The sequence below is a fragment of the Conger conger genome, chromosome 17, assembly GCF_963514075.1.
Source record: "Conger conger chromosome 17, fConCon1.1, whole genome shotgun sequence".
Classification (NCBI taxonomy): Eukaryota; Metazoa; Chordata; class Actinopteri; order Anguilliformes; family Congridae; genus Conger; species Conger conger.
The window spans coordinates 20,179,479-20,323,657 of record NC_083776.1 but is presented as its reverse complement, the minus strand read 5'-3'; the positions used below and the strand labels follow the sequence as shown (position 1 = coordinate 20,323,657).

General features: G+C 40.9%; 4 protein-coding genes and 1 long non-coding RNA gene across 15 annotated transcripts; 3 read left to right on the top strand and 2 right to left on the bottom strand.

The window, feature by feature from the left end:
• The first annotated feature begins 28,826 nt into the window (after positions 1-28,826).
• si:ch1073-416j23.1 (rac GTPase-activating protein 1) lies at positions 28,827-37,803 on the top strand. Of its 2 annotated transcripts, none has more exons than XM_061226628.1 (16): positions 28,827-29,017; positions 30,232-30,434; positions 30,676-30,812; positions 30,910-30,982; positions 31,585-31,638; positions 32,123-32,218; positions 33,022-33,163; positions 33,244-33,392; positions 33,545-33,709; positions 34,016-34,111; positions 34,445-34,640; positions 35,637-35,742; positions 36,232-36,364; positions 36,534-36,681; positions 36,998-37,109; positions 37,574-37,803. In XM_061226628.1, exons 1-16 carry the CDS (start codon positions 28,936-28,938, stop codon positions 37,626-37,628), a joined length of 1,947 nt encoding a protein of 648 aa, XP_061082612.1. In that variant the 5' UTR covers positions 28,827-28,935; the 3' UTR covers positions 37,629-37,803. The 2 variants fall into 2 exon arrangements, with proteins under 2 accessions (XP_061082612.1, XP_061082611.1); XM_061226627.1 differs by lacking the exon at positions 28,827-29,017 and adding an exon at positions 29,996-30,151.
• Positions 37,804-43,021: 5,218 nt separating this feature from the next.
• LOC133116939 (protein lifeguard 3-like) lies at positions 43,022-51,208 on the top strand. 10 transcript variants are annotated; one of them, XM_061226967.1, is made up of 12 exons: positions 43,022-43,179; positions 44,475-44,822; positions 46,034-46,140; positions 47,936-48,000; positions 48,293-48,346; positions 48,704-48,754; positions 48,862-48,901; positions 49,076-49,113; positions 49,293-49,380; positions 50,133-50,228; positions 50,708-50,761; positions 50,848-51,208. In XM_061226967.1, the coding sequence occupies exons 2-12, from the start codon at positions 44,507-44,509 to the stop codon at positions 51,001-51,003; spliced, it is 1,065 nt and encodes a 354-aa protein (XP_061082951.1). In that variant the 5' UTR covers positions 43,022-43,179; positions 44,475-44,506; the 3' UTR covers positions 51,004-51,208. The 10 variants fall into 10 exon arrangements, 8 of the variants coding, with proteins under 8 accessions (XP_061082951.1, XP_061082949.1, XP_061082953.1 ...); XM_061226965.1 differs by having other exon boundaries at positions 43,022-43,220; XM_061226969.1 differs by lacking the exon at positions 43,022-43,179 and adding an exon at positions 43,276-43,341.
• Positions 51,209-54,485: 3,277 nt separating this feature from the next.
• Positions 54,486-79,279, bottom strand: dars1 (aspartyl-tRNA synthetase 1). Its single transcript, XM_061226087.1, has 18 exons — positions 79,118-79,279; positions 75,174-75,279; positions 73,065-73,094; positions 72,505-72,562; positions 71,555-71,647; positions 70,262-70,364; positions 64,930-65,032; positions 64,348-64,428; positions 63,035-63,094; positions 60,582-60,693; positions 59,951-60,085; positions 58,948-59,095; positions 58,368-58,514; positions 56,832-56,874; positions 56,600-56,680; positions 56,401-56,512; positions 55,731-55,802; positions 54,486-55,046 (listed from the first exon to the last, which is right to left on the bottom strand). The coding sequence occupies exons 1-18, from the start codon at positions 79,138-79,140 to the stop codon at positions 54,955-54,957; spliced, it is 1,599 nt and encodes a 532-aa protein (XP_061082071.1). The 5' UTR covers positions 79,141-79,279; the 3' UTR covers positions 54,486-54,954.
• A 4,897-nt stretch (positions 79,280-84,176) lies between these two features.
• Positions 84,177-124,833, top strand: LOC133116549 (uncharacterized). The gene is made up of 5 exons (XR_009705883.1): positions 84,177-84,312; positions 109,997-110,060; positions 119,520-119,676; positions 121,316-121,459; positions 124,079-124,833. It is a non-coding gene; the product is annotated as an uncharacterized LOC133116549 (long non-coding RNA).
• Positions 85,489-87,631, bottom strand: LOC133116548 (C-X-C chemokine receptor type 4-like). The gene is made up of 2 exons (XM_061226213.1): positions 87,484-87,631; positions 85,489-87,094 (listed from the first exon to the last, which is right to left on the bottom strand). The coding sequence occupies exons 1-2, from the start codon at positions 87,496-87,498 to the stop codon at positions 86,036-86,038; spliced, it is 1,074 nt and encodes a 357-aa protein (XP_061082197.1). The 5' UTR covers positions 87,499-87,631; the 3' UTR covers positions 85,489-86,035.
• Positions 124,834-144,179: the final 19,346 nt, after the last annotated feature.

The following is a 144,179-nucleotide window of genomic DNA, read 5'->3' as shown; positions in this document are numbered from 1 at the left end:
TGTAAGTATTAAGTGCTTTTGCCTTAAAGGGATAGTTCACTTCACAGGGTATTTTGCTATTATTTCAGTTTGAATAGATGTTTTGGGCCTGTACAGTTTTTGTGTACAATGGCGGACACTGTAGACAGTTCAAGAAGTTTCTGATGACATGCCAGTTTCAAAATGGCTATTGTAGGCCAACTGAGTGTTTATGGTCTGAAGCAAGAAAATACACTTCAAGTGAAAAGTAGCTTGTACAATATTGGTGGAAAATCCTTGATCCTTGATCCAATTAACACAACAAATATCTTTGTTAAATGGCATTTCCACTTTACAAAATAAAATGACAGCAACCTCAATTTCAGTATGGTCAAGTAAGAGCTCTTTTCAGCCACAACAGGGTTCAATTCTTATAATAATAAAGTAATGTTGCCAAAAACTGGTACTCAAAAGTATTAATAATATATTCACATTTGAGCTATGTCTCTTTTTCTGAAGACATTGGCCTGCCATGTTACTAAACAGTGTTTGATCATCATTGTTAAAAATTCTACAGTATGACAATAATGGTTAAGGAAGCCCAACAGAGAGAACAAAAGCCACTCACTTATCTTCTTTTGTTTCATGAAAATAAATGCCAATTTATGTTGGGATTTCATTTAATTGTATTTCGTCTCAAAACCAAAGATTCTAGTTTCTCTTCAGTTTTATTTTCTTAGACAAATGTGTTTCTTAATTTGATTTCAGTTTGCAAAGGCTTGTTCTTTTCTAGTTTTCATTGTTGGAGAGATGTAGTGCACAGTTGAGGGAGAATTCTTTCCAGTTAATTTGGGCTTCTTTCAGAATCTGCTGCTGAATTGCCTGCCCTTGCCTGCTGAATTCAGTAACTAATTAGCGGACAGACGAGGACAATCTGGAAGACATATGGCTTTTCAAATGGCAAACTGTTTCCTATTACAACATATGTACATTTCCCATCCAATCCACAACCCCCCACGTTTGTCCATTCCTATAGTTAAAGGTACAATAGGTAAGCGTCTTGTGTTAAAATATTGTTACAAGACCATTGTAAATCCCTTCCTATCATTGAAAAAGGCTCACTGACATGTTGACTCACCCTCTACCTGTGTTCATAGTGCTTAAATTTGGGTTTCAAAATATGCAGTTGACAGCACTCTGTACCAAACCATCATAGCTGTACAATAATTCTAGCTCATTGGTTGAAAATTGGTTCTAATTGCCTCAGCCAATGGCTTTTCAACTTCAGCACATTCACAGAAAACGCATGGGATAAACAGTAGTGTGGTTTGAGCATGCTTGTTGCTGAAATTCCTCTCATAACCATCCAAAATTACCTATTCTACCTTTAAGTATCTTATACTAGTACTGAATTGTACATCTTGTACAATACATTTTTGGGATTGTGTTGTCGTACATAATGTATCATTTTGTTTCTGAAAAAATACACCACAAAAAAAAAAACAAATGATACTATTAATATACATTTGCTTTGCAGAACATGAAATACAATGTTGTACCTTTGTCTGCTGAATGGCAAAAATTCATATCACATTGATATAATAAAAGACTAACAGTCCATGACTGGAATAAATGGTTTAACCATGTGAAATGTGTCTGTTTCATGTATGCACCCCTCAAAAAACATGTTGTATTATTTGGATAGCAGGAACAGTTCATTTCTGAGGGAAATGCATGACAGTAAAAACTATTCTTTGTACTGTGTGCTCACTTAGGGCCAGAGGCACTAAGCCTTTTGCGATGATTTTCAGGCACACATGACGCATTCTGCCCGGGAAACATGCATTGTATGTATCAAACTGGTGTACAGGGCTACTTCTAGCTCCAAGAAGTAGCATTTAATGGGTTGGAATGTCCTTAAAGATGGTAGACAGGCGTTTGGAATGAGCCCCAGGATTTTCCTGTCGTCAAAGGGTTCAGGAATAGTAACCATTTTATTTTGGGTATGTCATTGTAAAGTGTTATTAATGTTATTAATGCGTCATGGTTTTCTTGAAGCTGCTATTACTTGCTGGAAATATGGAAACGGAATGGAAATACCCTTTAGCTGGCCTTCATTATATTATATACCATTTTTGCTGTAACTTGCCTTTGAGAATTGAACATTTTCAATAACAGTGAAAATGGGGGAATGCCTATAGTGTAGATAATGCTGACTTTGATTAAACTTCAGACTGCACTGCCGTGGATAAAGTCCTCACAGTTTAATGCCATGTTAGACACTTCTTGAGGATGGGTATAAAGACCTACGGGGGGGAAGTTATTTACACCAAAGCATTGTTAATCTTCTTTAAAGCTCTCAGATCTCTAATTAAAGGAGTTTGAAATATTAAGATGAGGGGCCGCTCTCTTCACACACCTCAGAGTTGTCAACCGAAGCAGAAAAGTGGTTGGGTTTGAATACAGACGGATCGCCAAAGAGAGAAGAGCTCAGCAAAGCCCACTTCAAAGGCTTGAATGTTTGGCTTTCACATCGGCTTTTCTGCCTGGTGCTGGTGAAGACGCTTTAAAAAAAAAAAAGAAGAAGAAGAAAAGATTTTAGCAGTCTCAACGAAATGAGGTGGTGTTTCCTGCAAACATTCATCTTCTTGTTGCGAATGATAACATGCTGAATGCATGTCAAACAAACACTAAATAAATAAGCATGAGAGAGAATCTGTGAACATTCTCTTCCAGAAGTAATCTCAAAAAGAATAAAGGAGAAGTTCTGCACTGCTGCATTTTAAAATCTTCACATTGACTACAGTTCATTCTTGCAAGAAATAAACAACTGATACAAATTTACCAGTTGAGTTGCTTCTTGAATGCAGCTGTTGCTTTTTGTTGTCCAGAATGGCTTACAATGCTATTGTATAATTGTATGACTTTAGAATAAAACAGGCAAATCTTCATAATGGTAAACAAGGCAAATACAAGCACAAGCATCAGAAGAGACTAAGCGAATAAGTACAAGAAACCTAAACTCAGCCACTATGAAAGTGGATGGCATTCAGTATGAAGTGCCAAAACTATGTCTTTACTACAAATTAATGTTACAAAAACAGAGAGAGCTTTTAGAAATTGGATCAAATGAAGGAGGTACTGTAAACCTCAACCTAAACTCAAAACCTGAGTTTCAAGCTGGCTAAGAATGGAAATAGCCTTTGATCCAAAGGGTCAGACTCTCCTATATCTATGCAGCCCTAACTACAGTTATCAGATGGCTTCTGAAGGTGGCTAGTCTTCCGTAAATATCTTTCACAGAGACATACTATGAGGCATAAAGAGACCTGTGTTGGAGGGGCGGTAGGGAAAGCCATTTGAGCGGATGCCTGTATCTCGAGAGTTAGTTAAGGACAAGAGTGGACCAGGCCCTGAGTGACACTGTTACCACCTCTGTCGTAAGCGTTTGTATTTTCAGTTGTGTATCTTTGCTGGACAACTGTCTTTGTTTTACTTCCGGTTTGCCACAGATTGGCAATTTCTGGTGTGTTTCTTTAAAAAGGTTGCACTCATACTGATCGAGGTAGACTAGCTCTGTGAACCTTTTGTGTGAGACTGTGGATTAGTGACTGCTTCTTTTACTTGTGTATGACCGTATTTGTATTCAACCTATCACTCTCGCCTAGCCCTCTTGCTTTGTTTGCCGATGCATTCCAGGTATGACCATTGCCTCGTTAGTTTTTGACTCTGACTCTTGCCGAGCCTGTTTTGAACTGTTTGCTGATTGGATTTTGACCATTGCATCCCTTCCTGCCCAGGCCTTTTTGATCTGTTCACCCCAGTGCCTCATTCATGCTCGACCCTGTTTGCCCACCCTGACTGTGTCTTTGATTTACCACTCTGCTTGCCGTATAGTGACTCCGGTAGTTAGAGTGACTCCAGCTGGATTGCATCCTTCCAATGGAACACCGTTATTTTTCCTTTATTATTTCTGAAGGCGATCCTGGGAGGAGACTTGTTCTCTGCTGGGGGTTGGCTACACGCCACTTTCAGCCCGGTAAGGTTTTGAAGACTAGCCAAGGTTTATTTAGGTTTGTTCAGGCAGACGGGACCGGAGTTACTCGTCGGTCTGCAGTGTTCGTCTCGTTCTCCCTCCCCGTTCTACACTCTCCCTATCCTTTACTCTGTCACGGCCTGACCCTAGACCGGGTTGTAACAGACACCTGTAGTTGTTGTTGTGACCTCTCCATGCTACCCAGTGTGAGTGATCATTGAACACCATTCAGCTCTGAAGAGGCCTCAGATCTGATGGCCATCCTGATTAGGACTGAGGACCGAGTGGCAGATCTGGCAGAGTGCTTCTTTGTCTTTATTGAGGGCAGTTGCAGCTAAGTGGACAGATTTCAGGCCAGACTGGTTGGGGCCTTGATTGAAGGCAGCATGTTCAAGAGTCTGGAGTAACAGTAAGGGAAAATGTCTTGAGTTTATCAGTAGACAATGCGGACGTATATTTCTCTGTCTGCATTTCATTTTAATAACATAGAGTTGTCACCTTACTGCAAAACTTTGGCTGAAACTAAATGCATAAAAGCATGCAGACATGGTCAAGAGGTTCAGCTGTTTTTCAGACCAAATGTCAGAATGGGGAGGAAATGTGATATCAGTGACTTTGACTGTGGAATGATTGTTGGTGCCAGACAGGGTGCTTTCAATGTTTCAAAGACCGCTAATCTCCTGGAATTTTCATGCACAACAGCCTGTGGAGTTTGCAGAGAATGGTTGAAGAAACTAAAAACATCCAGTGAACAGCAGTTCTACAGGCAAATAACCATACATTACAGCAGTGGTATACAGAAGAGCATCTCTGAACACACAACGCATCAAACCTCTTAAGTGGATGGGCTACAGCAGTGGAAGACCAATAAGTCTAAAAAATAAGTCTAACAAAAACCTAATAAAGTGCTCACTGAGTTTAAGATCACATAGAAAGAGAATGCTATATCTCTTAATATTTTGAATTGATGGTAAAGTCAGGCACTTTGATTTGTCCCTAATTTCTGCTACAGAATTCAGCATACTTTCTTCAAAAATTGCAGACATATATACAGTAGTTAATGTGTGATTCCAAACATAATCTTCCCTTTTTGACTTTTTTATGAAAGTACTCAATGTGTTCAAGTTAATTTTTACCTTTTTGAAATTAATATATGAAGAATATAAACTATAAATAGAATAAACAACCTAAGGTGAGTATGGTTCCATTCAAGGAAACAATGCACTGGCAAGAGAATAAATGGGATTTATTTTCCATCCACTTGCAGTAAACCATTCACCTTTCCTCTAGCAGTATTTAAGCGGGCTCCCAATGTTCCATATCCATCCATCCATCCATCCATCCATCCATCCATCCATCCATTATCTTAACCTGCTTATCCTGAACAGGGTCGCAGGGGGGCTGGAGTCTATCCCAGCATGCATTGGGCGAAAGGCAGGAATACATGCTGGACAGGTCGCCAGTCCATCGCAGGCCACACATACCATTAATTCACACACTCATACCTATGGGCAATTTAGACTCTCCAATCAGCCTAACCTGCATGTCTTTGGACTGTGGGAGGAAACCGGATTACCCGGAGGAAACCCACACAGACACGGGGAGAACATGCAACCTCCACACAGAGAGGCCCCAGCCAACAGGGATTCGAACACAGGACCTCCTTGCTGTGAGGCGGCAGTGCTACCCACTGCCCCAATCCGTGCTGCCAATGTTCCATATTACAGCTTAAAATAGACAGGCTGTCAAAGGATGGCATAAAGTGCTTTTAAAATACCAGAGATGAAAAAAACACAACTTCAAACAGGATATATACAAAAGCTTTGATGTTTGGTTTCTTCCTTCGTGAACAGAAAAAGCACAGTTCTCTGAAAGCTTGTCCAAAGAATACAGTCATAGAATTCATTTAATAGAATTTAGAGTACAAAAGAGACCCAGGACATTTTATCACTTGCCCTCTGCAAGAGGAAGGCCCAGCTCATTTTAATGTCTTTTGATTTCTCAAAAGATGGAATCAGATATGCAAGGTTCTAGGTTTCCGGGCACCTTATACAGATGAACCTGAGGCAGGATTGAGTTCAAAGACTGATGTGGAATTGCTTACAGATTAAAAAGCTTTGGGAGCTCTTTCAGAGAAGAAGAGAACTTCCATGCAGGTCAGAAGGGCTTCGATCACAGGGCTCTGTCCAGCCAGTCTACCTGTCTACCTGTGTGCTGAAACCAGCCTTCCACAGTACTCGCAAGACTAACTGTGGGTACCAATGTGCACCTACACATCCATTCACTTCAATTCTTTAGTCTTCTACAACTGACAATGTGGCAAGGACAACCCTTTCACCGCCAGTGGTTTGAGATTCATGAAGTTATCCCTATTAGACTATAAACTTCAATCCAGACATGCTACAATCTAAGTGATTGACCCCTATGTTTATTGTGAAAAAAACTACAGACAGAAGCTAGTACATATGAAAAGGAAATTAACGCTTGCCTGTTCCCTTCTATAATAATGGGAGGTTGTTATTCTGATTGGTCAGTCCAATATGACTCACCATTCAAGTTCGTCATCAAGATCACATTCAGTTGAATGATTTGCTATGAGATTAAATTAGAAAATAACACTAATTAATTAATGTCCAAATACATTAAGCGTGAATTTAACTTTTTATTGAGTTAATATATTTGCTAACCGCAAACAAATGTGTTCATTACATGATGCATTCGTATACCTTAGAATAAACCTACAATTAGTTAATATATTTCTTCATTCCAATAATTTTACTAATGTTAATTGACTAATGTAAGTCATTAACATACTTGTTAACATTAATTAATGATGTTTAAATACATCCACAAAGCTAAGCAGCTTGATTTGTCATTTGTTGATTAATAACTACATTATTTAATGTGACCTTATTGTGAAGTGTTACCTTAAATTCTGATGGATCTTCAAGGCGGAGGTGTACACCTGGCTAAGTGTCGTTATCAGAGTGGATGTATTGGATGGCCCTGGCATGCTGTGTGGAGCATAGGAAAAGCTGTGGTAGCTAAATGTATGTTTGTATGTGCAATCTGAGAAAAATAACATCAGCAGGTGTCTGGATGTGGAGAACAAAGCAATAACTGAGGCAGCAGGTTGGGCATATGGTGTCTAAGGAGTCACTTTACTTTGGCATTTCACATTCACATTCTCTTTCTGCAGTGCAAGATGTGCACAAAGTAATATTGTCTCAAGCAAAGTAATTTGCCAACATGCATGTTTTCTTTTAGATCAGAAATATATAGTACGCACTATGTTCATGTCATCAGACTAATATTATCCCAAAATAATTCATTACTGTCAATGTCAAATTTGGATATATTATGAGCATCCATTATGACATGTTTGTTTTATATTACTATGACCACACCTTAAATAAACCTTAACGCTACTTAGAAAAGAGTCGTAGCCATAACCAGGTGGGATATTTGGTTCCATAAAAGTCTGTTCTGAATAATTTGCAAAACAAATATATATATATATATATATATATATATAAGTATATTTCTACAAAATGAGAAATATGCAGACGTATTGTTGGTAATATATTGTTAATAATATTGTTGCCACAAATGGAACACGATAACTGGCTGTCTAACTGGGGGTTACTGAAGTATGGGAGAGCATTGCTAGCCATACTTGATGGTGTGGGCTCAGTGGTACAGTAATCTCGTACAGGCAATGAGAAGAGGCTGGGTTGAAAAAACAGAATGTAAAACAAGTGGGGAACAAAGCATCTTCACATTGCTTCTTAGTTACTCAGGAGATATTCTGCTCATTGACGATGCTCATTATGGTTCTCAGCCATAATGCCACAGCTTTAGGAGTAACAACAGAGCTACTACAGAGGAATCATTTTATAGTCAAGTCCAAATTTATGTCATGTGCTTGGACTTTTTTGCCAAACTGTAGTTTTGGCTCCCCTCTGCTTATAGGTCAGTACATTTTCTCAACAGCACCTCAAAAGAATAACTTTTTCCTTTCAAATCCATTGTATTATAATGTGGTGCAATCATGCTGGCAGGTATATTATGTAGGTGCAACCTCATTTGTTGCCATTTATGTTAATTTTAATGCAGGTGCAATGGTCATATTTAAGATCAAGCTATTTATCATGTCGTCTTGCAAATATTGGAGTACATACTTCTGGTCAGCTTGATGAATACTGAATGTTATCTGTGTTCAGATTTTCTTAAGAACAACTATTAGACAGTATAAGTGGCTTTTCACTTTGCAGATACTGGCAGAGCTAAATCTCTGGCTGCTAATTAACGAGTTATATATAGACTTGGCTGAAATATAAAGTCTGCCTGCTAAAGTTAATTCAATTTCTTCCCTTAAACAACTTGACATTGACTGCAAATCATATGGTAAATACAATCATTGACACACAAGGAAGAGGCTTAGTGGGCATATTCACATATGCTACAGCTATAGGCTAAACCACTAACGCACTCGTGAGTGCCAACTTAAGGCCAACAACACGAAAAACGACAAATGAAAAAGAGAGCAGGAGCCTCTTAGATAAGACTTCACAACTAAACCTCGCCAATAACATTGATGAAGAAGTGCCATGCAGCAGACCTAGCAGGACTGCTCCCACGCAACCTCTCCAAAACTAAGGAAATGGGAAAATCAAACTGATTTTAAATGCATGGAATACTCTGCCCAGCTCTTTCATGTTTGATTTCCTGAAATAGGTCACGACTGCCAATAGAAGATGTCTCTTGTGTAAATTTAATTGAATTTGGGTATCATCCTCGAAAAGTTCGAGTACTTCTGCATGTGGGCACAAACACATGCAATGAATAGCAAAGCAGTTTAGCAACAACCTTCCAAAAGAACAAGTTCAGTCAAATTCTCGGTGGTAAATCAACTCCGAAATGGTTCATTTTACTCTGAAAGGGCTCGTTTGATCCCTACTGGTCTATATAAACTCAGAGCTGAAAATGTTACATATTGTGTGATAGAAGGACATGCCCACAATATGTGCAGGCTGCCCAACACTCAGTGACCATCAGCTACAAGCTCTTATCATGTAATTATCAAACGCTTCTCACATGAAGCACAGCTTCTCGTTCAAAAAACGAGACACGACATGACCCCAGAGGAGGAAAATGAAGTGAACTCCACTAGCATGAGGGAGAATAAAGACTGACAGAGGAATAATACAACCAAGCACAGAGAAAGCATTTCCCTTTCAATTCAAAGAATTACAAATGTGAGCGTCAAACAAATTATTCATTGTGTGGGTTGTGAGAAAGGAACAAAAATATTTGAAACCATCAATAAATGATTGTTCACAGGGACAGGAGAATTCTTCTGAAGAATACTAAAAATGGCCAAATGTTTATGTGCTTTATTCATTATGATAAACTGTTTACAGAGAGAAAACCATCATTCCTGGTCCCTTTGGGCGTGAGATTTTTAGTAATGACTAGAGACTACAGCCTTGAGTGACCACTGAATACAGCCCTTTGTGACTAAAGACCACAGCCCTTAGTGACTATAGACCGCAGCCCTTAGTGACTACATTACATTACATGGCATTTAGCACACACTCTTATCCAGAGCGACGTACAACAAAGTGCAAATCAAACACAAGAACAAGTGCAAAGAGGACCTGAGAGGACAGTACAGTTCCGAGTCCTAGTGTAAACATACAGATAATCAGAACCCTTGAAGAGTACAATCAACTTGCAAACTAGCATACCACAGTTGGCAGCTAGAATACGACAATACAACAGCCGCCCTTAGTGAGTACAGATTACAGCCCTTAGTGAGTAGCGACTACAGCCCTTAGTGAGTACAGACTGCAGCCCTTAGTGAGTACAGACTGCAGCCCTTAGTGAGTACAGACTGCAGCCCTTAGTGAGTACAGATTACAGCCCTTAGTGAGTAGCGACTACAGCCCTTAGTGAGTACAGACTGCAGCCCTTAGTGAGTACAGATTGCAGCCCTTAGTGAGTACAGACTGCAGCCCTTAGTGAGTACAGACTGCAGCCCTTAGTGAGTACAGACTGCAGCCCTTAGTGAGTACAGATTACAGCCCTTAGTGAGTAGCGACTACAGCCCTTAGTGAGTACAGATTGCAGCCCTTAGTGAGTACAGACTGCAGCCCTTAGTGAGTACAGACTGCAGCCCTTAGTGAGTACAGATTGCAGCCCTTAGTGAGTACAGACTGCAGCCCTTAGTGAGTACAGACTGCAGCCCTTAGTGAGTACAGATTACAGCCCTTAGTGAGTAGCGACTACAGCCCTTAGTGAGTACAGACTGCAGCCCTTAGTGAGTACAGATTGCAGCCCTTAGTGAGTACAGACTGCAGCCCTTAGTGAGTACAGACTGCAGCCCTTAGTGAGTACAGACTGCAGCCCTTAGTGAGTACAGATTACAGCCCTTAGTGAGTAGCGACTACAGCCCTTAGTGAGTACAGATTGCAGCCCTTAGTGAGTACAGACTGCAGCCCTTAGTGAGTACAGACTGCAGCCCTTAGTGAGTACAGACTGCAGCCCTTAGTGAGTACAGACTATAGCCCTTAGTGAGTACAGACTGCAGCCCTTAGTGAGTACAGACTGCAGCCCTTAGTGAGTACAGACTAGAGCCCTTAGTGAGTACAGACTAGAGCCCTTAGTGAGTATAGATTACAGCCCTTAGTGAGTACAGATTACAGCCCTTAGTGAGTAGCGACTACAGCCCTTAGTGAGTACAGACTGCAGCCCTTAGTGAGTACAGACTGCAGCCCTTAGTGAGTACAGACTGCAGCCCTTAGTGAGTACAGATTGCAGCCCTTAGTGAGTACAGACTGCAGCCCTTAGTGAGTACAGACTGCAGCCCTTAGTGAGTACAGACTGCAGCCCTTAGTGAGTACAGACTAGAGCCCTTAGTGAGTACAGACTAGAGCCCTTAGTGAGTATAGATTACAGCCCTTAGTGAGTACAGATTACAGCCCTTAGTGAGTAGCGACTACAGCCCTTAGTGAGTACAGACTGCAGCCCTTAGTGAGTACAGACTGCAGCCCTTAGTGAGTACAGACTGCAGCCCTTAGTGAGTACAGATTGCAGCCCTTAGTGAGTACAGACTGCAGCCCTTAGTGAGTACAGACTGCAGCCCTTAGTGAGTACAGACTGCAGCCCTTAGCAACTACAGAATACAGCCCTACGTCCCTGCACACCAAGGAGAAATGCATCCTCCACAATATGTAAAAATATTTACAAATCAGTACAATGCACTATACTGTATGTACATATAGTACATGGATATTATATAAGGTAAAACAGGATAATACCAGATGTGATAATACCATTGTGATTTTAAGAACTAGAGTCATGCTACTGCTATTTCTTTTTCTTTTGATTGCTTTTTTTAAACAGAGAAACAATATGATGATAAAAGATGTCATTTGCTTTGTGAATATGGAACAGGTGCTTTCTTTAACACGAGCAAGTCCCTTTGTTACATATGCATATTCACTTTGTTACAATCTGAAAGGAGTTTCATTTTTGGTTTATTTTTCAAGTTTCATATTTGGCATGGTGTTCAGGAAGCCTTCTTTTTATTCAGTTTAAAATGAAAAGGCTGTCTCCGCATCCTGCGTCGTATTTTGAAAGTTTCTGGCCTATGAGATTCTGGTATGTGCATTTTTTTCATTCCCCTCTAACTGTTCCCAAGAACATTCTGCCAGAATTTTAGTGTCTCAGAGGGAAGAGTAGAGCCCCATAGTCTTTTTTAACACTCCCTCTCCAACACACTCTCTCTCTCTCTGTTCCTCTGCCCTCCTCTTCTTCCAGGACATCCATTAACTGCTCCCCGAACGTTAAATATCACTAGCACGGAGCTGTGCTTCCCGTTCAGATAAAGGAACTGCATGAGTCAAGAAAAGCCTGGAATTCAATCCAAACCCTTTCATTTGTATGTCATGCATTAGCCTGTCTCCATGAAATGTCAATATAAAAGTGCCAGATTTCATCACAGACGGCCATCGCGAATAACAGATAATGCATCTTACCACTTTAATTCTTAGAAGACTTTTGCTATTACAGTAATGCACTCAGGGGAAAAAACTGGTAGTAGAGTAGAATACCAAATGTACATGAAAAGAAAGGACAGTACATGAAAGAAGAGCAGCTTGTGGGCAAATAATTTCTTCTAAGAAAAAGAGAATTATGCTATTTAAATTCATAGGACTCAGTATACAGTATGTGTTCAACTATGGCAAGACTAGTTGTAAACTTTTACACCTTTTTGTAAGACATATTGTACCCATCATACAGCATGCAGTAGATTCTGAGATCGCAAGTAGCCTGGTTTTATTAATGCCGCAATGACTATGACCACTAAGTCTAAAAAACAACATGTTCCTTTGAAGCTCTGCTAATTAATAGCACATAGTCAGACTTGAATCACAAGAGGAGGAAGCATATGGAGGTAATTTTTCCAACAGAACCCTCTCTCTGAACTGGGTGCTCACCAGTCTGACACACAGCACCATGTGTTTTATTTGGCATTTCCATGTTCAGTTATTAACAGTGATATGTGGATTAAGTTTAATCTCGTACATCCACTCAAATGCTACTTTTGCAATGGCTGCAAGAGACACATTGAAATGTGTGCAAATACAAATTTATATACAAAACAATTTCAACTGAAAGCATAATTAAATACCATTTTATATTTAAAATATAATATATAGTAAACATTTTTAAAGGAGTGATGCATACAATGTTTTCATAATAATTACTCTATACATACAGTATATGCAAACATGAGCAGACAGGACAAAACAGAAACATTTAAAACACTACAGTGGAACAGCTTGGAGTGACTGATTGGATGACCTCAGAGACCTAGGTTGGTCATATATGAGAGATCCAGCCTATTTTGGTTGGATGTTTATTATGAAAAAATAAAAACGTTTAAGGAGTGTTATGACAGCTATTCTGTGCACAGGTTGAGCAGAAATTAGCTTAATTAGTTGGAGACAGTTATCAGATAATGTCATCAGCCTCTGTCAGTCTTGAACCTACAAAAATTGGAAATTAAGAGATGATGGGAAAAGGCCATATTTGACAAAGAATTTCTGAAAAGTGGCTGTCTAACTCTGGGTGAGCCCCATGATGTACCCCCCCCCCCCTTTCTCCACTCCCTCCAAAAATGAGAGAAAGAGAAGAGAATTAGGATGGCTGATTCTCCATCATCATTGTCGACATCGACTATTGATGAAATAGTCCTATCACAGGCCCTATTTTTTCCTAGCCCACTAATAGTCACAAGACTAATACATGTTCAGCCCATTTAACGTTGCAGCTTGTTTGTATGTTTCAAGTAAAATAAATCATTAGACAAACATTAAATCAAAGTAAATATACTGTTTATGCAAACATAAAAATGTATTGTAATCCCAGAATCCCGATGTGTCCAATGCAAAACCATCGTTTTTGAAGCTTGTTTCCTGGTCACGCTGTGAGATGGTGCTCACTACCTATTGGCTCCAGTATAGGTCATTCAGACCTGTGTTCAATGTAAAGTCAGTGGTACAATTAGTCAAAACAAGTCTACCTAATAAAGTGCTCAGTGAGTGCATACCAGTGACTGAGCCTACACCAGGACAGATATGGCCAACCAGCCCTGGAATAGTGTACAATGATGAGTAAGGGCTCCACAATTTGTGACAAATCTCAACGCATTATGCATTACAAGTAAAGGTAAACTAGCAGCAACTCATTTTCTCCTTCACTCAAATGTAAAGCAAGATCTGTTTCTAAAATAAAACCTTAACTTCAGTCTCAGCTTTTTAACAATATTTTCAATGTGTGGCTTAAAATGAGGACAGTCATCAATTTACAAAAGCCTAAATATTTGTACTACCTCAATCTGCTTGCCTAGAGTAGTTGAAATATTTGGAAAAATTGATTGTTTCTTCCTGAAGTTAGTAAACATCATTACTTTAATTTTGTCTACAATCAATACAAGCTTCAATTTAAAGAGTTGGGACTGAACAATATGAAAAGCAAATTGCAAGTTCTCAAGAGCCTTCTCAAGTGAAGAAGCACAACAATATATGATTGTATCATCAGCATAAAAATGTAAAATTGGATTGTGCACAATTTATCCCAAGCTATTGATATAAATAGTGTCCTGGGCCCAGGACAGAACCTTGAGCCACACCCTGAGTCTTTCTAAAGCATTGCTAAAGACCATGTGCATCCCTTTATGGCCACAATCAACCTTTTTTCAAAAGGATACTCGATATTTACCACTTTATTAGGTACACCTATGTAGTACTGGGTAGGACCTCCATTTGCCCCCAGAACAGCATTTTGTCATCTTATATAAATAAATGAAAAGTGAACAGTAGGAACATGTTAAACAAAGAAAGTTTAGATCACGTCTCCTTCCCATGGTGTTTTGCATCATCAGATGAAGGTGTTCATCTCCACACCATGCAGAGAATGTACAAACAGCCTGATTCCCTTCTCTGCTATCCTGCTGGTCAGCTATAGGATACAACTGTGCAGACTAATTACCACCTCCTTTCAGGAATTCTGAAAATTCTTACAAAAAGAGAGGAATTGCCGTAAAATACATACTTTTCTAAATCAGTCGAATGTACATCATCTCCTCACTGTTTTAGTGTGTTCTCTCCAGGTCTACATATGCAGGAACAGATCTACCTATGCATCAACAGGAAAGCCGCAGAGTGATATAATCACAATAAACTACATCCAAATAGCGTTTTTGAACCATTGCGAATGTTTAGCAAATCACACGTATATATTTCAAACTTGTAGCAGCTGCTTTTGCATCAGAAAAGCAATAAAAAGACTTTGGTAAATCTGGCCCCTGGTTTCCTGTTCTTAGGTGAAATGAGTGGTCTTCAGCTCCACAGATGTGTTGTGTGTTCAGAGATGCTCTTCTGCATACCACTGTTGTAAGGTGTGGTTATTTTGGTTATTGTTGCCTTCCTGTCAGCTTGAACCAGTCTGATCATTCGCCTTTGACCTCTTTCATTAACAAGGCGTTTTTGCCCATAGAACTGTATAGTTTTAGTTTTTCGCACCATTCTCTGAAAACTCTAGACTGCTGTGTGTGAACATCCCAGAAGATCAGCAGTTTGATATACTCAAACCACCCTGTCTGCCACCAACAATTATTCCACAGTCAAAGTCAATTAGATCGCATTTCTTCCCCATACTAACATTTTGTCTGAAAAACAGCTGAACCTCTTGACCACGTCTGCATTCTTTTATGAATTTAGTTTCTGCCACATGATAGGCTGATTAAATATTTATATATAGAGAGACAATGATACTGTTTTGTTTTGAAGCCCACAGAGCCTAACAGAAAATACAAACGTTATGTATTCTACTGAAAGGGATAGACAACCTCAAAAATAGCATTTTATTGGTATCTGCACGTCCAATTAGTTTCTATTCAAGATCACATAAAGACATCCACAAATACATTGATGTTAACAATGATTTAACAGCCTCGACTACTGTTTGGAAAGAGGCACTCAGTCAGTCAGATCCAGTCAATTACCAAATCTGATGTTTCATTCTGAGCTGCCGCCTCCCTATTGGCTCACATCTCGCCTGGGTCCCGTTCTCCCTCTAATTGTTTTCTTAACAAGAATGATGGCTCCTCTCTGGAGGGACATCTCACACGAATAAAAAGAAAATGTGATGAATAGAGCGCTTCACATCACCAGTGGGGCTGGGCTGCTTTGACTCAACCTTGAAAGTCATTTGACACACTTGGTAAGTGAGGAGCTGCTGAGAGATCAAACAAATCCGAATGGGGAAAGTAGTTATTTAAAGGTTTCGTCACTGTGCTGAGTGTAGACAACAGTACATTACATTTTGGATATAGAATGCGTGCACATGACTGCCGCAAGCACGGGATCGTTAAGAAAAATCAACTGAAATAAATAAATGATCTTACTGTACTCTGACGGTGTAGTATTGTTAAAACTCTAGAAGTAGAAATCGACACGATTAGAAGTAGAAATTGACACATGTCGGAGCCTGGTGTATACCAATGGTGCAAAAGTCATTACATGGAATAGTGGGTTACACTCTAAAAGATGGTTGTGGGACTGAAGCCACTTTTTGGTGTCAAAAGTACAGAAAGAACAATGGCAAGGGGACAGAATAAGACGCAACGCATTGAAAGATAAAGTGCTTGGTGGTCATACTGTAAGTTACAGTCTGAAGTCAAGTGCTTCAACTAAACTGAATTTCATCAAACCAATATAGGCAGCTTCAGATTCTGCTTTTCACAGTTCATTCCACTGTAGGTTCAGGCCCAATGGTGCAAATAAGCTCATTTATTCTGAAATAATCAGACTAACTCAACAAAAGCCCTCTTAAAAACCTCAGGAAAAAGAAATCTGAACCTGACTGATCAATTCGTCTGAACGTAATTTTTGTTTCCCTGGTGGTGGGGACGATATGGATTTTCATCTGGTCGGGGCAAAATAACCACATATTAAAAATATAATTACAAGAGGTTCCCAAGCTTTTGCTGATATTACTTTCTGTCACATGTGATCTGATGATATTGCTGGAGTCTGAAATTGGTGTGTATGAATAGCAGGCAATAACAGCTTCTCCAGAATGTCCTGCAATATGGCTGCTCTGGGACTTAGAATCAGCTCTTCTCATTTGCCAATTGCTTCTACAAATCTTCCCAAGCACTTCTGCAGACAAACACGTCAAGGAGTAGGACATATTGCACAAACAAATGGACACTTTCTCTGCCATCAAAACATCGGCTTTTCAAGAAAAGCTATCGTGCTTCTCGGAAGATATAGAACTGCACTGCAATCAGTATGCAGTAGATTCATACTTTTTCATTCCCCTCTACAGTGGGCCACAGAGTTATTTTTACCCTTGATACATGTGCACCAAAACTCCTGTAAGTCCTGTAAACTAAACAATAATACAGTAATAGACATAAGCTTTTTCTTTTCAAAATCATGCGCTTTATTAATGATTCAATGGAATCAATCAAAGTCTTTCAAATAAAATATATATTTCCTTAAAAACAGGTCCCACAATTATTGGCACCCCTGGTTTAATACTTTGTGCAAACACCCCTAGCAAATATGACAGCCATGAGTCTTTTCCTATAATTTGTGATATGGTTAGAGAACACATTTGGAGGAGGGACTTTTGACTATTTCTCCATGCAGAACCTTTCAGAATCATTGATATCCTTGGGATACCCCCCTCTCCTCCACATGTTTTTCATGGGATTTAAGTCTGGAGATTGAGATGAGATGTTTTTACATAACCATTCCTTTGTGGATTTTGATGTATTCTTGGAGTCATTGTGCTGCTGGACAGTCTACCTACAACCAAGACCTAGCTTCCTAGCAGAGGCAGCCACATTTTCTGCTAAGATTTCCTGGTAATTTGTTCAGTTCATTGTGTCATCAATCTTAAATAGTGCCCCTGGACATATTTATTACACATCATATTTGACAGTAGATATAAGTTGCTTCTCCTTAAATACATTCCATTTTGCAGCCAAACATGTCGATGGTGTGTATGGCCAAAACGTTCAATTTTGGTCTCATCTGACCGTAACACTCTCTTCCAGTCATAATTTCAATGAGGTTTGGCAAACTCAAGATGCTTGGTTTTGTTTATTGTGCTCAGTAAGGGGTAACTTTATGCCACCCTTCCAAAGAGCTTGCTGGTATGGAGGTGCCATTTTATGTGTTTTTTTTTTACTCGGTGACCCCAAGACACAACCAGTCACTGCGATTCTTAAACTGCGATCCTTGGGTTACTTATGGCCTCCCTTACCATCTTCTTCAGGGGTACTTCCATTGGGATATTATGCACTTGCATCCTCTTCAATATGTTTTACACTGTGCATGTACATGTTCCACTGTGTACATTAACATGCTAGTAGATGGTGGATTGAATACAGACAGAAACTGACCTTATTTAGATGTTTCTGAAATGATTCAAAGTTACAGTCATGGGAACATTTAGTATATTTTTATTTTACAACAACATGACTGACTGGATGAACTGCAGCATTTTTAGAATGTGTGCTTGGATTGGATATTCAAACAGGAGCAGTGGAGCATCGAAGGGACTTCCTATAAAGAAAACAATGCTTTTAAAGCAACATTACCCAATGTCTGCCCCAGTGTTATCTACTTTAGTGTTCATTACAATGCAAATGACATTCAGAAGGCTTATCCCACGCAGGATAAGAAGTCATATTTGCTCATTCTGTGATCTTTGAGTCCTCAGGGGTCTGTCAGCATTCATATGTTTTGGGATTGCCCAACTGCAAATCAGTTTTGGTCTCGACTGTATCCAATATGGTTAACAGAGGTATCCCATGCTGTCCCAGAGTACTCATTTTGCATTTTGAATGACAATTCAAAATTTGATTTATCCATACCTTGTGTATGGTTGGCTGGCCTCACTGCAGCTAAAAAGTTGCTTGCACAAAACAACCAATTGCAGTCCAAAGCTGCTCCAAAGCCCCTTTTACTGGAATTCAAACATGAAACGCCGCAGGCTATCATATAGTCTTAATCATGTCGTATATCTCCCCAGGCCAGCTTGCATATAGTGGTCCTCTGTGACGGTCTGTGACAGTCCTTCCTGCCAAACTGGCCACAGCAAAGCCAGGTACACACTACATGATTTTAGCTCTTTAAGAGACCGTCCAGAGTCTGCCAAGACTTTACGAGACTCTTGGAATGCACCAAATTCACAAGCCTTAACTTGGCTTAAAACATTAACTTTTGTGGGCTTGCAACTTCCACAAGCAACATTAATTACTCTGGCATGCATGTTCTAAGTTGCTGCCAAGTAAACAGTCTTGATATCTCCGTCTTCACTGACTATCACCTTCCAGGAGTTTGGATGGACAACCAACATCCAAAGGAAAACTTTAATTATGTATCTATTTATTTATTACTCCATGCCAAAGATGACAAATTACCATTCAATAAGATATACTGCACTGCCACCAACAGCAAAACAATAGAATCAGTAATTGTAAAAAAAAAAATCTTTGGGGGGCTTTTTTTATATCTATGCACTGGACTGAAAGTGTGGAAATTAATTTGATGGTTTATTTAGAGTTGCATCGTGGGTAACAGAAAAGGTTGAGGGTTTTCTGTCACTCAATGCTTCCTAACTTGCCGTGGCTGAGTTTCTCTTTACAATTTCAATTGTGTATCTATTGTTTAACATGATCTTGAACAACCAGAAGCTGGTCAGTAGTACATTCATACTTAAGTCCTGTATCACCTATATTAATAAATTAGTTTAATTAGTTGCTATTTAATTAAACACAAATAGTTCATCTTTTTCCTGTTTGGTCAATTTGCATGTTCCTGGGGAAGTAATCTAAGTTTAGTCATGTACATATTGAATGTTGTTGTGCCAACTGACAACCTAATAGGGCAACAACAGTGAACAGTGACCAGGCGGCACTATGTGATTCCACATATGAAAACAAAATTCCTTTCTGTGGAGTAGTTAAATCATTGCGTGTTATCTTATCTTCAACTCAAAGTTGAATTCTGTATGAAAGTGTGAACTAAGTTCATTGGTCCATTCCGTCATGCCCCCCCACCCCGCCTGTATGCTTACCAGTGACCTTGACGTGCATGTTTCTATGAGGAAAAGTACGAATTGGAACAAAGTGTACTCGAAGTAGTAATAGCTTAAGAGGAACTGAACAATAGAGATGCATTAAAGTTTTAGTCATAGGACTTTGAGTGCTAGTTTAGTTTCTTGAGGGTTTGGATTCTAACCATAGTAGTTCTTCCTCTTAAGTGGAAACAGAAAGGGGAAAATGCTAAGGGAATTATAAAGCCTTTATGAAACACCAGGGACTACATAAATACTCACTCTAAACTATTGGGGCATCACACTCCTGAATGAACATGAAAGGCGTCTTCAACAACTTAAACAAATATATGAGAAACACAAAATGAAAGGGAGATATTGACAGTCTATAGCACCAAAAAAGCTGAGGCTTGTTCGAAACTGGTATAAGTCCTATTGAATGTAGGCAGGCTAGAAGTTAAAATACTTGAAAAGTGGAGCACTTATAGTGGAAAAGTAGAAAGCTATATAGCTTCCATAAACAAATATAAAGTGTAGCACTGACTGTTACGCCTTGCACAGTGTTTACTATTACTGTATATCATGCCACGTTATGTCCAGAAGGATCTGTGTTGTTCATACAAACAAACAAAAATATTATCAAATGGCAGTCTAACTGTATTTTTATCAAGCGGATAAACAGCCAAACACACAGGTTCTTTAATACATTTTGAGTGAAAATGAGAAAGATAAATGACTTCATGAAAAGATTATCTGCGTGTTCTAAATAGATATGCCAGCTCCACTCCATTGTACTGCTTTAGAAAGCAAGGATTTTCAGCCGGTAAAATTGGAATACAAAAAAGCACTTAGAAGTCAACGTCACATCTCCCACACCCTCATTTTTCCCTACACTGAACCACAGCATAGATTCCTGAAGCATTTATTTAGTGCACTGTACTTTATAGTGAGCTCAGCATACAAATTCTATTCAGTCCAGTTCAATTTGAAAGCAATGTGTATGTCTGTGCAATCCTGTAACTGTCCCGTGACCTTTATGTGGTGTGCATAAGGAGTATTCTAACATGCCTCTCACTCCTGAAACAGTGACTGTAAAGTACTCCTGAAACAGTGACTGTAAGTACTCCTGAAACAGTGACTGTAAAGTACTCCTGAAACAGTGACTGTAAAGCACTCCTGAAACGGTGACTGTAAAGTACTCCTGAAACAGTCACTGCAAAGTACTCCTGACACAGTCACTGTAAAGTACTCCTGAAACAGTCACTGTAAAGTACTCCTGAAACGGTGACTGTAAAGCACTCCTGAAACAGTGACTGTACTGCTCAGTGGGTGGAATAGGGAGTGAAATGAAGCAGTTGGTGGCAGCACTCACCTCCAAGTATGACACCCATCTGCACTCGGAATACACCCAGGACTGAAGCTGCAGTCAGACCAGCTGAGGCTGAAAAAAAGTCACATTTTCAACTTTACATAGCTAAAGACAGAGATATGGGAATATAATTTACTTCAAAGGCCTATTTCCTTTCTTGGTCTGATAATCTCACTGGGACTTTGTTTGAACTGCGGTGTGCTAAACGAATTCTCTGAAGAGACTCTTAACAGGAATGCCAAGATAAAATATTTAATTGCTCAACCTGCTACACAGCTAAGTCAACTTGATAAATAAATAGGATTTAATTATCTTCACAGTATTTTACAGTAGACCTGGAGAAGCAAATTAATTTCTACATTAATGTTGTGAATGAATGTCTGGGTAGAATTCTACTAGCAGTAGAACACTGTATTTGTAAAAACAAATTATATTTTGGTATGTTTGATATGCCGTGTGTGTGTATATGTGTGTGTGTGGGGTGGGGTGGGTTGATTACAGGTGTCTCATGCACAAAACCTTACAAGGAAAAAATGAAATATTGTTTAATCGAATCATTTTAGCATTCTGAGATGCAAAGGAAAATCTCTGATAGCAGAGGAAAGCTTTTTTTCCAGTGCGGTGAAGCCATCAACCAGACATGGCAAAGCTTTGCTCAAATATTTTCCTAATCATGAACAGGCCAAACAGCCCAAACAGCCCCTGCTTCACAAACTAGTATATATCCAATGTGGAAATAACTACAGTGCCCTCAACTGGAGAGAAATGTGACATCACCAACAGCCAATGCGCACTTGCAATGTGAACCATTGCAATGTGGATATGAGGTTGATTGTGCAGTAAGAAACAGTCATTATAAGTTCTGATTTAACAATCTTTACACAGTCATCCTTCTGGGATTTCACAGAAGGAAAGGTTGGAGGTGATGCTCAACAAAAGCAAAAGAGAAAATGAAAAATATCTATCATGAAGCAATTCTATATATTTCAGCACAATATTCTGTCCAAGAAAGAAAAACATAATTTATTTACTACCTCATGTTGAAGGTTGCTTGCTACTTTCTTTAACTTTGCCATTTGTGTATCTCTAAAGAATTTATCAGCCAAGACAGTTCTGACAAAATGCAGTATATAATCATCCCATTTCCACAAGTCGAGGGTGTCTGAGAAAAATTCTACAATTGAATAAAATGTGTTTAAATGTGTTTAAAGTGCTAAAATGCAAGATAATAAGATGAATCCAGACTGACAGCAGAAAGTGTTCTTCAGCAAACACCAAATTAATTAGCATACGTATTCAGTATTGCTCACAAAACCCAGAGACATACATAAAAGCTAAAGAAAATGACAAAGAAGATAACGCCAAATCTTGTCATTTCTCTTAAACCCCCCCCCCCCTCGATTTTTTTATTTATTATTATCCTTGCTAGGTATGAAAGATAAAACGGAAGCAAATAAATAAATGAACTAATATGTAAAACACATCAAAAGAACAAAATGATAATAATACAGAACTATTATTTATGACAGCCATGTGCAACCCATTCTGTGTCCAGAAAACATATTTTGTCTGTTGTACAAAATTTTTACTTAATGACTGCTGAGAAATTTTCTGAAGAATGCATCTTTATTCAACATACTTTAAACAGTTTCCCTCATATGTACAATGTAATGGCCTCGTAGAAAGGCTTCCTCTATTCCTCTAACTGTCTCAATCATTGGGAAATCATATCGGACTTCATCATGTGTCATTAGAATTAATTTGGTCCACTTTGTGGATTGAATGCATTTGGGTTTTCATTGAAACTGAGCTATGACTGTTTTGTATAATACATCCAGTTGTGTTCTCCTGTAAAAGAGATGCTGCCCTGCTGTGGCAGTATTCTTCTACCTGAGCATAGCAGTATGGAAACTGCAAAAGCGTAGAATTATATTGTGAAAAGACCTCAATTTAGGGGCTGGAAATCAAGCCGGTGGTTCACTGTAGTGAGACTCAAGGAAATGACTATTTCCAAACATTTTCTACAGATAAGCTTCCTTCATAATTTAAATGTGATGAAGATACTGCATAACCTGACAAGAAAGCACACCCCTGACATTTGTGGCCCTACACAAGCCTAAAAAAAACACAGGCAATAAGAAGTTGTTCAAATAATCCCTTTTAATTGCATCATAACGGCAAATCATTGCACTCAATAAAAACAACTATGTAAAATCAGATAAGGCAGGTGAGACCAATACCAACAGCAATACCTGTCTAGAACAACAAATAAAAACTGAATAAATACAAATTGTGCTCTCAGTATAGTTTTAAACAGTTTTTATGAAAGTCTATTGTTTAGCCTCTGTCTCTGGCTTTTTTTTTATTTTTATTTTTTTTATTATTTATTATTTCTCAGCCTCATAATGGCTTCATTGACTGTCATTGCAACAACTCTGGGCCTCATGTTGACAAACATCAATAAGAGACCCCAAAGGAAATTCAAAGCCTCGAATCAAGACTAGATACTGAAAGCTTTCTTATACCTGCACTAAGCCAACCGTCCAATTCGTTTTTGTCCCCTAAAATGGGACGACTATGTATGAAAAGTGATGTGATTCCTACAAACAGGGTATATGAAAAAACTATTTAAGCAAACAATGTGATTAGATATAATATAATATAAAACAGCATATTGATATTGGGACAGTCATAGAGAAACATATACTAAACAGAGGGGACAGAGATGGACAAAGACAAAAAAGAAATAAATTACAAACTACAACTTTAAAATGATAGGATCCGTAATGCAAACAGGGACTATAACAAACAGATAGGACACAGACATGAACCATGGATTTTTCAAATGTTATTGGACAATTACATCTGGTTCTGAATATTTTTTTTATTATTGTTGTGCTTGGTATGGTATGGTTGGGTCTTTTAGAAGCATTTGGGGAGGCTCATATTTGAAATGTAAAATTGTGGAGGTAGTGGAATTGGCTTACTGGCAGATCTGGAATGGTGTCCAGATTGAATTAGATTAGATTTTTTGAGAGTGCTGTTATTTTTTCCATTCAGATGTGCTCTGTCGACAGGTTGACATCAAAATTAACTTTGTTTCAGCTTTTCCAGTTGAAGAGTATTTTCATTTTTGTTTTTACGATGATTAAGGCGATTAAAATGTGTTGTTGATACAGTTCGATTGATGACTGGTCTCCAAGCGGGCACTGGGATGGGGAGACTAGAATGCTGTGACCCAGAAGGATGGATGTTTTTTGTGTATGGTGCCTTTGCAAAATGTTTGGATTGGTGGGCAGAACCAGGTGGTATGAATGTAGCTATCTGGGGTGTTGAGACTGCAATGTGAACATGTCTGTGTCAAGAAATCCCATTCCGTACATTTTGTGTTGGGTGATATGTGCTGATATATGATTTTATATTGGATGAGCTGGTTTTTGGGGTTGGTAGTCATAGTGAAGATATTGTTGAAGATTTGTTTCCAAAAATTGCTATCGGTAGTAATAGATAAATAGATATTTTTTTCCCCCATTCTGCAGCTGCTAGGGAGCGTGTACTATCTGTTTCAGACATCAGTTTATACACTCACCGATCACTTTTAGGAATATTTTTACTTTATTACACCTACATATCTAATCAGCCAATTGTGTGGCAGCAGTGCAATGCATACAATCATGTAGATACGGGTCAGGAGCTTCAGTTAATGTTCACATCAACCATGAGAATGGGAAAAATAATTTGATCTCAGTGACTTTGACTGACAAGAAGGTGGCAGTAACACAAATAACCACACATTACAACAGTGGTATGCAGAAGGGTATCTATGAACACACAACATATCATAACTAAGTGGAAAGGCTACAGCAGTAGAAGTCTAAAAAATAAGTCTAATAAATACCTAATAAAGTTCTCGCTTGATAAAGTGTTCTTTGACTTACCAACGTGCATGAGTTGTACCATTAGCAGTGGTGGTTACTGTTGTTTGACAGATTGATCTTTGATTTCAGTGAGTTTTTTAGTTGAAGGTGTTGCAGAAGATTATTACAACCAATATGCCTGGGTTAGTGCTGTGAAACATATTAGTGAGTTGTTTTCAAATTGAGTTCTAGGTGAGTTATTCCTAGAATTGATTCCTTTTGGATTTTGAAGTCTGGGTTGTGCTATATTGGAGTGAATTTGTTCAGAGATGGAGTGAACTCTGCGATCATATTGATTTTCCACCAAGCTGTCAGGGTTGTTGAGATTACCAGGTTCTTGAAGCAGTTGTGTTTTTTTACTGACTGAGTGAGCAAAGGTATATCAGTTATTTAAATGTCATTGTATTCTGTCTGTTCTGTCTGTTTCCAGCCATGGGGTAGCCATTTAACAATATATTGAAGGTACTTCAGTTAATAATGTCTGAAATGTGGGGTTGCTTTGTTTTTTTCCCAATATAATTTACTGCTTATGGAATCTAGAGTATTGAGCCAGTTGGATGTTGGTTTGACCAGGGTCATTGAGAACATATTTATTTTTGGTAGTATATTCATTTTAACTGTTGCTATTCTGCCAATTAGAGAAATGCGTAGGTGATTCCAATGGTTCAGATCATCTTCGATGGTTTTGATATAGGAGAAAATTGTCTGCATATAAATTTATTTTATGGGATGTATCTGCGGTCTGTATTCCTATAATGTTATTGTTTTGTCAGATGACAGCAGCAAGGCACTCTATAAATATGGCAAATAATGCTGGAGAGAGTGGAAATCCTTGTCTGGTGCCACGGAGCAGCGTGAAGCTTTGTGAATGTGAAGTACGACTGCTAGTATTTATGGATGCTGTGGGTGAGTTATATAGGAATTGAACCCATTGAATGAATGACTCTCCAAAGCCAAATCTCTTCATTGTAGTGAATAAGTAGCTCCAGTGGACTCCATCAAATGCTTTTTCAGTGTCCAGTGATGCAGTGATTGAATTCAGGTCACTTATTTTTGATATACTCATTCAACTGAATAAGCCGCACATGTTGTTAGAGAGTACCATTCAATTGGCAAGCTTATCTGATGATTTTGTCACAATTAATCAAACGTATGGGGCGATATTTGGAGCCTCATTAGGCTTCAGCAGAACTGAGATGGGAGTGGTATTCATGTATGAAGGAATGGTTGTGGATTTTTGTATTTCAGTCGTTTTTAATTTCCAAAAGGTAGCTGATGAATCTGATCCAGGCGATTTGTTATTGGGCATTGGAACCTTTGTTGTTCTGAGTGCAATTGGGAGAGTTGAATGTTTAGGTCTTAAAATCTTTGTTCAAGTTTGCTTTCAGTTTCTTGGTCTTTCTTTTTCTTGTGAGTTGAGTATAAGATAAATGCTCCCTCTGTGTACACCTTTGCTGTTACCCAAAGTAAATGTTTGGAGATTCATACAGTTAAAGAACGATGACTATTGGGTGAATTCCGGGATTGGATGAGAGTTACTAATCAAGAAGTAATCAATTCTAGAAAAGGTTGCAGTATTTGATCGGTCGAGGTCTGGATTAATAATTGTGTTGAAGTCACCACCTAGGATGATGGCAGATTCAGAGAAATCCATTTTTTTTTTTTTTCAATGGAATGAAAAATTTGGTTTGTCCATAAGTGTTTGCTATGGTTATTTCCCTTCATTGATTTGTTTTCTTTTATTACATTTTCCATTTCAGTAGTCAACTTGTTTTGAAGCGCATCATTGTCTTTCGGCGGGGTGTCATTCTGGTGGCGGGTGAATTCAAGTCTAGATTTAAGTCTTTTACCTCTTGGTGTAGTATACCAAGAGTATCTCTTTGCCTGGTTGGTACTGGGGGCTCATTCCAGTCCCTTATTTTTCTCATCTTTTTCCTTTTCTTCTTTTCTTGCCCCTAGCTCCATCCAGCGGGAGAGGCTAGGAAAAAGATGAAAGAGAAATAAGTAAAAGGGAAATTGATAAAGTGAATTAGGCAAATGGAATGCCCTTGCTCCTTCAAAGCCCTGTCAGTTACAGACAGTTACAGAAGCAAAGGATGCTCTGATGTCTTTTTGCTCAGAGGAAAGTTTGGGAGTTCCTAACTTCTACTTCTAGCTCCTGGAAGGAACATTTAAGTGGTTGGAATGTCCTTAAAGTTGGGAGACCTCAATCAATTTCTGGGTCAGGAGCAAGGATAAGAAAGAAGGGATTAGAATGAGCCCTAGGTGTTGTTGCTACAGTCCTCTGTCTGTTTTTCTGTCTCCATTACAGCCTGGTAGTAACTATCAATTAAATCTTTGAGGTCTTCCACCTTGAAATGCATATGACATTTATTCAAGCAAATGCCTTTACTTTTCAGATCCGCAACTGGTAAGAAAATGGCTATTTAGCAGGAGAGACGACCATTTGTCATCTAGCGGCTGGGCGCCGCCATGTTCAATCTCATCTCTGAACTTGTGCGATCTCAGAACATTCTCCCTGCGCTCACACATTTCACATTTCATTTAAAACCCAATGTGTCGGACAAAAGAGCCAAAAGAACTGTCCAAATACATATGGACTGCACTGTATATATGCATACTGCATACTGCGAACTGTGCTACATATCCACCATAGTATTTTCTCAATGGTACTGCAGAAGTGTGGTAAGACACCCACCCTTGTAATGAAAAGCCCCTGGCTCGTACTCTGATTTACAGAACTCTGATTGGACCAAAAGATCACTCCAGTCGGTCTTCTCTGGGCTCCCAAATATACTCAGCAAACCCCAGAAATACAGTACGTATATCATCCAGGGATTTAAATACACTACATTTAGATAGAATTTCACCAGTGTAATCAACTTGGTGTTATGGGTCTGTATTTGGGTAGGGAGTAGGCAGCATGTTTAGCTGACATGCATATTTTGAGGCCACACAACTGAATGTATACAAATTACAAAGACATCAACAAATGTATCAAAATATATGATCAAATATTGATGTAAAAAATGTACTTAAGATTGATGTAATGTGATAGAAGCATGGAACTGTGTAAGATCCTGGAGGGCCCATGATATTTTTTACACACTGATGTCCTCACACCACTCAGTCAAGCTGTTGTGTAATTCTACCTGTTCACACAACAAGTTATTTAAAGTGATCTAAAGTCATAAAGGGGTATTGTTGTCATAAATGGACACTTTGCTAAAATGAGGCATTTTAATATTTGTCATTGTATTGACTTCTCAGCAGTTATCCTATAGATTGACAAATGACAAAGGCACTAATGTCATATCTAGAGGTTCTTGACAAAATTATATTTTAAAAAATGAGGGCAGTGGTGCAACTCAATTTTGCTGTTCTTTATTAATTCAACTGAAATTCAGACAATACAGCCACTGTGATACAAAATTAAATGTAGCCAATTTATGGTGGCCCTGAGGTGTAAAACACAACATCACCAAACAAGATGCGAAAACGTGTACACATGTAATCTAGTAGATACAAGTCTCACGTTGTTCCATAATCTTTCTATTTGATATGATTTGGTGTTCTAGCCAAGTCATGTGATTAGTGTCAAATTTTTGAAGTGTGGGAACAGGAGTGGTAGAAAAGTAAAAATAAGTATAAATACTGATTCCAAAAGTACCTTGATACAAATGACATCTAATTAGTTTACTCTAGTCTAATACAAATTACAAACTACTCAAAATTTAATGAAATGCGTATTTCAAATACATTACCATCTCTGAAGGCATGGATACTGAATCTTTCTGAGAAAGGGCCGGTGTAGGTGCAGGCTTTTGTTCCAACTGAGCAGTTAAACACCTGATTCCAGTAGCGTAATCAAGGTCCAACTCTTATGGTTGATTAGTTGAATCAGGTGTGTCACTGCTTGTTTGGAACAAAGGTTTGATACACTTTAACGCATTCCTTTCCTTTGCTGTGCTTCTGAAGGCTTGGTCTTTTTACACTTTTCCTTCAGACAAATGGAGTCCAGTTTCATCAAAGAGCTCCTCAGTTTGTGTCTTCTGAAGATTGACATTCTGGAAAGTACAAGTTCAGAACTTGGTGAGTTTAAATGGTTTGAATGAAATCCCTGCCATTTGGCTAGACCTCTTCATAACCTTGGGTGCTTCTGCAACAATGGAAATACCTTCAGCTAAGATTAACTCTGCTGTCATAAGTGTCATAACACGGCTGAATAATTTCGGCCCTTAAATCTTCTGTGCTCCCTGTATGAGGCAACGTGTATGAGAACTCTCGCTAACCTCCGCTGATGAAGCAGCTTTAAAATTTATCGGTGAAGACCACATGCGCAACCGGAACTAGACTGATTCCTGTTCCAATTAAGAGACTCTTAATAAAGAGACCATTATTGAGCTGGACTACTGGATAACCAGTAACCAACGGCTTCTCATCCTGAACCCCATGGTTAGCATTGAATATTGTTTTTCTATTTGGATTTTTAAAATATTATGCATATCAGACCAAAGAAATCTTGGAAATATTTGATTTTCTTTGAATGCCAAATACATTAAAATGCAGTTTATTAATTCTGTTTCAATTTTCATTTGAACTTGACTTACCTTTTCCTTTCCTCAAGATGTATGTTTTTAATTTTGCATGTCCTCTTCACTTGGATGGGTGTAATTGGAAGAGAGTTGCCAGTGCGTTGAAGTGCTTTTTGTGCTACTGACTAACTTATTTCCGAATACATTATGCACCTAGCACGCTAGCGCATATCATGCTAAGCTTGTTTTATCATTACATTTTTCCACTATGTCCATTCACCCTGAAACTGCAGAAAATCAGCCCTTCAAAACACTTTCTGGAGCCATTTTTCAGACCTACCACCAGAAGCAGCCAGCAGCTTGTGTTCAGGAGCTGGAAGCATTGTCTGCATTGCTTTTGTACAAAAAACCTCAACTCTGGCATTAAAAGTCTGCATGCCTTCATTTGTCATTTTCCCTTTGCTCAGGTCTGTAGATTGTTCTGTGAAGCGGTCATCAAGAACCATTTTCAACTGTGGCATATAAAATCTTTTGCAGAGGCATTGAGACTGGAATACAAACCATATGACCTTAAATGCCATATTTTATTGGAAATAAATGTTTCAACCTATGTCAAGACTGCGTGTGTGGGGAAGTAAACCGGAAGTTTCAACCCGGCAACTCTGGTTGTCAAAGACGTTGCTAAGGAAAGGTCAGGAAAGTGGTGGATAGAAATGAAGACGAGTTTGTTAATTGAGCTGCTGCTATGCGCTGATCACTTCTCCTTTTCAGAGTTCATCGAGGTGTTGAAGAACTATGAGGCCACCAGGCTACGCTGGCTGCAGGCCGCGCAGGAGCTGAAGAAGCATAAGGAGGTCCTGGTGAAATCCGAGGTGGCTCGCACTGCGCTGGAGGTGAAGCTCAAACACGCCCGCAACCAGGTCGATGTGGAGATCAAGAAACGCCACAAAGCTGAGGCCGACTACCAGTACTTGGTGATTGAGTTTTCATATAATCAGATGAAGTACGAACCCTTTCAGACTCGAGTGCCATATGGCACTCCGGCATAACTACCTTTTAAAATCCCATTGCCATACGGCAATCCCGAGCTTGTACCTTTTCAACCAGTCAAAATGACTGCTATAATGTTGTTTTGAGCTCCTATTAAAAATTTCTCAAATATATTTTCTCAACCAAAACCTTTCCTTTACCTGCTCACCCTTTACATGTGCCCAGGAGAGGCAGATGCAATTGATCTGCGAGATTCTGGTACACGATACCAAGTCCAACGCTTGCCTGAATGAGGAGCAGCAATCAATGCTGGCCAACTTCAATCGCAGAGGAGACAATGCCGCTCGACACAAAAGCAAAAGGTCCTGTGCGTCTCATCTATTTCTCCCTCTTCTCTTTCCATTTCGCGCTGTTTGTCTTTTTCGCTTATCTGACTGGATCCTGTTCTTTCCTTCCCAGATTATCTGTGATTGACGAGTCATCTTTCCTGTCTCACTCTGACATTAGTTATGACCGAACTGATGATGACCTGGTATGAGAACATTCTAGAATTAGAGTAACATTTCACTTGAACCCCTCACCATAAGGCTGATATAACACTGCCATACACAACAGCTGTCACAATATGACATAACAGCTTTATGTCATTTCACATAACCTGACATAATCAGTCATACTTTTCTGCTGTATGATTGGAAATTGTGCAACTTAATTTGGACAATTTACTTAAGTATGACCATTATATATAATTTGACAGCGACTGACATCTGTTATGCCATCTTGTAACAGCTTGTGCCATGCATATGACAGTGTTATGTCAGCCTTATGGCGAGGGGTTCATGTCACTTACTATTACTAAAATAATAATAAGAGTGATGAATGAATAAAGCCTGCAGACATGCTAAACATTGTTTGATGTAGTCTAGTGGTTAAGGTACATGACTGGGACCCGGAAAGGTTGTTTCAAGCCCCGGTGTAGCCACGATAAGATCCATGCTGCTGTTGGGGCCCCTGAGCAAGGCCATTAACCCCACATTTTTCCTTGGGGGATTGTCTCCTGCCTAGTATAATCAACTAATTCACTTTGGAAAGTGTCAGCTAAATAATTAACATATGTGTTTGAATCCAAAACAGGACCTGGATTCAACTGTAGTCAAGCCACTCAAGTCACGAGCTCGGGAGAAAAGGGTATGAAGACATCCATCGTTCCTCCTTCATAAACCAGTCTGCACTGGGGTCACTGCAGTGTGCAGTGATAGGGTTCTGATTTGGACTGTGCACTAGGCTAATTATGTGTTCAAATATCTGGAGGAATTGACTTTGCACTTAGCCCAGATTCTCTCAACAGTTGCCCTTGACATTTACTGCCAAATAAAAGCAAGAAACTAATTGTTTGATAACTTCATTTTTGTAAATGCTGAACTCAATCCAAATTGTTTGTCAGTTGAACCAAAAACTTGCATACATTTAATGCTTCATCAAAATTTGATTGAATCCAAGCCTTTATCTTGCATAATAATTATCTGCAGTACAGCAATTTGACATTACCAAGTAGAGGTCTAATGCATTCTGCCTGCAGGATATGTCTAGTCAGAACTGAAATCATGTCAGCCATGGTAAATGAGATGGTGCACTGTCTGCCCCTAATGACGTTTTCATTTGATGTCCACAGCGCTCCATGGGACCATGTGTAGGCCCTCCTATTCTGAAACGCGGGAAATTCGGTGGCTGCTCTGCAGACCTGCTGGGGGAAAGACCTGTGGAGAAAGTAAGCAGATTCTGATTTAAGAAAAGCCCAAGGAAACTTCCTACCACCTCAGACTTAATTTAAATGGAGTATTTGCTACTCTTGGATGGATGTGTTGGAGTGATGTGCAGAGTAGTTTGTATTCTATGTGAGGGGGAAAATGGGTCCTGGATTTAAGATGGTGGCCGTGTATAAAGCCCTCCCTCTACCGTATAGCAATAGAGTACTTTTACGTTCTTGCCCAGGAAGCCTTTTTTGTCTTATCTCTGGAGCCTTCTTGCAGGTATTTTCAATAGTGCCTTTTTCTGAAAATGAAGATAATGTGAAATTTTCCCACAAAATAAAGCATCACTGCTTAGACACTTAAAGGTAGAAACACGTATTCAAACTTGTTCTACAAAAGGGAGGAAAGTCTCTTCAGAATTGTCAGCTTTGTCTCCGAACCTGAAGTTCCTGTTTCTAGGTGGCATGATGTCACTTCCTATCAGAGATCTCATTCATCAGTCCCCCCTTCCTGCCCACTCTGTGTGCTCAGACAGAAACACTGCTCGACAACCTTGCTCTCTCTATCCTTACATCTTGCCTCTCCACAGACATACAGGGTTTGTTCACTGACCGCACTGGCAGGCTGACTGTAACTTAAGCAGCCTCCATTATGGCCACATGATGAAATGATTAATCCAGTGGGCATAAAGGCTCAACATACACGGCTTGTTTCACAGATGCAGATGCAGATTTAGATTTTAGTCCTAAACTCATTTCAGTTCAGAATGGACATTCTCCATACAAAAGTATGAGACTAATTGAGTTTTATTTGTTTAAAGGAAATTGAATCAACTATTGTGAAAGCCTCTGTGACCACACCTGAGAGTGGAGGTCAGATTCACATGGTCATAGACATTACCCAAGAAACCCCGGAGAAAAAACTCAAGACTTTCAGGAGCGAGAGCTTTCCCTCCACTGCAGGTAATGGAGTACCCGCAACACACACACTGGAATCTAGTCTGAATATCCTGCGGGAAATAATCAATTTGTGCCTCTTTCAGAGCAAACCTCCATTTGGTCTCCAGCAAAGGAAAAGAATACAGACATTGTCACTGAGATGGAGGTAACTACCGCAGACCCCAACCTTTGCCAGGTGTTTAGTCCAACTATACACCATCAAGTGTTGCGGCACGTCTTTTTGTCCAAAACGGTAAGACGTTTTCTTTGACTGGAATAACCACGTGTGCAATTTTTAAATGACATGCACTCATGCTAGCATTCTCGCCATATGTGCACTTATAGTCATTGAACATGTTTAGGGTGAGGAGGCGGCTTGTTTGACCTTGAAGTCTTTGTCCTCAGGTGATCCGGCCGGAAGTGTGCATGCCGTGCGGGAAGAGGATCCGGTTTGGGAAGATGGTGGTGAAATGCCGGGACTGCCGCCTTGTGGCCCATCCAGAGTGCAAAGACAAGTGCTCGCAGACCTGCAATCCCAATCCAGCTATCCCCAACCCCAGCGCTCCGATGGTACACAGATACCCCTCTCCCTCTTTCACATTATCACATTATATTACAGGCATTTGGCAGACAGTTTTATCCAGAGCGATGTACAACAAAGTGCATACCCATGACCAGGAACAAGACACTGAAAGACTCTAGAGGAGAGTATAGTTTCAAGTGCTAAGATTACAATGTTTTTATACAGCACACTGCAATAGAATAATATACACTTTCATATGAACAATAAACGGCTTACAAAGGCAAAAAAAAAGGGAATGTCATAACACAAGTAATGAGTGCATATTGTCTGTGTTTTTTTTTCCCCTCTCATAGGACACTTTGGAGAGTTTTGCTCCTGCCACTCGACCTCGCATCCCTCTTCTGATCATACAGTGTGTGAACGAAATCGAGAAACGAGGCCTTGAAGAAGTAAATGGTTCAGCAAGGAACCGATGTTCCATCAGTGAAACATGAATGCTTTTGTGTCTCACCAAGTTGAACCAAATGGAGTTCTTTGCAATGGGTGTTACAAGTGATTTATTGGCCAAACTTCTTTTTTTTGTGTAAATGTACTTCATATATGTACTTGCATGCCTTTAAGATACTCATACAAAATTTTACCTTTATAAACGAAACCAAATGACCTCATTGGAAGTAACTTTCCTCATGCTATGTTTAGCCTAGTCAAATACGGGTTTATCAATGTTTTTGTTGTCCATGGAAGGTTATTCAGCAGTAGAATCTCGTTTCTGTGTGATGTAGAAAGGCATTTACCGGGTGCCCGGTGGGGAGCGAGCTGTAAAGGACCTGAGGGAGAAGTTTATTCTGGGAAAAGGGCCTCTGATCCTCGGTAAGGAGGAGATCCATGTCCTCTGCGGCCTCCTCAAAGACTTCCTGCGGAAGCTGAAGGAACCTCTCGTCACCTTCAGGCTGCACAGGACCTTCATGGATGCTTCAGGTTGGTCTGCTTTTATCAACGCCAACTCCCGAGGTGTAATGTACTCATTCAGTTTAGCTCCTATGGACGTACGGGAAGAGTGATTCAGATTATGAAGCCACCATCTCGATAATCATCAGCCCATCTGTAAAATTACATTTCCTCTCGATTAAGTTTCCTGTTTAAATCCATCAGTTTAATACGTTTCCGGTATAAATCCATTAGCTTCAGTGCATTTAGTGGAGGTCTTGCTAAAATGCCTCTGACGCATTAATGCAGGTATATCGTACACAACAGGAAAATAGGTTTCATGGTTTGAATGTGAAATTTCAGTAATGGTTGAGGGTGCTAGCTAGGAATATGGAATTGCATTTGAGGTAGAAGATGGATGTGGTTAACCTCCATTTAGGCCAACCGGTTATTTCCGTCTGACTGATATCTGACCATTTCCCCAATGACCACAAAACAATTATGGCTCATCTCCCTGCCAGATTTGATATCATGTTTTGGCATATTAATTTCAGTCTCCTCTGTGCGCTCAGGCAGTATAAATGTGGAATTGAGGAGCAATCCGGATGTGCAGGCATGACCTGTATTATCCTAAGTAAATCTATTTCTCAGCGGTCTGACCCTGGGGCCCGGCACGTCCTTTTAAATGATAAATTGAAACGACTGTCTGGGGTCTGCAATGTTTCATTTCCTTGTCCGTTATTGGCAGATGCAAATGTGTCAGAGATTCAACAAATCTTTGCATTGTCTATCCCAAACAGCATAGCGTGCCTTTGATTGGCTGTTTGGCGAGAAACTAATTCCACGCTTCTCTCTGCCTACGTGTTAATCAAAGAGGGCTGGAATTAGAGGTGATCGATTAACCTGCGCCGTCGGCCATTTGCGTGCAGTCTCTGCGTTTGTTTTCGTGGCTCCCTTCCACTTTGTGCACACCGCAGGCATGCTTTTAGGCTCGTTTACCAGGCTGTGAGTCTCTGATGCATGTGGTGGGGTTTCTTTATCTGTCAGAGATCCTGGACAATGATAACAGCACTGCGGCGATGTACCAGGCCATCGGAGAGCTACCGCAGCCCAACAAGGACACGCTGGCTTTCCTCATGCTGCACCTACAGAGGTGAGCGTGAGAGAGGCATGCCAACGAGAGGGGCGGCCTGTAGCGTTTTCAGCGTAGTGGTTAAGGTAAACGACTGGGACACGCAAGGTCGGTGGTTCTAATCCCGGTGTAGCCTCAATAAGATCTGCACAGCCGTTGGGGCCCTTGAGCCAAGGCCCTTAACCCTGCATTTCTCCAGAGGAGGATTGCCTCCTGCTTAGTCTAATCAACTGTATGTAGCTCTGTATAAGAGTGTCTGCCAAATAATGTAATGTAATTCACCAACCATCCTGGAGGACTGCCACGTGACATTGTTTCCACGATACAGTGCCTGCTCCTTCACCTAGCCAAGACCTTGCACTAAAAATGTAAACCTAGTTTTTTGGGGTTTTTTTGCCTCACATTTACCAAGGCAAAAATGTACGGTATAAATTCAGAAGTTCTGTCCTGATCTGAACTTTTGGATGAATGCGATTGATGCAGTGAATATGCACTTTGATCTCCCTGTAGGGTGATGCAGAGCCCTCTGTGTAAGATGGATCTCAACAACCTGGCCAGGGTGTTTGGACCCACCATCGTTGGCCACAGTATGCCAGAACCTTCCCCCATGACCATTATGAAGGACACAAACACCCAGCCAAAAGTTAGTATCTCTCTGTAATGGTAAAAACACACAGTACTGTATACTGTGAATATAGTATAAAGTATTATACTGTAATGCATGTTTTTGGGTTTTGGTTGTAATTTTGTTTGTTTAATATTTGTGCTGTTCTTGGCCATTTGACATGTTGATGGTTGTTGTAATTTCCCAGGTGGTTGCCCGAATGCTGTCCTTCCCGCCGGAGTACTGGAAAAACCTCATTATGGTCGAGAGGGGCCACGCCATCTCCTCTGTGGTCAACGCCATCTCCTCCGTGGTCGACGGCAACATCAAAAATGAGGACAGGTGCAAGGATAGAGGTATGAAGTGCTCAGCATAGCGTTAGCCACCATGAATCAGTGTGTGGTGAATCATGAGTCTCCAGCTACCACAATCTTCAGAGTAAGTGATCTGTCTCCCTCAGCTGCCCGGTAGTAGAATGGCATCGGCTACATTTTTTTTAATAAGATGATTATTATTATTAATAATTATAAAATCTCACCAGGATTTATTGGATTCAACAACTTAACAGTAGCCTTAACTGAGTTCATGTTCTAATGGGGTGTCCTGATGAGCCTTCATAGAGGGGCATCTGCATTTGTTTGTGCTGTGGTTTAACAACACTGTCTACTTTAGATCGCCTGTTCAAACCCCTGACCTCTCCAGAGCACAGTCACTACCCACAGACCTCTGCCAGTGGCTCTCTGAAGGGCAGATTCAGGACCCTGGGCACAGCTTTGAACAGCACGTAAGCACATTACCCATGGGGTCATTCAAAATAAGAAATTATCGCTACTGTAAATCGTATCCCTGGGTTTATGTTGGCCAAACTGTTCAGATGCTGTATAGCAGGGGTGTAAATCTGACCACACTTCAATTGTTTCTTTTGGAAATTATTCAATGCATCATGGAATCTCTAATTTCGCCTCAATTCAATTAGTTTGATCTGATTAATTTCATGACAAAATTATTTGACTGGAGAAATTGATGTACTCCATATTATTGGAATATATTTAAAACGATACACTAAACTAAGTTTTTTATTTTTATAATTCTTATCAATGCAGTTTAATTGCCACCTTGCATCAATGCATTTACACCCTTGCTGTATAAACGGCAGTTATTTTAACTTTAATTAGGAATTTTCATTGTATAGGTACCAACCACAAAAAAAAGGGAAGCCATTTTAAGTGTGATGGTACTTCTTCACAGGGGCAAATACAAGACTGACCCAAGCAAGAAAAGGTTCTTTACATCTCCAAGCTGACTGAGTAGGAGTCTGTGTGCCTTGTGTTAAATTGGCAATTTAGACCAATGGACAATTAACACATTCACCCATTGTGTGGTAAAATAATTTTCACTTGGCATAGGGTCGTCTTGTTGGGACTTGAGCACTGGGATTGATTTGGGGCACTTGTAAAATAAAACTGCATTGAAATTGACTTGAGACTCGTCCACTTTAGTCAATGTCACTAACTAACATTGGGACAGATCACTGATAACTGGGTCACACAAAAGTTTGGTGTCCAGTACTGGTTTAGCAGATGTACCCCCTGCAGAATGAAAATGTTGGCTGCTGCATCTTGTCTATGGATTCATAATCCATCATATTTCATTAGTTAAGATGCCAAACAGCAATTTCATTTCATTTTAATTTGATAGATGCAAAATCACAACCATTTCAAGTTAATGTATGTACTTTCTGAAAATTGTCCATTTGACTTCATTTTCCATACATAAAGGTACATGACACAACCATGTCTGAAATGGTAACTCAGTCAAATGCACCTAACAAATGTTCCATCTACCTAAAGCAGTCACTGCACTGGGGAAGCTCTTCCATATGACCCTACTCGCATGGTTAAATGTCAACTAGATACAACCGTGAATGCCATTGGTTACCGCAACGTAGGCTACCACGAATCACGTAAGATGGCAATGTGAAGCTACAGCCCAGTAAAGCAGAATTAAAGCTCTCGTGGCACACAAATGAAGGCAAAATGGCAATGTGGACTTGAGGCACATCATGACGATAACATTTACAAGCCAAAGTTTCAGATACTGCTGAACCCCCATGGTCTCTGTTGCCTGACCTGAGAGAGGCTTAACCCGCTACAAATAAATCCTGCACGTATGACAGTGCAACCATCCCGCAACTTCATCAGCTCCCAACAGCCATAAGCCATACTACATGTGGAAAAAGATGGTATAAGGGCAAAAGTCCTTTGACTCCATGGATCACTAATGGTTGTAAGGGTAATTTTCTTAATTGATTCTTAATTGACAATGTGAGTTAACAAAGACAATCACGTGATTAAAAATAACCTTTTATTTTTAGTAATATAAGTAATCCTTATTACTATTCGATCACTTTCTGAATTAAGTGCTTACCTAAGAGTCTTTCTCGGTCTCTCTCCCAGCAGACAGACAGCCTTTGACCTTAATGTCTCTGCTTCTCCTGGGAGGGGGTAGCTAGCACATACTGGTCTCACAGCAAGGTCAACAAGGGGTAATCAGAAGACAATACCCTGATAAATGTTAGTGGCCAGCTGTCTTTTTGTTTTGGTAAAGCCCCCCTTCTGGTTCAGAGTACTGAAAACTGTATACAAGTCTTACTATGTCTAATTCAAATCAGCGATCAGGCAAGCTCTCTCACTTTGTTATATATTTGCAAATAAATCAGATTAAATTCAATTATAGCTATTGCTGTTTTACTGTGAATCTGTCACCAGACGATGCTCACCTGTGAAATGTTAAAAGGCGTTTTTCCCTAACATGGTCTTTCCTGAAAGCATGATGAGCTACGCATATACATTGGTTCCAGGACTTTAAACAAAGCCCTTTTGAGTTTGCGCTGTCATGAAATGACAGCCATTGGAGAAGTACTCTCAAGCCAGCAGCTGAAAGATATCAGCGCAGACGACACGAGGCACTCCACAGACAGTAGTATGGATGGGCTCAGGCAGAGTATAAGGGGTGGAAGATCACAGCTCATATCTCCAATCTCATGTGCAGGACAAGAAAAGCTAATCTGAAGCAAACCAGAAAGGAACTGAAACTTACCTCTGCATCGTATGTGAGCCACCTCACCCCAAAACAGACCCAAGAAGCCAATGCCATCAAGAACATGCAAAAGCCAAAAGATGGAAATCATTACAGTGTGTGGGTTGGTTGACTTGGATTTGTCGACCGTCTACAAAGTTCTTACTGCACCCGGCAGATGAATGTAAACCCTTAGGACTGACGGACAAAGATGCTACATGATCAGAGCAACATGACACACAGCTGACAATTAAGAATGCGGTCACAAACTGTCTGCTATTGAAAATGCCAAAGAGGGATTGCATTTTGCATTTCAATTCGGTCAGGGTAGATGTGAGGCCATGCCAAAAATGGTAATGTACACAGAAGCAATGCACTGAATTTGATTTGTCACCCTTGCCAGAAAAACATCACAAATGTTAAACGGAAAGTTTAATTATTTCCTATTTGTATTTGATCAATTACAATACAAAACTATTTTAAATGTTTTTCAAAGATTTATTCATATTTTCATTCATGACAGGGCCTTGAAGAAGCCGAGAAATTAAATGTGAAATAGGCTTTGCATTTAAAATATTAAAATTGTCAAAGTGTAGGACATACATTAACTTGAAAATTAAAATGCAAAGTGGACTTTTTGCATACAATTTTGTCATGCTTTTTGCGCATATCAAATGAAATGCAATTGCTGATTTCCATTTTAATTTGAAATATGACCAGATTATTACTTCCATACTTGTCTGGCAAAAAGATGGCAAAATATTTGAGGAAGTCAAGCCGAGCTTATGAAGTATAAATCAAGTTAAAGCGGAAAGCTCAATGGGTGTTGATTAACGCAATGTTTTGTCTTAACTGTCAACAAGTACTTGTAGTTTCACAGACAAGGCATTTATTTTAGTCTCCAGAAATCTGAAAAGGTGCTTCAGAATGGTAAGTTTTTTTTCTTTAGTTTAAAAAAAAAATAATGCTTCAGGAACATCTTATTAGATTCATAAATCATGAATTTAAGATGTTCTATAGGACTGGATTTATTAGACTATATTGAATTATAAAGGTGCATTATATTACATTTTAAAATGATGTATTTGCATGTATGAGTTTTAAAGCTTTACCACTAGGTGGCAGTGGGAAGCAGTTATATCCACAGCTTCCATTTAGGACTCGAGATGCCAATGCTATGACATTTTCTTGGTTCAGACTTCAGTTTCTCCGGTAAGACTTTAATGCTTGTAACGCATAATTTTGTACCATCTATTAATATTTGCATTTACAAATACCCACAGCAGCCTGTGTTCTGTGGTGGCCACAGAGGAGTGTGCAATGCTGCATCATTTCTCATGCTGGGGTGTGGGGTAGGTTATATTTCCTGAATTACCATACAATGAGGCATTCCAAATTCAGGCAGAAGGTAAAAACTAAAATGTAATGAGTGAAATGACGCATCCAGGGGTGCGTAACAAGAGCCGAACTGTTTCGGGATTTTGTCCAAACTTCTGGTCTAAAGTTTTAATTGAGTCATTATCTGACGTGTATGAGCACTACAGAGGCAGACTGCAAGTGTGTCCTAATGATTTGACTGCTCAAGTACAGACTTGAACCTGGGTAATTTAGAGAGCTGTCAGCAAAAAACAAGGCAATTGGTTCGTACAAAACCTAGTACGCAGACTAGCCCTCGAGGACCGGAGCTGTGCACCCCTGGACTAATCCCAGGTGAGCTGGGGGAGAGGAGGGGTTCCTTACCTATAAATAAAATAATTAATTTATCTGACAGTTGATTGACCCACCAACCTCCTGGGTCCCAGTTATTAACCTTAGCCACGAGGCTACAGGCTGAACCATATACCTGCTCTTTTAGCCTGTCTGCAGCTCCAGAGCTGAAGCAGAACTCCGGTCTGTATGCGATCCTGGAGGAGCCCCAGTCAATGCTGCTGCAGGTTCAGCAGGCAGAACGTGGCTGGAGCCCAGCTCCTCGCAGGCTCTGGGAACTGAGCACAAGAATGGCTTATTAAAAAGACAAATGACCCAAAACTGGGCACAAATAAGACAAAGTAGAATATAGCAGTCTCATTACTGCTCATTTGCATTTCACAGGTTGGAGTCTCGACGGCCCTCTCCTTCTTAATATAATTGCAAAACCTCTCTTGGGCAAAGCGCAGGAAAATGGGTCTTGTTCTGAAAAACGCAGGCCTACCTCTGCCTGTGTAAAACTAAAGCTTGTACTGTAGTTTGGTGCACACACATACACACTCTGCCGCTTTCATCCGAAACGAGCCCTCACCCTGACGAGAAGAGACACCCACCCCGGTCTCTCCTGCCCCCGCTGTAATCGAACATGCCTTTCATTCTCCGCAAATACCGCTTCCCCGCACTTCAAAGAGGCAGTCCGAGAGCAAATCACCAAGTGGGGGCATATTTTGATTTCACACACGCGGAGGGCGGATCACGGACTGATTTTCTCCCGTGAAATATTCAGAATTGATACACCGAGCGTCAAGCCGGCGGTGAGACCCGGGTATGATCGGGGCATTCACACGAGTGCTAATGAGCAGTCTTTGAGCCCGGGCGGTTCCTGTGGGCTGCTGATAAGCTGCGTCTCTACCGGGCTGGGAATAATAACTAGCCGCGCCGTTCGGTATTCCTGCCGTACTCCGGGTCCTGCTGTGCAGTGGAAGCACCCTTTAAAATGTGTGTTCTTCGTCAAGTAGAATTTCATCAATCGAAATGCATCTGCCTCACAAGTAATATTCTACATATTTTTCCATTTAGAAATCTGGATATTTAGTAAGCAGGTTCAGTTGAAGAGAATTGCCCAGTAAGATATAATGACGATGCCTTAACTAGAATTCATATCCGCAACCACGTGGACAAAAGTTCAGTTCTGTAATCATAATGTGCTGAATATAACAATAGTGCTGGGTTGGAAACTTGTACACTCCACTCCTGTAAAATATGTCATCCTACACAACTGACATCTAAAAAATCTGATAATCTCTGCATTCAATTTATTTATTTATTTATTTATTTATTTATTTATTTATTTATGTGCAGAGGGCATGGAATGTATCTTCATTTTGTACACTGCACCCCCTGGACAGGATTCTGTCTATCCGTGGGGTCATGATTGTGTCAAATACAAACGTAATGCACCATGAATCATAAGTTACTTCGATGCTTGAAAGCCCTTACATCTTGTCTGGCATAATAGATGAACCTACAATTTACATAGATGAATTGCTGCTTTTGTGGAAAATGTAGCTGGAAGTAAAACCGATTGATAATTAACCAAATCTGCCTTCGGTTCCAATGTCTTTCAGGAGACGTTTAAGGAAACCTATTTTTCAAATAACAAAGTGATTAGTTGGAAGGAAAATTCGGCATAGCCTACACTGGCGTTACACTAAAGGACCATGGACAGGGTTGGGAACTCCTGCTATACTCAAATAAACTGCCATGGAGGGAAAAAAACTTGACTAACATTGGTCTCTGAAACCATTGCAATTTCAGTTACTTCATAAGGCCTACATATCGCCTATATGGGTCATTCATTCATTTAAATACGTTGTTGAGTCAATACGATATAGGATTTTTCATTATCTTAAATTATGTAATAGTGATGTCACGTAACGTACAGTATGGTCCAGGAAATTTCCAGTTGCTCTTCCAATTACTCCACCTAGAGTGCCACCGGATAACTCCGGTGATGTGCCGCAGGGGAGTCGAAAAACGTCAGAACGGCGTTTTAACCAGCCATCTGTATGCAGCACAACCCCGATAGGGTAAGATCAACCACCTGTCACTTGCCAACATCCTATACGTGGTGAGTAAACATTGTTTGTAAATATACTCGTTTGTTGAATCGTTGAATCGGTAATTCTCATATGTGGGTAGTCCTTAACTGTAAATTGACTTCTTTGGTATCACCGAGAAGGTCTTCTCAGGTAGAGGAGCCTTGAGCAGTTAATGTTTCAAAAGCATACCAAGTTTATCGCGCCATGGAAGTTATATTGCCGTGATAATTCTTGCCATTATTCCGTTTTTTCGTCATCGTGTTTTGGTCGCAAGGATCTTCAAATAATTGATTACTCTTGACTCCATTCTTAGTTCTGAAACGTAAGCTGAAAATGAGCGCATTAATAATACATCATAGGCTAGGACATTTTGTTGCGCACCTGCGGTCGGCTCTTCGAAGTCTTGGTTACAGCTGCAGAAATCATAGAAATGCGATTTATATTTCGGGGTTTTTTTCCAACTTTTTTCTTTATTTAATTTAATGTAATGTGTAGAACTTGTAGAGACGTAGGCTAGTCAAAAAAACTGCATGATTTACATTTGGGTTCTGACATTTTATAACGAATGTATGCAAAGGCCGATTTTATTTTTATTTTTTGTACTGTGACTTAAAACGAACAAGAGTGCGTTAAAGAACGTCCTGGTGTAAAATGCAGCTACCAGTTGTTTCAAAACCTAGCAGTTTTTTTTTTTCTCTTCCCCCAACAGGTGTGCACTATACAAGTAGAGAGTAGGCCACATGGATTTCTGATCTAATAGAGTGGGGTCTGTTCTAAAGCAGGTTTAATTTTATCTGAATTGCAATAGCCCATGCATACTGCATTAAGTTTGTCCAGACTGCAGCCCTGATGTGTGACTGATGGCAGTGGGGTGGTCAATGAAATGTGATGTAAATAAAAACTGTATGAACTAATGAACATCACCAGCATAATCTCATCATCATGTGAAATAGTATCCACTGTCAGAATGCTTCTGTAACTCTATAAGCTTAACACATTCTAGACCAGAGGTGTCCAATCTTATCCTAAAAGAGCTAGTGTAACACACCTGTTTTTACGAATTAACTAATTGTGGTCTTTAATCAAGACCTTGATGAGTAGAATCAGCTGTCTTAGTCCTGTGCTAAAACAACAACCTGCACACACACCGGCCCTTTCTGGATAAGATTGGACACCCCTGTTCTAGACTGACTGTAGGTAGTCAACTTTTGAGTTGACAGAGGACTTCACAATGACTCCAGTAATGATTATTTACTTCTTTAACAAACGTCTTCCATCGTCAGTCTTCCCTGCGTCTCAGGAGTTCCCGGCCGCGATGTCCAAATCGGACCTGCCACCGAGCTACGATGACTGGCCTGGTCCTCCGGCTGGATCTTACCCTCAGCCGCCTGCGTACCCACCCCCTGCTTATGAAGACCCGGCCCTGCCTGCCCCGTACCCTCCTTTCCCACCTTATCCAGGGACATACGCCCCAGGACCCCAGCCCCCGCATCCCACCCCATACCCAGGGCAGCCGGGCGTGTATCCTCAGCCTCGTCAGGGTGGGGACCTCGGGTACCCAACTCCTGGAGTACCTCACATCATGCCCCCTGTGTTTCCCACAGGGACGCCCATCACCCACCCAAACTCAGGTAAATGCCGTCTTACATTAAGAAAGCAGCATACCCTACCTTTATTATGTTTTTGCAGGTGGGTTTTTTTTTTTGTGTCTAATGTGGATCCCTGCAATATGGTTTTGTATCTGAGGGGGGTGCCAATACTCACCTCTAATATTTATACCAAGAAAAACAGCTTTTGTGTAGCCAAAAAGTGCCGTGGGTGAGGTAGGTGTTATTTCCTGCCTGTGACTGAAAATGATTGCTATTATTACACGTGTTTTATTGTCAGTGTGGGGCTTATTGTTGGGAAGCAGGGCAACATGCTGTGTACATGTATGGAAATGATGTGTTGAGGGAGTTGCGCTCAATGCTACTTCTTTTGAAACTTGTATGCACATGGGAATTCATATCTTTTACTCTGACCTGTTGCAGGAGTGTATTGATTCTATAAGTACACAGTAGGCAGTTTTTGGGTCAAGACGTGCTTTCTGAAGACCAATGCAAATAGACAGAATTGCTTCCTGTTACAATCTGATGGAAGAAATAAGATGACACAAGCAGCAGATACAAGAACGGCAGTGAGACTAGAGCTACAGCAGGGGTGCACAACAAAGGCCGATCCGTTTCAGGATTTTGTGCCAACTCCTGGTTTTAATTATTTAATTGACTCAATCATGTCTTATCGGACATGTGTATCTGCAAACTGCAAGTGTATCGTAATGGTTTTACTGTCCTCAAGTACAGGCTTGAACCAGGGTAATTTGTAGAGCTGTCAGCAAATGAAAAACAAGGCAACTGGTTGGAACAAAAACCAGTATGCAGACCGGCACACGAGGACCGGAGTTGTGCACCCCTGATCTACAGTATTTGGAGGGAAAGGTGTCACCGCGGTGCTTCTTAGTGTTCGTTCTGGTAAACCAACATGCTCCTAAGAATGTGTTGTTTATGATGGACTTAGTTTCAACTAGCATAAATTTATCAAGGCTAATCAATGTTTCCAAACTTCTGAATTGGATTTCACATATCTTGACGATTGCCTGCTATAAGTCATTTGTGGTAGCCTGATATCAGACTGCACATTTCTTTCACTGGGAAAGTGTAACTGATAACCTGTCAAGTGATATCACATCCATACCCGTCTTCAGTTAAAAGCCTGGTCGAATGTGATGAATCGATAGCAGCACACACCAGGGGTCCATCAGGACTAGTGTTGAGACTTAACACTGTTGACACTGTTAACACAGTGTTGGGGCTTAACGGCGCTGGTGCTCTGGCCACAGGACACACTGAGGGATTCGCCTCAGCTGGGGGCTGGAGCAGTATGGCCGTTCGACATGCGTTCATCCAAAAAGTAAGAGAGTCCCGGCGTTTTATTCATTTAGAGTCCCTGCCAAGATTTCCATGAGTAATTCTGTATCATTTCAGGAAACTAATGATAATGATAGGTAATAATACACTGTTAAAATCTGATCTGTTAACTTGGTACAATAGTGCTTATATGGATAATTATATGGACGAGGATATACATAGATTTGGTGTTGGTGGCGTAACGTACATTTCTAGGGCCACCAAACTGATACGCGTCCACACCCCTTATCTTGATGCTATCCTAGAGAGGGGATGGAGTATGCAAGTCTGTGCAACTTACAGAACTTAATATCAATGGTCCTTTACTTATATAGGCTAAATTAAATTACATTTATAGTGTAATCATTAAGCCGATATGTGGGTTTAGGTTTGAATGCCTTCCATGTAGTTACAGTTCATTTGTAGAAAACACCTATGTGCAAGATTATGTACTTCAAGATTTGCTGTCTAAGAGCTGATAATACCTATTTTAAAATACAGTGTCAATAGCCCTTAGGCAACAACCATATGTTATACATAGTAACATTTTTGAGAAAACAAAACACGAAGTCATGATGACTTATTTTCATTGTGGCTTGGTGTACTAGGCCTTGGTTAACACAGGCAGGACTGACTGTCACCAACATTAAAAGGACACTACATGTATTACAACTTACACAATACATACACACTCACATTGATACACGGGGCACATTAATAGTCTCCTGATTGCTTATGTGAAAGTGTCAGATCTGAGTGCTCAGATTTGGTCTGAAACTGATTCAGTATGTCTGCTGTCTATTAACAACTGACATAAGTGATTTGGATCAAGCTCCTCCTAGGAATAAATTCTCACAATACGAGAATACCCATATGTGCACTTCACAGAACAATACAGTGAAACATTTTATCATAATAGTTGTTATTGTTCATGTAATGCTCGGTATGAATGTACATTTAGACTAGTGTTGTAGTCTATTTTGCTTTTCGGGAGGCTATATTTACCACATTGGATTTCCACATGTTGGTGAACTCACAATTACGGCATTGTTGTTGCCATCATTATACCATATGCCATTCCTAATGTTTGTCAGTAAACACTGTTTGAGTCCTAAAGCTGAAGCCGGAACAGCTAAGCAACTAATGTTTATCACTGCCAAGTTTTTAAAATCGTGTTTGGTTATTATGATGGATGGCTGCGCAGAAGCTACCTAATCAATCTCTTAAATACAGGCTGAACTAGGTTCTGTTTTATATGCCTCAACTTATTCCAGACTCAGCATTCAAGAGTTTGCCCACTTCAGTTACCAACTTCAGTGCTGTTTGACAGTCACATAGGGGGAGGGTATTGGAGCATTCTACTGTTATTCTGCCATTAGTCCTCCATGATTCAGAGGCAAATTAGTTTGCACTGTTCTCCTAGCATTCATGGTATAGCAAGTGGTATAGCTATATTGAAAGAAGTAAATGCCTGTTGATGAGGGGTATCAAAATTCAAACACTATCATAATCAAACTTATTCAAATTCATAGCAAGCACTGAGTTGGGGACTACACAAATATAGCAATTCATATAATAGTTCCTGGTTTTAGGGTATAAGTTATGATAAGAGGAAAATTCACAATAAAATATTTAAAGCCAGTTTTCTCTGTGTGCAACATTCAAACAGTAATTTCTCCAGAAATATTTGATCAATCTCATCAAGTGATGCCTCTTTGCAGCTTTCATTCTGTACTTTAACTGTAATATATTTTGAATGGCATTTCTGTCACAGTTAAATAACTTCTCTCTTCCAACAGGTTTACCTTATTTTGGCGGCTCAGCTTCTTGTCACAGTCTCCATCGTGGCTGTTTTCATATTTGTGTAAGAGGGTAAAAATAATAGCATCCCAGTTAGCCCTTAATTTAAGCATGATGTCTACAGTATGTGCTTTTTGTTAATTGAGTTGAAGATGTTTTCTCAAAGTACTTTTTTGGGAGTTTTAAGTATTAGCTCTGCTATGTGTTCCAAGATATTTTCGTTTTATGTTTAACATTATGTTTTATATGCTGTAATCAGTCATTTCACTGAATGTGTGTGGGTCAAGTGTGACATTTTTAATTGAAATGAATGATGTGAATTTAATGTAGTGGAAAATGTGTGTTTTTATGTGCAGTGAGCCTGTTCGCTTGTTCGTGATCAGAAACCCAGGCGTGTACTGGGCTTCATAGTAAGAACTCGCACCTGCACTGCACGTTCACTTCATTTGACATTCTGTAATTTGCTTGGGCCATTTAACATAAGCTATTCAACTATCCATTTTATTGAACTGATTGTATTCTGCCCTTCAGAATTAACCGTATTAACGAGCCATGCAAACAAAGCATTTCAGTGAAGTTGTCTCTATTACCTAAATTAAGAGATGTGTGCAGTGCTCCTTATTAAATTGCCTGACGAACATGATTGAGTTCATGACCGTTCAATGATGGATTCGCCTTTTTTAGAGGAAAATAAAACTTCATTCAAATAGACGTTTGTTACATTTTGAGCGCTCACTGACTGACGGCTGTAATTCCTTTTTCCCCAGTGTGGTTTACTTGGTGTGTTACATTGTTCTGTCCTGCTGTGAAGGACCAAGGTAAGCTAAACCTAAATCATATCTCTCCAGCCAACGAACAATAGCTACTTTCAAGGTCAACATATATGGGGTTTTCTTTTAGTACTAAATCACATCCTCTATTTTAGGAGACGCTATCCATGGAATCTAATATTCCTTGCCATTCTCGTAAGTGAAATCACTGAATAACCTCTTGGTGAAGAAGAGGGAGTGACATTATTTTTATTGAAAGTAATTCATTTATTGGTTTACTTTATTGTGATGAGTTAATAACTGATGTTGATTCCACCTTGATAATGGTGAAACTTCACTAGTTGTCTTGTCCATCTCTTTCCTTACAAGACACTGGCCATGTCGTATATGACAGGAGCATTATCAAGGTTTGCCTCATGCTATTGCCATTTCACACTGTGTCTTACCCTAGAAAATAATGTATGTAACGGATTACCATTCTTTCTGTCAATAATACAAGATAAAATTAGCAGTACTGTACACAGTTTTTGGTAAGAGGACAGGCAAGTCATTAAATCATCACATTCTGTTTTTTTGTTTTTTTAAGTTATTATGACACTAAAGCAGTGTTCCTGGCTCTTGGAATAACAGTGATAGTGTGCGTCAGTGTCACAGTCTTCTGCTTTCAGACCAAGGTAAGAATTATTTAGAAAAATATAAATAATTTAAATAAACCTGATTTTTCTTTTTTCTTTGATTAATGTGCTTTTTTTTTTTAAAAACACCACACCCGCTTTTTTGCAAATCTTAATTAAGCGTTACGGACTGACTAAGCAGATTCAAACTGTTGGCAATGCAGGTTCACCTCGAGCTATTCATCCAGGTCATGAATCAGACTAACATATACTGTGCACATCATCAGGCTTGATAGAAGATCAACAAAACGGATGTAAAGGTGGATGGGAATTCATCCAAATGCTTTGATTGATAGATTTGAAGAACCTCACCAATCTGTTTTTGGAGTAGATATAATAATTGTTATAATAATTTCATAGCAAGCACTGATAATTTAAAGGAATATGCTTCCTCACTAGGCCAGTAGTGAATGCGCTAATTGTGTTGTGCTAATATAGGAACTTAATTGATGGTAAGAGAAGCTAGAGGTCCACAATATAGTATTATTATGTTTAATTCCAAAGAAACATTGGATAAACAAATTGCTGTTTAAGATAATACCTGTTAATGTACACATGCAAAGCCAATCAGCCAGCTCCCCCTGTTGTTTTGGCACCTTTCAGCAATGTGTGTCTCAAAAGGGAGATGGGATCATGGACTGGGTTCTCGCTCTTCTTCCTTTACTGTCGGTGATGGTGCAGTTTTTTGGTGATGGAGGGGGCATTGACTAATGTTCTGGCAGTTATTGACTGGGCTACGTGTCCATTTTCAGGTGGATTTTACTGCGTGCAGAGGTATTTTCTGTGTCCTGGGTATGGTCTTCATGGTCACAGGAATCATCACCATTGTTGTGCTCTCATTTCATTATGTAAGTATTTTTGGCCAGTGTGAAAAATGTCCAAAGGTCATGATATATGTGTAAAATTATTTAAGACTGAATGGCGTATTTTACTAAAATTTACACATTGAGTTCACACTTCCAAACCAGCCATTCCCATTACAGCCAGTACGCCCCAAAATATTTGTGGAGAAGAGAAGCAGCAGGCCTTTCCTTGTTAATATTAGGCTTGTTGGCTAACCTCATATTGTAATACACAGTGAGGAGTTGAGGGGCGCAGGGTCCAGGCATTAGCAGGAGGCTGCAGTTTCAGTTGACAGGCTCAGCTGGTGGGTTTGTTTAACTGCCGTTTCTCACCCGGCTAAAGTAAGTGGAGTCATGACCACGGTGGTGAATCTGGTTTTACCGAGAGTGGGAATGTGTATGGATTCATTTTCATGGCTATTTTTTCATTGGATAAGGTGCGCAGCAAACGCAGAATCTTAAGGCTGATCTCACCTCTTTCGCAGGTCCCGTGGCTTGATATGCTCTTTGCGGCCATTGGCACGATTGTTTTCACCTTGGTGAGTCGACCTACTGTACACATTCCCTTGTGTGTCGTACTGCGGCTGGATGAAAGGTACTGACCTTTTGGTGTTTTTATTTTTAGTTCCTTGCCCTCCACACCCAGCTTGTCATAGGAAACCGCAAGCACTCCATTAGCCCAGAGGAATATGTCTTTGCAGCTCTGTCCATCTACCTCGACGTGATCCAGATCTTTACCTTCCTCATACAGCTGACTTCAGGGTCTTCAAGAAATGACTGATAGATAGACCCGTCCACTTATTTATTTATACATATTCTGTATATTCCGATCTTTCTCTAAAGTGTATTCATGATATTGTAGAAATGTACTGTGGATGGTTTTGCTGAAATGTGTGTAAGTCAAGCAAGACTGAGGAAGATGTAATGCTAATTGTTTTGTACTGTACTGTCTTAGTGTGGTGCATGTTCAATTTGCAGTGCCTGATCTGTTGCCCTATTGTGATTTTATTAAACAATGAAATCAGAAATGCCTTTCATTTAAAGGTGGGAATATACTGTATATAGTGATGAATTATTAAGTTATGTGATGATCATGGCCTTCTTTGAATTCTACATGCATGTGCAGTCGTAGAGAGTAGCAAGAGATTATTTCACGCAATTGATGAGGTGATGTCATTGTGGCCTTTCTGGATATTGTTGCGAACAAAATTAGAAACATTTGCTGGGTCCATATATACATATTAAAACAAAAATGGCTTGCAATCAATTTGCATTTTGGAGGGTCAGAAACGGGCCTGAGGAACACCTGTTCTTGGTACAGAAATCAGAGCATTACATTTACCTGAGCTTCCTAAACGGAGCGGGTTTAAAATTAGTTTCAAGCAATTACCCTGTAATGTTGTTACGGGTAATTAAAAGCAATCTTAAAAGTTAAATTCCTGTAAGTAACTTTAAAATATTTGGCGAAAAGACATCACTGTTTCAATTTAAGTGGGCAGATCGTTGGCACACCAGGAAATAAAGGCAAAGTGAAGCGTCATGAAATCCAAAGACCATTAACAATGCCTCTGCAATCTCAATTAACCAGTGTTTTACTATGGAATACTCTCAAAGTTTATTCACTAACTCATGCAAGTTAGCTACTTGCAAAACATGGTATACTAGCTTCTCCCAGAGTGGGATCCTTGGTGCCACTCTCTTTCATTGACAGAACCATGGGGTCAATCATTTGGGATACTCCCTCTTGTTGTAACTTGGCTGCCTCCAAGGCTTTTTTGTCCAACATTTGTCAGTTTGGTACAGCCCTGAAAGAGAAAACAATTATTCCATTAGGGTACAATTGCCAGCCAATTACTGAAGCAACTGAATCAGAACCGTATAGCAATGAGGAGTAATGGAAACGGCATGCTCGCTTCGAGTAATGAAGCAGTCATTGGATGACTTTTTCCCAATTATAGTCTTCTTGTTAATTAGTTCTTCCTCCAAATCAATTTCAGGATTCCATTTACTTCAGGTACAAGTTTATTACAACGTTTTTCTTTGGGCCAGATTCACGGCCGTCTGCAATTTAAGAGTGAAATGAAGTCTGAAATTTACATTTAGCACAAAACATCATTATTGTATCCTTAGAAATCAGAAAAAGAATTAATTAATTCCTCCTCTAACTGTGGGACGAAGTCAGAAGCCAAGTGAAAATGCATAAACTGAGAATTATAACTTTATTATCATTTGCACATCAACCTCCATGTACTGAATCCATCCTTAAACACCAACCCAAAGTGCATCAGTGTCTGTGTCACTCAGTCTTCTGTGCTCTAACTTTTTGTGTTTTCGTTTTTTCTTTTACCTTTTCAGTAAACTGCTTATCTAACTACGTGAAGCAACTAACTTTGAATCGATACAAAATTCCCCAGTACATAAATGATGTGAGCATGTTATTTTGTTCATCTCCACAAATATAAATATACACAACTTGTCTCTTAAGCCAGTTATCAGAGCAAAATTTGCAGTTCTACGTGAGTGAAGTCCGGAACAACATGGCAGCAATACGAATGGAATGCTTCCTTGACCACCCAACAGGCACGTGGGTAATGTAGTATGAATCATGGCTCCCAGTCATTCTCAAGGAAACGTGAAACTACAACGTCATCTTCTCCCCGCAAACATCCTTTTAATAATTCACTTTATGCTGCTTTGGTTATAGCCAGACCTGTCCTCAGGTTACCTGTGAGGAAATCAGACACTGCCACATCTCTCTCCGTTTAGCAGTCACCATACCCTCTTGCATTGAAATTACACCACAGACCTAGTGAACCAATGCAGTGGTTCAGTGTGAGTTTCGCCAAAAAAAACAACACATTTAAAACAATCCTTAATATACCTAAGTTACATGCTTATCATTCAGCAGACGCTCTTTTCCATTGACTTGCACAGCCGATGCTTATATACAATTTAGGCCACTAATACAGCTGGATGTTTTACTGAATTATTCAGGTTAGGTTTCTCAGGGTGAAATTATAGCAGTGCAGTGCGGAATCAGCCTCAGTGTTGTAAGACAGTTCTGCCTCACCGCGGCCCTGTATTCTATATCAGGGTCTGCACTGTGTGCTTACTATGATATATTGCAAACCAGCACACACAATGTGAACATGGGACTTTATTCTTTGTGGCATGTAAGGCTATTTCTGACGGAATGTGCCTTAAGAGGCTTAAATAACCCCAATAAACATGAAAAGCACCTAATCATTACAATATTTTGGAATTGCAATTGTGGTTGGAACAAGACCAGCATAGTCCGTGGTCCCCCCATGACTGACGTTGCAGACTACGTTCTAGGTCATGCAATCAGTGTAGGAAAGGCATATACACATGTACTTTTGCTTTACTTTACCCGCATCGTTCCATTAGCACACATTCAGTCAGACTTCATCAGCCAACCGACCACTGAAGTTACCCAAGTAAGGTCACATCGCGCTTGTTTCGATTTCTGGGTTGTTCTTACTGTGAGATGTAAAATGTGCTATAAAGAGCACCTGGAGCAGAATCATCAGTCCATCTGCACTGCACATTCACATCAAATTGGAAATGAAAGGCCTGTTGGAAGTCTGGCCAGGGAGGCCATTTTAATCTGCTCTTTCTTTCCGCAGCCAATAAGCGCAAATGCTACGCCTTTAATAAGACTTATTCATGCCTGTGTGTGAACTCGTTTCTCCCACCTCCTGCAGCCTCCGGGGAGTGCACCTCCCTCCTGCTCCTCTGGGCATACACTCAGGGTAGAGCTCCCTTAAAGCCAGGTGAACCCACGCCAAACCTTGTTCTTCACATCTGTGTCTCGTCAGGAAATAACACAAGACACTGTCTGAAGACCGGCCAGTTTAACTTGATTTCAAATTCTGAGAGATAAAATGCATTTACATTTTTACAGTTGACATTTGTGCAGTAGTAATGAGACCAATGTTGACAATGTAGATGTAGGCCAAAACTTTCAACAGGTAGTATTCTTTAAAATTGTATGTCACTGGAAAAAATCTTTTTACGAATCACCACCATACACTATACGCAGAGTGACTGACAAGGCAGATGACATTTACCTCATTGTCAATTGTTGGTCTGTTGCCAGTCGGCTGTAGGCCAATTGCCAGTTTTGTCCTTGAGTTTTCTCCAATGTAATCATTTTTTTTAATTACAAGAGACATGTTGGGAATACAAGTAACATAGCTGGTGAAATATTTACTTGGCTGTATGAAAGGAAATACAAGGTGCTGAATCTGAAATACTTTTATTCCCTTAATGATTTTTTTTTCTCCAAATTAGTAAAAAAGAACAACTATTGCTATGGGGTCATTAGACGGGTTGTTCTTAATTACACAAGCAAATCCCTCTAGTGCAACACCAGTAATCAAGTGGATGATGTCTGAAATCAGATGTTAGATACAAACAAGAGCTCATTTTTACACGTCTGCATCACTATAGATTAAGACCCTTAATACCTTTCAGTTACCGAATTTTGCCCTTGAATAGATTCTCTAGGAACCTTAAATAATATATTAATTATTACACCAACTTCCTATGTCTGACTTATATTATCTTAATTTCGAGCTAGAATTAGACGGTTACATTAACGTTTGTGGATGAGTGTGGCACTTGAGTTTTCTTGGCTTGCTGTCAGGAGGACGGTGGTTTTCCAGGCAGTGTCTGTGAGCGGCCCTGCCCTGGGAGTTTCCCAGGGGGCTCAGGGGGTCAGGCGTTTGGGGTCACGGGGGAACATGGATGTCTGGCGCACGTTGTGGAGCCCCAGGTACAGCATGGTCACTCTCTCCAGTCCTGGAAGAAAGGGCTCCGTCATTAGCTCTCCTCAGACATAACTCTACACCGGTCCAGCTTTAAGCACCAACGCTCCACAGTCAGACTGGATCTGTCTTCAACATTCTGTGTGCAGGACGGTGAAGAATGCAGACCCAAGACTACTAGATTAAGGATCATCAACTCTGGCCCTCAAATCCAAATCCAGTCCTGGTCTTAATTTCTCCAATTAGAGCGACTGATTGGCCAGACTGTCTTCACACCTGACTCCCAAGTAAAGAGAGGGTGGAAAACCAGCAGTTCTCAGCCTTCCAGCACTGCAAGTTGCTGATGCATGCCATACACTCAGTAATAAGAAAGACACACACTTCTTTAATTGACTGCATTTTATTACGGTTACTGAAAACTCAGAATAACCTAATGAAGGCACAAAAAGTTAGTTGGTTAATAATAGCTATCTAAAAATAAATGCACATTTTAATGTAATGTGTGTGACTTTTCTTTAATTACATGCATTACCCGTAAGGCATTCAAGAGGGAATTCAAAATAAATGAATATTCTCAAAATTGAAAATTAGGGGAAAATAATTAGGGTGATTTTATCATTCAGGCTATTTTGCATGATGAGTTCCCCTGTTCCCTTACTACCCTTGTTGTTTGTTTGTTTCTGGTTAATAATTTGAGCGACTGGGAGAAAGGCCTTACCGATGCCCCCGCCGCCGTGGGGCGGGGCCCCGTATCGGAAGGAGTCGATGTAACCCTTGATCTTCTCCAGGTCTGACAGAAACACAGAGGTTACAGGAGTTAACTCTTCAAAACGTCCTCACAATCTCCACATTCTCTTATCCTTTCACCAAGTATTATGCATTTCTAGAAGTAAAGGCCCGTCTACACCGAGAACGAGAACTACAAATATGTTTTTTTTTAAATCGTTCAAACAAGTGGACGGCAAGTGTCCACACCACGACTATAACAATGACGGTGACAAACAATATCGTTGGGATCACTTGAGTCATTGTTTTCCAGCTGCTCAAACGATAAAACTGAGACAGCCAATCAAAATCCATCCAAATTCACGGGCAGTCACATGCAAAATTAAATTGGATGTTGTTATCGTCTGTCTTGTCTATTGCAACTGGGACCATGTTGGAAATAAGTGTTTACACTTTATCATGTTATCCCTTGGATTGTTGTCTTTTTTATCCACAAATAATCAATCAATCAAAATAGCAGATGACTTAGCTGAGAGGCTATTTCCACAACGTTATCGTTCATCAGTGTGGATGCTCACATCGTTATCATTATAGTTATCACTCTTGGTGTGGACGGGGCTTAACCGTATCTATTAGAGCAGTTAGCTGCGGTCCGTAGTTACCGATGTTGTGGTACACAGCCCTCTCGGTGAGCAGCTGGGCGTCGTGGACTCTCTGAGCTCCGGACAGGATCTCCTCCCCTCTCATGAACATGTCGTAGGAGTTGGAGTACCTCTGAAACGGGACGGAAGCGAGCGGTGATGTCAGGGGTCGTGACCTCAGTCATGTGACCCGAGGCAGGCGGCGCGTGGTGACACTTACGGGGTTGATTGGGTCAGGCATGGTGTAGAACGGCCTCACTGCCAGAGGATACTTGTCCAGCACGTAGAAGTCTGTGTCGTACTGAGAGGAGAGAGCAGTAGAGTTATTTCAGGGACTAATTATCATTACATTTAATCATCTGTGCGTGCATAAAGCATTTATTTTTATTCTTGCCATCTGCCATATGCTTCACAAGAGCCAGAATATTAGAAAAGATCTAAGCAACGGTTACCTTTTCTTTGACGAGACGACCCAGAAGCTTCTCGTTGGGTGTGCTACATTAAAATAAAAATTAAGATCATTTCAGAACATACTAACTGCACATTTAAATGTAGTTTTATTCATTTTTATATAACCTTTATTTAACCAAAAATAAAGATTTAAATCTCTTGCAAGGGGGCCCAGACATAAAACATAAAGGTTACCCTAAAATACAGATGATGGGCAGATCTGTATTGTTGGGTAACTGGGTTCTGTCACTGGGTTATGAATCACACATTTAAAGTTGGCAATTGAAATGAATTTGTCACGTTTAAGAATTTGTTTTGCAGATCGTTCCAACTGTAAGGTGCAAATGATCTGAAACTCAGCTTTCCAAAGTCAGTCAAGGGATGAGGGACAAGGGATGGCATTACTAAAGCAGATGTGATAAAAGTAGATAAGACAATTTCTAGTTAGCACGCATCTGAGGTAAGAAAAACATAGACCAATAATTGTTTTATACATGAATATAGACATGAGCATTTATATAAGACAGTGAGGGTTAATGCTATTGCACCTGTAATGAAGCATAAAGCACTGTGGTGAACTTTATCTAATGAATGTCAATTAGTTGAGTAAACACGCATATATAGTGTGTCTCCGTAGTCTAAAACAGGTATAAAAAAGTAGTAATGAGCCACCTCTTGATCTTACAACTAAAACGAGATTTATTCCTAAAATAGGAGTCTAACTTTATTAATTACTTTATCTATATGCAATTACAAACTAAGAGGATCATCAAGCCAGAGCCCAAGATGTTTTTTTATTTATGTATACTCATTTACACAGTTTACACTATTCTACATACAAACCATTTACCCAACCATGGATCTGAACGTGCAACCCCTCAGTCACAAGTATAGCACCTTATGCATTAGCACAGTGGCCCAAAAGGTGGAGATGGTGGAGTGAGTGAGGGCGTCAGTGTGTGTACTGGGAGAAGGTGCCTCTAGGCTGGTTAACTCTAGTTCCTGAGTTAATTAAACTATAACCACCCCAGTATGGTCAAAGTACAGTAATACCAGGCAAGGCTGGGTGCCTGTAATGGAAGATGAGCCCTTGGTGAGCTTGAAAGAGGGGTGTTTGTTGGGGCACGTTTAGCAGAAGCTTCAGTTATTGTGCTTTCATGAGAACAGTGTTGGAGGTGATGCAAAAAAGGAGAGCCCCAACGCACTTTAAGCCGGTTACCTAAACAAGGACTATAAGGTGCTCAACAGCCAGGACAACACAGTAATAAGGACTTACAACTTCATAGGGACTAGCCTGGAATAATGACGGGCGGAGCATGGGGAGCTCAGAGCAAAGCACTGTTTAATGAAACGGGCGAAAGGCTGGCGCTTCAACGTCTACAACGTCTTCAGAGTCAGGAGTGCAAAATCACAAATCATGATGTCCACACGTCAGCTCCAGGTGCAAGGCTAAAGATGAGCAGCGCTACATAATCAGCCTGTGCATGTGACCGTCGGGTGTGAGCAGGCAGCTTGGTGTGCGCTGGACACTTTCTGACCTGAGGTCGTCCTCGTCGCCCATCTCCACCCCGGCCGCGCGCAGCATGGCCACGCCCTCTGTGTACTCCAGCCTCAGGGTGGGCTCCAGGAACTTAAAGGGCTCGCTGGGGAACTGCTTATTCACCGTCTGGATCTCCGTCTGGAACCTGCCACCGGGAGACGCAAAAACACTCAGGCTCCCGGAACACAATACAGTCAGGGTCATTCACACACGTCCATCTGCAGGGCTGCTCTTCATATTGTACCCTGTTCAGCGCTGCGTGAGGGGAACAGTCCTGTACGGTCTTGTGATTGACAGACTTGAAAGACTCTGTCACAGTCAAAGTCGTGGAATAACAGGAAATGGCTAGTCATACTGTTTTTGGAAATAATATTTTTCCCCCTTGACAAACACAAAATTTCTGTGAATAATTCTTTTTAAATTTGCATTTAACAAACAAATATTCACTGAATCCAGAACAGTCATTGATTTTTCTTGCTGGCAAATATACAGTGATCCTTTTCCACCAGAAGATGGCAGTAGAACAATGTACAATACACAACCTGAATGTGACGGGTTCAGCTTGTCAGCGGGGTTACCTGTCTCTGAGCCCCTTAAAGATCTGGACCATGGTGTCGGTGATGGACTCGATCACTTCGTGGTAATGGTAGTTGAACGCCATCTCGATATCCAGACCCACAAACTCCGTCAGGTGCCGGTGCGTGTTGGAGTCCTCCGCTCTGAACACTGAGAGGGAGGGAACAAGTTTTTCTAAATGTTATAACCAGGCACACCTCAGGTTCCAGCAACGATAATTTCATGTAAAATCTATTTAACGCTCCCATTTTTTGGGCTGCAGATAAAGTAACATTATGGCAATATGTTGCACAGTAATTTCTGTTACTTCAGATTGCCGGAAGCCGACAGTATGATCTCATCTCTCTCCCCTCCCCCCTTCTTATCACTTTAATGGTAAGCTGATAATAATTCCACACAGCCGAACACGAATTCAATAACAATAACTTTAAAACATTATTTTCAGAATGCCACCTTAATGTTCAAATAAAATATTGTGTGGTAATTGACAACAATTATGAGTCATGTAAAGAAAGTAGGGAAAAATTATAAAGCATGTGAAATGGTATAAAAACCTTAATGGACGGAGATGTGATGAATGTTTGATTAAGCATAAAATAAAGAGGCATGGCGAATTTGAACCGGTCATAAACAGGCACTGAGAGACAGTGGTTCTGTGATGACTTCATGAAAAGCAGGCTCTGTCGAGTTGTATTACAGAAAAGGCTCAAAACCAGACCATTCGTTTACCGTTTCACTCCTCTTCTGCAGTTGAAGGGATTTTCCAATTGCAAATTTGAGGGACTTTTTGGTGAATGTTTGTCTGTTTCTAACAACCACAAGTGCCTAGCCAAGGGTTTAATGTTTGTTTGTTTCTCATAGCTGTGGGAGATTTGGGGGAGGTTATTCTTGCCATGTATACTTCTGCAGTGAGCTGGAACAAGGCTCTGAGATCCAGCCACAGGCAGACACGGATGCATGGGGGCCGCTGTTCAGACAGGGGACAGCTGGCTGGGTGGGCCTTACCTGGACCCACGCAGAACACTTTGTCGAAATCTGCGCAGATGCACATCTGCTTGTACAGCTGGGGAGACTGGGCCAGGTAGGCGCTGGTTTTGAAGTAGGAGACGGTGAAGACATTCGCCCCCCCTTCGCTGGCCGCTAAGGACGAGAAGCAGTCAGTTATTAATACAACCAGGGAAGATGACAACAAGCACATATTTCTGCTGCAGCAGGAACTCTGGGGGTTTACATTGACAGCCATTTTGTCTCAGACATTGTTCAACAGGCTTTTTAGGGGCTTTTGTTTTTACAACTCCCTGTAGACTAGTGGCTACGGTGTTTAACTGGGACCCGGAAGGTTGGTGGTTCAAGCCGCGGCGTTGCCGCAATAAGATCAGGGCAGCTGAGCAAGGCCCTTAACCCCACATTGCTCCAGGAGGGGATTATCCCCTGCTTAGTCTAATCTACTGTAAATCGCTTTGGATGAAAGCATCAGCTAAATAATACATTATCATTATAACTTGGTAAACCCAGGTGACCATCCACAGAAAATATGATGATCAAAGCTGACAGATGGGCCTTATTGTGTGGCTCTGTCATGTAAATAAATGTTGATTATGGACAAAAAGTGAACACTGAAAATAAGTTGCCTCACCAGAAATGATTTTAGGGGTCTGTATTTCCACAAAGCCCTTGTTGGTGAGAGTGTCTCTGAACAGCTGACAGACTCCGGACTGCAGGCGAAAGACGGCCTGGCTGGTTGTTGTCTGAGGAAGGGTAAGCAAAGCAAACGCCCATAACGTTACAGCACATATTACACAACTCACCAGAGGACTACAGGCAAAAATACCGTCCGACACACTAATTACCACCGCAGTCTAGACCTGTCAGAGTCCTCCAGGCTGAGAAACGTGAATTTCAAAAGATTTAGTAAGGTGCTTATTCTCAACTTTTATGTCTTCACAGGATTTCAAGTAAGTCGTCATAATGATACTAATCTGAAAATTGACGTATTGCACGAATGCATTTGTCACACAACGATAATGTCTTTACTCAAACGCTAACATAGATCAAAGATTTATTTATTTTTATCAAATAGTTCCAGGGAGATAAGACATAGCCAGTGATCAAACATTTCAGCAGTGATCAAAGACCTATTTTTTTCTTATCCAAATCTGCTTTTGACAGTTATTATTTTTTGTGCTCATTAAATTCAAAGCGTCTTGATGAATAACAAATGCTTTATTATTGTGGCACCACAAACAAGAGCGTAAGCCTTTCAATTATAATGGCAAAAACGCTTTTGTTTGAAGAATTGATTTTTCGGAACGGTGTTTAAGAACAAAACGCATTTGCAAATGGGAAATCCCTGTAAACAGCGCTTGCGACTGAGAAAAGGACACCGCGGAGTGGCACACTGAAGTTTTCCGAAGGTAATTTCTGCGAAATGTCAAGCCCTTCAGACTCGCGATGGCAGATGCTCTTTCTCTCACACAGCTCTCATCTTCAGTGTGTGGGCGTGCTTTTAAGACAAAAAAAACATTTTTTTCAAACTTTTTTAAAAATCTCGCATGACATTCTGATGAAGGAAAGAAGGAAACTAAATCTCTATTTTCATCAATCTGCGGATTATTTGTATCGATTATGTTGCAGTTTTGTTATCCTGCATGCGGGCAGAAGTAACTATTCTGTCTATATAACACAGTGCCCGCGCTGCCAATCCACAGACATATCTTTCAGTCAGCAGCGTGTCTAGGGCTACACGTTGTAAGGAAAATATAACGTTATTGAATATTGCGATGACCATATGACTTGCGATAAACTAATATTGAAGTATGCAAAGTTGTAATGTCTTTCTGTTTTAGGTACACTGCTAAAATAGACCCGAGACAATGAACAGCTTCTGCCCACTGAATAAAAGAAAAACATTTGAATGCATTATTTGCCTCAAATTACACATTAGCAATCAATTTAACAGAACATTGAAATAAATACTACTCAGTTCAAGCTGTCTTTTGCAATGTGTTTATCACGCATGTTCATATCTCGATGACGATAAATGTACGATATATCGTGCAGCCCTAGTATCAACATCTGCGGCAGTTTTAAACCCCGGCTTCGTGGTAAATGAGCTTTTGCAACGGACTGCATCGAAAATCAATAAAACCTCCAGACCATTTGAGTACCGCCATACTGCCATCTGACTTACCCCTACCCAAGTCACAGCACCGATATATGACATGTTGAGGGAAGAAAAGGGCCGTAACTCAGCCTGCGGTCAGTCAGGCGTTCTGGATCTTTCTGCCGGAACACAATGAAAATGTCATCCTGCTTTAGTATCGCATTTCCCGTGTCGCAAGATAAAGACGGTAGACGGCCGTTTCGGTAATTGCGCCGTGAAACTGCGCTGTGTTGACAGGGGCCGCGTGCGTGTGAGAACCTGTCTGGCGGTTTAATGCTTATGTAACAGGTGAGAAATTGGCTGAGTCCGAGGTGGGATTTGAACCCCGGCCTCTCACTTGTCCAAATATTTGTTGAACGAACGCGTTACCAGTCAGCTAAAGACGAATTCGCCCCTAGCCAAGGGCAACAACGTTCTTTTGAATTTGAGGGTTACCGTCATCGGGGAGTGTTGTCGCGATAACCTGCTACCAGCCTTCGCTTTAACTGCACTTCACCATGCTTACTAGTGAACTAGCTGAGCTAACCATGCTACACACTCATACTCAGCTGAGCTAACCATGCTACACTTAAATACGCCGGTACAGAGCGTGCCTGTGGCGCTCGGTCAGCTGAGGAATCCTCTGCCCCCTCACAGGCGGGGAAGACCGGGCCGGGGGACGTTCGGCTTTCCTGCTGCAGCGTCTCTGACTCGCCCACCTGCGACGCCCCGCTCAAATGCCCCCTCCCGCTCCAGGGAGGACCAGCGCAGTAACCTGTGGAGCCAGGTGGAGGAGCGGGAGCTGCGTGTTCACATCCAGGGCCGGGACACTGCTGTGTTAACAGCCGAGGGATTGCGCTAAAAACATTGGGCTCAATAATTGGACGTAAAAAACAAACTAGTTCCTGGATCTCTGGTGCAGCCCGTAGCGGGCAGAGCACACTTACCCTGAGATCGATCACGCGGTTGTCCAGCCTGGTGTCTTGATTGACAGTGGCTCTTCCCTCCTGTGGGAGTTGAAACATGATGTTATATTTAACATTCAGCGAAAAGCGCACCTTAGTTGTGACTGCATACCGCATCTTCTGTGCATTAACAACTGTACCTGAAAATCACAGCTTTCATACCCAAGTGCTCACATTCTGACTGAATGGCTTAACAGGACAGGAAATAACTTAATAGAAATCTAGAGATGTTTTAAGGCCCTAGGAAAGAGGGACTGAATATACTTCATTTTATTGTATATACTTTTCTATTGTAAAAAAAATAAATAAAAATACTGAAACTCAGTATTGGAGTGAAGTGAGAAATGCCAGTAGGCTTCATGCAAGCACACTCACAACACACATACACATACACGCACGCACACACACAGGTGCAATAACTGAAAAACAGGGCAATTCCCCACTGAAAACACCTGGTCCATGCTTGCAGCTGAGAAGGGCTAACATCTCAGTGACAAACATCCCCAAGAGGAGGCAGGGAGAATTTCTATCTGTGGCGATCTTTGATAGAATGTTAACAGCATCACGGTCACGGTATTCGTTATACATGTCCTATTTGTGACACTACTGTAGTGCAGTCTAACAGATGTGGTTTTAGGAAGTGACAGTAACTCCACTGTTGTAGACATCTCATAGTTGTATTACAAAAAACTGATTCTTCCGGCCTTAAAAAAAAAGTGTTTCACATGACTTTAGAAGCACCTGCGGTTATGATTGTTCAAGAACTTAAAGCTATATTGGGAACATAAAAGGGAACAAGGGCATCTGGGATGTGTGGGGGGGGGGGGCACAGGGGGATGGCTAGCAGGGACAGCCGGGCCGATGTCCTGACTCACTGGTTCCCCAGTGTCCTGGCTAAATTCCCAACCTGGCTGTTTCAACCTGTCAAATATTGTTCTCTCCCTCTTCACCTCAGTTGGTGTGCGGTGAGCTCTCCCTCTCCCTCTCCCTCTCCCTCTCCCTCTCCCTCTCTCTTCACCTCAGTTGGTGTGCGGTGAGTGCTCTGGCGTAAAATGGCAGCCGTGCATCACCCAGGTGGCAATTTCCCCTCATCACTGTAAAGCGCTTACAGTGGGTAGAAAAGCGCTGTATAAATGCAGTGATCTGAATGCAGGTCAGTGTGACTCTGGCATAGCTCTGGCCGGTTGTGCCGGCTATGAAGCGGTGCGGTCGTTGTGTGGTTATAGTGAAACGTGTGCGGTCGTGGCGAAACGTGTGCGGTCATGGTTAAAGTGTGAAACGTCAGCAGTCCGTACCTCGTCTCCCTCCCCTTCCGGGCGGACGGCGTCCTCAAGCTGCAGGGGCAGGCGAGGCTCGGCCTGGCTGACCACAAAAATCTGAGAGAGAGAAACACAGGTCCCAACTGAGAACAGAAACAACCGCCAGTGTCTGTACTGCACTCGCTGTATGCAAGCTTTCTCACAGAGTGTGTTCACTGGACCATTTCACTTAAAGGAACAGCATTAAACAAATACAATCCTCTATTTAATCCTTTCAGTCCCAAAGGGTTTTGGCTTTGGGGGAGAAAGTTGAGAATTTAGTAGGGGTTTTAATAGGAGCCCAAAACAATAGTATAGCAGACATTTTGGTTGGTTGAAAAGGCAAGGTATAAGTGCTGTATGGCACTTTTGGGATTTTACAGCAATTACGCTTGAGTGCCATATGGCACTCTTGGGACTGGGTTAAGGCAAATTATCATTCAAATAACATTCACAGCTGTGCCATTGCCACATTCTCTGGCTCGTTTAATTTTCATACTAAAATCATTTATACTGAATGATTTTTATACATTTGAATTGTAATGAACACGTCTCTGGTTACAAATGGTCTTTCCCCACCCTTTCAATGTGCAGCTCCACGTCCTGCTGGGAACAGCTCTCTATCTTCTGCTCCACCTTCCTCACCACGCCCTCCACATCCACGATGCTTTCCTTGGGGATGCTGGGAAAATGACAAAGCCACCAGGTGAGATGACAAACCTACAGACAGAAAGACCACAAATCCTGCAGGGATGAATGCGTACGGGCCATTCTGCCGACCTAGGCTCCAACTATTCAAATAAACCTGAACGTTTTTGAGTTTTACCGTTTCTAAATTACCATCTATCTAAAAAACTTGAGTTGCTTTCATTGAAGAATGTGGCTAAATGTAGGTGTGGTGGGATTGCAGATCTTAAAATTTCACCTGCCTGGGCCTACACCAAATCTCTTTGAATAACTGTAATTCTCCCAATCTGTGAGACCATCTTTTAAAATAACTTCCATCTCTAAGCTTTGCAAGCCTTGATTTAACGGCACTGAGTTCCACGTTTCAGTTTTGCCACACTGCTGACATTTTTTAGATTGTCCATAAGATATGCTGCTGTTGAATACAGAGGCGGTTCTATTGATCAGCAACAGTATGGCTTTCTGATCTTTGAACCACGTCATAAAATGACCACGCACTTCATTGGTCATTGATCTTATCTGCTGGAAAAGTTCACTCACTGCAGGGTATTGGTTAACAGCCGTTTCTCATCCTGCGGTTCTTATAGGAACACACTGTGTTCTCTGCCCTCTCTGTGCTCATGTAGATCAACAGATTGCGATCATGAAGGCAAACCATACAATTTGCACAATTCTTGATGTCCTTGATATATATATATATAGGTTATAAAATGTGAATTTGGCAAGGCTGCTTGCAAAATTGCTCTCTCCAACAGTGCTTCTTATCCATGCTTTCCAGCTAGCTCCAGATAATGATGTTCTCCTGGAACCATGGGTGACCAGGAAGCAGCTTCTGGATTGCAGTCTGGGATGCAGGCTCAGGTAAGCCTGTCTCAAACACTCCTGCGTGTCAAGTGCAGCAGGTGCAGTGTGGAGTATGACGGCTAACTTTGAAGGAGTCTGGAGTGGGCCTTTCAGCTGCTCTTTCACAGTACTGTGAGTGCACTGGGGAGAGGCTTAATAGAGCTCTAAAAACCATAGTCATGTCCGGATGAGACAAGCACATACACACCCACAGACTTGAAAACCTGTCGTCCTGCAGCTACTACTACTACTACTACTACTACTACTAATAATAATAATAATAATAGCACTTTGCTACACAATGAAATCTCAAAGTGCCTAAACTGACAGCAAAGAGCTGAACACACATTGGTGTATGTACATGCATCAGCACACACACGAGCAGAAACATGTGAGTTTGTAATTGTGTGTATGCACAAGCACAGGGTTACCCCATTTTTTGAGTAGCCTGTGAGAAAAGTCGCCAGCTAGACATTATTCAGATGACATAATTTATACTAAATTAATTAGCAAACCTTAAATATACCGAATATGTTGTATATTGGGGTTATTTCAGTTGTCATGTTTTCATACATTTTAATTCAAATGTTATGCATCAATACAAACATCTAGTGATTACTAATTCTAAAAGTAGCCGGCCATGTCTGTAGGCATTGAGTCGACGGCCAGCGTTTGGGGAACTTGTTTGCGGAAATGTTTACTAGAGTGAATTTGTTAGGACTTTAAGGCTTGTGAGAGTAAACACTAGTGTGTAGGAAAGTGCTTGTGTTTGTGACTCACAAATACTTTCACATACAATATAAACACTTGCACACATAAACATACACACGGAAGCAGCTCTTCACTCTTACTGTATTAACGCTGACAGATATAGGAGGGGATTTCCTTTTTTAGCGGATAGCCACCTCTCAGCATTTCTGAACAATGTAGACCAGAGCATGTTGGCATAAGAGATAAAGAGCTCTAATATTCTTGGTAAAATTAAACATGCTCATTTACTTGATCAAGAATGCTGAATTTTAGAAGAGCAGGAAAGATTAAGCTCCGGCTAAATAATTCTACCAAATGACCAACACTGGAAAATGGATGTCAAAATGCAGATCACGTAATGAACACAGATACGGGCCAGTAGATCTTCCTGGCTTCCTCTGCCAGCCAGAAAAATGTGTGTTAAAACGTATATACTGAGCTCTCTACACCATTGGTCTCCAACCCTGGTCCTGGAGAGCTACAGGGTCTGCTAGTTTTCATTGTTACTCTGCACTTAACTGTCATCAACTGCTCTAATTGATTAGTTAACTCACGTTACCTGGGTCTCAACAGGGTGCTGATTTTAAGGTGAAAACAAAAACCAGCAGACCCCTCCAGGACCAGGGTTGGAGATCATTGCTCTACACCCTACCAGGCTTTCTTCTCACGCTCTAAGCAGCTCTCCACAGGAAAGTACCTGGATTATTTTTTTTTTCTTAGCTTGCAACTGCAAAACAACTTTTCCAGCACATTCAGCAGATGACAGCAGTTGTTGCCACAGTGCGGGACTGCTGACATTATTCAAAGAGCAATACTGCCAGTTTCAACATCTGCTTATTGGTTATCTGATCCTGAGAGTGGTGAATCCATCCACATGCATAACCCATGGTTCTCTGATTTCTGTGAAGCTCACCAAAAATAAAACTATAGCACAGCGCTCTCAGGCTGAGTAGAATGCTTGGTCAGTTTCGCTGCTCATTGCTAGCAGAACTGAAATCCACCACATCTCCATTTTATATCAGCTCTGTGGGCACGTTTAGCAGCAGCCTGTGTACAATCGACCCAACTGACCCTTTAAACCACAGGATATTCTGCAAGCCTCCAATAAAAAGGGACAAGTTCAGACCAGAGCTTATTAAAAACAGGTTGTATCATATTACTGCATGAAGCGTTGAGCAGTAATCATTCGGTGTTTGTTCTCCTATAACTGGCCCCCGTAGAGTTTTTTATGGACAGTTGGCAGTACACTGCTACTTACTTCTGGTGTAACAAAAGTGCAGCTGTAACCAAAGGAAATATGTAACCAAGCCATCAAGTATCTCCCATAATTCACTTCACTCTTAGTTTAACCCCTTCAGTCCCAAGAGTGCCATATGACTGAATACTATACTACTGTTTTGAGCCCTGAGTAAATTCTCTCAACCGAAGCCAAAAGCTCTTGGGATTTGAGTGGAGCCAAAGCTAACGGAAAGGGCTAAGAGCTTCTTGTAATATGGAATCGGTGCCTACAACATAGAATTACGCTGCCAACACTTTGAAGAGCGTTTCAGAGGAAGGGCAGCTCGAGGCAGCCAGACGTTCGCGATGGTGTGTGCGTCTCCTGACCTCTACTTGACAGAGGACGGCTTCCTCAAACCAGCTAGGCCACACAAAGTCACGCAGGGGAAAAACCGAACACCCGAGAGCGTGTCTGAGCCGGCCGGAGCGATCACGCGAACAGCACCGTGCATGAACGAGACAAATTACTGCTGCCCGTGTCACATGACCTTTTGCTGTCAGCCATTATCTCCACACACAACTTGAGTCAAAAGAGATGAAGGGTACAATGGCCTACACAGGGGGTATGATTCTCTGCTCTGGAGCAAAGCTGACTATTATTAGACAATGTGTACAGCGCAGTCCATAAGTACTTGGACAGTGTACAATTTCTGTTCTTTCGGCTCAGTGGGTTTCGAATGAAACTGAATTTGAGGTTAAAGTGCAGACTGTCAGCTCTTTGCATTTGCATTCATGTCGGGTGAAAGGGAATTACAGCCCTCCCATTTTAGGGTGGCAAAAACATTGAGATGCAACAACTGGAGACAGGTTCCGCTTACTGGTTCCAGGGATTCCTATGGGAGCTGCTCAATGGCGCATGAAACCACTTCACAGGGGTTGCCATGTCTGCTTTTTTGGCACCACTGCATGTGCCCTGGGGCTATTTTGGCACTAGCATGCACACTGGGCACCAAAGTGTGAAGGGATGAATAGGAATGAAAACAAAATGGAAAAAAAAAACAGTCATGCTCAAAAAATAAAATCAGTCCCTGGAGGGTAATTAGTGAAGAGATTTTATGATTTAAAAGTACTGTCCAAAATACGTAAATTAGCTTTTTAGCACCAGAGGCTTAAATAAACTACTGTACCTTTGGTAACGACCGGAGTTTGCAAGCTTCTGAGGGAATGTCAATCACTGGTCCATTGGACCAAAAGTAATGGGACAGCTGGCCGCTCAGCCGTTTGTCACTGCATCAGTAGTTGGCTGCAGTACAGGCCTGGCAGAGCATCACTAGGGAATATATCCAGTCTCCGGTGATGTCTATGGGTCGCAGACTTCAGAGGTTGTCGAATGCAAAGGATTTGCACGCAAGTACTAAATATGATGACTTTATTTCGTGTAAATCCTTCATTTTCCAATATTAATAAATGCCATATTTCATACCTATTCAGAACGTCATATTATATTGATACAATGTGTGTGCATTCAGTAATTTCTTCTCTATATGTCCGGTATGACAATCCTACCAAGTATTCAATATGATGTGATGATGCATGCACAGGAACTTGCATGCTGAATGCAAAAGACCGTGTCTAAAATCCAAAAAGCGTCTTTAAAATTATGGTTGATATGTTGCTCAATATTATCAAGTCAGACAACATTGTTGGTTATGTCTGGGCAGTCTTCCTTTTCCAAAATATGCGACTGCTTCTTTATCTTCTCTGAAAAATAAGAACTCAATGTCCTCCCACTAATAGCTTTGTTTTGAACAGAGCTCTGTTATTTGGAGTGCGAAAACGAACTTTTGTGATCACCTGTCACCACAGATGTCAAATTAAAGTTGACAGTCAGCACCATAAGCTCATTTTCATTGTTTCACTTCAAAACTCAATGTCTTGGACCGGAACCAAAACAACAAAACACTGTGTGACTGTTTCAATACAGGCCACACTTTATATGTACATTCAACACAACTGCTGTATTTTGGCCAAACATTTAATGAGGATAAAGTTTACCCGACAATACAGCGGCCTATTACAGAAATGCCCCCGGTGTATTAGGTGCTTGTGTGGGAGTGTAATGTTCGGTTTTTGATGTACAGACCCCCGAGTTAATCCGACCGCTCAGTAATGACATGTGAATGAGCTCCTAAGCACTGCTCTGTCCGAGACACATCTGCTATTTATTTTCTTAACAGGAACAGCCCCTTACCGAGGGTGCCGTGTCCCCCGCTGGTGAAAACGGCGCTTTTGTCCTGCAGAATGAGAAACAACGGGGTGTGTATGAATGTGTGAAAATGGACCCGCTCGTGAGGACTCGTCTTTTCCCACCATTGTTCGGCGGGGCCGGCAGGAAGTGCGCTCTCTTACTCACTTGGCGGCGAACTTGACCATCTGCTTGCTCGCACGGTCGCCGACGGCAACCAGGCCCTGCACGTTGAACTGCTGCTGACGCAGGACCAGAAAGCACTGCTTTCCTGAAACAACAACGGAGAGACACCTGTCACGGCTGCTGCTAAGAGTCATCACACATACACACACACACATACAATGGCACAAACACACACATATATACACACACATTGGCACAAACACACACAATGGCACAGACGCATGCACAGACAGGCACTTTTCAAAATTAGCGCACCCACGGGTCAGTGTGAGGCACGGCAGCTGAGTTGACCCTGTTCTTTCCCTCTGGGCCCAATGGCTCAGGCCCTTCTCAGGCTTCCGGCAAGTTCTGTCAAAGCTTTGGGGGTGACCGTGCATCCGTGACCGCAAATCTGCGACCACACAGCCGCGACTCGGTCAGCATGTAAATCAGGTCGCTCCGCGGTTCTCATGGACATCCGCGACCGCACAGCTGAGCGACTGAATGCAGCCGCAGGAAGCCACCTCTCGACATGGAAGTTGTCTTGGGAAGGAAGCCATTGTGACAGGGTCGCGGTTGGACGGTTTATTCATTAGCATATTTTTAGCCCTGGAAAAACAAGTGCGGTGTACGTGCCGCTCGTGTAGCTTCGGGGGTAGGCCCCGTTCTCTGAATGGGCCAATTATGAGATTAAAACTGACAGCCTTCAACTGCCGTCTAATACGAGCCTGCAGGTCCAGCTTTGGTTTGGCCAATGAGGTGCTGGGCTGGGTGATATTTCTTAAATGCGGTAGAAAGGTGATGACAGTGACAGACTTTCAGTCAGTAATTTCATGAGCGAGGTAGCGCTACCATGAACCGCTAAAGGCTGAGGGTTTGACAACCCATAACGGTAACTCGCAACACATGACAGGTAAATGGGGGGCCTTGTCTCAACACAGGTAAGACAGCAGGGCTTAACATCGGCAGGTCTGTCGCCACCATGTTGCGCAATCCTCAATGCCCCTACAGGTTACAATTGCACTTATATATAATTATTTTAGTATTCGGACTTGGAACTGTACTTTCCTCTAGGGACGTCAACTCACTTGTCCATGGTTCTGATTTGCACTTTATTGTACGTCGCTCTGGATAAGACTGTAATGTAATGTAATGTAATGTAATGAAATGAAATGTAAGGGATTTGGGATGGGTGTGTCTGGGTGTTTCCCAGTGTAGCAGACAGGGCAGCCCCAGGACAGCTGGCTGTGCGGAGAGGACGCAGTACATACAGTAGAGGAGGCTATCGAGACTCACCTTTAGCCCTGCTGGTGTGAACTCTGGCTCGCACCCAGATCAGCTGCTCTGCCTTTTGAGGAGTCAGTTCCTGGACACGCACCAACACCCTGTCTGTCTCGAAGAGAGGAAGCGCTGGGTTTCCAAACGGCACATCAACGAGTTCATCTGCAGACTCATCCCGTCGACTCACACAGAGAAACACACACTCCCAGCAGCCATTACCCCCCTTCTGTGAAGAGGCCTTTTCCCGGCCCTGCTGTTTGGGCTGGCATTACCTTCAGCTGAGCTTTTAATTAGCTAATGGTGAGGAAACTGCTAAGTGAATCCGGGTCTGTGCTTGGCATCACTTCATGGCCTTTTCTTTATAATAACATGTAATTTGGAGGGTGTTTGTGCCAACAGAAAGGCATTCAGCTTGGCAATAATATTAAGTGGTTGTTTGAAAGTTATCTTTTAGGGCACGTAAAACTGAAAAGCCATCGAACACAATGGTGTAAAATGTGTACGCGGCCTAATTCCACTTTCTCCCGTGGAGGCGATTATGTTACCTACTGATAAAAGCAGCACTTTACTATCGGTGTTAGTTTCAGCATCAGACTGGGAAATCTCATTCACCCCACAGGGCCGGAGTCTCCCATTTAGCCCATGTTGTTATTTGTGCCTGAGAAGGCGGCCATTTTATGCTGTGGCACTGGAGCAGAATTAGCAGGCAGGCCAGTTGTCATTGTAGGAGGCTGCCAAGATAATTTTCATTCAGGCCATTGCAAACAATTATCCGTGTCTCACTACAGGAGTTTTTAAACAAGAAATGTGAGAGAAATTGTGTTTGAGAGCATCATCTTGAAGTCCTCATGTTGCAAAGATATAATCGATGTTCTTACACCATCAGTCATTACATGGATGGTAACACATTTTCGGATTTCTCAGAAATACATCTGATTCAAGAACCGTGTAAGAGCAGAACTGACCAAGATTATCTTGGGACTGGACCATTGGTGGAATGCCATACCGGTCCTGGGCAAAATCCTGCATGAATGGAAAAGTATGTTAAGTTGACCATAGCACCATAGTTGTTGGAAGACATTTTAATTCAGTAAAAGAAACAGGTTTTGGTTACTGTAACAAAGCTATTTAGTCAGATATGAATGCATCAGTGGTTGCATGTAGGGCTCATTTAAATACAAAAACAGGCTAATCTAGATTCATTTCCTAATCCAGCAGCAAACCCGGTAACACAACTGTAATTAACACAAGTGTTGGCATTCTGCTAAACCTGAGACACCAGCTCAGGGCCAATTATTAACACAACGCTCCCTCCCCTATCAGAGATAAGACTGATGGATGCACAACCGCAGTGTGACTGGGGCAGGGGGATGGGTCTACATAAACCAGCAGGCATGAGAAGAATAATGATCAGAAAACCAGGAAATGGGGGGAAAAAGGGTAAAATGTCAAAGGTCAACGGTGTGCGTGTGTGCGTGTGCGCGTGCACATGTGTGCTCGTGGAAGCACGATGGAGGTCCCTTACCTCCTCATCCACACCATGCTGTTCTGCTGCCTGGAAGAGAACAGCTCCGTGAGACAACTGAATCAGTCACAAGCTTTAATAAGCAGAGGACAGTTCTTATGTTCTAAAGGGGAAATCTCCTCTAGTAACAACCATTACTAGTGTACATGGCTTAATGCTGCAACCACTGCTTCATTTCACTGCTACCTTCCATAAACAATGCTACTATTGGGAGTTTCACAAAAACACCCTGCTCCCACAGAGTGGCAGTGCTCCTGCAAACTAAACCAGTCAGGCAACATTCAACACCAACAGAACTGGCATTCTGCGGTAAAAGATGCCATTTTCTGCCCACTCTGAAACTCACCATGTTCATTTTATATAATATTGCATACATGCCTAACTGGAGCGTGAAAGTCTAAGCCTTTCAAAAAAAATACAAAATAAACTCATGGGGGAAAAAAATGGTTGAATTTACCAAACACTCCATATCAACTGCGTGTAGTGTGTTGACTGAAAAATAAATGAAATGTTTCCTCGGTTTTAGTTTGACACAGCAGTACCAGGTGCCTTATAGTTCTCTAATGTATGTTACTTTTAAAATGCAGAGATCTGTTCAGAATCAGGACATAAAACAACAGTGCCCAACCTCTGCCTGCCCACCAATGCAAAAAGAATACATTAATGAGTTAATTTTCCTATTTCGTAAAAATAAATAAGTGCATATAATTTCAATTAACTAAAACATACAAGTGATTGTGTCACTTTTAATTAAAACTTGGGCTTAACAACCATCAGTCTTTAGTATGCATAGCATAATCAAGTAAGATACAAACTGAAGTCGATATAATTTGACTTATCTCAGTCAAAAACTACTTTAACGGTACCAGAAGGGAGGTGGCGACAGGAGAGTTTGCATAACCCGGTAAAAAAAATTAAGATGAGCAGTGCAACTGACGCAATTTAAAATGTGAATGTGCTCATTTGAATGCACTCAACAAACCGTAATGCTCTCAATTTCACAGCGGAGTGAACATAGAAAATCATTCACATGGGGTGGGGGGATGTGGGACTGGGTACTGGGCGTCGTAGGGTCCTTGCTCGCACCACGCGCAGAAGTATTAACCGACTGCAAGTATCCTACAGTGTACTTACAATTTGGCACTTCGCCAGGCCGTCATTTATAAACTGCCATGAACATGTAAACGAGGGAGTCGAATAATCCGGCAGGTCTCTTGTGCGGGAGTTGTAATTTAATTTCGAGACGCACGATACAGAGGTTTCATATCTCCTTTAATTTGCATGGGCAAATTCGCTACCGTATTTTGTGAATGAATGAGTTGGTAATATAGTGTAATCCTGTAGGGAAAGGGTCTCGTGCATACCGCCAGAGACTGTATTTTAGCGCTGTGCTGCGCATTCATATTTGCCTTTTTCTTGACCTTTCCTACAATTTAGGAGTTAACCAAACTGTGCTGTTGCTACAACTTCATTATGCAGCAGATGCCATTTAAGCAGTGGCAGTTTCATTGCCCTGCCCATTATTAATGTTTCCAAAAAAACTGGGGCATGAAGTTACTAAATGGATCATATGGTCTGTGCTGACACTAATTTCTGAAACAAAACAGGATCATAATCTGTGATAGTGCTGCTCATTGTTGGCTGGGTAGTGATTTACTTTGATTCTTTCCCCTGGAAAATGATTTAATACATCTGAAATGCCTGAATATATAGAAATGCAGAAAACAAGAAAAAATAACTATCAAGAAGGGTTGAACCAACCATCATTTCATTATGAATATTTTACTTTGATATGATGGATAACTAGTGAAAATATTTGCCAAGCCTGTATGTAACCCTGACATTTTATATCCAAGATGCAGTATAAAATGACTTCAAGGGAAGTCAAATGATATAGTGGCCTTTTTTGTTTCACCAATTATCCATCAGTTTATGTTGCTCATTTTCAGCAAAAGCGGGCCTTTGTTTTGGACGACAAAAACAGAGCAACAAGCACAGGAATCCTGAAACAATGTACATCCTTTATCTGTAAACATGAAGTGTTTCCCTCCCATCGGTGCCAACGTCACGTTAGCAGCTGCACGAGGCGGGAGCGGGGCTCAAACTGACCAGCTTGGCCTGCTTCTCGGCCTTCTTGGCCGCTTTCTCCGCCTCCTTCTGCTGTTTCTTCAGCGCTTTCTTCGACTGGGCCTGCTGGTCCTCCTCCGCCGCAGCCCTGAAACAGGAAGCCGCCCCAAACAAAAAGGCTTATCCAAGTAAACTTCCAGGTCTATTTCTCACACTTCCTGAAGGAAGTTTTTAACCTGTGGGAAAATTAATTCTGTCCCTCACCCAGCCATCGCAGGCTTTTTAAGTTGGCTTTACCTTTAATCCTATTGTTTTCACGAGATTCACACAAACAAAGAGTGTTGGGAGTTCTAGGGACTGACACTCTAAAGTGTCCAGCCATGTCAGAGATCAGATTAAAGGCCAAACAGATGTTAAAAACAACACAAAATGAGTATTTGTATACTCCCCTAGTGTTTGCAGGTTGTACTTGTTTAGTATCATCTACAAAAGGATGTGCTCATATCAACACAGTGTTTGTGTTTCTACTTTCAACACAATTTGTGTCAAAAGTTATTACTTTTGTGTTAGAAAGGGAGTCTTTAACACGGATTGTGTCGAAAGTCACATATCTAGTTAAGGGCAACACATTGGGCTGCATGGTGTTAAAGTAGTAACTTTTGAGACATGTTGTGTTGAAAGTAGAAAAACAAACACACAACCTGCAATCACACTAGGAGAGTATACAAATACTCTTTTTATAAAGCTAATAGGATTAAAATCAATTGAGAAATCAATCCCTGATTATTTAATAAAATTCATTTACATATCCTGTTCACATCCTTAAGGCTGGGATTCTGTTTATTTGAAAAGCAACAGGCTGTTGGTTGCTTTTAAACAGGGCTTCTTGTTGTTGCTACCTGCTTAATATCTCTTATGTTGTCATCTACATCATAACATGACATAAGACCCAGGACTCTATTGTACATCTAAGCTGAAGACACATGCCTTACATTCCAGAGCCTGCTTCAACAGGGCCTTTGGAAACATGCGCATCAGTGTTCAGATCTCAGAAATAAAATCACAGATGCATTCAAGATTGCCTTTTTTAAATGACTTCAGGTGCTTACAAACCTCCATAAGTGGTGAGTGCTACCACACAAGGGTCAGCTGTAGCCTTTCTCTGGCCACATACCCAGTGAAGAAAATGAAAGCAGACTTCAGACTGTACCATTTTAAGTAATTGTACATGTAACCTGCCGAAAGTTGCGACAGCAGTTGCTGTCTCAGAGTTATAGTGCTTGTCATGCTGTGACTGACTGGGAAGCATTGTGGAGAGCAAAGGCCATTCGCTTAATAGCACAACTGCTGAAGCTGTCACAGGATGTCATGGCCCTTGAGCGACTAATGGCCCAGGCCTCCTTCTAAACGAAGTCTGGGGTAAAGTAAAATGAAAAGCCCACGAACACAGATCCAGAGCTTACAGGCATGTGGGGGGGCAAAAGCAACAGACTAACAATGTTTGGGCGCTTTCACGCCGAAAGGTTTGTTTTCTTAATAGAGCCCAATGCGGGAACAATACGTCGTTTTGTTTTTCAATCGGTCCGGTTTGCTTTCACAAAGGCAGAAAAATCGAATGGTCCAGATTAGAACTGCAAGTGTCATTTGATTATTGAGCAGACAGTTGCGGGTAACAATTAATGTAATGAAGGGTAAATAATTGAATGCACGGTCATGTATACTGTACATAGCATAACTGAAAAGTTCAATATATTAAATGTTGCTGGCCTTTCATAAAGAATAAATATTTCTTATTGCAAGTATTACATGCATCTAAAACAGCTGTGCTGCACTTGTTTCACCAAAACAGGAAGTATATAAGTTGTTTTTAACCAATATTGCAATGTTACTGGTATGCTTCCTGCAATTAGTTCAAATGGTGTTCTCACCAGAAATTAACCACTCCAGTAAGGATTGATCAGTTACCGGTTTCACCATATATCTCGGTAAAATACACTGTACCGGGAAAAACCTGGATATTGAAAATAAGTTAAATATTTTAATAAAATCTCAAAGTGGTGCATGTTAGAAAGGAAATAATTGCCCGACAGGGTGGTGCTATGGCCCTACATGAAGCGGAGGGCACTTACCACCCCAAAGGAGTGATAGCCTAAAGGTCCTAATCATGGAGATACTGAGGCAAAAAAATGTAATCCTGAAATGGATGTTTTTCTGCCACAGGTAAAATAACTCTCAAATCTGTGTATTTTGGTATGAAGTAAAAACGGACATTGGCACTTCGTACCCTTAATAACCATACCTCAAGCAATTTCCATGTACATTTTTATGTTCCTTATAATGGTTCAGTCATACTAAGAACATGTTTGTCTTCCATCCCACAAAGTTTGGTGAGACTAGGAATAATACTTTTCAAGATATTAACTTAGCTAATGCCCAAACATGGCATGGTGTTTTTGAGAGTGTAAAAATATATATATATATCAAGGAACAAAAAATATGAAAACATTGGAATTTAACAGAAATATTTTACAGGCCTTAGTTTTCGGACCCAAACATTATATCGACAAAACTTTTAACAAAATCTGAGATGGTGCTGTAACCACTTTCCTGGATCCTGTCTGATTTGACACGGAATGGCCCAGGTAAATATAACCTGTAGGCTGGTATAAACTCACTTTGCGTGTTGTGCGCTTTTTTCAGTTGATGGAATTCAGCAGTATATATTGCTGTAAATGTTGGAAGCTGGTAAGATGTCCTAAGATGTCTCCGAAGAACCGGTTTCTCAAACAATGGCTTGGCTCAAAAAAAAGAGTTCCAGAACGAACTTGTAGGCTATGCCATACTGGGACTTCTAGATTTTTCTCATATGTAGTGTACTGATTGCAGTACCTTTTGGTCCCATTTAAATAGTTTCTGCCCATCTTAACGGGGATGATTTTGGTCAGGATAATAGTGGCAAGAAATGTGCATACTGTCCCATCCCTCCTCCAGAGTTCGAGGCAGTCCAGGGAGTGGTTGTTTCGTCAGCATCAGGGATCGATTAAGGTGAAACGATCAGAACCAAGTGGAAAATGCTTCCGTGCTTGATTCAAATGGACTAAACAAGACTGTTGTGAAAGCAGCCTCAGTTGCTACAGCATGTGAAATGTCAGCTTTGCATTTCTATTTGGTTTTGGATGCTTATGCACCCTTTGACTTTGTTTTCCTTTAAAGTCTGATACTAAAGTGTCAATAACTATTTGGGGCCTGTTGAGTGTCACATAATCTTTAAGTATGCTAGAGCCAGCACTGAAGACAGCTGGTGCCAGCAGCATGCATTTGGTGTGATCATAAAGCCTACACACAGTACATTTGTCACAAAATGTCAAAGCAGGACTAAAGCAGATAATGCATTAAATATGCATTAAATATTTGACCCCTCCACTTCTTAGTAACACGGGACAAAGCAAGTGATGAATTTAATTTTAAGTAAATCAACTTTGCACATAGCATCATCTTCATCAGAAAGCAAAAAAAATAATTAACATGTGTTCCATGTTTCCTACACTACAATGTGCGTTTAAATAACAATTCTCAGATGAACAAATACATACAAATACAACATATAGTTGTGCCCTTTATAACGAGGTGAATGCTAAAACCTTTTAACAAAGCACCAGCCTGTAAAGCTATAGCAACAGCACTGTGATAAAACTAAAAGTAAACCAAATCCAAAGTTAGCATGCTAATTTCTACCGATGACATAAATCAGATGAGGCAACAGATGAGGGTAATGTCACCGCAACGCAGCTAACGTTAAATCGGTTCACCAGCAAAACAAATGTAGCTAGCCACGTAAGTTACCTAACGTTAGCGAATCTTCCGTGATTCATTGATAGCTAGCTAGCAAACTTACGATGATGCAATAATGTGCAAGAAATAGTCGCTATCTAGCTAGCTAACTTTTATAACGAGACATTTGAAAGGTACTCCAAAGCAAATCTTACCCTTTGATTTCTTCATTAGTCATAGCTATAAAATATTCGCTTTAGCGATTACACTGTACAAATATCAAATGTAGCTATGACTAAATTTCTGAATTCTCCACGAATAACTTCTCCCCACTACTTCACCACTCTCTTGCTGCAGGAGCATGAGGGAAAGAAAGAAGGTAGAAGGAATTATTTCTTTGGTACACAACGGAACAACTTCCTGTATATTCCTGCAGAAACCGATACTTAGAGACTACGTTCCTATGTAGTTGAACATACTGTACTACAAACTGCGGGGAAAAGGAAAAGGGTACGTCAGCTGTGCTTTCGGGAACAAAAGCCTTGCCTAAATGATATTTAATTATATTAAATTGAAACTGCTAGTCTTGATTATTGTGATTACAGTTAAACAAGAATGATCTTTGAGGCGGCACGGATGGTACAGTGGGTAGCACTGCAGCCTCACAGCAAGGAGGTCCTGGGTACGAATCCCTGTCGGTCGGGGCCTCTCTGTGCGGAGTTTGCAAGTTCTCCCCGTATCTGCGTGGGTTTCCTCCCACAGTCCAAAGACATGCATGTTAGGCTGATTGGAGAGTCTAAATTGCCTGTAGGTGTGTAGGTGTGTGAGTGTGTAGGTGTGTGAGTGTGTGAGTGTGTGAGGGTGAGTGAATTGTGTGTGTGCCCTGCGATGGACTGGCGACCTGTCCAGGGTGTATTCCTGCCTTTCGCCCAATGTATGCTGGGATAGACTCCAGCCCCCTGCGACCCTGATCAGGATAAGCTGGTTCAGATAATGGATGGATGGATAAATATTTTGTACAGTGTGACTTCTGGCTGTAAACGCAAAGAAAAAAAGTAGAGTGAAATTTTTCAGGATTTCTAACCATCAGGATTTTAATTTAAACTTTTAGGCTAGCACAAAATGATGTAGGCATTGGATATCATGCATTAGAAATATATATTGAAGGTAATAACTATGGCTGGACCCAGACGGTGAGGTCGTATAGGGTAAGTCCCAAGAGTGAAATGGCTGACTTCAGTCAAATGCCCATGATTTACAGACCAAAATGGCTACAGTCTTGCAAGTTTTTGCAAGTCTCAAGAGATCGAGATGCACCGTGTGGTCTGAAAAAAACTTAGTGGGTTTCATGAGCAACTCCCTTGTAACGCAACTGAGACACAATACTGTGAAGATAATTTAAGTTTTTTTTTTCACATTGCCATGAAAAAGTATTTGCTTCCTATCCAAAATTTTTACAGGTTTTATTACATTTATACATATTTATACACAAAAATATTATTATTATAGAATATTGATATTTATTTTAAGGGAAATTTTTATCAAACACCCATATTCAGTTTTCACCATTTTAAGAAGGTGCATCTGCACAGAGAAGTGGTTGCCAATGATGTGCTTGCTATCCATGGTTACCAGACATTTGCTTTCTGAAACCTTTGTTTCGTGGCCAAAAATTAGCCAAAACTGTCACAACCAAAGCAAATGTTACTGTGTTAATAGGACCATTTTGGTTGGTGACACTTGTCCACCAATTCTTATTAAATACTGAGATAATTAAAGCACATGTCTTTTTAAGATTTAAAAATTAATCTATTCAAACATATTATTTCCATTTGTAGTGAAATAATTGTGTAAATAGAGAGAGCAGCAAGATCTCTCCTGTTTGTGCGTCAACACGTTGACAACATTGGATGGAACCGATTCTTCTTGCCTCAAATGGAGCACAAGAATTTGGTCCAGTCTGTTCAATGTTGTTACTTTAATTAACCCCAATGGTACCCAAAGTAATGTTCATGCTATTCCAAAAATATTTAATGCAGTTAAACTAAATAACAACTTTCAGCTACGTTCACAAAACAGTGTCCTGCTGACAGTACCAAAGACTCAGTTTGACAAAAAAGCCTTCCAGTTTGTCTGCCCCTTTGGCCTGGAATGAGCTTCAAAGAAAAATGAAACTGAAGGAGCTTATGATGTAATTATGTGTGTCTGTAATCTTGTGCTGTTTTTCCTGGCCAGGTCTCTCTTGGAAAAGAGATTTCTTAATCTCAATGAGACTAACCTGGTTAAATAAAGGTTAAAATAAATAAATAAATAAATAAAAGCTAGTCTTGTGAAGCTCATCAGACTCCATTTGACCTCTTGACCACCTGTCAGCCTGCCTAGTTCATATGGCCGTGCGGACACACACACACACGAACAGTCATTTTTATTTGATTTGAAATCTCAGGATAATTGATTAAAAATCAAAAGCAATCAACTTTTTAAGGGGGTGAATCAAAATGATCACTTGGGTGTATAATTTCATTTTGGTAGCAGGGTTTCTGTCATGTTTCAGTTGTGACAAATTCATCCTGATTCTGAAAAAAATTAGCACAATATTGCACGGTACAGCATGTGCAGTGGCACTGGGGCCTGTGGTTTAGGTGGGCCCATGTCACTCCGTGTCATAATCAGGACGTCCGTTTTTTTTTGGAGGTCTTAAAATTTGAACCACTTAGCGGGGAAAAAACACAATGACTACAATTGTTCAAACAGTGATGTGTGTGTTTATATATACTCAAATAACAAGTCTCGGTCATGGTTATTACACTTTCTTTGTACAATATGTGATTATGCTAAATTTATACCGTGTTTCTATTTTACAGAAAAAAAGACTGTAATGTATAAACTATTCAATGAAATAACTTGTGGCAGGCTAATTAATTTGGTGTTGGTATTATTTTCTGATAGGCTATACAAAGAATGGTGCCGGGAAATAGGTTTGCTGTTTTTGAATGTGAACTGTTTGATCATGTGAGCTAACTTCATTGTTAGCTCAATCTTGCAATGGTTAATTAACATCAGTCAAAGTAAATGTAATTCACTCGCATTGCATTCAAATTAGCCAAGGAAGCTGCTCATTCTCTCAGCAATGACCGTGAATTAGATTTGTATCTAGACTGTTTTTTTGCTGTTAACTCAGCGTTCCACCAATGTTAAGTCAGGGGGCCTAATGATGACCTAATGATATAGAAAGTATAAATTGTATCGCTTAACAAAGAGAAGCAACCAAATAGGTACGTGAACGTTTGATTGGCAAGTTTGGTCCGTTTAGTTTCATCAACTGCAGGAGGAGTTACGTCCATAATAAGAATAAGTACCTGAAATAAATAGAAATATACTGTTAATTTTTTTAAATAATAATGACAACTAGTTAAGAAATTAACTGATTTTCGTGCATCAATTCATATTTTATTGTAAAAATAAAAAATTTAAATGCATTCAGTGAATTGGGCCTAAGAACACAGTGAACAGTAAATTTATTGTGTTGTGCTTTTCTTCTGACACATGAGTAGCATAGGCCTAAGCTTTAGTTATGTAAACATCCCAACTATCGTTGGTCCATGGTTCTGACTTGATTTGTACAAATGTTCTAAAGTATCGCAAGCGATGTAGTCTGTCTCCCAATAACCAAAGTTACTCATGAGCCAAATAAAATCCAAAGTATTGTCTGCAAAATATCTGGTGCTGTGTGTGTTTGTATGTACTTGCATTTGGATGCGTGTGCACGTGAAAAAAGAATACACATTTCTATGTATGTATTTCTTGAATGTAGCTGTGCCGCCACTCGAAACGGTTTTAGTCTGAAATGAGACAGAGACTCAGTTGGCACAGCTATATACAGTATAAGAATCCTTCAAAATGTAGGTGCACTTCAGCCTACTTCTGCGCTGTGATCACAAGTGTCAATGTCAGGAAACTAAGAGGACACTCATCTTGGTGTGGAAAGAGCTTAAACTAATCTAGGAAAAGAGTATCACAAGGCAAAATAAATGTTATGTTTCATATTGATGCTCTTCCATCAACTATTACTGCTCTTGTTTGGAACAGCACAGCATTACTCTCAGAAGCTGTTGGAGCAGGAAACTGCCTTGCTGGTCACTTCCTGTACTAAACAATGTAAACCATAATAATAGGCCACTAGCCTGTAGGAACCCTTTATTTGACTCTGGCCCCCATCTTGCAATACCACCATAAACATTCTTAAAAGATTATTATTTTGCAAGACCCTTTGCCAAAGCTCAACTTGGGTAAACATCCTTGTAAAAATAAGCGTACAAGCAAAGTCCATTCAATTCTTTTGTAGTCAAGCCAGACCCTTCAGCTAGTTGAATGGTGATTGCTAATGGACCAACACATTAGTTATTTCCTGCCATATGTATGTCAACAGCTTTAGCTTCCAACCCCTCACAACAAGATGGAAAAGCAAACTGACAAATATAATTTATACTCTGGTAGGTATAATTCTGTGCCTCGGCAGGAAATGTCTTGGATGACAGAAAACATGTTGCAGATAATTATTTTTCTTGAATGTCCCTTGTAGTGTAGGTTTCAGCATAGCAGAGTATATGGTTCCTGGAATAATGGCCAGAGACACAAGTCCTCTGGGATGTCTGCAATCTGTACCACTTGTGTAGAAAAAAATGTGATATTGTTATTGATTCATTCAGTGCAGATTCAGTGCTGTATATGAAAATAATTTTGATAAGGTTAGTACTCTGTGGGGCCTCTGTCTCACTAGACATTGTAGTGCAGCGCTACTCCTTGTCCTGGGACTGCAGGGTCTGCAGGTATTTGCTCTGACCATGTGCTACACCATCTGATTTCACTAATTATTTTACCTGCTTGGTTCTGATATTAAGCTAATTAGTGAAATCAGGTGGTGTAGCGCACGGTCGGAGCAAATACCTGCAGGCACTGCGATCCGCAGGACAAGGAGTTGAGTAGTGCTGTTGTAGGCTATATGATGTAGATGATCTGTTTATTTTGGAAATTACAACCCCCATATTCAGGGTTTGTACATACTGGCCATACAAAAAATTTTACACGCACGACGCACCAAATGTTTCTTGACTCGGAGACAAAATCATTAAATTAGAAATGCTGGTACTGGGATTAAAGCCTCCTGCCTTAATGTAAGATTGCAAAAGTGACATCAGCTGATTTCGATTGAGATTTAATGATAGGCATAAAATTCGGATAGACATACAGCTGAGCTTTTGTGCTGCTCACAGCAGCCTCATGCTACAGTTCCAAATGAAAACCTCTCTGGTCTTTCCTTTCCTTTCCTTTCCTTTCCTTTCCTTTACAACCTCCTGCAGAAATACAATGGCAAGTGGAGCACGATAGTATACTGACACCTCGACGCCCGGTGAGTGTGACTCGACACCTTTTAAAGTGTTAAGACATGCTAATGAAGCATTGTTTGGTAGTTCATCTGTATAGTAATGTGACAACTGCACTGGTGACGACTTGCTGGGCTTACCATCAAATGCTTTCTTGATATTCATTAGTTTTCGCTGACTTCCTTCTGGTAACTAAAGATGAGCGCATTCACTTTGAGCGCGAGGACATCCATCACACCTTGCTTTGAATGTTGTATACATGTAGAATATATACAGCTGGTGTAACATGAACCTGTATTTGTACTGTATTGTATTGCCCCTGTATCATTTATTTAAAAAAATATAGGCAATATTTTACACTCTTAGTAACATTACATTATAGTGATTTAGCAGACACTCTTATCCAGAAAGTGCAAATCAGGAAAAGTGTGCTGAAGTAAGTCTTTCTAGTAAAGACTTATCTAGTAAGTCTTTATTTTCTCTCTGTACTTGCTTAACTATTTACCAATGAGGTATGAAGCACCCTTATATTAATATGGGTGAACTTTGTGAGAGTTTAATGACAAACAAATGTTTGTTATGTTCTTGGGCTACGAATATGTATTTTTCTAATAATCCCATTGGTACACATTCTCAACTGTATACATTATTTTCACTGCTTTTTTAAGGCTAGGACAATGGCAAAAGGAAAACAAACTGCCATTACCACAGCGACATGGCAGAGGGCAGTGTGATTCCATGTAATTGCAGGCCAGATAATGACAGACACCCAGGGCGAATGTTGTACTCCCGGAGATGTCTTGCTAAAGCGTGTGTATTTATCAAGCTGATGAACATGCTTCAAACATCTTTTTTTTTTTTTTTTTTCTCCCACGCCTGCTGCCTGTGTGTAAATTGGTAGCATTAGTTTCATTCTGAGATGTACCAAACGTGGGATTTCCAACCAGATAATGTGTCTCTGGGGATCTGCTTTCTGGTTAAATGTGTGCAATAGCGCACCAAATGACTGTGGATGGCACAGATGGTGAAGATACTGCAGCAAACATAGGGGAATATCTCTCAGGGTTAGCCGATTTTCAATCAAATCAGATGGCCACATTTCCGTAAGGCAACGTACAGATTAATCCCAGCATTTCTAAATCACCCACGTGTAATTGCAGTTTGGAAACCCAAAAATGGAAAAAACACCCAGCACACATTCATTGTGTTTGGATTTTTATTCTGAACATTTGAGCTGTCATGGCAGAAATTATGAAATGATTTGGGCACTCCTTTAAAAGCGTTAACTAAACGTGTTAAATAGCTGCGTCTAAGTGAATAAGACAATCAAGTGCTAACATACAAAGTAAGGTAAACCTCTAATTAGTCACACGTTCCATAAAGTGAATACAAGACAAGTTTAATTCTAACACAGCTTTGAAGAAGTGTTGCCCCTCTGATCAACCACATTGAAAAGTACTTGATCTCCTGTGTTGACTTGATTAAAAAGTGGCGTTGGCTTGATCCATACAGTATTTACACATTTTACAAAAAAGGGCATGACCAATCAATGGTCAGCAGGCTCTGCCTGAACATTCCACACTTTCTTCTCGAATGTTAACAGATAGCAAAATCTTAAATAAGAACACACACTTTAAAAAACAAAACAAAAACAAAACTATTTACAGTTAAAACGTGTAGGCTAGTTTGTCCCATTTTGTACAAAGAAAGCTTTCCAAGTCTCCCCAACAGAATTGTAATAAGCCACTGTTAACTAGAGTGGAAGCTTGAAGACTCGGATTCTGTGGAGACAGATGAATGTCCACCTTTCTTTTTGGCCAGTATTTTCAAGCTCGACCCCCTGCCGGTGGTCAGTGCAGTCCGCGCTGACTTCTTGAACTTAACTCCCAGGAAGGCGTAGAGGATGGGGTTGAGGCAGCAGTGGAAGTAGGCCAGGGCCTCTGTGATGGAGATCCACGTTTGAAGGGACTGCTCCAGGGCGCAGCTGTGAGGGATCACGTTGAGCATCATCAGGGTGTCCACAGATATGCCTGCGCAGTAGGGCAGCCAGCAGCTGAAGAAGCACACGATGAGGATGACGGTGGTCTTCAGCGCCTTGCGTTTCTGCTGGCCGGTGGAGCCTTGGGAGAGCTTGACGATGATGATGCAGTAGCAGATGAGGATGATCAGACCCGGGATGACGAAGCCCACGAAGACGTGCTGGAAGCGGAAGGCGGCCATCCAGAAGGAGCTGGTCTCCAGGGGGTATATGTGAATGCACATGGTCCTGGAGACGGTCTCCTGGGTTTTGGCGAACACCAGGTCCGGCACTGTAAGGAGGGTCGCAGGCAGCCAAACGCCCATGTAGATCACCCTCTCCACTAGGAGTTTCCTGGGAGCCTGGCTGTTGGTAGCATGCACCACTGCCAAGTACCTGTCCAGGCTGATGAAGGCCAGAATCAGTACGCTGCTGTAGAGGTTGACCGTGTAGATCATGTGCACAGCCACGCAGAGGAACCCTCCGAAATACCAGCTGCTTGCGGCATCCACAGCCCAGAAAGGCAGAGTGAGGACGAACAGGAGATCCGCCACGGAAAGGTGAAGCCTATATTTGTCGGTCATAGTTCTCGACTTTTTCTGACAGCCCATCACCACGACTACAAGTCCATTGCCGACGATGCCCAAAACGAAGATTAATCCGTACACGGTCGGTAGGAAGATCCTTTGAAATTCACTGTTGCGTTCTCGATCGCAAGGCTCCACAAAAATGACCTCAAAGTCTCCTGAGCCAGATTCAGAGCTGTTGAGCTCATCCTCAAACACGATGTGCTAAAAAGAAATAGAATAATGCAAAGTTAGTTTTCTTTGCTGCGTTCACAAACCAGCCATGCTTAGCCTAAAATATGGCCGACTGATGAAATTGATATTAATATAAATGACCCCTTGTCCAGACTTTGGCAAAAAGATAAATAAAGAAGCAGTCTACTTTAATACTTTTTATGATTTGTTGTATGGCTTGTTGTAGAACGAATAGGCTTTAATTTAAGAAATAATATAAAGAAATGGCGTAGGCCGAATGCACACGTGCAAGAACTGCAATACATTAAATTAAAACTTTGATTACATTTATTTACATAATTCTGAAAAAGCCAGCAAATTAATCAGAACTATTCACGCTATTTTGTTTTACACAACACATCAAAACATTGGCTACTTACTTCAAAATAAGACATGATGTGTGCAATGGACCTGACTCCACTTTCGGGACGCTTCTCCGCAAGTTTCTCTTGTGTCTTCAAAAGTAACTGCAACTTTTTAAATACTTCAAGGCCGTCGGGACCCCTCCCACGGGAGGAGTTTGTTTACGTGTGAAGTGAGTGTTTTTGTATTTTACCCTACATCTGGTGTTTCTTCCTCGATACGTCTTTCCTGTTTTTTATATACGCGATGCAGGTAGATGAAAGACAACAACTTTTATCTGCAATGAATCATCGAATGAATTAGGCGATTTTTTCTTATGTGAGGTGACAACGTAAGATATCAATGAGCATACATTTATAGCCTACGTTTCGGTCTTCGAAATGAATACACAATCATAACCTCGTGTCGTTAATTTACCATTCAAGCAAGATGCATATGAATTTTGGAACTATTTACACACGGAATGTCCTCCGAACTACGTCATTTGTCTAAAGACAATTGTGCAGCTGGGTTTGACTGAAACGCTCAGCGCTTGGTTGGTCATATAACTGCAGGAAACGTGGGTGAAAGGCTGTGCGTTTTTCCTCCTATATCATCAATATGCTTCGAGCGCCTTTACAGATTACTTTCCTGTTCTGGTAAATCATTTCCGAGACTCCGACATTTAAAAAAACACATCATCCAAATAGGCATTTTAAACGAGTCCCCATACACGACGTACTATCTCAGTTCATTAGGCAACTTTGGCCCTGATTTATATTTACTGCGGGTACACGCCGTTTATTTTTATTTATTTTTTTATGTTGGCTTCATATAAAATTAACAGAATCTGCGCTCAGTGCTTCCATGTGTTTGTAAGCTAATATGTACTTTTAATGTGGTCAAATTCACATTGCTTATGGAGTTGGCAACCGTGGATGTCGCTCTCCTTTGAGCAAGCAGAAACCAGGCACCGTTCTGTGTCGAGCACAATGAGAATGATTATTAACTGTTGCAAAAAATCTGCATAAGTGGTACGTGTTGAAGTGGCACGTAGGCTATATATGTGATTTTATTTTGGGGATAAACGTTAAAAGCACCACCGTCATGCTCCATATCACCTCAAACGAGCGCAGTCATGTTCGTTTTTATGACGGATCAAAACTCACGTGTTCAGTGTTCACGCTTAAGTGTAGCCTACTAGTCGTTGTCAGTGGCGTCTCGTGTTTCAGGTGGACTTGTCTGCACCACACCCTCCCTCCTCCCAGTCCGCTACAACGTATTATGCCTTGAAGGCAGTATTTGGAGGAATAGAGATGAAGATACTGCCTTCAAGGCATAATACGTTGTTGCGGACTGGGAGGAGGGAGGGTACAAAATGCATTGAGCAATATATTTCTTGAATATATATATATATATGTAAATGGCACTTTAATTTTAGATATAAGAAATGTATTTGAGGAAGGATCAACATATATTGGCATGCACGTGTAGGCTGGTACAAAATGTGGCATAATGGTATTATGCCCTTGTGGCTTTGATGGCTGCTACTTGAGCAAGGTCCTTAAATTTAACATTTAGGCATTTATCAGATGCTCTTATCCAGAGAAATGTAGGCCTTGCATAAATAGATACATACTTACAGTACATACAGTACATTTAAGCAGCAAACATCAAAGAAGATACATCTCAGTTGCTTCTAATCAATACGTAATCTTACAACACAGTTACGTGCTATACTAGATGTGAGAATGAAATTAAGAATGCAACATTATTCGGAAACAATATGTTCAGGGGGTCTGATTTTAGATTTAAAATGAGTGCCCCTAGTAAACCCATGTAAAATATTTGCCTGGTGGACTAAGCTGCAGTCTAAATGTGTGGGTTTTCTATGTTCCGTTCTACTTGAGGGAGTGTTGAGCAGCAGTCCTTCTGTAGGTCAGAAATGGCAGAAAAGACTTAAGTATGTGGAAGCCCAAGTCTTCTTCAAACCGGCGACTTCAGTAAGCCGGTATTATTGCAGTTCCTTTCCCTTTGAACGGGTGCAGTGGTCCAACAGGGCCAGGAGCTGCTGAAAATGAGAGAAACCGCAGTGTGTATAGGAAAGGTTACAGGTGCGACTACCCAAAGGTAAAAATATACGAATGCAGCTTTTATTCGCAAGAAAGTGCAATGTCATTTTATTCTCATGCAGTTCTGATCGGAAAGACCTTCTAAACCTAGATGGCGGTCGTTGTACTCATTGTTGAACGCATCATTTCTGAGTTGCAGAACCATTGAAATATCCAGAGGCATTATATGCTCTGAGACATTTAGTTCTGCTTAGATTACATTTGCGCTTAGTCTCAGTGGAAAATGTCCAACCGTTTACCTTACGAAGCTGCCTTTACCAGCTCATCACTCTGTAATCAGTAAAAGTAGTTTAATCTTCTAATGACTGGCACTGAATTTCAAACGCCTTTCGGGTGGCACGCTCCTGCCTATTGTTTGTATAGATCACTTCACAACTCTTAATTTATCTGCCAAATACCCCGCCCGTATAGATGCAAATGAGACGAGCAGTGTGCTCCGATAGTGACAGACCGTTTCTGCAGCATCTATTGGGAATACTTATGTTTCCTTTTCGCATGTTAAGTAAAGTTTTTAATTAGGAAAAATACCTTTCCCATTATCAATGGTCTCTCTTGTTAATAATACAATCCCAGAATCCCTTAGACACACCTGCTTTTGCATGCAACTGGTCATAATGTTTTCACCACAGCTTGAATATAGGAGAAGCAGTTGAATATGAACCAGGTGTGAATAGTGGAGGAGGAGAATGGCCAATAGTGAAGAAAGTTCATTGTGTTTACTGTGTTTTTACAGTTTTTTTCCGGCTCCAAACAATTCACCACCTTATGCACAACTTTTAGAGCAGTTGAGTCAAAATATTGTTCAAATGTACGTATACCTGTTTATGTCATCTCGAATACTATGATTCATGGTGTATCCATATAACCAGATGCAGGTGACGGTTTTCCCTGATGCAGTGCAACTCTGAGCAGTCTGGTGGTGAGAAATGTGACACTGCCCAGTCTATTTACAGTGTCATACAGTGGTTTTAGTTTCTTTATATTTCTATTTTTTATACCTTATATTGATAAGTATTCACTTTTCAGATAATGTATTATTGCTTTATTTTGATAACGGTAAATAAGGTTGTAACCTGATATTGGCAACTGTGTTTTTATCTTACTTAAGAACTAGCATGTCAATTCTACAGTTGTTTTTTCCATATTAGAAACCAAAAAGGCAGAGCAATTCAAACAAAATTGCTTTTAAACAGTAAGCTGTGTGTTACTCTTGACTTTGGAAAGAGTGTCTTATTATGTCTACTGTTTTGCAACTTTATTTGCAAATAAATTGTAAATGATCATGATGGTATGCCAATTATTTGAAGGGGGGGGGCTGCAATATGGAGATTTGGCTTGAATGCCTCATTCCTGACTTGTATGAACACTTAGATATTGTCTAGGTATACATCACTATGCATAGCACTTTATCTAAAATCTTCCCTGATCATATCTTCACTCTTCTGCCCTGTGTGTTAATGGTCTGTGTTCTCTCAAGTGTGTGAACTGCCTCACATCTCGTTTGAAGCCTGGCAATGTTTAGCAATCCGGCCTGCTTGTTTTAGCTTTCTCTCTCTGATGGTGTGCAAGTTGCAAATCTCTGTTGTTCGGTGCTGCGTGTTTGGAGTCCGCTTGAAAGAAGCAGGATTTCCCATGTGCAATTGTGTTGGAGCTGTGAAGAAATTTCTCAACAATAATTTGATGCTAAGGCAAAGAATCTGTTATGAAGGCAAGCAGCATCTTTAAAATGTTCATAAGTTTCAGATAATGTTAGATTCAGGCTGTTCAGATTGTGAAAAGAAAAGAGAACTCAACTTAAAACAAACTCAGGTGCTGTGATGGCGGGCATATACTGTTACAGCACTGTTGTGTTGATGGCCGAAGCAGTCCTGTATAAAATACCATACGCATCCTGCCATTGCTGTGAGGTGGCCTCTAATTGTGCCATAGCCTCCGGGAGGGAGGGATTTCAGTAGATAGGATGGCCGTGTTTTATTGTGCACCAGCAGCCCTCTGGCTAATCAGATATTCACAGTCTGTCTGCACAAACTGCGCATAAGGCATCCATCTCTGACAAAGTGTTTGTGTGAGCTTAACTTTTAGACTGCAAAATAAAAAATAAGTGGCGGCTAGCGTCATGTGTTTCAGGAGAGTGTGTTTGTTCGCAATTTCTAACAATAATCTTTCTCCGCTGCCTCTTAACAGCAGTCAATAGAGTTGTATCAATTGTTCCTTCATGTATTTAGCCTATGGGTACTAATTGTGATGCCATTCATTGATGTCACCTGCTTGATGATTCCAAATAACACATCTGTGGATCAATATGATGCTCCTGCACTGTAAACATCCACACTAATGATGTCTTAAACGTTTTGACAAATGTATGAAAGTGCTTCTCACCATCAGAATAACACAGGTCAAATGCAGTAGTGAGTGTTGGTAAAACCACAGGAAGATTTGACCCAAATGTTAGAGAAAATTCTAGAAGTTTGTGAGGCTAGTTCCAAAGTCTTGATAGGTGTTCATTGGGTTGGGGAAACACAAGATTTGAACAATGTAGTTCAGGGCAGAAGCTTTCATTTTTTTCAGAGGATGCCTCTTGATAGTTCCTTCTCGGATTTAGGGGTGAAGCTGTTGCCCGTCCTTCATAATCTCTTCCCCTGTCTTTGTTGGTCAGAACACCATGGCAACAAGCGGTGTTAGTAACATGACTGTGGCATACCATCTGCAAGACACAGAGGGCTAAGGAAAGTACCCTCAACTTACTCAACTAGCTTCACAAATGGGAGTTTGTGGCAGTTAATCACACATTTGATCCAGGACACTTTAATCGGTCTCATTCTTATATATCCTACATTTTACATATCGAATATTTAGCTCAGGTGCAGTACTCCATGTGCAATGCCTGTAAATTGGACCTATAACATGTTCTGTCACTACTACTGTACGTGTAGCGGGGTGCCACTTCACACGCCTGGATGGACCTGATTCGATAATCATTTTTAGCATGGTTTGCTGCTTCAGAACATTCACAGTTGAGGGGTGCTTCACAGGTGCTGCTGACCTATATGCTGAGCGATGATTCAAACTGCGCATTGAGATTGCCACAGGCATTTTTTTGTGACTGTTTCATAAACACCAGACAGCTGAAGAGAACACTCTCAGACATGCATTGTGTTTTTCAGAATGAGTTCTGCATAAAAGTATTTGTTATCTAAATACAACATGGAGAACGAGTAGCTACAGTCAATTAATATTCAGACGGCATATCGACGGGAGTTCAGACATATTCCAATTACTTGTTACTGTCCTCGGGATGGATTTTTTTAGACATAACTATGAACTCTCACTTCAAGACAGTAAGAAAAGGACCCAATGTAAACCTCACCCCCAAGTATGCAAGAAAAATAAGCTGTATGTGGAAATAGAAGGATGTAAAAAGAGGCCTCAAGTACCTAATTTCACGCACAGCACATGATCTGCATATGCTATCTATTTTAAGGAAAGGCGCTTATTTCAACTAGTGTAGAACAAAAGTTTGGCTACATTAACAGGGGTCAGTCTTTTACAGGAAATGTTGAGTATCACCTGGGACGTGCAGTGATGTTTGTACCTAGCTGGGTTGAATAATGGCATGTTATACTTCCACTGAGGCTTTGGGTCTGTGCTGTCTCACACCAGGTCCTGGATGTGCGAAGATGGCCTTTCCTCACCATCACATTCTAAGGCTGGAGTCAGTTCTTACATGCTGTCAGCTGTCTGCATGCCCATAGACTCTCGCCTGTTTGTTCCCTGCATTCTGTAATAACAGGCTTTGCTGAACAAAGAATGTTTTCTCCAGATTTTTTGTGCACTTTACCGACCGTGACTATCCAGAAGACCACACCCAGGACAGGATGTGTCTGTCTTCATGGATCACTGTACATTATCAGAGGATCAACAGTGGTCATAAAGGAGAAGTGAATTGACATTATAGTTGCTGTATGCCTTATGAATAAATACATGGAGGAATTCACGCCATTCTCGACTCTGAATATGTACTTCTGGCTGGAAGCTCGTCTTAACTTGTACTCAACAGGAAGCAGACAGTCGGACACCTCTGCCCTGACAACATGACATCGCAGCCAGATGTCTTGACCGAGTTATCCTGCAGCCCCCCCAATCCCTACTCCCCCCCCCCCCCTAAAAAATACATAAATAGAACAACAGAACTGTTCACACACTCCCCTGGGCTATTGGGAGAAATCTGTATTCACAATTGGCCAGGAGCCCAAGCAAGCCATAAGAACAGTTGGGAAAGTAGTTGGGAAAGTTTGCCGTTTGGTAGAATGTGTCAGGGAAGGGAGTGTTCTGTTTGCAGGTGATAAATGCACATGGGTTCCTTTTTTTTTTTTTTCATAACGTTTAAATTGTGGTTAAATCGCAAGCCACTGAGCCAGCCACTGTTTCTCACTGCGAGTAGATTTTTAAGATGTACTGTACATACAGTATGAGAAACAACCTGAACTTTTACCAAGCCTTCCAAAAATATGCAAATCAATAATGTTTCAAAATAATTTTATTAAATCAAATAAAGAAAAATTGTAAACAATATATGATTATTGGTATTTATTTGCAGCAGTAATACTACTAAGAAGAACAAGAAGTTGCACTGTCATCTAGGGTCTAGACCTGTATAGCTTGGGGTTATTCAGCAAAGCTGTTTTGACATTCTAAATGAACTTAAATCAGATGACTTGACGTATTATGATAATCTAAATCCGGTTTTACAACTGTTTTACTTTTGTTTAATTTCATTTATTCAGCCGTCGCTTGCAGTTAAACTACAGTATCTTGGCAAGAGTTGGCTGGCTTCATGAATTGTCCCCCTTTTGCACATTTAATATTTTTCAAAATGCAATGCAACAAAAATATGCATTTATGTATACTGGATATTTACTGGAGCAGACCAGATTAATGGACTTGTCTGCCCCGGGAGCCTTCTGGTTATCAGCTCAGTTCCCCAACTTCAGCAGTGCTGCCAACTATTGCCTACTTTTGGGGTGCAGAAAACAACAAAAATTTATAAGCACATTTCTATAAGAGGACAACCAATGATATTAATGTTGGTTCCATTTTAATCTTTGAGTGCTTGGAAATTACTTGTGAGGCCACAAGCTTCAGTCAAAGGTAGACTGCACTCACACTCTGAGCAATGGGTCCGAGAAACCACATACAACCATAGTGAGTAAGAGTAAGAGACTGATATGACATAATCTGCGTGATGAAAGTGGGGAGCCTGCTGTTATTCCTGAAGATGATGTTTAAATACACAACACCATGACACTTAAGTCTTTAAGTGAAACCCAGCAAGTGTCAGTGCTATCGCCTGGTGAGGTGTACAAAAATGCACATGCCATTATGTTTTCATCTTCATTTTGGCCATATAATTTCAGCAGTGAGAATATTGGCAAAATAATGGAATTTCTACTTTTCACAACAGAGTGCATGAATGTTTCGTATTTCTGTTTTTAATCATTGTTTTTCTGGTGTGTTGTTGCATCTTGTGTATTTTCAGGTGATTGTCTTCATTAGGCCGCAACCAAATTGCCCCTCTGGGACAATAAAGATTTAGTCCTAGATTAAAAACACCTATAGCCTGTGGTGTTAACACAATGTCTGAGCAAGAGAGAGAAAAAAAAAAAAGAATGTGTCCTAATTATAGAGCATGTCACAACAAACATAAATAATTATTTGATTATTCTAACGGCCACACTGCACATATTAGGGCAGGGCCTGTGTGAATCTGTGGTCTTGTTCTATTTGTCTAAACAGGTGGGAAGATATTATTCGGGTTGAAAATGGAAAATGTATGTTGTTTAGTGTATTAATACTGATGTGTTGAGTGGACCTTATGCTAGTCGAGCGGAGTAGAGATGTATCTGTGTCTATCTAGCCAGAGGGACTCTTAGTCTGGTGCCTTGAAGTCTGACATCAGGTGACATTAGGATCTTGCTGGAGGCAAGAAGAAAACAAATAGTTGGTTTACGGTACGTCTATTGGAGAAAGAGAGAGAGAGGAGACTGGAGGAATGGGAGAGAGAAAGCAGACATTAAAACGGTTCTCTTTCATAGCCGTGCTTTTTAATTATCATCTCCAGTGAAATTGCGATTTATAATTACGATGGTTTCATTGTTTTTTTTTCTACTGTCTGTGGAATGTTATCATCAGTTCCATAGAATGTGTTACAATACAATAATCCGTCATAATCCACAAACTTCATTCTTTGTGAAATCTCACACATTGGTCTCAGCATCTCTGATGGTTGATACATATGTCTGCTTAGAATAAATTGAGCCAAACGGCACACTTTTTTAACAATACATTGAACTATGAAACTGAATGGGTTTATTTTGTGAGTATGCAATTTGAAGCAGTTGCCACTTCAGAATCAAATTAAACCTCTTCAGCTGCGATAAGCACAAGTGGAGTGGATTGCATGTCGATCATTTTTTTACAAAGTGAAAAAATGAAAGATCTAATGTATGTTACTCATGAGGCTGGGGCACAGGTTGCATTTGTGGCCACATACAGTAAATATGGTTCTCATACTTTGCTGGCAGGTCTTTATTTCTGCTTCTGGGTTTATATTCCCAGAGGTTGTAATACAATTGAACCCTCTTTTTCTCATGAATCCCTCGGGTCACGGAGCACTCATTTTGCTCATTTATTGAGCATATTTATAAAAATACCTTCGGGCATTGATATCATCGACTGTCATGCAGTTTGCGTTAAATGACAAAAGCAGGTATGATTTTCTGTTACTGGACCCCTGGACTTCATTCTATCCAAGTTTATTTTAATTGTGTATTTGCAACACCCAGTCAGGCAGATGCATTTGTACATTTTTATGTACAGGACAGTTTAGGGATCATTATAATATAATCGCTGTGGAAAAAAAACAAACGAGAAAAGTGAACCGAGAAACTGGATTTACTTGTGGTACAATTTACCACATTTAACAACTACCTGATATTTAGTTTGAGAAGGGATTTGCAGATTAATTTTAAGGCTGTCTGGAGTATCACCTCACAGTTTAATTTAAAATCGTAAACAAAATTGTGTCTGGAGCCGGCGTCAGTGCTTGTTTAATCAGTTGTCGGCTTGAGTCAATAGCTTTGTACTGTATGTTAGGCCGGGATGAAAGCTGAAGATCATCCTTCCCGCCCTTCACTGGTGTCCTCTGAACAGTGGTGTGATAGATTCTCACCACGGAAGATGAGTAATTATGGTGTGGGGTAGCACTCAACACCAGTGGGTTATATGGGGTGAGACCCTGGACTGTGAACCAAGGGATTGCGGGTTGGATCCCCACGGACACCGTTTTCCTTTTAATGAGCACTGCGCTCCAAAAATAAAAGCAAGCGCTTGAGTAGATGGTGGGGGAAAACAAATTAGCATCAGTTGCCTAGTAAGACTGGAGAAGCTGTGGCAGAAGCATGGGATCGCTATAATCTCTAGGGTTGGGCTGACCCAGGCTGCCCTTACAGTTTGTGGCAGACCTCAGGAGTAGCCTCTGGGAGAATAACCGTATCAGATTACTGTTTGCTGAGTACTTGGACACATGTATTTGTGGTGCCACTTGGTTTACAAGGAGCTGGGTGAAGGGCTGGCTGGCTGGCTGGCTGGCTGACTGCACTCAGTGTTCTTATCAAGCGCTCTAACATACTTGCAGGGTTATCAGGTGCATCTACTTAGCCACAGGGGTCGTGTGCTTTGCTTATCTATGTCTGACAGTGTGACAGTGGTGGGCACAATGTCATTTGCAAAGACCTTCTTTTAATGTATGTAGTTTAAAAATAATTTGAGCACTCCGAGTCAATGTGCTGCATTTCAATACAGCAGTTTGCTCATCATATCCAACCGTGGAGATCATTCGTTTTTTTAAGCCAATGTACATGCAGTCATTCAAATGTACTCTATTTCCCTGTTGAAGGTTGCTGATGTTTATTTGTCTTCTTTCTAGTTTTCTGATATCGTGTTGGCTGTTTTTCAGACTGCACAACTAGACGATCCACGTGGTCTGTCTGATATTAGTAAATTAGCTCTTTTACTGATTGAGACCACAGATAGTCACTGTCCTTTGCTAACCTTTTCTCTTGTTCTCTCTCACCCTCCCTCTCCCTCCCACACACAGATACATATCTTGCAATCACAGTGACCACACCTAGTTAACTATCATTCAAATTACAAAGGAATCCACTGAATCTTACCAATGACTAATTCAGCCGACAGGGATATTTCTCTAGTTCTGCTTCCATCTGGTTTTCAAATGCACAGGGCAAGCCGGGCTGACTGCTAAACGCATTAACACACAGTGTAGCTCCATGGGGCAACTGGGCAATGTGAGAACACAAGGTTTAGTGGAGCCAGTAGGTGTAATGACCATTTCAAATGTTACAGCCCTGTAGCGTAAGAGGAAGCGTGCGCATGGCATGTCTTCAGGACAATGTTAAATAGACTAGGGGGAAAAAAACCTTCCGACTAAATTAGTTTAGGTTATTTTGCTTAACCCATAAATGTGACACATTTGTTTGCTCCTGTACTGCCACTGTTAACTGGATTTGCTTGCTGTTTTGTCGAGATGTATTTATGTACATATATGATGCAGCAAAAAATTTCACAGCCATAATACTGGCCCTTTTCAAATTCATGTCAGCTTGCCTATTGATTGCTCATATGCTGAACTGAAAGCTGAATCTCCCTGTCTGGGTATTTCTTTGATTAAAGCATTGTACAGCGAGTGAATAAAGCAGGTTTATCACAGAACTGAGAGAGCGTTCTTGTCTCATGACTTAGTTTCACATACTTATAAGCTTTATGTCATATGCCATATGTCTCTCTGTGTTTCTACTGGAGGTTAATCATGAATTAAGAGAAACTGTTTTGGTGATTGGACATACCGTGTCATATGATAACAGATATACATGAATACTGTATGTGTTATATTATATGAAAATATGAATATTAATATGGATATATCTAGATATTGATTATAGCTACAAATGACTGAATATAATAATCATGAATGCTGGATTAATTTAATTTAATGAACATACTAAGAATAATATGAATTATTTGTGTTAGTCTAACTATTATCCGATCAAACATGATTGTATACTGAATACTAAATGAGAAAAAAAAAACAAGAGAGAAGCAGGATTTTCCAGACTGAATTTGGAACAAGAAAATCAAGTTTATAGCGTGCAATCTGTTCCAAGACCCATCCCGTTGCCAAGACCAGTGCCAGTCACCGGCAACTCACCTTTTGACGGCTCCAGTTTAGCACCGCACAGACACATTAAAAACAAGAGTTATTATGACAACAATCGGGGCAAACATGTTATTGTATTTTTTTTTCTTGCCATTGGTTGCTGTACCGTTGCACAGCTCCTGCCAGTCTACACCTGTTACCTCTGCCGCGCTGTTCCAGGGCGTGACCTCGCTCTGAACCTCGCGTGTTTGTTGCCGTCTGTCTGGAACACAGTAACACTTATACTTCCCCTTTCCAGGCGGATGACGTTTTTCTTCTGAGGTGGGAGCAGCAGACCAGAGATGAATAAATAACTGCGACTGGTGATTCACTGTCATAAGGCCCTGGGACTGGGGTGGGATTCCCAAAAATGGAGAACTGAAAATCTGAGCCACACGTTTTTATTATAAAATTAGATGAGACTTTACAATACGGTTCCATGAATTGCTATGCGCTAATGTAGTTAACTGACTGCAACTGAGAAATCTGTACAGCTCTGTTAATGTATTTGTAAATCATTCATTTATGTTAGCAACTACATTAGTTATTGCCAATTCATATTGGAATGAAAGTGAGAAGTCAGTTAATGCATTTTTTAATGGTTAACTGATTATAAATTCATCCCATGGTTTGCTAATGTATAAATAGCATGTAACAAATATGTTAGTTAGTTGTTATCAAATGCATTAACTCATGAAAAGTTAATTTCATGCTTGATTGGATTTGTCCATAATTATTTTTTGTTAACAGCTACATTAGTTAATGCCAATTCATGAACTGTATTGTAAAGTGGAACCTTAATTAAATAATACATTTTTTTGTTGTGCTAACCGCTTGCTCACAAGGTGTGACCTGAGCTGATCAGGGCCATGATCGTGTTGTCATCGTTTGTCGGACCGAGCCCATTCCTGTCCGAGTTCCAGACCGGAAATGATGCCCTGTCGGGCCTCATCCCTGTGGACACAGACCGGGTTTAATTATTCTGCACCGGATGCCTCTGCCTCTTTAGCCCTCCTTAGCCGGTCAGAAATACTACTGATGCCCCCGGCCTGTCTTTTTTTTTTAAAAGGAAGAGCACTGAATTAAATGTTGAACAGCATTCGACCTCTCCCCATTACCGCACTGTGATTTTGTTCTTCTCACACGTCGAGGGAGGCAGATGGCTCTCTCACCCCTGCTGAGAGGGGGCGGGGGTGTTAAGTGTGCCTTGTGTCCGGTCAAAGGCTGCCTCTCCGCATAACGGGAGGCCGGGGGCGGACGCACAAAGAGTGCGAGCGGGCACACACTGAGGCCCGGTCTGGGTGCTTTGTGAGGGCGGACAATACAGGACGGCACATCTGGACCGGGACCGCATGGGGGCCCTGTGTACCAGGCCTCAAGCTATGGGGCTCTGAACCATCGAGAGGAAATGCGTGGTGCCTGTTTCAGAGACGAACACCATCACTGGTGGAGTGCCTGTTTCTGAGACGAACACCATCACTGGTGGAGTGCCTGTTTCTGAGACAAACACCATCACTGGTGGAGTGTCTGTTTCTGAGACGAACACCATCACTGGTGGAGTGTCTGTTTCTGAGACGAACACCATCACTGGTGGAGTGTCTGTTTCTGAGACGAACACCATCACTGGTGGAGTGTCTGTTTCAGAGACGAACACCATCACTGGTGGAGTGCCTGTTTCAGAGACAAACACCATCTCACTGGTGGAGTGTCTGTTTCAGAGATGTACACCATCACTGGTGGAGTGTCTGTTTCTGAGAGTACACCATCACTGGTGGAGTGTCTGTTTCAGAGATGAACACCATCACTGGTGGAGTGTCTGTTTCTGAGAGTACACCATCACTGGTGGAGTGTCTGTTTCTGAGAGGTACATCATCACTGGTGGAGTGTCTGTTTCAGAGACACACTGTCAGTGTGAGCCGTCTCCATGCTGTAAATGAGATTGGCATATCACATTCATGTTAAGTGGATTTAATGTGTCATTGAAGGGAAGCTCTGTGTGTACGTGTGCGTGCGTGCTTGTGTTTGTGTACTAGTGCATTTAAACCTCTGTTATTTTAACTCCCCAGGTCTCATAGACATCGCTCAGAACATTACTTTCGAGGGGGCTCTTATATAACGCGTGCCCCAGAACAACAATGCGTTTTGTTTGAAAGTCAAAAGTGGAACTTCAACAGGCAAATGCCTGCAATGTCAGACATCTGAGTTAGACGGCAGTCAGGGGAAATAGAGGCAGGGTACATGTTTACTGTGGAAACCAAGCAGAACCAGCAGTGTTTTTTAGTACAGCTCACAAATGGATTAGTCCTCCTGGGGAGAAAAAGAAAACCTCAATTTTGTGATTTCTGTGGATCTGAGGGCTGTCAGATTACAGGCAAGGGCTGTCACTAAATCACTGCTGGCCTGGTTTCCAATAACTCACCATGGCTGTATGTGCGCTACTGAAATGTGAGCCAACATGGCGTCTCACGTTTTGACTAAGTCACTCTCGACATCCTTCGAAGTGCACGTATGGCATTTCTTTGCCAGTTTGGGGGAAAGAAGTTGGATTCTCATTCTTCTGTTTGGCCAGTGCACCGTGGCTCCAGGTGGAGTATGAACGCAGGCAGAGCTGACCTAAACTAAGGTGGGTCAGAGGAAATGAGCTTTATTGAACCCCACCAGGGAAATTACTTCACAAATGTCAGACAGTCTAGGCAGCATTTGTTTACCCTCTCGAAAGCACACACTGGGGTGTTTGTGTTTTATTAAGTTGATACGTAATCCTTTTGGTTCAGGGGTATTTAGGGGTGTTAAGTGTATGTTTCCCTTTGTGTATGTACAGTATGTAATTTAATTTGGTTGCTTTCCCTTTTCTATGGGAAAAGTCATCTCTATGAGTGGTGTGTCCCACGTGTCTCTCCTGGTTATCACAGTTCATTGGCCTTTTGCACAGTAATGTTGCAACTGAAATAAACAACATGGCGTGCATCAAAAACAGATCTGAAATTGAAAAAGCATCAACATTAGTTTCAATACCCTAAGTGGCTAGAGTATCAGAACAGTTAAAAAGCCATTCTAATTATTACATATCACCCTCCTATTATGTTTGGAAACAATTTGATTTAATTAATTCTCTTAAAAACCAGTTAACCATTTTTTTATATTGATACTGTATGATTTAATAATTTGGTATTGGTAAAAATAAACATAATGCTATGCAAAGTCCTGTACCAAGCACACAAATGTATCATGCGCTGTTATTCTGACCATCTGTAACTGCATAAAATGTAAGAAAATATACAACCATTTTAAACCATTTTCTCAGATTTCTTTGTGAATGATTATAGTGGCACTTTCCCCTACAGGTGCCAAATGTTCCACTTACTGTTCCTTAGGCTCTAAAATGAGATGTTTCCCACAGATTTTTCATGTTTATGGATAAAAGGCTAGTACTTTGGGAGACAATAAGAAGGCAACTTTTCTATTACAACATTTTTGTATTCATTCAAATGTTGGGCTCAATTTGACCCAAATGTAAAACCGATCATAAAATCTTAACATAATTGGAGGGTAAAAAAGTTAAGAAAAAAGATTGCAATTTAGTGCTCTGTTTTGGTATTCTGGTGCATTAAAAAATGTAGTTTGATGGTGCCATTGTTTTGGTCCTCACAGGAATGAGAAGCAGCATATGTTCCATGCAGCACATCTCAGAATTGATAAATGTGCTGAAAATAAAGGCGACCATTCATAATAATGTATATCGCACAGATGTCTGCCTCAATTGCAACTTCTTTTTTTTTTTTTTTTTTTTTTTTAAGTATAAATATAAAATGAGCGCATGGACGTGGCTGAGCTGGTTTTTGTTTGGTGTAATTAAACGTCTTTGTCATAATGACTGCAATTAAAATGACATTGAGCAGGTAGGCGTGCTTGGCAGAAAATCTTTCTGCAGTCACAGCTCATGTGGCCGGTGCAGATGCGATGCTCACTTTTTTGGAACAACAAACGAGAATAAACTTGCAGCTGTTTGTCTCCGAAGATCTAAAACATTTTTTTGTTTAAAAAAACATTTAAAAAAGGGCATATAGCAAATAGATATTGCATCATGATAATCTTTCCTCAGATGCCGTTTAGAGCGAATCTGACATTTCTTAGAGCCAAAAAAGTATGGATTTCTTCATGGTTCACCCAGCAGTAGGGACATTAAGGATGGTCTTGACGGAAAGTCCTAATGGAGTTGTAAGAAGGTCATTGCTCTCAGTAGATTGGCTGATAATGTGCAGACAAAGAGCCCCCTGCCTGCTACCTTCCATTCGGGAGCCCCCTACTGGTAGTATTGTAGTTCAATCGATGACTCGTCGGAGGGTTGCCGGTTCGATCCCCCGCCCCGGGTGTGTCGGAGTGTCCCTGAGCAAGACACCCCAGTTGCTCCCGACGAGCTGGTCGGTGCCTCGCATGGCAGCCTGCAGCTGTTGGTGCGTGTGAATGAGAGGCACTAATTGCAAAGCGCTTTAGATAAAAGCACCATCTAAGCGCAATCCCGTGACCATTTGAGTCCATTTCCTCTCTGAAGTTGGAGAATAACGTTGTCTCGTTTTGCGCCGGCCTCATAAATCAAGGTGAGAGATGTTGCTCTCCTGCCTCAGCGGCCCAGCCGTGCCCCGCAGTCAGGACCGAGCTGTGTCTTCTCATCTCTGTCTGGGTGCTGATCGCGCGCTATCTGTGCCAGAGAACAAATGAGGATTCGCAATGTTATGACCAAGTGCCCAGGGCCAATAAGATGCACTCTTTCAAACATTTTAATGGGGAGACAGAGGGCGATTTGTGTAATGCACAAAGATGTTCAGCTTGATTAATTGTATTACAATTTTAATGGGGTTATGTTTTTCATGAGTGACACACTTGTAATGATGATGATGATGATGATAATAATGATGATTATTAATAGTATTTAATAACTACTATAATAAGTAATAAAAAGAAAACCGGATTTTGATTAATGGATATTATATATTTTAGATACAGAAATGCAGTTTCAGATTTGTCTTGTATTTCAGTTTTTTTTGTTGGTATTGTTGGTATACTATATTCTATAAGTCTTACATTATTCATTTTGTACATGTTCTGTAATGTTGCAATATTTGTAATCAAATGATTAAATTGTAACAAATCAATTTGACATCAATCATACAATTAATCATTTCCGCATATTTGAACATCTCAAAGTGTGAGGTATTGGCCAGTCTAATGTTAACATGTTCATATGCCTGGAGATGGCATTGTCAAGGTATAGTAGGGCATTTGATGAATGCAACTTGTGTAGGAGCCACCTAGTGGAGGACTGAGGTAAAACAGTAGGTCGCCAGCTCCCCACATGGGACTGCACTTCAAGCCCAGTTTTAATACATTAATAATGAGCAGCTTTTGAGTTATACTTTCAGATTAAAAAGATGAATGTGATTGCTAAAGAAGAGATGTGATTTGCATAATATGATTTTGATTTTGATTATTTTTTTACATTTTGTTTATTCTTAGTGGTCCACGTGAAGAATCAACAGCAGATTCGTTTTTGACATAAAAAGTGAAATAGAATTTCTCCTTATAACAAATTGAACTGAGCTGTGCAAAGATGAAAGATTATCACAATTAATTATGATAATCTTTAGTAATATCGTAGGACTTAATGCTGTTAAGTTCAATATTATGATTAAATCATCAAAGCTTTTTATATAAGAAAAAAACTGGAATGAAGAAATGATACTGTAGCACGTATTCAGAGCCAGGAGTACCCATGATTAATTACATTACTGTTCTGAGGGCCTGGCCAACGACCTCCAGCAAAACATCAAATGGAGGCATCGAGTAGGCGCTGAATCTGGAGATGGCCTTGACGTTTTGGACGTCAATGCACACCCAGAGTGAGTCATCTTTCTTTTGCTCACTTATGACTGGACTGCACCATTCACTTTAGGAGGGGTCTATCACAGGCGCCATGAAGGGCCAGTATGAAGGCCCTTTGCAGGGAGCTAATGTTTGATGGAACCTTCCACTTCTCATGTACTGTGGATAATTCATGATCAACTGACGGAGTGCCTCCGAATTTTATGCCGTGGTGCTGATACCGAAAATTGAGGCACGTTTCACGTCCCTTCAAATAATTACCACTGACATCGGACGAAGGCTCCACCCCTGCTTTGCTTTGGTCCTAGTGACCACAGGGCATGAATCAATTCTCTTCACTGATAGCAGATCCAACAATACTTGTACGTCCAGGGCAAGAATGACATCACTCCACCTCAACAGAAATATATTTTCCTCAATTGCCACAGTAACGTCTGCCATAGGGTAAGAGACGGTCTCCCTGTTTTACACATTTCACCCTAGTGTGGTGGCGATAGCCCATTCAGCTTTCTGAGACATATTTCTACCTAAGTGGCGGTGAGCTCGTCATTTCCAACAAAACCTGTAGCTTACTTCCATTCTCCACCATGGTCATCACAACAGTCAGCAATGCTGTTCAACCCACCCCCCTGCACATGACCTTCCCTTGGGACAAAACAGTAACTAGACTGCTTTGGTTACCAAAGGGGACAGGTAGAGGCTTTATGTCTTGGCTGCTGATGGTAAGAACAGGCCCCTGGCACCCTCCTTCCTGCCCCCGCTGACATATCCCCCATGACCCTCATCCACTCTCAGTTACCTCCCTCTCTCTGGTCTGGTCTCCCTGGACAGTGGTGGTGATCACTCAGTAGTACCTCGTCTGGCGTTGAGGTATTGCTGCGCCAACTGCTGCTTCCAGTCCCTCGGCCGGTTCGTGCTCTTTGACCCCGGTGGAGATGTCATCAAAGAGGTAATCAAGCAGCTGCTCTGTGATGATTACTTCTCCCACACTTCCTCCTTGGTGCCAGTCTCTGATTTCATCCACCATCGGCAGAGGTGTGTAGGTCTCTTGTGCGTGTGTAGTTGTTGCCCAGAACTGCAGACAGTTGGTTGCTGGGGACATTTTGACCTTTGGCAGCAGTACTTACCTGAGGTTGGTGTAGCAGTCCGATGTCTGCTCACCTATGACGGTGTACGCCGATCCTGTGAAACGAATGTTGCTTATGTACGTAAACTGTGGCTCTCCCCGTACATAGGCAGCACTGTAGTCCATTGTTACCAAAACCACCCTGTTGTGTGAGCGCGGAGATGGCTTCAGTGTGAAAACCCGCTTTGGCAGAGCTAATAACCAGCCTTGCAATACCCGTTATCCGCTATTTTTAGGATTTGTTGAGCCGGCTAACTTGGACTTTTCTCACCTAAGTTGAGATACTTTCATGATACAGGCCCCAAGGCTCTAAACCTACACCCGGCTTATTACAGTGGACGAATGGTTCATTGTTTGAATCTGCACACTACAGTGGCAATCATCAGACCGTACACCCCTGCCAGACCTCTTTGTTCAGCCTCCACAGGCCGCTTGGCATCTCCCCCTCTCCGAACCTCCACCTCACGCTCACGACTACTGTCTGTTCTGGCGGTGGTGGAACGAACTCCCCGTTGAGGTCAGAACTGTAGAATCTCTCCCCACCTTCAAGCGCAAGCTGAAGACACACCTCTTCCAGCAGCACCTCTCCCCATCCCTCCCTACCTCCCTGTGAACCTTAATTGTTGTCTCTGTGACTTGCTTTGTGTATTGGTATTTTTAGTTGGCTAGGTAAGCAGTGTTTGGATAGTTAACTTTGGTCACTTTTGCTCTGTTTGTTTGTTTCTTTGTTATAAAAAAAAAAAAATAATAATAATAATAATTGGCCCTCGTCCTTATCTTTGTTGTAAAGGTAGCAATTGAAATTGTACTTCCCTCTAGGGTCTTTCAGCGAACTTATCCTTGGTTATAGGTATGCACTTTGTTGTACGTCGCTCTGGATAAGAGCGTCTGCCAAATGCCAATAATGTAATGTAATGTAATTTCTGAGCGAGGCAACGGGGCTTCTAGATGGTTACAGATGGCTGTCCATAAGTACACGTTATTGCAGTCCATTGCAATCTGTGTCTTCTGGTATATAATTTAACTGAGAGGCTCACCTGCTGAGGGGTGGATACCACTGTCTCATATAGCTGTTGATTTAAGCAGTACAATGGAACCTATTTTCTGCTAATTAAACTGTAGATACCTACATGAACATGTCTTTGTCAGGCATGCATGAATTTTATTGGCAGTTAAAGTAACAAGCCTGTCAAGTCGCTTCGCCTCCCCTAAGTGGGCCACTGATTCATAAGGCCTATTAGAAATTCATCTGGCCCTGTGTCGGTTTTGATACCCGGGCTCGTCATTTTTATTAACTTCCTCTAAAATAGATCACATTAGGAAAAATTGAGACAAGGTTATCTCATCTACAAGAGCATCCCCGCGGACTTTAGGCATTGTAATGACACTTTTCAGTCCTAATTATTTGCTATCATTATTTACAAGGGATTAAATCCTGTAATCATGCTGGACACACACTGTTTGTCAGGAAAATTAGTTTACACAAAACAAGGTAAGCACACCGAATTGGAAAGATTCTTCATTAGTTCAGGGCTATCCACAGGGGGGGAACAACTTGTGCTTGTTGTTCTGTGCATGCAAAGCCTAAGAAATCTGGATTACATCTTTCTCACCTGAGTTGATCCTACTATTTGTGCCTGAAAAGTCCAAGTACAAAAAGTGCATTAAAAAACAGGAGCACGCTGAAGCATTAATCTTAAGGGAAAATTAAATTCCCTTGACAATTATATTCCGCTGTACAACCTCTGTAAATAAATATCTTTGAAATATCTTTCAAAAGAGACCACTGTTAAGTATATTTGTGTATTTTATGCTTGCATTTTCAGTTTTACGATTGTCCACCCTTTCCCCACCAAATCGCATGGCTGACTCAGTCAGTCAGGCTGATTCTAATGTTAGGATGTGGTGGCATTTACGTATGTCAGACCCTGACACTTGACTGTAGTTTTCATTTTTTTTTAAACCTCGCATTGCTTCGGCCTAGAAAGTGAATGCAAAAAAACATCCCTTACAGCTATGGCACAAGCCGAGCATGGTTCAGTTCAGATCTGAGTGACCCAAACATCAACTGCATGTTGTGGCATTCAGCCAACAAGTGCCTTCTGGGAAGGAATGCTCAGCCTGGTAGGTGGGCGTTTAGAATTGAGCAATATTTGCCATTACTTTGTGAGAAATGTTTTTATTTGCCTTACTTTTGTGTGTTAAGCCCGATTGGCCTCTGTAGCCCACAGCTTAAAATGAATCCGTTCACGGGGTCGGCAAGGTGTGAAGTCTCTCAGGAACCCGGATCCCTTCGCTTCTCGCCGGGCTAGCAGAGCTGTCTCTCTCTCCCTTATGAGACGGAGTTCATGGCTGCAGCGATTCGTTCCCTTCGCTGTGCCCCGTGTCAGTCCTCCTGTTCGGTCCGCTGCCCCTGCAGCCTTCCCACCGACTCAGTTTCATTAATTCACTCTGAAGCGAAAGAGCCCTCCAGTGCCCCGATTTCCCCGTGCAGAACTTTCCGCTTTTATCTCTGCGTATCTACTACGGCACAAGGGCATAACTACCTATCCGTACCGTGTTTATTTTTGTATTTTGTATATTAAAAACCATTTGGATTCTGTGACTTTTTACACTTAATTTATAGTTTAGTGCCTAGTGCTGTACTGATATCTAGCCAAAATACATGTTACTGAAAAAGATAAAAGTGCAAGTGCAGAAGGTTAGACTGAGCTGGAGTAGATGTTTCAGTTAGATGCTTTCTTTATTGCTCAGAAAGATGTGACTCATGGTCCAAAAATATCTACTGAGGAGATAAAATACGGGTGAGATAATGAGAGCACCACGTCTTTTTAAAAGTCACAGAATTGATTTGCAGGATAGGTCAAAGTTAACGCATTCCATATATATCTATGAGGGATTGAAAGGACTCTCACGACAGATGGTTACATCTGAAATGTGGAAGAAACCAGGTTTCTGAGCTCAAGTATAGTTTCAGAAATCTATAGTTTAGTGATTTATTGGGCAAACAAAGGACATAAAAATGTGTTGCGCCCAAGATTCTTTGTGAAGCCCCTGGTCTGCAATCACATGAACCTCCCATGCCAACCCCCACCTGGCCCTACCCCCAGTTTGAAACCACAGACTTACTTATCAACTTTATATTCAGTATTTCAGGCCTGCTCGGATTAAGATTTCTTGTTATCCCTGTTTCATATCTCTGAACATATTCCTCCTCCACACTACAGAAACTGTACCATTCTGTGGTGGGCTACAGGGTCATAAGAGTGTGCTCTCTTCCTGTAGTTCTTCACTGCTAAGCCAGTTTGTCCCATTTCCCAAGTTCCACATCCTATTGAGCGCAGCTTTAGGAGAATGCTTTACAGGAAACCATTCAGCCAACAATTATATCCCTCTCGTATTTTTTAAAAGGATTTCGGCATGTTTGTATGAAGTGTTTGATTTACTGTGCCCTTTAAGCAGGCACCATAAAAATGCCCATGACACTTGAATATCTGTGTTAACACAAGCTACTGATTTTAGCAGCGCAGCGTCATAGACCTGTTGGGTCTAGTTGGCTCTGGTGGTCTTCATTGCGATATTGTTATCCGGGAAACAAGATGCTCCATCCCAGAAGAGAAGGTGTTCCAAGACTGGTTGCGATATGGTATGCACTGTCTTTTGATACTGAGTTGACGAAAGAGCTTTCAAACATGCACCATGTTGAGAGGGACACAGAAAACCTGCAGTTTTCTAACGCTGTGAGAAGTTCAGATTTTATAATGAGTTGTTCAGTATGTCTACTGTTCAGTTTGAGCTGCTGTGCCTTGTTCATGGGCACCACATCAAAGCCATTTCAAGATGTCAAGCTATTTTTCACAGTAGCCATGGCTGAAGTTAAGCAAGATGTTGAAAACTTATTTGCTGCTGGAGGCAGTGTTGGTGAGCCAATAGGGGGCGATATTCCCTCTGGTAAAATAAAGCCCAGTGTCCCAGTGCAGTGATGGAGAAGCTGTCTTTCAGATGAGATGTTAAACTGAGGTCGTGACTCGCTGAGGTAATTAAAGATCCCATGACACTTTCCCTGGTGTCCTGAATAAATTCCCAACCTGACTCTCTCAACCTGCCAACTAATCATCCTGTTCTCTCCCTCTCCACCTCAGCTGATGTGTGCTGAGCGTTCTGGTGCAAAATGGCTGCCATGCATCACCCACGTGGGTGGTTGAGGTGAGTTTCCCCCTCATCAATGGAAAGCACTTTCAGTGTGAAAAGCTGAAAAGCACTATATCCTTGCAAACACTTGTTCTTATTCTTAGTCATCTGTGTTTCAATGATGATGTTGATGATCATCATCATTGACTTATTGACTTCTTAATGCAGGCTAACATACTAGTCTGTCTGAAATGGCAAAGATATGGACAGCATATACTGTATATACATACATCATCATCATCATCATTTCAGTCTCACATTTCCTCCTCAGACAAAATGTTCTCGCATGTGATTCATTGATAAACTTATGGCTGGTTTCATCGAGCCAAAACATTCCTGTTGTGAAAGTAATGAGCCTTGCTTCAGTCAGCCTTGATCTCAGCTGTAAATATTCACAATTATTCTTCTGGGGGATTTCCAATGAAGCCGTGAAAATGGTGACCTTTGCCTTCCTGCGTGGCGCTTGGTGGATGTTGCCCGTTTTGCACTGTAAAATCCAGACTATCAGCTTTTAATGCAACATTTTTATTGATGATATCCTTGAAGATATTCTTTCTGTAGAGTTTACAAGTATTTTATCCCTTCTAAAATGGGAAAATGTGTTTTATTTTTGTCCACAGCCTATGTAGAGTTGTCTAGGCTACTCTGCTGCATATCAATGGCCATTCTGGGGTGTTAACCCTGTGCCATTTCCCTTTTAATGGCACCCTCCTGATGTCCTATAAGAGCTTGATCAATGTTGTTTTCCGATACGAATGTAGGGACTGAAATTATCTTCTGTCAGTCGTGCGCCAGTCGAAGCGCTCTGTATCCCAGCATCCTTTGAGCTATGGCCCCTCGGAGGGAACCCGAAATGCATGCGGGCGAGTCAGCCCCGTGCATGTCGGGGAATTCGTAATTAATCTCGACAGCCTGCAGCAATCTGCGAGTGTCTGGAGCGGGCTCATCTTTCACTGGGGAGAGTGACGGATGGGAAGGCAGTCAGTCCATCACCACTCGGAGTACAGGTGCACGGAGCCTGGCTTGCATACGCTCAGTTTATCTGGAGCTAGATTCCCCTTTTCCTATGTGCTAATATGAAGCAAGGCACGCTCCACACGCTTGTGGACGTTCCCCGGTGAAACGAGGAGGTACGATGAAAAGGCTTTAATCTAACGTGATGGAGCACCTGTTCGCACCGCCCTCATCTCTTGGCTCTGTCGGACCGGATTTGGTGGCTGGATGCTCAAGTTTCCTCCCCCGGTATACTGTATGTCATTGTTTATTTATTCACTTCTTAGCCCCTTTCATCCCGATTTGGAACGCCTGTCCGTATAGCAGCGCTCGCACTCGATTCCAAAGCTTTCGGTGTGGAAGAGTGCAAACACGCACACCCTCTCCTTCACAGCATGTCATGTCAGGAGCCAAATGTCAACCTTGTCATGGGGCCGTGGCTGCTTCGGGCTCGCATGGAGATGAGTCGGAGGAAGACGCGCCTGGTGGAGCTTAACAGGCAGACGCGTGGACGCCCGTTCAGCCAGAACGACGAGAGGCAGATGCCGATCGATACCCCCCCTAACCTTGGCCAACACTGCCTCTAATTGTGCTTCACCCTGTGGGGCTACCAGCCACAGTCAGCACTGGATGGGTCTTGAAGGACTGGCTCTAGGGGGTTCTTCCTAGAACGAGAAAGGTGGCTTTAATCAGTGGACCCCCTTCCCCCTGCTTTGTAAAGTTTGGGAAAGTTTTTATTAGTTGAAACTTTCTAACTTGTTTTATTAGTTTGCGGCCGGTTCCTGCAGCCCGCCCTGCGCTCAGTCCCCCTCTCTCTCTGTACTCTGTCAGCAGTGTCAGGGGCTTTTGTTGGCAGACTCTTTTGTTGGCAGCCTTGGGACACGTGCTTCAGACTGTCACCGGCTCACGTCCAAGCAGCAAATAGTCTCCCGGGAACCGCTGGCAACCACCCCACCGGCTCTCTCTTTCTCTTTCTCTCTCTCTATCTCTCTCTCTCGGGTCATCGCTAAAGCAACGCCAAGGGTGGTTAAACTGCCCCATCATGCAACCCACTGCCCTTTCATTGAGCACATTACCACAGGGACAACTCCACTGTCTCTTGCACTGACTAATGCCAGGATTTAATCAACACCAGAAAGACAGGATACAACTTCATTTAATCCAGTAAAAATGAACTGAGTTGCTTGGGATTGAGAATTGGTCTCGATCAACACGTGTGGCTGCAGAATGGAAATTCAGGTGACATCTTGAAAACCAAATGGCCACAAAATTCTTTACACTTTGATTTATTTCAACCGGTGTGATTTCAATTTCTCCGAAGTTGGATTCACATTTTTAATATCTATTATGTATTACAAAGTTTCCAAATGTATTTGCTACATTATTGTACTTTGAGACCCCTTTGCTGCTGGCCAGAATAAATTTACGAAAGGATTCTTAAGCATTCAGTGTTTCACATGAGCGTTGCTTGGCAACAGAGATTTTCCTTTAGGGAGACCTGAAGATGCACAGAAGCCATGCAGTCCATACTTTTGCAGGAACATTAAAAGTATTCAGAGTAAAGATCTGCATTAGAGAGCTGAATAATCTGGGCCCCGCCATTTAATTACATGGTAGGTGGGCTGTGCTGCATTCTGTCTGCCCTCTGTGAATGTTTCAAAGCTCGGTGAAAATAAAGTAACATTAATAATAATATTCCTGTGCTCTGCCTTAAGATGCGGTATCATCTTGCTGAATCTTTGAATTGGCATGGTCTCTGTGATTAGCAGTTTAATTAGGCGTTGTGATTAAAAATTGTTTAATTACTTTGATCAGATGTTCCTCCTGGTGAATAAAATCACCTCGGTCCCCCAGTAGAATGGCAGCCATCGTGATTCGAGGTGTTCTTTTAATGAGGTAATCAAAGCAGCACTAGGCTGAATGTTCCCTGGTGAAAATTACATGCTGGAACTAAGGAACCGTTAGATCATTCACAGTGAATCATAATGTTTTTTTTTGTTGTTGTTTTTTTAAGTTTGTTTTTGATGGCTTGTCAAATTACTTTATTTGTTTTACATTTTCGCTGTCTTGTGACGGTTTAGTAAATTGTGAAACATATGTAGCATTGTCTACACTGGTAACATTGTAGATCATTTCCTACATCCGTAATGTTGATAATTCTGCTCTGCAATAGCAGAACTGGAACATGTGCATGAGCAGCTTATACACGTGCATGTCATATCACAATACGTGTCCAATATTATATTGATTTTGTAATCTCAGTCGTGAAAAATGAAAATTAAGTTCCAGTGCATCACCCAGGTTCAATATTTGTGTTCATGGCTTCAGAAAGGCCTGCCAATTATTAACAATGGTCCCATGATCATAATTCCTTGGATTCTGGGTTTTATTTATTTATTTACTTATTTACTTATTTACTTATTTACTTATTTATTTACTTATGTATTTATTAATGTTTTTATTTATTTACTTATTTACTTATTTATGTATGTATTTATGTACTTATTTCTTCACCTATGTTTTTATTTATTTGTGTGTCTTACTCCTGAACTTGGCTTGCACACTCGGATGACAGTAATGGTGGCACAGAACCCTTAACAGCAGTCCGTTTGTTGTGTTCGTGGGCCTCTCTCCGGAAATTGTGAAGGACCCTTTGAAGTGACATGATGCCAACCGCTGCCCTAATCTTGAGAAGAAGCGGCAAATGGATCTAAACCCTGTTCTCCGAGAGGACAGGGACATTCAAGGAGGAGAGAAAGCTTTGAATTGTCGGAAAAAAGAAAATGCAAAGGAAACCCATTTTGAAAGCCCTGGAAAAGCACCCTTGGCTGCTGACGGGTAAAAAGAAGGGGGAAAAAAACATCCCAGAGATTCATTATTCTCAACAATGCCAGTTCTCCGATCCACTCTGCTGAGCAGGAAGGCACGAGCTGAAAGTGCTGCCCCATAGCCACACCAGCAGCTGCACGCTACATGTCATTTCCGAGCTAATGCTCACTGATGCAATTAAAAGAGAATTAGTCTGAAAGATGCGCTTCCTCAAAACTTTACAGGAGAGTCAACAAAATCTTCTCTGTGCCAAAGGCTATGAACTAGCTGAGCAATTTTAAGCTAAAAGTGACTGCTAATTCCCTTAAAGAGACAAAGCACATTAAGTGCACAATGTATGCAGCATTGTAACAAAACCGAGGCAGTATAAAGTGCTCAATAAGTGAAACTTGTGCATCATTTATAATGGATTTAATCTCATCTCTACATTCAGTATTCATGTATATATTAATGGTTCCTGCCACCCTCTCATACACACATTGAGCTAATGGAAAAGACTGTTTCAAGTTGACTGACTGCTTGCCTTGCTATTCTAGGTCAATGCTTGGATAGGCACACTCACCTAACTCGGATATGTCCACATTTTACAGTGTGTGCATGCTATTATCTTTTCATTTTATTTGTTCAGTATCCACGTGTTTTATGGATTTTTACTTAGTTTGCCTTTCATAAGGGGCCATTGCATAGATCAGCTGGTCACCAACCCTGTTCCTGAAGATTTACTGTCCTGAAGGGTTTCACTTCAACCCTAATTTGGCACAACTGATTCTACTAATTAGCACCTCAATGAGATATTTAGCTGAGTGAGGTGTGCTTTGTTAGGGATGGAGTGAAAACCTACAGGATGGTATATGTCCAGAAACAGTGTGGGGCAGCCTTCTCTAGCTGTTGAATGAGGTATGTTTTGTTCGGGTTGGAGTGAAAGCCTATAGGACGGTAGATCTCCAGGAACAAGGATGGTGACCACTGACATAGATGGTCTCAGGCAGAAGCACAATAATGGAAAACGTATTTCCTCCACACGTTTACACATCCTGAACCGTTAAAGATGGAGAACACAACCGTCAGGTGTTCTCTTTCTCCTTAATTACCAGACCAAGGTGGCTTCTCATTTCAGGGCACTGCTTTACTCATTTTCCGGGATAATTAATAGGACTTCCATGTTTTTGTTTCTGCAAGACGTCCTAGGTTATTGTGAAGTCTGTTTGCTCACCAAGTTGTCGTGGCGTGTGCTCCCCTACTGGCCACGCCTCGGGTAATGAAGGGAATCATGGAGACGTGTGCTGTGTGGTGTAAGGCTATGGATGCAGCTTCGGCGAGACTGAAGGAGCTCTTTGCAACGCTCGGTCCGTTTCCATTGCACGCGCCTCCCAGCGACGTCAGTTAGCGGGTAGACTAAAATAAATGCTGTCATTTCTGTTGACGTGCCTCGACACTGGATTACTGGTCCACCATTCTGCATTTGAATAAACTGACATTGAGCGTGCTTTGGGGCTTCTGCAAACAGGCGCCGTGTAGCCAGAGTCTTGCTATGCGTTCCGCCGCAGTGGAGCTGAGTACACGATTGTGTAGTCCGCATTGAACGCAATATGCCCCTGGTCTAAGAGAGAGAAGAACAGAACTCTCAGGACGGAGGGATGTAGAGAAGACGGAATAAATGATGGAGATTACGGTGTAGGATGGGGGTCGCAGGAGATCTCTTAAATACCCAGTCCCCCACGGGTGAAGACGGAGGGGGTTCATCAGGGTAGAGTTTGAGAAACAGAGTCATGAGCGCCCCGTTGAGACTGAGCCACTCTCCCTGCCCCTCCAGACATTAGACCACAAATTAACATTCTCTTCTTGCCTCGCCCCATTTCGGCTCCATAACCACAGTTATGCCTTTAGCGTCTCCGGCAGCACCCTTTCCTAGCTTCCTTTTGGAAACTGAGCCACCTGGGGAGAATTTGTATATTACGGAGGATTCTTTAGTGTTAAGTGGTTCTGGCAGGAAAGGCAGGGAGAATTCTTTTCTTTTCTCTTCCATTTACAAGTCAGTTGAAGGTGAAATAGTGCTTGTTATAGAATGCAATTATGCTGCGCTATGAAAGGAAAGTATCATTTCAGTCCTCAAAATATAATTGTTTATTTTTCAGTGGTTGGTTTTGTGTCGTTCCTCATCATTCACCTCAAAAAGTGCTGGTGTTATTTATGGGAAACTGTCAAATTACTCGAGACCACTGTCTCTTGTTTGGACAAATAAATTGTTTTAGAGCGATTAAAGGGGATTTGGGTAACAATTCATGAGCTTCTTTGGTCCAGTCAGTTATTTATTTCTGCCCTGGTGTGGCTATCACGGGTGTAGTCTATATTGAGCATCAGTTGTTTATACAGAGTTTCCACTAGATGGCACCTTTACTTCTCAAAATAAGCTACTGAAAGATATGTGGAGAAAAAACCTTTTTCCGAAGATATTTTGATGTTGATGCATATTATATCCATCACAAATCTCAATTATGAACGCTGCCATAACAGCATAACTATTAAAATGAATTATTATTATTATTTGCCATGTTTGATGAGCCCAGTATGGAGTTAGGTCTGAAACACCATATTGTCCATTTCTGCAGGAAAATTCTCCTTCTGACTAGGGACGGGAACGGATTTCCAATTACAGTTATCCAACTGCAACAGCAGAGATAACTCGGACAACAAAATCCGAACAGTTACTTTGTCTGCTAATCCTTCTCCAGGATTTTGGCCATATTATATCTCACATTGTGAAAAGCCTTGACCATATCGGCCCCTCTGTCTGTGCAAGTGAATGATGCTAAGGTCTCATCCTCTTGCATCTCAAAATACTTTAGAAAATATCAGCAGCATGAATGATGAGTTGAGAGATGACGTTTGATGTTTGGATGGGATCATCTCCCCCCAGTCTGGCCACCCTACATTTCTCCATGGAGCTGGGGGCAGTCAATGGGAGGAGACCTTGTCATGCTCTACCGCATTAGAGAACCTGAAATCCCAGAACGGTCTGGTAACACGGGTCTCGTTCGTAGAGTCTGCAGTGTTGTGTGAGTCCCACAGCTCCAGGGACCTTTCTTCATGGGGCTGCCTTGCTCATTGCCTGTCCTCAAACCATTTCTCTGTGGCCATTTTGCTGTTACCGGCATGTCGACAACATCTGTCATGGTTTAGAGTGTCTCATATGGCTATCCAGAGATGTCTTCTCCTTTATTAAAAAATGCAGGCCAGTTCTGCAAGCAGACACATGGATGTTCGTTGGATACAAATCCTGTCATTGTAAGATCTAGATAGTGAAAATTAATATTGATCAAGTGCCTATCAAGCTTATAAAGCTGGATAAATACAGAATATACATATATCATTATTGGTTTCACAATTTAGTCAAAGGATATACACTCAGTGAACACTTTATTAGGTATTTTTATATTAGGACTTGTCACCTTCCTGTCAGCTTTGACCAGCCTGGCCGTTCTCCACTGTACTCACTGTACTCACTGTACTGCCATTAACATGGCACTTTCGCCTGCAGAATTGCTGCTCACTGGATGTTTTTTGTTTTTTGCACCATTCTCTGCAAATTCTAGAGACTGTTGTGTGTGAAAATCCTAGGAGATCAGCAGTTTCCCAGATACTCAAATGACCCTGTCCTGGCACCAACAATCATTCCACGGTCAAAGTCACTTCGATCACATTTCTTGCCCATTCTGACATTTCATCTGAAAAACAGCTGAACCTCTTGACCATGTCTGCATGGTTTTACACATTTAGTTTTTACGCGGCTGCCACATGATTGGCTGATTAAATGGTTGAATTAACAAACTGGTGTCTCAGGTCTACCTAATAAAGTGCTCAGTGAGTGCAAATAGAAACTACGAAAGGAACTCATATTTGTCAGGTAAGAAAAAAATGGACATATATTTGTCCGCAGTGGACATAACATACAGTAAGTCTCTTGGTAGATGAACAGGGCCTTTGAGCTAATCCAATTGTCAGCATTGAGGCTGTTTTCTGTGCTTGGTAGTGGAGGCTGGCAGTGAGGGGTGGGGTGAGGGGGGATGTGGGGGGGAGGGTGGATGGTTGTGGGGAGGGGGGGCGGCTGTGGAATGCCAGCAGGTGCTCAGCAGCTTGCCCAAAGTAAGCTGTGCTATATTTATTGTAATTAGGAGATAATGGAGTCTCGTTCAAGCCTCATAAATTCAACTTTACAGTTAAGCTGTCAAATACACAGTGGTACCTTCTTAAGATCCTCTGCCTGCCTCCCAGTCTGTCGCTAAACTTTCTAAACTTTCCTTTGAACAGTTTGCTTTAATGTATTCTAAGTTTCAGAGACAAAAAAACAGAGGAAGTTGCAAGGCCTCATTTAGAAATGCATGGAAGTCAGCAGACTTTCAATGGATGAAAATCTTGCTAAAGTTTAAATTGTTTTGGAAATGCCAGAAATAATCAAAACAAATTGCATCATTAATAAATGTTTGGAAGTACACTTGAAACGTGGTGCACTTGAAACACACACACTGATATACTGTATTATTTCCAGGTTTGTTTGTTTATTTCCAGTGTCTTTGTGTCAGTGTTTGTAAAAAGCTAAATTCACGTAAACTTAAATTGAATGGTATAGTTTTTCAGACCAAAAGTCAAAATGGTGACTTTCACAGTGGAATGATTGTTGGTGCCAGGACAGGGTTTGAGCATCTCAGAAACTGCTGATCTCCTGGGATTTTCACGCACAACAATCTCTACAGTTTGCAGAGAATAGTGCAAAAAAATAAAAAACATCCTGTGAGCAGCAGATTTAGTTGTTCAACCGAACATTAGTATGGGGGCAAGATGTGTGATCTTGTAGCTTCATCTTCCTGTTCTTAGCTGACAGGAGCGGAACCCGGTATGGTCTTCTGCTAATGTAGCCCATCCACTTCCAGGTTCTATGCGTTTTATTCATTCTGGTCAAAGTCGCTGAGATGACATGTTTTGTCTAATCTCACGTTGGGTTGAATTACAACCGAATCGCTTCACCATGTTTCCAAGATTTATTTGTTAAGTTGCTGCAGGATTCACTGCTTGTGGCTATGTGCATTACTGGGCAAGTGTACCTAATAAAGTGCATATGCGTATAAGAGTATAAGCTATGATGCATCACTCCACTTTCCTTAGCTTCCCTTCTCAAATCCTTTGCTGCAACCTTCAAATCCAACAGATCTTTACAACAGACCAGTAATCAATCGCTGTCCATAACCTTTGACAGTAATTCGCACATCAACTCAGCAGGGTACAGCTTAAGGTGGAAGTATACTAACTTTTTCAGACGTCTTTCCCCATCTTCTGAGGCCTTGTATCTTCATAGATGTGGGGTTAGAATGAGATATCGGAGGTACAGAACCTTAAAAAATGTATATAAGTATATGTATCTATATGTCTATGTATATAAGAAATCTATATGGTTGAGTTTGTGGGGAATAAAATGTTAACAATATGGGACAAATCATCTGACTTAAAATAGTTGCCAAATTACTTATGGGCTTTGCAATATACTGTATAATAACCTCAAAAAGTCGCACAATTGCTCAATGTGCTGCTCGTCCTTGTCCATCCCATGAATAATAAAAAGCTTCCTTTTTGTCCTCCTTTTTCCATTTTTTCATAAAGAAGCTGAAAAAGAGACAGATGCCTTAAGGTTGAGGCTACGGATTGACAGAGACCTGGGGAGAACTGGGGAGAGTGTGAGAGAATGCAGAAGAGCTGTGTGGAGTTGAGCTGCAGGGGACCTCTGTCCTTACCTCTGAAAGCCCCGCAGCCATCTCAGGTGTGATGTCCACCGTTCATACCACTAACGGCTCCCGCGCGTTTGACAGGAACCTGCCAGCTCCCCTATTCCAGGAAAGCCACACTGTTGGTTTCTTCAGTAGTGTTTTTTCGGTTTGCTTATTTGAATTTTGAATGTTGCTGTTTGGGTAGACAAAATCGAATAACATGAGTGATTATCACTATAACTGTTGCTCAAGAAATGCTCCAACTTTGTAATGGGTGGACAATGAAAGGAGTGAGAAATCTCATGTTGTGTCTCAGTATTAGTACTAATGGTGTTTTGATGTAGCCACAGGATATTGTGCCTTTTCATGTGCAACAAAAGATCGGTTTACATCTTCTGACTTGTGTTTGCTTCTTTATATTTCAGGGGTATTACAGTCAAACTGCACTCAGAATCTAGAGAGCAAGTCTGTGCTTATGTATCATTGAGATGGCAGGAACTGTAGTCTTTGGAAACTGTTGGCTGAGGAGAGCTTGAAAAGGCTCAAGCCAGTGTCATGTTTACAAGATTGAAAATGATTGCACAGTGTCCTTTTGAGATGCCTCAAAATAACTGAAACTTTTGATAAAATACATCTGCCAGGCTAAGTAAAAGAAAGACTGCTGTGTTGTAAAACCAGTTTTTTTGACAGGCTCGGTAAAATATTTCAAAAATGGGTCTTCATTTTGCTGTGCTTGCACACAATAACCCAAACGGGTTAAGCTGTGTGTTTTTAAGAAGTTAAAAGAAATTACAAGAAAGCATGGAACTGCCCCTAAAAACAGGCACCCTGCCCTTTATGTTGTACTGGTGCAAGAGTTAGGGTGCTACAAGAAGTAAGAATATAGGACGGTACATCTTCAAACTACTTTCCACTTCTAGCTGGTTTTAACAGCAGACTCTGTGGTAATTATATGAGAGCACGATAGCTGTTCTGTACTTAAATTCCTGAACCAATTAAATGCAGAGTAATGCAGTGCTTGTATTACATAACTGTTGCCAATTATCGGTGCTAATTCCTACAGTAGGCCTATCCCTTTTATTTAAAAACATTATGAGCCATATTTTGAATGTGTAAAAGGCCATTGTGGCTATTATTATTTTTTGCCGTTATTAAAATTACTTTAATCTGCAATTAGTAATTTATATGTGAAACACTCAGAAGATGATCTAATGATGTACTATCGGCAAAATGATCCTTCACATGTGAGAGTAGTGAGTTAAGAGTGGTAGAGACGTGACGCATGCACTCGTTAAAAAAGGGATAATCATCTCTGGCTCTTTCTTTTCTCCCAGGTAAGAGGATAAAAGCCTTCACACCGGACACCCAGGTAAAGGGAGGGTAGAAAACCAGCAGTTGTTAGCCTTTGAGGACCATTGCTTATCCCTGCTTTAAAGGGGTCCCTTTAAATGGATTGTGGGGTCCAGTGAACACCTCAACCACAGCTTCATCTCAGTACACAAGTCGACCCACACATTTAGCCCTATGTGCTCATGCTACTTTTTTTTTTTTTTTTACATTTCTTACATATCTTTTTTAGCACTTACATTACTACTTCCCTCCTTAAAATATGGCCCTCTACCCCTGCTAGAAAGTGGAAAGTATTGCTGATTTTGCACTGCTGCTGACCTTGTATTTATACCTTTTGCGTAGGATGCTGTCCCCAGTGCAGATGAGAAGGTTTAACTGGGAGCTCATGTGGAATGCTCTCAGGAGATTGTCATTCTGGGACACAATGTCTCAGTTAGCAGGATTCTGGCCGTTTCTCTGCTGGCAGCTGCTGTATCATTTCAGCAGGTAGGACCTGCCTGTCTGACCATTTCTCTGCTGGCAGCTGCTGTATCATTTCAGCAGGTAGGACCTGCCTGTCTGACCATTTCTCTGCTGGCAGCTGCTGTATCATTTCAGCAGGTAGGGCCTGCCTGTCTGACTTCAGGCTCAGATTAGCACAGCTCACTGCACACTCACTCCACACTGCTTTAGTGGCGATAGTGATTCAGGACCTCAAAACTCACCATTTGAAATTCTGCTGTTTGGCTCAATTAATTGAATACACTCATTTTTTTAAAGGTACAATAGGTAATTTCAGACTCCTAACGGTTAAGAGGAATTACAGCAACAAACACCCTCAAACCACTGTTTATCCTTCCCACAGTCCATGAATATAAAACATAATATAAAGCGTTATTATACATATGGGTAAATCTTGACTTTAGTGTGCTATACAGCACTATTTATATTTCACTTTAGCTTACCAACTATATTTTGAGCAAGAAACTTATTTGGCTATGTTACTAGCTGGCTGTATAACTAAGATATGATAGTCTACAATGCAACTGTAACTTACAATTTGAGAGAAATAAAGGTTTAGCTAAACACGCATGATTGAAGTAAAGAGGAACATGCAGCTGCCCAAATTGCACTCCAGACAAGTGATCACTGAAGCTCCGTATACTATGGCTTATTATCCAAGCGAAGACTACATATCAAGTTATAATACAATACCAGTTCATTATCATTAGCAACAAGTGAATTAGCTATTTGTTTTTTAATTTACAAATATCCATTGCTACCGATAGCAAACTGGTATTGTTTTATAACTAGATATGTAGTCTTCGCTTGGATAATTAGCAATAGTATACAGTTTTAGTGATCGCTTGTCTGGAGTGCAATTTGGGCAGCTACACACAAACAATCAGAATAAGCCCCCACACCATTGGCTGTGACAATTAGAACAAATTTTCAACCAATGAGCTTGAATTATTGTACAGCTGTACAATGTACATACAGCGTGACGGCCCATAAACTGTATATTTTAACCCCCAAATTTAAGACTATAAACACAGGCAGAGGGTGAGTCGGTGATCGTCATTGTGATTGTACTACTGCATATGGGTACTGTGCAGTAGTAGAATCACGATGGCGGAAAGCACATACAAGCGACCTGCTCCTGTCCACTGGCAACTTAGCCCAAGGAAAGGAGGAACTAGCTGGGTTGGCAGCTAGCTACCTAATTTACTTGCTACGGCTTAATCTAAACGTCTGCACTCCAGACAGGCGGACTTCGGTTTTACGTACTGTGATGTTGAGAAGTGCTCAAGGTCATCACATGACGTGCAAGGACAGCACAGGACGACCAGGGTAAATCTGCTAATGTAGCTGGACGTAAGACCTCACTCATTGCAGTGGATGTGACCCTGTTGAAAAAAAAGTATATATACATATAATAATTCATACTGTATATCCTGAATGCATACTTTATGTATTGCATACATTGGGAGACCTTGTTGTTGTTGTTTTTCCGCCCTGCTTTCATTATTTTCTCACTTTTGGCATTGCTTCCTTGGTGTGTCTTATATCGTCACATGCTTAGTGTAATGAATAGTGTGTAATCTCACTGACTAAGTCTGCTGAACCCTGCAGTCAAGCAGCCTCTGGAAATCTGCATGAAAGTCCGTACGGGCCCCCTTGTGGACTTGATTAACTGTAGACTTAGGCAGCCCCAGGCACTCCGGACTTCATGGGAATGTGCCCGTTAAGTCCGCCAGTCCGCAAGCGGAGTGAAAACCGGACATTTGGATTCAGCCTTCATAAACATGGCACACACTCTGCTTGAAAAGCTATCATGACAGTTGCAAAAACCATTTTCTGTTTCAAATCTGCACGGACCAGCTTGGGCTTTGCCAGATAATAGTATTGTTGGTGTATGTCTTCCCAATATTTCAGTCATTTCAGTTATATCTTTGTTTTTATTTAAATGTTGGCGCAGTTCACTTTTCATTGCCAGACTAGAGCAGACTACAAGGTATTATGATGTAAGGAAGCGTATCGTTGTTGCGTATACAGCTGACCATTTCCTGCTGTGCTTTACTAGTACAGGAAAGCGGGGAACAGACACCCAAGGTGAATGAGATGCTGGATAATGATGGCAGGGGGTAACCTGGGGGGGGGGGCATTGTGTGATTGATGGATGTGTTTCATGGAAAACAAACATGCAGCTGGCCGTCAAAGCGTCTACAGCCAGCACACAGGAAAAAAGCTCCATATAACTGCAGTCCTAACAATATGCAGAAATTGAGGCAATTAATGCACTTTGAGCAATTCATTATTTTATTTTTAAATTGTTAGATTTTATTTCAAATATTGCATTTATTAAAGTATATAGTAATTAAAAGCTAGAATACTATAACTAATTATTTAAATAAATGAATAAATTAAAAGGACTTAAAATAAAAATAAAAATAATTACTATACTTCTGAATCTTCTGATACTCCTGGACAAATACCTTCCAATTTGATCCTGCTGGTCCTCTTGGTTGGCTCAATAGCACCAGACAAGATCAATCGAGCACAGAGATGTATTCAAATCTAAAAGTACTGCGTGCTTGACCCATGTCTGCATCATATGCCCTCCAGGTTGATTGGACCTGGTCTTGTGTCCAGGTGGCAGACTGCCTCCTCCCCATGGACGTCCTCTCTCTACCCTCCCTGATGTGCCAGATAGCTCTTCTGCGCCTCTGTGGGCACACTGCAGGCAGAGGGATCAGGCTGCAAAGCCACTGCCTCCTACTTCAGTGGGCATGTCCCCTGTTCTGCATCTGCTTTTGTGCCACTCGCTGAACCCCGTGAACTCACGGACTCGTCCCCCGCGTTAGATGAACTTCCTCTCGAAAGCTTCCTCTGAGCAGTCTTCCCAAGGGACTCCCAGCTCCGAGATAAAAAAAGAACTTCAAGTGAAATCAAATAAATTAAATTAAAAAGAGTAATTAACATGCCCGTATAAAGCAAGGTTTTGCTCCCAGACTGATTAAACTTATTAAATAGGTATTATCATTTTCTGTAAACAAGTACTATGCATATCATCAATTGAGAGATTATGTAATCTTTACAGTTTTCTCCCCCTTAAGTTATTTGAGTGTGCTTTTCGAGCCTCCCAAGGTTACCTAAAAGGGCACCGCACCCTCCTGCACTTGGCTAAGATCTGGACAACTTTGGCAGGATTTCTAACTGATGGCTCCAGGTTTTTCATGCATTATTCATTCAGTGACTGGAAAAGCTGTTTCTTCCAAGAATTACAGAATTACACAATCGCACGTGGTATGGGAGTGCATTTCTGTTACTTTACCAAGCTGTGGCGTTTCTTTTTAGCCCAGAATGTTTTTCAAACGTATGTGAGGGTTCTAAAATCATGATAAACCTGTCTAGGGACATCAATATGTACTGTATTAGGCACATGCCAGTCATTCATCAAGTACTCATGATTTAAATAAACCGTAATGGATCTTCTTGCAGGTTATGTGATGTTGCTTACCTTGCAGAGACAAGGAGACTAATGTGTAATGATATGAATTTTTTTGAATTTCATGTGTAGGAGTAACATCAAGTCAAGCCCATCTTTTCCCACAGCTAGGGGCTGTTGAAATTGTACTTCCCTCTAGGGTCTTTCAGCGAACTTATCCCTGGTTATGGGTATGCACTTTGTTGTACGTCGCTCTGGATAAGAGCGTCTGCCAAATGCCAATAATGTAATGTAATGTAGGGGCAATAAAGCAAACACACAGTATGAACTGGACACACAATGAGGGAATAAAAAAAAAAGCCTGAAGTCCCGTTCTAAACCATACCCAGGAAAATGGACTGCTGAAAGCTGGAAGCTGACTCAGACCGAACATAACATTAACCTCTCACACACTAGTCAATGAACACAATGAGGACCCTGAAAAATGTATAAGGCATCACTACTTGTTTCAGTCAGGTTACACAGAGCAACAGAACATCAATATGAATACATACACTATAATTCACAATAAATACAATAGTAGTATCAGAAGTTCAACAGTACAGTAACAGTAGTATCAGAAGTTGTTGCCAGTTGTTGCCAGATAATAAATGTTTTGCTTTCACATTTCTACTGGGGACTGAGCACTTCTCATCTCTAAATGATATTAGGCGAAAGTTGCAATGTGTTACTCGTGGGAGACTAATGTGTAATGATATTAATTTTTCACATCCCAGGTTTATATGATGTCAAACCAGATAACACGTTCCACCTCAGTTTGCAACTGAAACATGCCATTTTAATTGGTTGTTACTTTAACACTTTAAGCTTGGCACTTATGGCTTTGTATTCACATAATTTCCTAATATACTGTACAATCATTTTAAAATTGAATAATTTAGTGCTTGCCTCCCATTTCCTGTGTGTCAACAGTGTGTGTGTTGATATTTGACCTTTAGCAGTGGCATATGTGTATCCTTATCTTAACAACAGGGGAGAACTATGCACTTGACCTTTTTGCCTGATCAAATTCCAGTCTCACTGCCACAATTGTACCCTCAAAACCTCGATCCGCCATCAAAAGTGTGTCTCCTCTCTGTAGAAAACCCCTGCCCTTAGGAGGCTTCTTGCATTTCCAGCTGAATATCAGAAATAGTTTATATGCAGATTGGAGCTCCTGTAGCCCCTCTCTGCGTGGGATAAAATCATGGTTTGTGTTCTGAATTTTAAATGTAGAGTCTTTTGTTTCCTGTCTACTGACCATTTTGAACCTTAATTGCCGTTTAATTATCTGAGAAATAACACACTGGATAATTCACACTATATTGTATTATATTGCATACATTATACTTCATTTGCACCTACAGTACACAACAGACTGCACTGAACCACATTTTGACCATCCAAGACCATTGTGGTGAATTAAGACATTGATTATAAATATGAACAAAATGTACATCCCTAAAGCATATTTGTGTTGAAATAGATATCCTAACTGTGGAAGATTCAATAATGAGATTTTTCCTCTGAAGACCCCCAATGACAATTGAAAACCCTCAAGGAATATGCTCAGGTCTGGTCTTAAATGATTTTTTAAAAATTGGATCTAACTCCGAATGCAACCTGCACGTTACATCTCCTAACAGACGGATGTGACCTGCACGTTACATCTCCCTTAACAGACAGATGTGACCTGCCCATTACATCACCCTTATCAGACGGATGCGACACCAGTGTTGTATTTGATCTTATGACTGTTTTTTCAAGACACATGACCGTTAAAATGCATTGTGCAAATGCATTTCTAGGCCTGAGACCATAATAGGTGAAAGTGCAATGTAGCTGAGCAATGTATATCCTGTTCAACACATGAAATGGTCAAGAAAAATACAGGGAACCCTGGCCAATAGTGTCCTCTTGCACCTTAACTAAGAAAGTGCAGGATCGTGATCGTGCAGGGTTACAGTACTTGACCCCACCCCTCTTCAACACAAAAAGCCACATGAGCCCCAATGAATTAGGAGGTATGCAAAAGGTTACTCTGAAGGTAATAGAAATTGAAGTAGTACAGCATTCGGATCGTTGAAGGATAAATGATTCCTCTTAATTAAAATGCATCATTTCAGCTTGTTTTCAAGAGAGACTTTGGATCTATACAATGTAGAAAATGTTTTTATTTTTCAGTTATACAAAGGAGAGGGTGAAACATCCTGGAGTGTATGGCAGAAAAAGAATGAATAGAAGCATGAACGCAAACCTCCTTTGCATAAAGTGTTTCATATCGCAAATGAAGTAGGTGTGATTAGCGACATTACCTTTTCGTCACAGATGGGTCCGTATTTGGACGCCCCGCAGTTCTGACTGTAAACACACCTACTGGATGTTTTCAGTTTTTGTATATTCATCACTGACATGGTGCATTCCAGGAGGTGAAGCTTTTCACTACTGCCGGTAGTTATAACAATACACAAATGCCTTAAATCACAAAATATAAAGTGTTAGGAGGAAGTGCCATCAGTACCTGTGAGCTCTGTCATCAACTATGAGCGCCAGGTACCAGGGAGGGAAGTGTCTTCAAGTTGGGTTCTATTTACATCTTTCCTGCATTAAGGGCAGGTATTCCCTTATCCACAATTTCTAGAAAATGTCTGAAATCTATTGAATTTGCTTCCATCTGCAGCATGGGTACAGATAATCTTTCTGGAATATTCCTGGTACCATGACTGGCTGACACTTTAACTGTAGCAAATGGCTTGTGAATATCCCTTCAACTCTGTTATCACCATACATACACTATAATTCACAATAAATACAATAACCGGTAGTATCAGAAGTTGTTGCCAGTTGTTGCCAGATAATAAATGTTTTGCTTTCACATTTCTACTGGGGACTGAGCACTTCTCATCTCTAAATGATATTACGCGAAAGTTGCAATGTGTTACTCGTGGGAGACTAATGTGTAATGATATTACACCTTTTTTTTTTATCTTGCTGTGATTGACTTACTTGCGACTTCTAGATGGACAGTGTATGTCAACAGGCAGGTAAACATGATTCCATATATTTTTACACCAGCACAATCTCTTTTGACCTCTATGAGGCCAGAGTAGCCCATACACATGTATAAATGGTGGAAGGTCTAACATTGCACCTCTTACGGACGCTCTGCCATCTTTTGTTTTCTGGCTTTTCCTTGGAAACATCTGCAGAAGATGCAACAGTGAGTGATCTTTCTCACTAAGGAGTTGACACAGGGCAACCAATTACATTGCCATAGTTGGAGAGCAAGTAGCTTCTACCAGAATGACCTACTGCATCTGTTCATTGTTTTTTGAGTCAGCTTCCAGCTTTCAGCAGTCCATTTTCCTGGGTATGGTTTAGAATGGGACTTCAGGGTTTTTTTTTTATTCCCTCATTGTCAGTCTTTCATTTCTGCTTTGAAATGTTGCCTTTGAATGTATTGAATGATTGACTGCTCTGCCATTTTAAGATCTTTCTGAAAGATGTTGTCCCGACATCTTCGCTTTGAGGTCAGATCCATAAGGAATCACAGTAGTAGCAGTATCCTTCTATTTTGATCTCATTTAAAGGATTTCCTTTCAGAATCCATGCAACTTTTTTCAAACTGTTACATTTTGAGTCAAACTCAAGTAACTTCAGACTTCATCAGACGTTTCTTACAGAGTAACACTTTCACTCTCAGGGTCATCTGTTGAGATAGTGAGAATTTTTTAATGTTAAGACAATCTTTATCTTCCTTTACTTTGAATTCAGGGACATGTAGCCAATGCTCACTATTCAGGAAGGTGTTGGCATCCAAACCCCTAGTTTTCCTTTGAATTCACATATCTCCATTTTCCTGGTGTGGATAACTCTCGATGACAAGCCTGTTGGCAAAAACTGTATATTTCATTGTTGATGTTCTTCAAAACTGACTGGCTGTCTGTCCAGAAAATGGATTCTGCCAGTGGCATTTGCAGTACCCTTTTCAACACGCTGTCCATGCATGATGTAAGTGTTGCTACTCTTACCTTCCCCCATAACAAAGGCTGTACACACTTCACTCTTGTTATTTGTGTATCCCAGATAGTACTGGAACCTGACTCACTTGCATCAGAAAAATAATTGAGATTTTGTGAAGTCCAAATCTGCTAATTTGGACACTGGAGAGCCGATCAAGATTCATAAGCCACTTCTGTCAGGACTCACACAGACTCTGAAATGGACTCACCCCATCTCCTGCTTGTCTTCCAGAGCTCCTGTAGAATGTGTTTTACTCTGAGCATGAATTAAGCAAGGAAGGCAAGTGGATTGCATACTGAATTTGCGACTGAGAAAATACCTATAATTGTAAGTGGTCTGCTCCTTGACATTCAATTTGAAACTGAATGTATCTCTCTCCATGTCCCACTGGATACCAAGTGCTTGTTCCTCAGGTACCGTTTAAGGCACCTTTCTCTTATCTGTCATGCCCTCTATAAAACTCTTGTATTCTTTATGATAGGGTTAATTCTTCTTCAGTTTTTTGAGCAGGCTCATAGCATGCTTCATTGTCATCTGCTGGTTGTAAGGCATAACTATATCCTCATTGGAAAAGGGGACAGGAAGGTAGTAATCTTTAAGGGCCATGTTATTGGATATAATCTTCATTTTGTCTTTCTCTGGCATATAATTTATCTCTTTCTATTGCTTTTCAGAGAGGTCTTGAGGGTACTTTGTGACAAGGAGTTCTATGGTCACTACTGAAATTCTATTTGCTGTCACTCTTGGTAGGCTTGCTTTATCGGTCATGATTCAGTTGAATGGACAATTGACCATCCATCTCAAGAGTGTACTGTCTACAGTCCATTACCTTTGCCAAGTCTCCATAACTTTATATATATATATCAAACTACAGTATATTGACTGAACAACCTTCAAGTCGAGTCAACTTTCTCCGATCACTGGTGGTTCTCATTTGAAGCTCTGGGTAAACTTTAGCCGGCAAGCTATTGTGATGAATGTGCTGCCCTGAATGTCACTAACTTCCAAATCGCGTGCTTCATGTGTAGTCACTGGCATTTCTTGTGCCATCGCTTTTGGATTTCTGTGCTTTAGCATTCAGCCTTTTCATGAGGTTCTCTGTGGAAAAGGTTGCTGAGCTGCCTGGATCCAGAGAGGTATAAGTGGTGATACTTTTATTTGCCTTTTCTATTTTCAACAGTGCAGCTATGATGGTGCGCACTCACAGGATGTTTCTTATTGGGAGCCTTTACTTGAGCGTGAGTACTTCTGTGGTTTAGAAGCAGTTGTGAATTAATTTATCCTGTGTGTCTCTCTTCCTTATTTGCTCTTGGTCCATACACAGTGTAATGGATGCTTTCCCTGGCAGCCTTGACTAATCATCTTCCTTACCAGGGGTGTGTGCTCATTGTGGCGGGGGGGTTCTTTCCACCCCATCATTGGCAAAAAAAATAAATAGAGATTTATAGGCCGAATAATGAAACCTTTTTAACAAATGGCCATTTGCCATAATAAATTAAATACACAAATTAGTACAACTGAAAAAACAAAATATGCAACTGCTGGGTAGTCTACAGTTTGCAGCAGCCACAATATCAGGATGAGTGCTACACTTTTTTTGTTGAAGTAGTAGTTGTGCTTCAGGTACTGTTGCATCGTGAGCTAACACAGTCTTATGAACACAGGGAAGTTATGTAGTTATTTATCGTGTTCTCCATAGCCAAATTATTGGTCCAATTCACATAAATCAAAGTGTTTTAGTGTCTGTGATAGTGAATAAGAAACCATAATCATAAACCACATTTGTCAGAAGAAAAACTATCATTGAACAGACATTGGCCGCGTTTCCCGAACGCGTTAAGAACGGTCTTAAGCTAAGAAAGTTCTTAAGGACCGTCAATTAGAAGGTCCTTAAGAACTTTCTTAGCTTAAGAACGTTCTTAACGCGTTCGGGAAACGCGGCCATTAACTTTCATGTTCTGTCTGGAACACAGTCTACATTACTAAACTAATGTTAAATATGCTTGCTGCCCCCCCACAAGAGGTTGATTTACAATTCCTGCACGCACCCCTGCTCGTTACTTAAGTGTCCCTTTGTAAGACATCACAAGCCTTTCTCATTTAATACAATTTTATTTTATCCTTGTTCTGCTTTCACCTTATTTGCTGATGGTTAACAAGTGAATGTCCAACTGTCCAGGAGAGACAGACAATGCTGAACACTTGTACAGTTCAGTTTGGTTGGAAGTAGCAGTTTAATTCCTACAGGCACGGTTCTCTGCTGCTTCCTATGCAGAATCCGGAAGATTGCTAAACATTTTGTATCTGTGGACTTTTTTTGTTTGCCTCTCCCGGAAGGATACAAGATTTTGAAACACTGCCCATTGCTGCGTTGCATAATAATATGAGTGACTGAACTCCATTCACTCCTCATCTTCTATGGCAGTTTTGAAAGTATGAGTCTGAGATTAGAAGGGTTGTCTAGTTTATTCATGTATTGAAGCTCTTGCTTGACATTATTCCATGGTCCTCTCAGAGGGCATACACGATTAGGGCTCGGTTATCCTGTGATTTGACGTTTGACCAATTCAAAGCCTTGACAGTGTAAGACGTTTTCGTAACGCTTTATTTTACAGTTCAAACTGGCAGTAAAACATACTTACATAGTTCTACTGACCTTTTTTTATAGTACTTAGCACTGAAATGAAAGTAGTTATCTGATAATTACAGTAACCCAGTAAGTAGTACTATGTAATTAACGGGCTGTCAAATCTTTTCCATAGAGGAGCCTCTGCTTGGTCCCATGTGTAGGCAGGTACTGACTAGATCTCTAGGCTCAGCAGAGGTATAATTCTCAAGGTAGTAGGGATCATGTTGAGACACAAGAACAACAAATGCAAATGCCACACCTAGAATTATCTAGACCTTTTGTTAGCTTTCTGGTACATACTAATGATGCAGAGACCCACAGCTGGGCAAGATACAGGTGGGCAGCCAATTGTCCAATTACTCTGCTGTGCTAAAATGTCACATGGATGTGATTGCCCTTAAATTAAATCAGACTTTAGCCTCATTGTTTATGTAAAATCCAATTTGCTGGAGGACACAAGCACATACAATAATCATATGCCAACTAAAATTATCTTAAGGCTCGTAATTACAGTTTTTTCTTACAAACCATTGTTCAGGTGAATCAGAAACATACAATTAATCCATTTCACATTTCCTTCCGCAAATATTATGTTGTGTATTCCCAGTGTTTGTCCTTGCTGACAAACACGTGGTAGACTCAAACCAATACAATGGGTAATTACATGCATCGGGACAACGTGGCAATTGCAGTACACTGTATCTGAAATGTCGTTTGATAATAATTGCTGCCTAATATGAAATCATGGAGCCTGTGGTAGGTCATTCATCGGCCATGCATGATTGCCATTGTAGGCTTTATGCTTAAACAAGTTTGTACTTTGAAACAGAATACTAGAACACATAAATAATTCATGAGGAGAAATATTTCCAGATGAAAAAAATTAAAATAATACTTCTGTGACTTTGTTGATTCAGACGAGTTAGCAGGGTTAAGGGTATCTGGAATTATTTTTGATAAGCAGATGTGTTAACCCTTGGTTTAAAATGATTTTAAAAAATGGTGATCAACTGAATTCTCTGCCAGTCCTTCCAAAAACTTATTAAAATCTGTGGGGACGAAATTAATCTGTTCATAATTAAAATGTACTTCATACTATACTTTGTTTGTTGAGATCACAAGGGCTATATATCATAATCTTCAGGAAAGAATGCGGTATTATCTAAATCATTTAAATTCTGATCAAGATAATGTATGACACATTTATCATCTTCGAGGCAAACCAAGCAGTTGTGGGTTGAAGCACTGTCAAATGAGTTTGGATGCATTCGATTGAACTTTAGCAGATAAGATGCTTCAGTACACCTGAATTCGTTCTGCTGCTATCAGCAGTTTTATTATCAATGAAGGCAAATGAGCAAGCACCTGCAGCAGCCATACATACTGTACACACACACTGTAACTGTAACTCCCTCAGATGGGGGGTTCTTTGGTTCTTTGGCAGTTCCTTTTAGCCTCCACACTTTGCCATCTCTCTGATACAAGTCGAGCTTGGTCTCATTTTTGCAGCTAACTGGTGGTTTGAATCTTGACGAGTAGCCTCTGTAGATCTGTTTGTGGAGTTGTCTGCGGAGAGTAGTCTGACATATCCAAGCCTGTCTCCTGCAGGATGTTTTTTATTTGTTGTACAGGTGTTTGGGGATTTATCTTCATTATAGCAAGAATTCTTTGGTCATCAGCTGTAGAGGTCTTACTTGGGCTTCCATGCCGTTTGGAATCACTGACCTCACCAGGGCTCTCTTTCTTCTTAATGATGTTCCAAACTGTTTATTTTGTAGAGCCTATTTTTTGGCCTCAGTCTCTGTATCTGTCTCTGACCACTTTTTCTTATTTCTCAGCCTCATAATTGGTTCTTTGACTGTCATTGGCACAACTCTAGTCCTTATGTTGAAAAACGGCAATAACAGACTCCAAAGGGAGTCAAAAGCCTGGAATCAAGAGTAGATACTGGAAGCATCATATACTTAATATACCAATACTAATACACCTGACTAATCAGAAACAGCTTGGAACAAACTGTCCAATTACTTTTGGTCCCCTAAAATAAAAAACAAATATAAAAAAAGGATGTATATCCTACACTGATCACCCGATACAGATGAAAATACCCTGACAGTTTGCACTTTAACCTCATATTCATAGATTCACTTGATCTAAAGTGATCAAGTAAAGAGACAACAGAACAGTGTTTGTACCACTGACTGAAATTCTACTTACTGACTGCACTGTACATCAAGCTAAAACATTAAACTTGCATGTATGGGGTTCATTGAAAAGCAGTGAGTTTTCAAAGGAGTGGTGTAATGCTGGTTACGTTTTTTGTGACTTTGAAGGATTTAGAGGTACAAAAGAGTAGCCAATTAAAAAAGAAAAAATGCCCGTCATTATGTGATGACCTTCAATTTTGGAATAGCAGTAGCTTTTTATGTGAACGGGGGAAGAACTGCTTTTAGACAGTTGGTGGCACCCCTGCTTTTAGGTATTTCTTAGCAAACTGTAACCTGGCCATCCTTTGCAGCTATCCTGTGGTTTACAACTTGCAGCATAGCCTCTTTCTGTTTCTGTAGTCTTCTGCAGAAAGTAGCCACTGACACATCCACGCCTGCTTTCTGAAGAGTATTTCTGATCTGTTGGTCAGGTGTTTGTTTGTTTTTCAATATGGAAAGAATTCTTCGGTCATCAAATGTAGAGGACTTCCTTGGCTTTCCATTATTGAGCTTCAGGAGTGCTCTCTTTCTTCTTAATGATGATTTTGGAAAGCCTTTTATTTGGCCTATGTCTTTGACTGTTTTTTATTTCTCATTCTCATAATGGCTTCTTTGGCTGTCATTGGCACAATTCTTGTCATCATGTTGACAAATGTCAATAACAGACTACAAAGGCAATCAAAAGCCTAGAATCAAGACTAAACACGGAATGCTTTCTTATACCTACACTAATGAAGCGATTGAATATACCCAACTAATCAGAAACTGTTATGAAACCAATTTCTTTTGGTCCCCTAAAATGGGGGGACTATGTATAAAAATTATACACTGATCACATAATATGGATGTGCATATGTTAAAATTAAAGGTGACAGTTTGCACTTTATCTACATTTTTTTCCTTTGAAATCCAATGTCCTGGAGTACAGAGAAATAAAACAACAAACATTGTACCACTGGCCCAATACTTACAGACTGCACTGTATTTTATATGTTGTATTTAAGTGAATTTTAATGTTTATTTTTATTATGCATGCAGTTACAGTATTATATATTACAAAAACAATGCAGGTCATACAGTATATGGTCATATTACTTTACATATCTGCTATCAAAAGAAATGTAGTTCTCTGATTTTGAGATGACCTAATACCCAGTGAAAACAGGTCCAGGTGCCAAGAAAGGAAAATCTGCTCTTTAACATCCTGTTAAATTAAATTTAAGCCCTGCCAGAGTCCATGTTCAAACATCCTTTACATCATTTCATAAGCAGATTATTAGTCTTATATTAATTAAAAAGGCTTAGTTGAACTCCGCCTTCTGTTCCCCCTCCCCGTGCTTGTTCTGAGAACAGTGTGTGCGTGGACGTGGTGTACCAGCCGGTTCTGACTGCCGTTTCCACACTCAAGCATTTAAAGGTTTCAGTCTGGTGGGAGAGCCCTGTTTTTTTCTGCACATTGGATTTTGGTTCTAATCTGACTCCCCTCAGATCTCAGAGGGACGGCTTTCCTCAAAAACAGAGAGAACTAGATGCTGCATTGCAGTCAGCACTCGGAGTGGAATATCTCACCGGCAGTGTAGGGAAGGCTGGGCTTGGTCTTGCGTTTTTAATGCATGCATTCACTTACCTGCTCTACTTCCGTCAGGTGCTAGCTATGAGAAACGTGCTGCTCATTGAGACTTTGTTGTTGAATAAGTAGGTGAATGGTGTTGCCTTTGTTCAAGACAAATTTGAAAAAAAAGCTTCTCGACTAGCAGTGCTGTGTTTCTCAGACCGAAGAGAAAGTTTGCTTTGTCGAAAGGCACATCCTGTGGTCTATGAGAAAGGATTTACTTTTGAGACCTGGCTTTCCTAGGGACTGAAATTGATCCGGTCTTAGATCAGAAACCGAGTCGAGGATGATGGATGGCACAGGAAGGAGAGCGATGAATGAAATGTGTCGTGGCCTGGGAGTAACCGCGGAACCTATATTCTCCTTGCCAAATGCAAACAGGAAGTCCCACCCAGGTTCAAAGCTGGAAAAACCAAACATAGAGTGACAAATATTTTCCTCGGTATGATAGTTAGACAATTTTGCAATAAGTACACGATACCGCAGTGAAAAGCTCGGTTTTTACATTCCGGACAGTGAGATTGCACTGGGCTCACTTAATAGAAACACAAACCTTTCTGTGAAATCCCCATGACATCAGAACATTCTTAATAGGACTGTAGGAAGAAAACAACCCTTTTGTTATTTTATTATTTGTTGTGGTTAGATGTATTTACTTGCTTTATACCCATACTTTATTTGGGGGAAAATCCTACTGAGATCTTCTGGACAGGTAGCGCAGTTTATCACTCGAGGAGCTCGTTCACTACAGCCTTCATATTTCAGTTGTTGTAAGAATCGCACAGATAACTCACGTCAGTATTAAACAGCATGGTGTTGGAGTACTGCAGCCTCAGCACATTAGCTATATTTACAACCAGAGATTTCCAAAGGATATTGCCTTTGCAGTGGTAACCGGGTATCTAGGATCCATAAACATTACATTTCCATCGGCAGCTGTTTTCTATAATTTTACAAAGGTTTTGTGAGAAGCGTTTTTGTACAAATGTTGTTATTCTTGTGGGCTTTAATTGTTTGCGTGAATTTGAACACTTGCTTGCTTTCATTGTCTACTGACCCAAGGGAAGGATGTTAGATATTTTTAGTTTTTTGGTTATGAATCTAATTTTCATCTTAGCATCCATTTACTTGAAGAAATGTGTGTGTTGTGTTTTCTCACATATGTCTCTTGTACTGTACTGCCTGTGACAGCACTTAACTATGTTAGTAATGCTCTGTTCATCTATCAGTTTCTCCATCTGTCTAGGGAAATACATGTCAAGTAGGTGAATCTGTTGGGTGACTTCTGTGTGGCAAAACCAGGGCTGCTGTCGGGAGGGAGGAGTCCCACGCCCTGGGGAGGCAGGGGGGGATGGGTGGCGTTAGTGGTCTGTGACCCTGTGGTAAATATTATTGTTGTCCAAGGCCCGGGAATAATATAATCCAATAGTTATGTCCCGGGAAGTTCACCTGGCAGCCCAGGCCAGCACCGAGAGAGTGAGTGAGAAAATTCAGTATCAAACACAAAAGAACATTAAATTATACCAAATTATATAATGTATAAGTATAACAAATTATACTTATTCAGGCCTCACAATGAGTTGATCTGGAAGTTTCAACTTGGCTGTGAACTGAAAGAGAAAGTCAGAAGGGCTTTTTATGCCATTGAAAGGGGAATACAATTTGACATTCCAATTCAAATTTGGCTAAAGATCTTACACCCAATAATGCATGCAGGGCTGAATTAAGCCAATATTCACTACTAATTAACATTGAAAAATGACCATTTACATTTTGCCAACATCTAAACCACAGCGACCCCAACTCTTATGACAAAGCCCTGAAATGCCAAGAGCTGAGCACAGAGCCTCGGGACTCAGGACTAAACTATTGAAATAATCAAAGTAAAGTTTAAAGTAAACTTAATTGTTATCTGGCCCTTAAAAAAGAATACATTTTGGCAGATTACCTAACCACGCGCACAGTGCCAACAAGGAGAGGCGGAGACAGAGAAACACGTTATATTATACTGCACAAAATATGAAATTGAAAAGGAAACATTTTTCCATAAAATTGCGGGTTTGCCCAAATTTCATCCATCTCCCTGATAATGAGAAACTCCCCATTCTCCTAGGAGAGGAAGGAAGATACGTGACCCTGTCTGCCTTAACCTGAGCGACAGTGAGTGACAGAGATGAAGACAATGACTGATTTATTATTATTGTTGTTGTTTTGTTGACACTATTAATTCCACTTATTTTATCTGAATCAGTAGCTCTAATTATAATTACAAGTAGTATTAACCAATTAGTAGTATACCAATGTATTTCTTGCCAATAAAGAACATTGAATTGAAAAAAATGTAATGGAATTGTGCGAGAGAGTGAGAGTGAGAGAGAGAATACTTTAAGTGTTTATGCATGTCATATATTTGATTTCCATATTTCTGTGTGTTTCTATGTACAGTATTATATGGTATTGCTTTGGCATTATAACTGTAGTTGTCCTGCCAATAAAGTAAAATCAAATTGTGATTGAAAGAGTTAGAGAGACAGAGAGAGACAGAGAGAGAGAGAGACAGAGAGAGAGAGAGACAGAGAGAGAGAGGGACAGAGTAAGAGAGGGACAGAGTGAGAGAGGGACAGAGTAAGAGAGGGACAGAGTGAGAGAAATAGAGAGAGAAAGAGGGAGAGAGTGTGAGAGAGAGATGGACAGAGAGAGAGGCCGAGAGAGTGTGAGAGACAGAGACAGAGAGAGAGAGAGAGAGAGAGAGAGAGAGAAAAAAAATTACAAGATAAACAGCTGTCTGTGCTCTGTCTGGGGAGATGAACAGCAGCCGATTGTGCTGAGGTAGCCAACAGCAACGCAGGGCGATTAAGTCATATTTCTCCCCAGAAGACATAAAAATGTATGTATGTGTTCTCTGTGTTGTGTACATCCTTCAGTGGGAAAGGATGGGTTATTTTAGTTCACAAGGTCGAACCTAGCTTCCCCAATCCAGCACCGGGGGGGGGGTGTCTTTCCTAACCCCGGACCCACTGACCAATGCAAAAGATCGCTAACGTTAGTGGTGACCACTTGTAACATTTTTTTGTTGTGAGCTAGCCTGTCAAGCTGCATTATAAAGCGTAACCAATGTTTGATAAGCAGCAACTTCCGTCTTAGCTTGAGTAACTGGCAATTATGTAATTAACTGGCATTATGCTGTATTCGTTTTCACCCACGTAACAGCCTTAAAATAGAATTTGGTCTTGGGTCAAAATAGTCTCATGTTTTCTATCATGGATACCAAGCTAATTTTAGCCCTACTGCATTTTCTTCAAAACTGTAGCTATACGGTCTTAGTCATACAGTTGTGTATTGCCATACATGTCTTTATTGTTGGTATTGTCTTAGTAATTTCCTTAAGTTATTTAAGTAGTTGCTTTAGCTTTTTGGCTCTGACTAGTTGGGAAGTGGCAGCGGAATTTAGTGGGATAAAAACGTCCAAATTTGAAACGGCAGCTTAAATCACAGACTGACAGAGATGGAACATTCATTTTTTCCATCGAGAAATTCTGCTTTGATTAGGAAATCCATATATGGGCCAAGGTCTTGCTCTGTGTTACGTCAGACTTCCAAGTACTTTAGGGTGGCGCTGGTGGCTCAAAACGGTTCAAACTTTGAAAAGTAAAACCAGAATCTGCAAAAATCTTAATTATTTTAGATAGGCAGCTTCTCAGTTTGAACCTTTTTGGCTTCATCAGCCATTGATGATAAAGCCAAAAGGGGGGTTAGTAATATTTGAGTGCACAAACTCTCGCATCCCACCATTGTTACATCCCTCCTCCACCCCTTCCCTCATCCTATACTTCAAATATCCATTTTGAAATTTCAGAACAGTGATTATGTGCATTTTTAACTCTGACATCCTGCTTTTCATCACTCTACTTAATTTGTCTGTGTGAAAGATGGTGAGAGGGCAGTCAGAGAATAAATTAATGGGGCTGATTCAATTAGCTCTTTGATGGCTCCCCTGTGATCTACATAACTACAGAAAACTGTTTCATCAGCAGCAGAAATCAATTTATATTTCTTGTGTGCTTTCAAAGACACCATGGTGGAGAACAAACCGATTTTGACCATCATCATCATCTTGATTGTGTGCCTGCAGATGAATATGAGATGATATCATGTTGGTTAATTATACTTCTGTCTCATCCTTTTCAATTCACGTTTAAACTGAGGTTTCAATCAGTTTCCAAGTCATTAAAGCTTATGTGAGTTTTCATTAGGACTTATGTATACATGTATATGCAGCCTGGATTGGCAACCTGTCTATGATATATCCCTGCCTCTCACCCAATGCATGCTGGGATACTCACACCACAGCCCTGATAAGGAATACAACTAACGTTTTTATACAACTTGTTAGCAAGATATTTACTTACTCGTTGCTTAGTTGCCCTGCTAGACCCCTTAGTTGTGGATACTGCTTCCAATAAATCCTCTCGGTTAGCTTCGGCTGCCTCTTCCTTCGCTGTCTGCCTCTCTCGTTCACGCAATTCTTCCTCTGTAAATTCCGGTGCAAAACTATAAGGTTGTATTTCTTCGTCAAAATCAAAAGGCTCATCCTCGAACTCAACAAAGTCAGAGCTGTCCGTCATATTGCTCAGTCTAGTCAAGTTAGGTTCCGTGATATTTGTATGCTAACGTTACCGTATTTTCGTGGCAGTGTTAAGTGATCACCTGGGGGATTTTGCCCCATGTTTAGGAAATGGCTACACTGACTGTGATTTAAAAAATGCCTACACACAGTCAACTAATACAGTTTTTCATGTAAACTAAACTTAAACTTCACCAGAAAACAACATTTGTATGTGAGTCATGGGAGCCGGTGTTGTGACATTTCATCCTCATTATCTAGTTGTCCTACCATGGGGTATTGCACATGCGTACATTATAGTCGCATCATTTTTCTTGTTTGTGTTTAGGGGCATACCCATACATGTATTTCTCATAATTTTTTTTACCTAAGGCTTTTTTTCCATGCTTTCATCAGTGTGGTTTTTATTGAACTTTTTTCAATTTTATATGTTAATTCAACATTTCTTTAAACACAAAACCAGCTTATTGTTATTCAGCATTTTTATTTAGTTTGTTCGCCAAACCTTGATTGTAGTCTGATAACCCACTGATATGATTCTTCAAGCATGCACTGGAAGGCATAATAGTAAGGTTCATGTTAGTGGCACTACTTATGGACTATTCATGAATTTCTTTGATATTTTCTGTTGAGTACCAATCATTGTATTTTCTGATGGGGCAAATTATGGTGAATATGAAAACATGGTGCCTTGGTTTAGGGGCAATGTACCATCAACATGAACATTAACATTGGCAATGTATCATTCGAAAGGGAACCCAGACCAGAAGGTTTTTGAGACTGTTGTTGGATGAAATGATGAAAGTAATAATGTAATTAGCTTAGCAGCAATTTCTGATGAGGTAAAAAGGGCTTTTTTTTGTACACTGCGATATACTTGTTATTTTCCATAGCAATAATAGATGTGACTATTACATATTTCAACAAGGTAGCACAATTTAAACTGAACACCGGAAAGTAGGGTAACTTTTACAGTCCTGGCGATTACCTGTATCCTCCCTAAGGCCCATGTAATTGCAGCTTGTGTTGAATGCTGTGTTCACTTAAGACATTAGGCCAGGTAGAAAAGCTTGCAGAAATAAAAAACAAAGAGTAGTCTAATTTTAATCCAGTTAAAGGGCCATATTTTCCGGCGCGTTGCGAGCTGGTGTGATGTTGATTTTCCGGACAATCCAGATGCCTCTGGCAATTACGAAAAAGTTGAGCATTTTCTGGGTTTGAATAGAGGTATAGGGTGGCCTGTAGCGTAGTGGTTAAGGTAAATGACTGGGACACACAAGGTCAGTGGTTCTAATCCCGTTGTAGCCACAATAAGATCCGCACAGCTATGAGGTCTGAAAGGGTTAACATTAATGTAACCCAGGAAACAGCCAATCAATACGCACCTTTTGAACTTTAATATAAATTGTATAAAGGACGATCTAATCAATCTAATACCACATGGTCCAGCTGGCTGGCTTGTTAAAATATGATGCCACCCTGCAAAGCAAGCAAGCTATAGTTACATCGCAAAGGATTAAGTGGTGAAAGACGGTCTATTGTAGGCCTATTACATTTTCACTTTTGAGTTTTCACATTCACTAAGAAATGTATGTACATATAGATAATCATTTTTGGACCCCGTACTTCTGAAATTATTCCATTAATCCTCATGTGAGTTATGGTGTATTGTAGGCTACGCATTATCGTTATTTACTTTCTTAGAAAATATATTTACACCAGTCACTCTCATGCCTTCTTTCTAAGGGATAAATCAATTCACAGCCACTGCATAATGAGTTGATCAGTCAATCTGCAGTAGCACTGGGTTTTTTCTTTTTTTTTGCTTGTTTGTTTATTCGTTTTTGCGTTTAGATCACTCGGGGGTCACTCAGATGTCCACATAAATATTGACAGTAAAGTGATGGTTTGACACGTCTCATGTGAAACGAATGTCAAATGACTCTTGAGCCCCACCATGGAATCAACCCTTTGGTACTAACAAATTGGATCTCTGAACCGCTGTGTCCTACTGCTATGCCCTTGCATATGCTGTTGCAAGCAAAGCTTGTTTGTGATCCCTTGCCAAGATACAAGAAAGATTTGCTAATAAGGCTCTTTTTTTCTCAATTTGGATCTCATCGTCAGTATTCTCTTACTCATCAGATAAATCCAGAGCAGTTGTGGCAATTGCTAAATAGCTATAGATCACCTTAATTTCTACAGCTTTACAAAAAAATAGTGTTAAAAATGTGACATTGATTAGTACTTTGTTCCCACAGGTTTGTTAAACATGATTAATGCATTAATTTGCAGATTTTTTTGCTCTTAAAATCTAATAAAAGTGACCTGGCAGCAGACCAGCACCCACCTCGGTCTCCGGTGGAACGCAAGAGGGAGCCTTTCCCTCCCCATTGGCTTTTCAATAATCCAATCCATTACAGCTGACAGCCATTCTCAAGGATGCAGAGAAGTATACAAATGAGTTTTCATGTCCATATTGATTTTTCATCCCGGTATGGTGCTTTCCATTTTCCTCTTCCTCTTTGCTGATGAATGCAGTCTCCCTCTTCACCTCCCCCCCCCCCCCCCCCCCCACACACCAGCCTGTGAGATCTGCCTCCAATGGCACGCCACCCTCCTAAATGTTTCCTTGCATGCATTATTGATGGAAACAGTTGATGCTCTGAACCATAAAGACCATAACACAGGCGATGTATTCATATTCCTGATTGACGGTTCGTCGATTGCATCTCCAAGTCCACCTGCAGAGTGTTATCTCTGTAACCCGATGTGCTTTGCTGAGATCACTTTTGCACGTTTTTTTTTCTATCACAATTACCTTCTGCGATTCCTCCTCTCTGATACCTCTGCTTCTACACCTTTAGACTATAATTCATCTTTTGACCTATAATGATACTACAAACAAGGTCCATGATAACTCGCACCATTTTTATAATTTTAAATTAATTTATCTTATTGTATTCATATAAAAAAAATATATATATTATTCATAAAACATGCCATATATGATACTTTTTCACATATACGATCACTTTTTGGTGTTCGAAAAAACGAATGAAAGCGGAATCCACAGACATAACAATAAAAAGAAAATGAAAATACGCTGGAAAATTTTCAAGACTGCTAAAGGGTTAAAAGCCAAAATTTTTAAAGTGGTTTCCGACCAAATGTAAAATTTTATGAACTTATGGATGAACTTATTGGAGACTGCGGTAAAGCTGCTCTTGCACTCGCCTTCTCTCGTTTAGTTGCAAGATAATTATATTCAGCAGATGCTGCTGCCTGAAAAGTGACAACAGAAATGCAATTATTGTACCTAATACGCAACGCATATTTGGAGAAATATGTATTGTGTAGCTGTGCGAGATCATTCTGTGCATGTTAAAATGTTTTATTCTGATTAAATGCTTGGCATGTAAACGCACACCTTAATCGGATCAAATTTATTCAGAGTGCATGTAAACGGTTCATTTGGAATCTCCAATCGTAACAAATTATTTGGAATGAAGAAATATTCTGCATGTAAACGTGGCTATTGCTTGTCTCTAGGCAGTCTTCTTTCTCCAAATATGCTACCGCTATATTCCAGTGACATTAGCTTAGGTCAAGAGCAGTCGTTTGGCGGTCACAAGGTCGCTGGTTCTATCCCCTGCGTCCTGGGTGTGTCCCTGAGCTAGATACCTAACCTCCAATGGCAACCTATTGCTGTTGGTGTGTGTGTGTGTGTGTGTGTGTGTGTGTGTGTGTGTGTTTGTGTGTGTGTGTGAATGGGTGAATGCATTAATTGCCAAGGGCTTTGAATAAGTGCTATATAAATACAGTCCATTTACCATTTTACCATTCTAAGAAAAATAAGCCCTCAGTGTGTTCCTGGCCAACTGAAGACCTCCATGCCCTGGGGAAAACTAGAGCTAATTACAGTATGCATTGCCCTGTGAGGCTGTCAGCTAATGCTACTTGTGCCACCCATAATCAGTATACATTCAAAACTAAACCTTGAGGCTCATCCATGCAGCAAAACCATTGCTTAATAGGGTGAGCCACCCAGCAACTGCCTTAGTGCCCTTTCTTGAAAGGAGATTCATTGGAGTAAAGTGTTACCAGAGTTACCAGAGTTTTTCTTTTCTTTTCTTTTTTTTCA

Bases quoted from the DNA above. Each gene is read 5' to 3' on its own strand.
- LOC133116939 (XM_061226962.1), top strand. From the start codon at position 44,423: ATGACTCCAGTAATGATTATTTACTTCTTTAACAAACGTCTTCCATCG. The intron at 48,001-48,292 runs GTAAGAGGGTAA...TTTTATGTGCAG, and splicing joins GTGGCTGTTTTCATATTTGT to TGAGCCTGTTCGCTTGTTCG. The intron at 48,902-49,075 runs GTAAGTGAAATC...TTTCCTTACAAG, and splicing joins TAATATTCCTTGCCATTCTC to ACACTGGCCATGTCGTATAT.
- si:ch1073-416j23.1 (XM_061226627.1), top strand. From the start codon at position 30,058: ATGTTTCAACCTATGTCAAGACTGCGTGTGTGGGGAAGTAAACCGGAA. The intron at 34,112-34,444 runs GTAAATGGTTCA...TGTGTGATGTAG, and splicing joins AGAAACGAGGCCTTGAAGAA to AAAGGCATTTACCGGGTGCC. The intron at 35,743-36,231 runs GTGAGCGTGAGA...ATCTCCCTGTAG, and splicing joins CTCATGCTGCACCTACAGAG to GGTGATGCAGAGCCCTCTGT.
- dars1 (XM_061226087.1), bottom strand. From the start codon at position 79,140: ATGACTAATGAAGAAATCAAAGG. The intron at 71,648-72,504 runs GTCAGTTCTGCT...TCTTCGAGACAG, and splicing joins CCAGTCCCAAGATAATCTTG to ACAGGGTGTTGGTGCGTGTC. The intron at 59,096-59,950 runs GTAAGGCCCACC...CCTCCCTCTCAG, and splicing joins AGTGTTCTGCGTGGGTCCAG to TGTTCAGAGCGGAGGACTCC.